The 144,179-nt window shown below is 42.0% G+C and overlaps 4 protein-coding genes and 1 long non-coding RNA gene across 9 annotated transcripts in view; 2 read left to right on the top strand and 3 right to left on the bottom strand.

Annotated features, from left to right (window-relative positions):
* LOC115151614 (ELAV-like protein 1) overlaps positions 1-307 on the bottom strand; it is a 10,668-nt gene extending 10,361 nt beyond the window's left edge. The window contains exon 1 of the mRNA XM_029695690.1: positions 1-307. This exon is cut by the window's left edge and continues 119 nt beyond it. The gene's annotated coding sequence lies outside the window, so the exon portion shown is untranslated.
* A 6,147-nt stretch (positions 308-6,454) lies between these two features.
* Positions 6,455-19,533, bottom strand: LOC115151613 (late histone H1). The gene is made up of 4 exons (XM_029695688.1): positions 19,406-19,533; positions 8,193-8,495; positions 7,454-7,567; positions 6,455-7,310 (listed from the first exon to the last, which is right to left on the bottom strand). Exons 1-4 carry the CDS (start codon positions 19,410-19,412, stop codon positions 6,799-6,801), a joined length of 936 nt encoding a protein of 311 aa, XP_029551548.1. The 5' UTR covers positions 19,413-19,533; the 3' UTR covers positions 6,455-6,798.
* Positions 19,534-37,475: 17,942 nt separating this feature from the next.
* Positions 37,476-45,530, bottom strand: LOC115151612 (uncharacterized). 2 transcript variants are annotated; one of them, XM_029695686.1, is made up of 3 exons: positions 44,985-45,530; positions 43,722-44,634; positions 37,476-38,502 (listed from the first exon to the last, which is right to left on the bottom strand). In XM_029695686.1, exons 1-3 carry the CDS (start codon positions 44,991-44,993, stop codon positions 37,646-37,648), a joined length of 1,779 nt encoding a protein of 592 aa, XP_029551546.1. In that variant the 5' UTR covers positions 44,994-45,530; the 3' UTR covers positions 37,476-37,645. The 2 variants fall into 2 exon arrangements, with proteins under 2 accessions (XP_029551546.1, XP_029551547.1); XM_029695687.1 differs by having other exon boundaries at positions 43,722-44,615.
* Positions 45,531-52,003: 6,473 nt separating this feature from the next.
* Positions 52,004-82,244, top strand: LOC115151610 (polypyrimidine tract-binding protein 1). 4 transcript variants are annotated; one of them, XM_029695682.1, is made up of 16 exons: positions 52,004-52,145; positions 52,934-52,987; positions 62,271-62,298; positions 69,388-69,451; positions 69,593-69,765; positions 70,005-70,151; positions 72,533-72,691; positions 72,781-72,891; positions 73,077-73,266; positions 74,659-74,739; positions 75,011-75,147; positions 77,461-77,494; positions 78,753-78,845; positions 78,973-79,189; positions 79,364-79,441; positions 79,628-79,768. In XM_029695682.1, the coding sequence occupies exons 1-16, from the start codon at positions 52,138-52,140 to the stop codon at positions 79,758-79,760; spliced, it is 1,707 nt and encodes a 568-aa protein (XP_029551542.1). In that variant the 5' UTR covers positions 52,004-52,137; the 3' UTR covers positions 79,761-79,768. The 4 variants fall into 4 exon arrangements, with proteins under 4 accessions (XP_029551542.1, XP_029551541.1, XP_029551543.1 ...); XM_029695681.1 differs by having other exon boundaries at positions 52,005-52,145; positions 62,268-62,298; positions 79,628-82,244; XM_029695683.1 differs by having other exon boundaries at positions 52,005-52,145; positions 62,268-62,298; positions 73,077-73,254.
* A 1,011-nt stretch (positions 82,245-83,255) lies between these two features.
* On the top strand, positions 83,256-86,954 carry LOC115151611 (uncharacterized). Its single transcript, XR_003867332.1, has 3 exons — positions 83,256-83,710; positions 83,829-83,954; positions 84,261-86,954. It is a non-coding gene; the product is annotated as an uncharacterized LOC115151611 (long non-coding RNA).
* Positions 86,955-144,179: the final 57,225 nt, after the last annotated feature.

Genomic DNA, 144,179 nt, shown 5'->3' with positions numbered 1-144,179 from the left:
GTACTTTAATTAATGCAAACACTTGAATGGTAAATATGTGGTTCGTATATACGGGCTCCCTGTAACACCACGCAGGGCAGACAGAGAACTGAAATGTCATCACAAGTTCTTCTTTAAATACTTCTTGAGATACGTAGTTCCCACTCCTTGCTGGGCCTGTCAGAGTAGAGACTAGAATATGGTTTAGACTTATTCCAGCCTATCGTTGGCGTGCAGGTTGGTCCCAACCTCTAGACGCACTCCTGCTTCCTGGCGTAGCTATTGTCTCTGGAGGATGTCTCATCTTGTGACTGCACAATGCACAGTTCTCTAAAACCCTTACAACCCCCATGCAGGGGGTTGTAATACATTGTATACATTTCACCCATATCCTGTTATTGCTGTTGTTCAGCAAAAAGCTCTTGCAAAACCCTGTTTTAAAGCATCAGTATTCTTTCCACATGACCCACCATCACATGAGCCACTTCCTCTTAACATATAGCAGTACTCAATTATGTATAGTTTATATACTTAATATTATAGCATAGCTGCTCTGTTATTTTATATAGGTTATGCTAACAAATAGTTGGTCAAACCCTAACAGTAAGAATATCTGGATTAACTATCTAATGTTAGCTAAATGTAGTAATTAAAAAAATTGCTACATTTGTTTAAATTTACAATTCTGTGAACTGTCTTCGGTAAGTTTTACATTTACACAATACCTGTTATCTATCTAGCTAGCTAGCTAACTAGTTAGCAACATTAGCCTGGCTAAATGGCTACACTAGTGGTGTAATGTTTTTGCCATCTTTGTTTCACCTGTGTAATTTTGTTCTAATTATTCTGGGGTTCAGACTGAATGCAGTGTAAAATGTGCTGCTCACAATTGACAGCAGCAACATTGACAAGAAGGATGTTGATATAGCTGCATTTAGGCATGGCTTTTAAGTGGGTTTCTCATTCTGCTGGAGTTGATCTAGTAAGTTGGTGGTTGATATATATCCCTCTAGTGGTGTGGGGTCTGTGCTTTGGCAAAGTGGGAGGGGTTAAATCCTGCCTGTTTGGCCCTGTCCGGGGGTATCATCGGATGGGGCAACAGTGTCTCCTGACCCCTCCTCTCTCAGCCTCCAGATTTTATGCTGCAGTAGTTTATGTGTCGGGGGACTAGGGTCAGTCTGTTATATCTGGAGTATTTCTCCTGTCTTATCCGGTGTCCTGTGTGAATTTAAGTATGCTCTCTCTAATTCTCTCTTTCTTTCTTTCTTTCTCTTTCTCGGAGGACCTGAGCCCTAGGACCATGCCTCAGGACTACCTGGCATGATGACTCCTTGTTGTCCCCAGTCCACCTGGCCGTGCTGCTGCTTCAGTTTCAACTGTTCTGCCTGCGGCTATGGAACCCTGACCTGTTCACTGTGATTACTATTATTTGACCATGCTGGTCATTTATGAACATTTGAACTAGTGGTCGACCGATTAATCGGAATGGCCGATTAATTAGGGCCGATTTCAAGTTTTCGTAACAATCGGTAATCGGTATTTTTGGCCACCGATTTGCCGATAAAAAAAAAAAAAGTTTTTTATTTGTATTTTTTTAAACCTTTATTTAACTAGGCAAGTCAGTTAAAGAACACATTCTTATTTTCAATGACGGCCTAGGAACGGTGGGTTAACTGCCTTGTTCAGGGGCAGAACGACAGATTTTTACCTTGTCAGCTTGGGGATGCAACCTTACGTTAACGAGCCCAACGCTCTAACCACCTGCTTTACGTTGCCAAGGTAAGTTGCTAGCTAGCATTAAACTTATCTTATAAAAAAACAATCAATCAATAAACATAAACACTAGTCAACTACACATGGTTGATGATATTACTAGTTTATCTAGCCTGTCCTGCTTTGCATATAATCGATGTGGTGCGCATTCGCAAAAAAGGACTGTCTTTGCTCCGATGTGTACCTAACCATAAACATCAATGTCTTTCTTAAAATCAATACACAAGTATATATTTTTAAACCTGCATATTTAGTATTGCCTGCTAACATGAATTTCTTTTAACTAGGGAAAATGTGTCACTTCTCTTGCAAACAGAGTCAGGGTATATGCAGCAGTTTGGGCCGCCTGGCTTGTTGCGAACTGTGAAGACTATTTCTTTCTAACAAAGACAGCAGACTTCGCCAAACGGGGATGATTTAACAAAAGCGCATTTGCGAAAAAAAGCACAATCGTTGCACGACTGTACCTAACCATAAACATCAATGCCTTTCTTAAAATCAATACACAGAAGTATATATTTTTAAACCTGCATATTTAGCTAAAAGAAATCCAGGTTAGCAGGCAATATTAACCAGGTGAAATTGTGTCAGTTCTCTTGCGTTCGTTGCACGCAGAATCAGGGTATACAGAATCTGGCTCGTTGCGAACTAATCTGCCAGAATTTTACGGAACTATGAAATAACATTGTAGGTTGTGCGATGTAACAGGAATATTTAGACTTATGGATGCCACCCGTTAGATAAAATACGGAACGGTTCCGTATGTCACTGAAAGAATAATGTTTTCGAGATGATAGTTTCCGGATTTGACCATATTAATGACCTAAGGTTTATTATATTATAGTTAAGTCTATGATTTGATATTTGATAAAGCAGTCTAACTGAGCGGTGGTAGGCAGCAGCAGGCTCGTAATAGTCAAAGGTATATGGTTTAGAGAGAAATAGTCGACGCGCCATAATTCCTGTAATAACTTGCGGCTGAACCTGAAAGGGGTTCCTTCGTTATTTTACCGTTCATGTCTTCCATAGAGAATGTCTTGATCTACTTCAAATAAGGTCTGTGTTTTGTGCTTAAACCGCCTCGGCGTTTTGATACCCGTGTAAATCTCACTAGGTAACGTTTGTCAACATATTTTCATAAATCCACTCTACAAAAAAAAATATCTTCGCTTATATTGATCAGAGTTATATCCTATGGATATCTACACAGTTATAAAATTGGCAAGGTGGTGTAAGCCTAAACCAAACACAGACCTTATTTTAAGTTAATCTAAAAATATCCTATGGAATAAATGAAGGAACCGCTTTTCAGATTTTGCTAGAAGGTGTCTTGGGAATTATGACTCGCACTTTGGTAGTCAATTCTTTCCTGCATATAGAAATTACAGTTTTTGTTTTCAGCATTCATCACAGGTAACTTAACTGTTTGAATAATAAAAATAGAGTTTGAGTATTTGTCTCCTAAGCAGACTCTTCAGTATCGTTGTCACTTCAGAGCTGTGTGTGTGTGTGTGTGTATATATATATATATATATATATATATATATATATATATATATATATATATATATATATATATATATATACATACATATTTAAAAAATCATAATAATAATCATCCGATTAATCGGTATCGGCGTTGAAAAATCATAATCGGTCGACCTCTAATTTGAACATCTTCGCCATGTTCTGTTCTAATCTCCACCCGACACAGCCAGAAGAGGACTGGCCACCCTTCATAGCCTGGTTCCTCTCTAGGTTTCTTTCTAGGTTTTGGCCTTTCTAGGGAGCTTTTCCTAGCCACCGTGCTTCTACACCTGCATTGCTTGCTGTTTGGGGATTTAGGCTGGGTTTCTGTACAGCATTTTGATATATCAGCTGATGTAAGAAGGGCTTTATAAATACATTTGATTTGATATTTTCTATCTTATACATTCCGTTGTTTCTCCATTTGTAACTCACCCACCAAACATACCAATATGCTGTTTTAAATGTTGTATTATTTGTGCAGGTTAATTTCCTAACATGGATAAGCAGAAGAATCTGTGCGCTCGCTGATAGTAATAATAGTTATGGTGCTCTTTGATGTCCCAGGTCTGTGGCATTGATTAAGAAATAATTTAATCTTTACTTCAAGTCAGATGTTTATTATGTATGAAAGGCATATGTATGCATTGCTTATTTTGATTTCTTTAAAACAATGTAATTGTTGGAGTTCAGGTGATTGGCGTGATTGGTGGATGACTAGGTGCATTCTTGTAAATATGCTTACTCATGATTATAGATAGCCTACATTCTGCAATGAGTTCATCTGGCTTTGAATCTGCAACCGAACATGTCAAAAAGTTAGTTCTGAATGGCTTTAATACAGTAGTGCATTCTGACACCGTTAATTGAAATAGATTTCACCTTGTTCATATTGTTGGCAGAAATTATAAGGGATTAAATATAGACCTCCACCAGTTGAAAGAGAAGAGGATCTGGTAAAATAAAGATATGTTGCACTCAGGCCCCCCACAATTTGCCCAGCGTAGTCCGGGTTAGGGGAGGGTTTGGCCGGGGTAGGCCGTCATTGTAAGTAAGAATTTGTTCTTAACTGACTTGCCTAGTTAAATAAAATCAATAAATAATAATATCATCTAGGTAGGTAGGTAGGTAGGTAGGTAGGTAGGTAGGTAGGTAGATAGCTAGCTTCTTTGCAGAAAACTATCCTACTATTCATGGCACATTGTAAACATCTGACTGATACTAGGATAGTATTCTGAACAAGACACAAGACCAAATGCATAAAGAAGCCAACAAATATTAGTTAAATCAAATATCAAACATTATTTGGAAAATGTTCAATATATCTTTCGTTTTGGATCAAGGTAGCGAGTGGTTAGCTAGCTAACAGCAAAAGTTAGCGATAACGTGCAGGAGCCTGCAGGGATTTGTAGTCTTGCATGATGTCTACTTTGATGCTAATTAACATTTTAGAATCTGAGAGTAAATAGAGCCGAATATATTGAATAAAGTAATCTTGCCCGCCAGGGAAAGCCTACATGAAACACAGACATTGTTTGAAGTGGTTCTAAAATGAATGGTGACCACTAGGTTTTATGGGTATTATGACGCATCCACTGTGGGGCTCTATTTGTATTTGTATTTATTATGGATCCCTATTAGCAGCAGCTACTCTTCCTGGGGTCCTGTAAAATTAAGGCAGTTTATACAATTTTAAAAACATACAATACATTCACAACACACTGTGCCCTCAGGCCCCTACTCCACCACTACCACATATCTACAGTACTAAATCCATGTGTATGTAACCGTATAGCTTCCGTCCCTCTCCTCGCCCCAACCTGGGCTTGAACCAGGGACCCTCTGTACACATCAACAACTGACACCCACGAAGCATCATTACCCATCATGCCACAAAAGCCACGGCCCTTGCAGAGCAAGGGGAACAACTACTTCAGGTCTCAGAGCGAGTGACGTCACCCAATTGAAATGCTATTAGCGCGCACCACCGCTAACTAACTAGCCATTTCACATCGGTTACACGTATGTTATCATGTGTGTGTGTATGCATGTGTCTGTGCCAATGTTTGTGTTGCTTCACAGTCCCCGCTGTTCCATAAGGTGTTTTTTTATCTGTTTTTTAATTATACTGCTTGCATAAGTTACTTGATGTGGAATAGAGTTCCATGTAGTCATGGCTCTAGGTAGTACTGTGTGCCTCCCCTAGTCTGTTCTGGACTTGGGGACTGTTAAGAGACGTCTTGTGGGGTATGCATGGGTGTCCGAGCTATGTGCCAGTAGTTTAGACAGACAGCTCGGTGCATTCAACATGTTAATACCTCTCATAAATAAAAGTAGTGATGAAGTCAATCTCTCCTCCACTTTCAGCCAGGAGAGATTGACATGTATATTATTAATATTAGCTCTCTGTATACATCCAAGGGCCAGCGGTGCTGCCCTGTTCTGAGCCAATTGCAATTTTCCAAAGTACTTTTTTGTGGCACCTGACCACACGACTGAACAGTAGTCAAGGTACGACAAAACTAGGGCCTGTAGGACCTGCCTTGTTGATAGTGTTGTTAAGAAGGCAGAGCATCGCTTTATTATAGACAGACTTCTCCCCATCTTAGCCACTACTGCATCAATATGTTTTGACATTTTGCCTCATTCCTCTCAACCATACAATTTTTCAATTCCTCATCAATCAAAGGGGATTGAAAAGTTTCCAGTCATTTTCTTAATGGGTGCGTGCTTATTAGTAACTGGAATAAGTCGTTTCATAAATGTGTCAAGTGCAGCGTCTGGTTGCTCCTCATTACACACCACAGACCAGCACATTTTCTTTACATCATCAACATATGAATCACTACAAAACTTCTTGTATGACCTCTTATACACTATATTAGGCCCAGCATTTGGAACTTTGGTTTTCCTAGATAGGGCTATTATATTCTGATCACTACATCCTATGGATTTGGATACTGCTTTAAAGCAAATATCTGCAGCATTAGTAAAGATGTGATCAATAAATGTTGATGATTTAATTCCTGTGCTGTTTGTAACCTACCCTGGTAGGTTAACTGATAACCTGAACCAGGTTGCAGCACTGGTTACAGTTTGATAAAAAAGGTGGTTGACCCCAGTTAACCCTAACCCTAAATTTAAATAAAAAAATCAAGTAATGAAACTAGTAAAAACACATTTATAAATATTTTATAAATCCTCCAAAATCTCATAATTGGATTGTAGCAATGAGAAAATGATTTACTTGAAACATCAACTTACAAAGTATTGGCCTTCTTGACATTTTCATAGCACCTTACAGGTGCAATCATAGAGCAACAGAAATAATAAGAAAAAGGCATGATGGTGTCTCGTGCCAAAATGCTTGACAGTTCCATAAAGACTTATCACATCATCTATATGGTGCTTTGAATGTTATAAAGGCAATATAAGGCAATATGCCTAACACATTCAAAACATCTCATAAGAAGAATTTTAGGCACATGCACCTGGTGCTCTTATGTTTTAAACCTTTATTTAGCTTTTTTTTTTTGCAGCAGGCTTTTTGACTTTAGGCTTCTTAGCTGCAGCAGGCTTCTTGACTTTAGGCTTCTTAGCTGCAGCAGGCTTCTTGACTTTAGGCTTCTTAGCTGCAGCAGGCTTCTTGACTTTAGGCTTCTTAGCTGCAGCAGGCTTCTTGGCTGCAGGTGCCTTGGGTACAGGTGCTTTGGGTGCAGGCTTCTTGGCTGCAGGTGCCTTGGGTACAGGTGCTTTGGGTGCAGGCTTCTTGGCTGCAGGTGCCTTGGGTACAAGTGCTTTGGGTGCAGGCTTCTTGGCTGCAGGTGCCTTGGGTACAAGTGCTTTGGGTGCAGGCTTCTTGGCTGCAGGTGCCTTGGCTGCAGGTGCCTTGGGTGCAGTCTTCATGTTTTTCTCAAGGTGGGCCTCAATTTTGGGCCTCTTGGCGTTATTTACAGTGCTTCCAACTGTTCCAATTCCAATGCTTTCAGCCTTCCTCTTCAGGTTTGGGTGGGCTTGGTGAATAGGCATAGCTGGAGGCATAACAGTTGAAACAGTTACATCACAACATAAGTAATGAGATCACATTATAAATGTGTTTGGTTATGAACAGTGGAAAGCGTGATTTGAAAATTCTCCATGTAAAATCTTAGAATTACAAATGGCACCCACTTACTGTAGTTATAATTAATCACTGTAGTTTTTGTTTCATTTGCCATTCTTTCAGCACCCATGACAAGAGACGATGCTGGAGGAGAACGTTGACTTGGAGGCATCCTTGAGGAGGATCCTTTTGATGGAAATATCAAAGAGAAAATACTAATGTAATAATGGTGCCTGCAACCATTGCACTGCAATATCCTATTCCGTTTACTTTGTTTGTTGAACATAGAACATCATTGTCTGTAGTACGACCACATTTGTTGTGTGCAATTAATAAGATCTTGGCATTAAACAAAATCAGGGGCGCAACTTTCACTGGGGATGCGGGGAACATATCCCTCCCCCCACATTCTGAAATTGCATTTTTCCCCCCCCAGTTTTATCATTGGAATGTGATACAAAGGGAGGCAACGGTGTGCTTTAGGACCATGCGGATGCCTCTGAGCGGTCGGGTAGGCTGTTTGGAGTGCTTCTCCGACTGGGGTAAAACACACACACACAAAAAAGGTATGTCCCCCCACTTCTAAAAACAAAGTTGCGCCCCGAACAAAATAGCAAATTATTGTGCATTTTGTAAATATTATGATATACCAACAGAATTTACTGAGCATTGTACAGTGTTTGATAAAGTAGATCACATTTTTTGTATAAACAGGCATAGATATAAAGCAGTGCTATATCTATGTAAACAGGGCTATTCTATTTGAAATTGAGCTGGTCTGGGAGAAGTGAAATGGTTAAGTAGTACTGACCTAGTGGCCTTTGGCTTGTGAGGACATCTGCCGGTGTGTCCAATATCTGTCTTGAAGGGTCTAGATTATCCCATGTGGTTAACATCATCTTGCAAGCGGCATCACCTTTACTAATCACCATATCAATAAGAGAACGTGCCTTGTCGGCCCTCTCAGGGTTTTTTTGTATCACCTCTTCTGCCTCCAACTTGTTGATAAATCTTCTGCCTTCATGTGGATGCTGAAGTCTGTCTAGTAGAGCCTTGATATTAGCCTCTGTCACCAGGCTGACAAACTGCTCCCGGACATCAATCAATTGATTGACTATCCAGACAGAAGAGCACAATGAAAATAAGAATATACAAGTTTCAGTCTGTTGCTTCAATTCCATCAAGATATGAATTGCATTCTTGTCATTTCAAGTGAGGACTTAGCTTTGCGATGGAGTTGAGCGGCGACGAGTCACTGTCAGTCAATACTTGTAAAAATGTCCATTGTTTAATGCCTACCTTGTACCTATGTTTGTCATGTGTAACTGTGTTATTTTCTTTGGATGACTGCAATCCGTAGTTCTATTTCGCTTGAGGGACTATGCTAGTCACTCAATGGGATATCCTTCCAACTTGGCGGAAGGATGAGTGGAGATATTAATATCAGAGCTAAGTAGGTGAGAGAGAAGTGTATGTAGAAGACTGTAGGTGAGTTTTTCTTTGAGTGTGTAGAGTATACTCCATTTGGGCGAAGCTTGCTCCTCCCAGGAGTGCTCTGCACAGGAGGTTGGTGGCACTTTAATTGGGGAGAACATGCTCATGGTAATGACTGGAGCGGAATCAGTGAAATGTTATCAAATACATCAATCACGTGGTTTCCAGGTGTTTGATGCCATTCCATTTGCTCCGTTCCGGCCATTATTATGAGCCGTTCTCCCCTCAGCAACCTCCACTGGTGCTCTGCAGTGTTTTGTCGTATGTTACGTTTTTTCTTACAGGTCGACACCGTGCTACGAAGTAGGGTGAACAGGTTGGGACAACCTGTTCATGACACATGTGTCATGACGTGGGCCTGTGGGTAAGGTTTATGACCCCCCCATAAATACCTTTCTCCCTTCCCTCTCTCTCTGACTCTACTGAAGGACTCTTGAATAGCCTTTGTTAAACATAGAGAGTCTGGGAACATCAAACAAGTGGGGGGAAAGGAACCATATTTCAGTAATAGAACCAGTTGAAAATATGCATTGGTACTTCATGTATATGATGTCTGTTCGGTTGTCATCTGAGACATTATGACTGATGACAGGACGACATAAACTGTATCTGGGAAAGTCTACACATGCTAGTTATCAGATTCACATGGAATTGTTGTGTGCAAATTAAATGTTTGAATATAAAACTATTTGTGATAAGATTAAATGTAATTTTAGCTTCCAAATGAGAGAATTGGGTTTTCATAAGGTTAGAGCCCTGCTCAATCAGTGGCCCGCCCCTGTGAAGAGACATGGGTTATAAACTATGAAACACACCCTTCTCTCCCTCCACTATATAAGCCCTTGACAAAAATGTAACCTCCTGTTCCGAGGACGATAGGACGACGGTCCATACGTTAAAAAGGACTAACATGTCAACTACAGAACTAAGCCAACCTCAGCGTGAGCTTTGGTTGTGAATGGTATGAACTTTGAACTCTTATTCACTTAAGAAGTGAGACATCCTAGCCGTTGAGTTAGCCACAGCAGCTGTAAACGTGGGCTAGGAAAGGACGGACGACGTATCCAGTCTAACACACAGCGAAGATACTACAACGTATCCAATTTACCACCAGAGACATTCTTCCGAGGACAGGAAGATCTCTGTTGGCCAACACGGCCAGCATCTACGACCAACCTACGGAAGTGCAGCTCAGAGTAAATATTTATTGCATTTTCCTTTTCCAAATGGGCAGTAATTTAGAATGCCTAAGATACTGTATTTACGATAGCACAGCTTCTCCCTTTGTTCCTCAGTCTTCCCGCTCTTTCATTCAAGCCCAACCCCCTCTCTTTGTGTAACAAGCCATCATATAGGTTCCGTCCACCAGGGATGTTTTCTGTATGACATAATTTGCATTCTGTGTATATGTAATTCTGTGTGATTAGTTAGGTATTTAGTAAATAAATAATTAAACCCAATTTTGTATTGCTGATTCAACTTGTTAGCCAGGGTTCGTGAAGATAAGCAAGAATTTACAACTTTCAGATGAGACTGAAATAAGGTGACGATTAATATTGCCTGCTATTGATGTAAAATATTACTAGGTCTTTCAGAGTTTATTCGGAAGATAACAGCTCTATAAACACTCTTTCGTGGTGCCCCGACTTTCTAGTTAATTACATTTACATGATTAGCTCAATCAGGTAATATTAATTACAGAGAAAGGATTTTATAGAATAGCATGTCATATCACTTAATCCGGCATAGCCAAAGACACGACACATGGGTTAGTTGTCCTGTCTGTGTCTGTCCACCGGTTAGCCTACTGGGTAATTGCATTACCTGTTGCTTGTTAGCTTCAGCTGGATGCTAGCCTCTTCTCTCTGGAGATTGAGACTGGATACCGCGCCTACCCCAAACCCTACCCCACCCCACCCCACCCCTAACCCTAACCCTACCCTAGTTAAACACTGTTGCTCTCCAGAAGTAGGACGGTGATCGCCAAATCGCACCTTAATGTCCAGGCTTCGAATCCTAGCTACAGTAGCATACTCTCTTACTGGCTCGAGTTGCAGCTGTTGCCGGTGTGAGATTCAGAGCACACGCCTCACTAATGTCGCAAGAGTTGGCCAGTCTGTTCTCAGGACCTATCCTCACACAGTCTGTTACCATGTTAGTTGAGTTTGGCTCCTCACATCCATACTTTTTGGGGATTGTGAGTGAAATTTCCCGACTATATTCTGATATCCATAGAATATATTATTACTTAATTCACGTATTGCACTGAGAACATAACTACTTTATACTTACACCTGGTATAGTATTAAAGGGGTGTTATACAGATTATCTTTTCCATAAGACATACAGTATCTGTATTAGGGATGCACCGATATGACATTTTTGGCCAATACTAATATTTGCCTTGCCAAAAAAAACAAACGATACGGATAACCGATATTTCAAATTTTTGCGGCCTTTTAAGCATTCTAGTACAGTTAAATAGTTGAAACACACACACACACACACACACACACACACTGACCAAAAAGTTATTTTGTTGGCATTTACGTATGTCCCCATCACCAGTAAAACATAATCAAAACCTATTTCTTTCACTTACCTGCTGTGCTGTTTCGTTGTTCATTTCTTCAGTCTCAACCAGGATTTCATCATACATGTCAAGCAGTGAAGTTTCAGCTCTGTCTGTCCGTGGCCTCTCTTCCTCTGTACGCACTGTCACTGTGTCCATTTCCATCTTGTCCAGCTGTGTCTGTAATATTTCACGTAAAACCTGTTTCTTGTCTGCATCAAAGTAGCGGTCCTTGTACCTAGCATGGTGGCGTATAGGCTCAGAGAGAATGCCACTGAATCGCTTGTTCACAGGCACTAGTAGAGTACTTTTCCAAGTTAACCCGACGATCTGTGTTGGCATTTTTGTTGAGCAGGTGTTTCAATGCTATGACAGGGTATCACGTCTGCTGCAGACGCAGTTGAGCTTACTTCTCGAGTCAGTTGTTCGATTGGAGCTAGGAGTGTTCATGTTTCTAAGTTTCAAACATGTTCTCAAATGCCATTGAAATGCGGTATGAGAACCAGCACATTCTTGAGCATGCAATACGGCTTTCCTCAGTACGAAATCCTCATCGACCCACTGTGCTGTCAGACTCATAATGCTCATGGGGCTGACATCGCTGGTCCAAATGTCAGTCGTGGAGATAATAGCAGTGACGCCCATAGCAAGTAGCTCATGGATGTGAGTCTCAACAATACTGTGTAACTCCGGTACAGCAACATCTGAAAAATAGCGCCTACTTGGTAGTGTGTACCGGTGCTCGACCAGTCGGGCGAAAGCCAACATCATTCACGACAGAGAACGGTTGATTGTCAAGGGCAATCAATTCCATTATCTTGGCGTTAATGGATTTCGCCTTTGAGTTGTAGATTTTTTCTTACTTGCTCGACTTGTTGACTGCTCGATCCACACAGCAGACATTGTGGGCTAGGTTAGGAATGCTGTATTGCACGTGTAGCGCTATATTTTTCGTGGCGTCATTACGTGATAAAATAATTTATAGGTTTAAAGATAATGATTAAATAATTCTACTCTGAAACGTAACTAATTAGTAATTAGTTGTTTATGTAGCATGTATAATGAATAATTAAAGTACTAAACGTAAGTCCAACAAGGTTCAGAGGAGACCTGTGAGGGATAGAAATGTGTGTGTGTGTCTAAGAAAATACCGCGAACAATTCAACTGTGTTTGACCAGACATGGCTAGAACTCTGAGAAATTTATGATAGGACAGGGAGTCATTTTCAAGGTTCCTTTAATCTCGGGGGAGTGGAACGGACAGCGCTGGGTAGTGATAAACTGTGGTGAGAACTCTGGGGAGGGATACATCCCACCTACTGTTCGTGTGTATGTATGTGCGTAGGATATCTACTGTTCGTGTGTATGTATGTGCGTAAGTAAGGAGTGAACTATAAAATGGATGTCTTTGTATTATGGACTTCAGAGTGCCCTCATGAATAAACATTGATTTGACTATTGTAAGCTGGGAATTCTGTCTGTTTCATTTAAACCAGAACTTTACAAACTCTGGGTTGCAGACTGAGTAAATTAATTTAAGTTTAACAAAATTCTATATCATTACGTCATCTGCCTACCTTGTGTCCCGCCACCCACCACCTGCCAACTCCTCTTTTACGCTACCCCTACTCTCTATCATATATGCATAGTCACTTTAACCATATCTACATGTACATACTACCTCAATCAGCCCAACTAACTGGTGCCTGTATATAGCCTCGCTACTGTTATTTTTCACTGTCTTTTTACTGTTGTTTTTATTTCTTTACTTACCTATTGTTCACCTAATATCTTTTTTTTTTACTTAGAAATTGCACTGTTGGAGCCTGTAAGTAAGCATTTCACTGTAAGGTCTACACCTTTTGTATTTTGCGCACGTGACAAATAAACTTTGATTTGATTATATAGCTTTGTGCGTCCGCTTTGACATCGGTTTTGCACATCGGCGTTAAACTAGACATCGGGCCGATGCTGGCATTTTTAGCTAATATCGGCCGATTCCGATTTGCTTACCGATATATCGTGCATCCCTAATCTGTATTTCTGCTTCTGTCTAGACAGGGATAATGTTATCCATGCAATACTACTGTGATAAATGCAATGCTGGCTTGGCTTCGGCTGATGCCCAATCCACATGTATGATGTGCCTAGGCTTAGAGCATGCCATTCAGGCTGTGAATTCCCCCTTCCGCTGCATGTATTGTGCTACTCTTGGCCCACGTCTATGTGAAGCACAATTATCTATGATGAAGGAGATAAATGCTCAAGCGTAAACAACCCTCCTCAGTCAGTGAACCATGGCTCTGACAGGGCTGAGAGTGAAGTGCCCTGTTCATTAACTTATTTGCAGGAGCTCCTCTCTAGGGTTCTAAAAGCACTGGATATTAATCCAGACCCTAACAGCAGCCGTACATTCCTCAGTGCCCCAAGTTCTCCAATGAACTGTGTCAAACTTGGGCAAAGGTGAACTCAAGGTTCCATGTCTCAAGCCAGTGCAAGCCTTGGACCTTAATGGTTTCCCCCGAGGAGTTGGGACTGGACCTGTACCCCATCATGGACCCCATTGTTGCGTCCATGGTCCTCCCAGGCAAGGAGATCATTGGTAGGTCTCCCCGCTGTCCTCCTGGACCTCATCGGGCTGCTGACGACCACTTAAAGGACACCTTCCTGACCTTGGCCATGGTGGCTCGTCTCATGAATGAGACCAATCTGCTGTTCGCATACCTGCACGATCTGATAGCTCGCCTCTCCACCGACGGTGACCCTTAGCTGATAGCTGGAATGACTCAAGTGTCCACACCCCTCTTCCTCGTAGAGATGTCAAGTGCTAATGGCAAAGCCCTGTCTACGGTCATCTCATCACGCAGACAGCTTTGACTGTCACAGACAAAGATGTCGGCCTCGATAAAGAAACTCTTTATGGAGCTCGCCATCTAAAGAGGCCACATTTTTGGTCCTGGTGTGGATGCCATTTGGACCAAAAGGCAAAGCTGCGGAAGGACAGAGAGACCCTGCAGTCTTTCATGGGTCCCCCCAGCTCCGCATGACCCTACCCAGAGACCATGGTAGTCTAGACCTCAGCTCTCCCCTGAATTGAAAGGCCACTTAGGCCCTCCCCCAAACCAGCAATGCTCTGATCAGCCACATCAACAGGCTCCGGTTCAGCAGTGGCACCACCACCAGCACAGGCAGCGGCATAACAAGCACCGCCCCTCTACTCCGAACGAGGACGGGCCCTCTCAGTCATCCGGATGGGTGTGGTTCCGGCATTTGCCGCTTCTCCCACACGCATCGGGAAAAGTGTGAGGAGCTTGTGGAGTCCCCCTGGGTGCTGGGTACAGTACTACAGGGGTACAAACTCCAGTTCCGATGCCGGTCACTACCTTTCAGAGGGGTTTGGTCAACTACAACAGCCGACCCTCTGAAAAGATAAGCTCTCCAATTGGAGATTGCCTCCCTGCTGGAGAAGAATGCAATCAGACAACTCAAACCAACAGAACAGCATAGTGGGTTCTATGGAGTATATTTCCTAGTCCCCAAGAGGGATGGCGACTTTTGCCCTAGACTTGAGGCCTCTCAACCAGTGCTTGAAAACGCTCCACATCAAGATGCTATCAGCCCAGGCCAGTGGTTCACCACTGTCGACCTAAAAGATACCTACTTCCACATACCGATCCACCCGTCTCACAGGACGTTCCTGCTCTTTGCATTCAACGGCATAGCGTACAAGTACCAAGTGTTACCTTTCGGCCTCTCCCTGGCACGAAGAACATTCATAAAATGCATGGATGCCACTCTAGCACCCCTAACATCACAAGGGATGATAGTACTAAATTACCTAGACAATTGGCTAATCTGCCCTCAGTTACGAGAACAGGCAGGAGCAGACACGACATCTCTCCTGAAGCACATCTCAGAGCTAGGCCTCAGGTTGAACATGCAAAAAAAGCCACCTGGTCCACCCACAAAAATGGTGATGTTTGTAGGCATGCGGATCGACTTGTCTCTAATGAGGGCACACCTCACCGAAAAGCGAGTTCAGAAAATTGTAGATCACCTCAAGCCTTTTGTCCAAGACCAGAAGTGGACTGTTCTTCAGTGTCAGAGACTAATGAGTCTCCTCTCCGCAGCCCCTCTTTTGACCCTATTGGGCCTTCTACACTTGAGACCCCTGCAGAGGTGGTTTAATACTCAAGGTCTACATCCCAAGGAACACGGGTATTGTCACCTAACTGTGTTCAAGGAATTCACGCGAGCACTGGCAAGATGACGACCCCTGAAATTACTTTCAGGTGGGATACACCCGGGCAGGGTCTATCGGAGGGAACTGGTTCAAACAGACACCTCCTTGACAGTGTCGTGTCTTTGGCTATGCCGGATTAAGTGATATGACATGCTAACCTATAAAATTCTTTCTCTGTAATTAATATTACCTGATTAAGCTAATCATGTAAATGTAATTAACTAGAAAGTCGGGGCACCACGGAAGAACGTTTATAGAGCCGTTATCTTCCGAATAAACTCTTAAAATACTTAGTAATATTTTACATCGATAGCAGTCAATATTAACCCTTATCTTATTTTCAGTCTCATAATGAAAGTTGTAAATTCTTGGCTATCTTCACGAACCCTGGCTAACAAGTTGAATCAGCAATACAAAATTGGGTTTAATTATTTATTTACTAAATACCTAAACTAATCACACAGAATTACATATACACAGAATACAAATGACGTCATACAGAAAACGTCCTGGTGGACGGAACCTGTATCATGGCTGGTTACACAAAGGAAAGGGGGTTGGGCTTGAATGAAAGAGCGGGAAGATTTAGGAACGAAGAAACAGCAGCTGTGCTATCGTAAATACATTATCTTATGCATTCTAAATTACCACCCATTTGGAAAAGGAAAATGCAATAAATATTTACTCTGAGCTGCGCTTCGGTAGATTGGTCGTAGATGCTGGCCGGGTTGGCCAACAGATCTCCCTGTCCTTGGAAGAATGTCTCTGGTGGTAAATTGGATACGTGGTGGTATCTTCGTCTGTCTGTTAGACTGGATCCGTCGTCCGTCCTTTCCTAGCCCACGTCTACAGCGGCCGCTGCTAACTCAACGGCTAGGAAGTAGCACTTCTGTAGTGAATAAGCTCAAAGTTCATACCAGTTCATACCATAGCTCACGCCGAGGTTGGCTTAGTTCTGTCCTTGACATGTGTGTCCTTCTAACGTAGAGGCTGCAGACCTCACGTGCTGGAACAACGTGGTTATCTTTTCGTCAAAGGCTTATATAGTGGAGAGCGGGGAAGGATGTGTTTCATCGTTTATAACCCCTCCTCTTCACAGGGGTGGGCCACTGATCAAGCAGGGCACTTTCCTTATGAAAACCCAAATCTCTCATTTGGAAGCTAAAATTACATTTCATCTCCTAACAAACAATTTCAATATCAAACATTTCAATTGCATAACAATTCCATGTTACTCTGATAACTAGAGGGTGTATACTTTCTCAGGTACAGTTTATGTCGTCCTGTCATCAATCATAATGTCTCAGATAACAACGAACTGACATCCATACTCATTACGTTCCAAAGCATATTTCCAACTGGTTTTATTACCAAAATATGGTTCCTTTCCCCATTTGTTTGATGTTCCCAGACTCTCTATATTTAACACAGGCTATTCAAGTCCTTCAGTAGGGTCAGAGAGGGGAAGGGAGAAAGGTATTTATGGGGGGGGGTCATAAACCTTACCCACAGGCCAACGTCATGACAACAGGATGGTGATCAGTATTGCGGGTGAGAACGGGAGCTTCAGCTGGTCCAAACTCCACATCAACATGTTGGAGTTGAGAGCAGTCCAACTAGCTCTGCTCAACCTTCTTCCACAAGGAATGTCCACCAGAGCTGTTGCCAGAGAATTGAATGTTAATTTCTCTACCATAAGCTGCCTCCAACATCGTTTTAGAGAATTTGGCAGTACGTCCAACCGGCCTCACAACCGCAGACCACATGTAACCAGGCCAGCCCAGGACCTCCACATCCGGCTTCTTCACCTTGCTGGATCGTCTGAAACTAGCCAAACAGACAACTGATGAAACTGTGGGTTTGCACAACCAAAGGATTTCTGCACAAACTCTCAGAAACTGTCTTAGGAAAGCTCATCTGCGTGCTCGTCGTCCTCACCAGGCACTTGACCTGAATGCAGTTTGGTGTTGTAACCGGCTTCAGTGGGCAAATGCTCAATTTCGATTGCTACTGGCATACTGGAGATGTGTGCTCTTCACGGATTAATCCGGTTTCAACTGTACCAGGCAGATGCTAGACAGCGTGTATGATGTTGTGTGGACGTGCAGTTTGCTGATGTCAATGTTGTGAACAGAGTGTCCCATGGTGGCGGTGGGGTTATGGTATGGGTAGGCATAAGCTACGGACCACGAACACAATTTCATTTTATTGATGGCAATTTGAATACACAGACATACCGGGACGAGATCCTGAGGGCCATTGACATGCCATTCATCTGCCGCCATCACCTCAATTTTCAGCATGATAATGCATGGCCCCATGTCGCAAGGATGTGTACACAATTCTATGAAGCTGAAATGACCCAGTTCTTCCATGGCCTGCATACTCACCAGACATGTCTACCATTGAGCATGTTTGGGATGCTCTGGATCGACGTGTACGAGAGTGTGTTCCAGTTCCCGCCAATATCCAGCAACTTCACACAGCCATTGAAGAGAAGTGGGGCCTACATTCCACAGGCCACAATCAACAGCCTGATCAACTCTATGCGAAGGAGGTGTGTCACGCTGCATGAGGCAAATGGTGGTCACACCAGATACTGACTGGTTCTCTGATCCACCCCCCTACCTTTTTTTAAGGTATCTGTGACCAACAGATGCATATCTGTATTCCCAGTCATGTGAAGTCCATAGATCAGGGCCTAATGAATTTATTTCAATTGACTGATTTCCTTACGAACTGTAACTCAGTAAAATCTTTGAAATTGTTGCATGTTGCGTGTATATTTTTTTGTGCAGGGTATTTAGTCAAGCAATGTTCACGTTGTATTTTAGAATGTAATAATAATGTGAATATCAATGAATTGGCAAGGCCTAAAATATGCATTATTCTTAAGTGTTATATTGTCTGTTTTACTCATATAGCCGTGTTTATGGACATTCAGCACCTTTATGTAGCCTCATGCTACCGTGTATTGTATTTGCCTTATTTAGCATGTAATTATTTAGCATGGTCTTGCTAGTCCAGCTACTTTCTATGTAATTACATTGGTATAGATCTGGCCTATTCTTATCAGTGGTCATTTTCTTTTGTGTGCATTATTTACCTGTATACTACATTGTTGTATTCAGTCATATAAATGTGGTATTACTGTCTGGTCATTATAGTGTGAATGGTAATTCAGAGATATGTTATTAGGCTACTGTATCCTACCCTGTTTACGCTATTCCTATGTGTATGTACATTATATCTAGACTCTATATTATATATTCCTCCATAGGACCACTTTCGTTTACACTGTCAATACAAGGAGTGTGGTGAACCCTTATCTGTAATAAACCTGATCTGAAGACATCTGACTTGTTCTTGCTGGACAGACCTGTGGCGGCTGTACCGTATCCACTGGCACCTATAGCTCTCTACTAGTGCCAGTTATGCATGGTCCTCCCTGATCAGCCTTTAGTATTTTTCAGTAGGCATTAAATAATGGACATTTTTACAACTATTGACTGACAGCGAGTCGATGTAGTCGGAGGTGCAGTTTGCCCACACTCGTCGTTGCGCAACTCCATCATAGGTCGTGAAGTTGAGTTTTTGGCTAGTGATTACTCTTGACAGGTAGAAATGAAAGTGAAATGGAAATTCTGTCCTCAAAGTTAAGACATTCTTTCATAGCAAAACGTATCTTTATAAGGCACATTTATTCTGTACTTACCAGCCATTTGGTTTCAGAAGAGATATTCTTCTGACTGTTGGTAAACTGGGTGGGTGTCGATTAGTGTTTCGAAAAGGAAGTTGAAGTTGTGGGTGTGTCGTCTTCTTCTTCTATGATATAATAGTGGTCCGCAAACCAACATTAAAGGTGCATGCCGCCACCTACTGTGCTGGAGTGTGTGGTCAATCCCGGTTTACAACATATTTCTAAATCCTCCTACCTAACTCAGTAATTCTGAGAAAATAAAAAAGATCCCTACTAACTTTTAATAGACCCTCCCCCATTACCCAAATCCCTTCCACCCCCCCATCCAACCCCGTCCAACCTCAATGACCCTACACTTCAATCTTTCCTTCTCTTCAACATACTTACAACAATATAAGAACACATGCTCCACTGTTTCATCAACCATACCCTCCAGACACAAACCATTCACATGCTGCCAACCAGATGTAATGACAAGTTCAATGTACAATGTCCTGAGCGCAATCAAACAAACACCACCTCTTCCTTCCTAATCTGACCTTTGAATCTGTGTCCACCGACCTTTCTTTGGAGGGCATATAAATGCTGGCCCTTGTACTCAGAATCTCATCTCTTCTGCCACACATCTATCAAAATGGCTCTGATCTTACATTTGGCCTCACCTCGATCCAGTGGAACATTAATATAAATGATATCTTGTTTCAGCTAACTGGTCTACAATTTCATTCCCTTCCACACCCGAATGTGCTGGGACCCAGCAGAATCTCACTCAATTCTCCATAATAACATTAATACCTCCAATAGTAGGTCACTCCTATTAGATTTACCAGATGATAAACTATTCAATACAGACAGAGAATCTGAGCATACTATAATTCTAACAGGTTGTACGTCCTCCACCTGTCACACCCTGATCTGTTTCACCTGTCCTTGTGCTCGTCTCCACCCCCCTCCAGATGTTGCCCATCTTCCCCATTATCCCCTGAGTAGTTATACCTGTGTTCTCTGTTGCCAGATCGTCTTGTTTGACAAGTCAACCAGCGGTTTTCTCAGCTCCTGCTTTTCCCCAGTCTCTCTTTTTTTTGCCCCTTGCCTGTCCTGACTCTGAGCCCGCCTGCCTGACCACTCTGCCTGACCCTGAGCCTGCCTACCGTCCTGTACCTTTGCCCCTACTCTGGATTACTGACCTCTGCCTGACCTGAGCCTGCCTGTAGTCTGGTGCCTTTGCCACTACTCTGGATTACTGACCTCTGCCTGATCTGAGCCTGCCTGCCGTCCTGGACCTTTGCCCCACTACTCTGGATTATCGACCCCTGCCTGCCTGCCTTGACCTGTCGTTTGCCTGCCCCTGTTGCTGTAATAAACATTGTTACTTCAACAAAGTCTGCATTTGCGTCTTACCTGAAACGTGATACCACCCACTGGAGGGCAACTATTATCGCCGACAGTCCAACTGAGTATACTGACAGTTCATCTGTTAGTCTTCTACATATTTGCACATCAAATTCAGGAAGGTAAACACCTGCTGCTGTGTGCCCACTATCTGGTACCTTAGATCCATCTGTGAAAAACGGTAAAAAAAGCATCAACCAGTTTTCCTATATCCCTGACTACTGACCAATCTTTCCTTTTCTCTACCCAGGTTAGATCAACAATGAGATCTGGGAGTAGCCATGGAGGAACATACCCTATCACCAAAGAAGGGCCAACCTCCAACTCCCTCAAACACTTTCATCAGCAAGCTATCCAACTATCCAACCAAAACCACTGCCTTGTCTAACTAGTATATTCCCAACAGTCATCTAGAACAGTATTTATTTGTTATTTAACCTTTATTTAACTAGGCAAGTCAGTTAAGGACAAATTCTTATTTTACAATGACAGCCTACCCCGGCCAAACCCTCCCCTAACCTGGACGGCGCTGGGCCAATTGTGCGCCGCCGTATGGTAGCAGTGGGATGCTCAACCTCACAGCCTTTCAACCTAACCAAAAAGTGAATTACAATTTTCTTTACGCTGTATATCCAAAGGCATCTCACCAGGAATACAATTGTCAACTCCATAGGCATCAGATAAAATGTATCCTATTTTAACTCGAAAAGAGCGAATAAATAAGGCGGACAAAACCCAGTTATATAATCTCCCACCAATACCAAGTCTTTCCATCTTAATCAGTAGGCCTTCTCTCCACAGTGTCATAGGCCTTTTCAATGTCAAAAAAGACAGTAGCCATTACTAGGCCGTCATTGTAAATAAGAATTAGCTCTTAAGTGACTTGCCTAGTTAAATAAATAAAAAATAAATCTCTATGTTCTAGAAAATATGACATGACAAAATATGATCTATTGACTATCATCTTTTCCATCAGTTTACACAAGTTAGAGGTCAGTTCTATTGGTCTATAACTATCAGCACATGAAGGGTCCTTACCAGGCTTTACAAAAGGTAATATTACTGCACGTTTCCAACCAGAAGGTATAACCCTCTCACTCCAAATCTTATTAAATAATCCCAGGAGAACATGCATGAGGTAGATGCTTAAACATTACATAGCACAATTGATCATGACCCGGGGCTGTATATTCACAGCCTATTAAGGCTGAACGCATCTCATGTATGGTAAAAAGAGCATCCAAAGAAGAGTCAACAGTGTTCCTTTTTCTTATACACATTAACATTAGCATTTAAAATCTGCGTTGCTTACATACTTCATCCAAAATAACCCCACTATGTATCCTAGAAAATGTCTTCGCCAACAAGTCAGCTTTTTCTTTATCAGTTACGGCCATTTTTTTAACACACAACCAAAACTCGATTTTGAGTGGACTTGCTTCTTCCAGTCATCTTCTTCAACATAGACCGTGCATCCCCCAGCTCAGTACCCCTGCCTATTGTAGAGCAGAATTGTCTCCATGCATTTCTCTTAATGACCATATGTAGGGATTTGCGGTGACACCGGCGGTCACGAGTCATGAAGGAAGTCAAATTCCACTTGACCGCTTAGTCACGGTAATTAGGCTTCCCCAAGCTCTGATGCTGCTGATGGTCATTAGTATCCTACCAAACTTGCTAATTGCCTGGTACTCAGAACTCTATTATCACTCTGACATCAATGAAAATCTAATCCAAAATCTAATCAAACACTTCATGAGAGCCCATGAGCTCATGTTGGCAACATTTCTATAGGCTATGCAATTGTGCAAGAAAACAGAGTGATGGCCTCTATTAAAAAGAGGAGGATCCCATCAGCTTTCTATAGGCTAGGCCTACTATATATATATATATATTATTTTATTTTTTTTCTCAACTTTCCTAATATTAAGCACATTGCATGGATTTTTAGGGTGCATTACAACCACACAAAGGGGATGCTGGCGTGAAATTTGAGGCATTATTAAGTGCTTGTCAGATTGTGAATGAAAGACTAATGAAGTGTTTACGGCCTGCGCAAAAAACAAAGCAGAGGTCATGCCTTTCATGCGACTGTCACGTTCATCAGTTCTCCTATATGCTTAATTGAGTTCCACATACTTTATTATATAGTGAAACTACCAAAACCATAAACAAACATAAAACAAATGTGAAAGTCGTAGTGCTAAACACACTAACATAAACAATATCCCACAACCCAGGTGGGAACAATGGAGAACTTAAGTATGATCCCCAATTAGAGACAACGAACATCAGCTGCCTCTAATTGGGAACCATACCAAGAGCGCCAACATAGAAACCCCAGAAATCTTGGGGTTTCTGTGGCAGCGGACTGAAGACACGCTTGCGCTGTAGCCTACTCCTCGCTAACTCTTCTCTCCGGTATCCCTCATTGCACTCCTTCATCGACTCCCATTCGGGCTCTGGCACTCTCCGCTGCTCCCTCGTGCCCCCCCCAAAAAAAATCTTGGGGTTTCTGTGGCCGCGGCCCCCAGCGTCGTCGCTGTCCTTCCTGATTTCCTGGCGACTCCCGCCAAGGAAGGGTCTCGCATCCTCCCATGATCTCTTCCCAGGTCCAACTCACTTTTCCCTCCGTTGCACGCTGCTTGGTCCTTTTGTGGTGGGATATTCTGTCACGTTTGTCGGCACAGAGCGGACCAAGGCGCAGCGTGAGTTGAGTTCCACATACTTTATTATATAGTGAAACTACCAAAACCATAAACAAACATAAAACGAACGTGAAAGCCGTAGTGCTAAACACACTAACACAAACAATATCCCACAACCCAGGTGGGAACAATGGAGAACTTAAGTATGATCCCAAATTAGAGACAACGAACATCAGCTGCCTCTAATTGGGAACCATACCAAGAGCGCCAACATAGAAATGAAAAGACTAGAACACCCCCTAGTCACTCCCTGACCTACAACACCATAGAGAACCAAGGGCTCTCTATGGTCAGGGCATGACAGCGACTTTTTCCAAATCATCATTAGAGTCACATCATGCAGCCTTACAATGTATTAAACATCAAAACATATAGCTCAACGTTTGTAGAACAACTAAAGTTACATTAATAACTCTAAATTAAGCATATAGGAGAACCTATTTCTTTGTTAACCGCTCAACACAGAATAGCCACATGTGCGCACTCACTCAAATTGTTTGTAGAAAATATCCTTTCGATTTTAATTCAGCTTAGTTCAATTGTATTCTTCATACTATAAAATAATACCACGGAATTCTAAGCAAATCTTGTCTGCTAAATGAACTAGTGTAGCCCACAGCCATTTGACATAGCCAGATCAAGACAACAGAGTATGCTATTCTGTTCTGAAATAGACTACATTTTCTTCATATCATGCTTCTTTAGACCTGTCTAAAATAAATAATGGATTTATTGTGAAGATGTAGGCTATATTAAATTGATTTATTAGACTTTTTAAAATGTAGATGTTCCAAAGGTCTGCAACAGTGGCTTGTAGGCTATTTGTGGAAGCCAGAGATGCTAAACGTGTTTATGTTAATTAACGGTCAATTACCGTGAGCCCGGAGCTATTTACATGACAATCACCGGCTGACAAAATGTCATGACCACCACAGCCCTATTTCAGGCACACTGAATAATGGGGGAAAGCAACACAGGCTGATAGATGAAATGGATGGAGAATGCTCCTACGGGCGTAGGAATATAACTCCTGAGAATCTAGTTGATTTCCAAAGATTTCCAAAGAGCTTTAGTACATTTCTTTGGAAATCAACTATATTCTCAGGAGTCATATTCCTACGCAGCACTCTGTAAGCCCTATTTCTTTCTTGAATAGCCACAGTGTACTCTTCAGTCCACCAAGGAACCATCTTCCTTTTCTCACCCACTTCACTCACTGGTACATATACATTTGCAGCATCAGAGAGGTCACAGAGGCAGCACATACATCAACCGGCCTCTCTAAAGACAACTGTCCACAGACTTTAAGCAATGATCACCAAACTTTTCCCAGTCTGCAATATGAAAGCCCTATCTTCTGAATGGTGCCCTATCTAGAATATTAACATCAAAGATCATGGTACACCAAATCAGGAAATGATCACTTCCAACAGTAGAATCATTCATTCCATTCCATTCACACATAGATGCAATAGAGTTAGAAGCCAGTGTGAGGTCCAGGCAGGATGTAACCCCTGTAACAACATCAACTGTTGGACCACATCCATCGTTAAGACATACTAATGCTCGTTTCCATCATATCTTCCACAGTAGTACCATTAGCATCTGTATGTGTGCTTCCCCATGTGTGTATTAAAGTTGCTGCACCATATCTTTCTAGAGCCCAATTCCCCTGATATTTCATCAAACATCGCTACAGATAGTTGACGACAAGGGTTGTAAAAATGTTATACCTTAATATTACTACCGGCACTGTAGATTCCCACCATCACACATTCATATTCAGATGGGACAGTTATATTACGATATATACAAGACCTTCTCTTATGAACGTAGCACAACCACCACCCTGTCCAGTCCATCTATCAGATCTGATTGAACAATAACAAGGAATAATAAAATCAAGATGTGGTCTAAGCCATGTTTCTTGAACACATATCACATCAGGTTTGATCTTTAAATCTATTACACATTTCTTCAACTCCTAACAGTTAGCAATAAGGCTTCTGGCATTCCACTGAAGTATAACAAAAACCACAACTCTAATTATCATCATATTGAGACATTCCATCATTGGTATTACTAGGAGTCAACATATCAACAATCATGGCGACAGTAACATGTTACTCCTAAAAACTCTGCTGCTTCCACAGTGATCTTCAACTTGGCAGGTCTTCTTTCCACGAACACAGTCAGGTTGATAACCTTTCCAATGAAGGCTATAAAGTCAATCTGATTTAACTATTAAGGTGTCCTTTGAAACAACACATTTGCGAGAGCAAGATTTCTGAGCAGGTCTCGTATCCATGTCTGGACCAACATAAGGAGCATTTCCGACAGCAGGTCCACTTATTCCAGGAGTAAACCATATTGTCTCCATCATTCTGACTAATAGTTCCACCAATCTGCCTTGCAGCCTCTGATAAGATACATTATGAGTGATTTTATATCTATGGGCCTCTCTAGCCTCTTTCTGCACCTGCCATCCACCAAATGTGTTCCCCCCCACAATTACAACATTTAACTTTGACATTGTTCCCACATTCACCATAATCATGTTCCTCTCCACACATCCTTTCTTTCCTTTGCACAGAGCCACTACATGTCCCATTCTTTGGCATTTAAAACACCTTCATGGAATCGGGACGAAGTGTCTAACAGTGAAAGCCAGGCAGCCCATCTGTACTTTCTTAGGTAAAACCTTCTCAAACATTAATAATACTGACAGGCTTTCAGTTCTCTGCCCCTCTATTTTACGGAACAGCCTTTTGGCTTCAACCACTATGCCCCTTCTACATTTTATTTTATATAATCTATAGACATAAATAGTGGAACCCCAGAAATGACCAACCTCAGTTTAGGCGAAGCTCCAGGGACATGACTGGAGATTTTCTTCCCATTGAGAGTTTTCATTTCAGAATCTCCCCTTGCTGAACATGGTCAGAATAGAATATTAATAGACTACCATTACCAATGAACCAGGCTAATGTGACCTCCCTTATCTCAACCTTTTTTAATTCAAATGATTATTTTTTACTTTTTACCCCTATTTTCGTGATATTCAATTGGTCGTTACAGTTTTGTCCCATCTCTGCAACTCCCGTACGGACTCGGGAGAGGCAAAGGTCAAGACCCCACCAAGCCGCACTGCTTCTTGACAGACTGCTCGCTTAATCCAGAAGCCAGCCGCACCAATGTGTCGGAGGAAACAACGCTAGAGCGTGATGGGACAAGGACATCCCAGCTGGCCAAACCCTCCCCTAACCCGGACGACGCTGGGCCAATTGTGCATCGCCTCATGGGTCTCCCGGTCATGGCCGACTGTAACACAGATCGAACCCGGATCTGTAGTGACGCCTCAAGCACTGCAGTGCCATAGGGGGCCTCCCGAGTGGGGCAGCGGTCTATCGCTTTCTTAACGGCATTGGTTAATCGAATAGGGTGTAGATGAGATCCCGTGGTCACATCAAACACCATTACTACCTTCACCCTCTTCACATTCTCAACACTAGAACTGCCAGTGCTGTCAGTGCTTCACAAGTGCAGTCTCAGTGCTATGATGGGGTCTAAAGCCAGACTGAAGTGTTTCGTATACATTGTTTGTCTTCAGGAAGGCAGTGAGTTGCTACGCAACAGCTTTTTCAAAAAGTTTTGAGAGGAATGGGAGATTCGATATACGCCGATAGTTTTTTACATTTTCTGGGTCAAGGTTTGGCATTTTCAAGAGAGGCTTTATTACTGCCACTTTTAGTGAGTTTGGTACACATCCGGTGGGTAGAGAGCCGTTTATCATGTTCAACATAGGAGGGCCAAGCACAGGAAGCAGCTCTTTCAGTAGTTTAGTTGGAATAGGGTCCAGTATGCAGCTTGAAGGTTTAGAGGCCATGATTATTTTCATCAATGTGTCAAGAGATATATTACTAAAAAACTTGAGTGCCTCCCTTGATCCTAGGACCTGGCAGAGTTGTGCAGACTCAGGACAACTGAGCTTTGGAGGTATACGCAGATTTAAAGAGGAGTCCGCAATTTGCTTTTAGTTAGCTTTGCGACAGTATCAAAAATAAATGTAGGATTGTTCTTATTTTCCTCAATTAAGTTGGAAAAATAGGATGATCGAGCAGCAGTGTAGGTATAGCAGTTTAGCACTGGAGTTTTTCCAGGACCACATGCTCCCAATATTGCCACTGCAACAGTGAACATCTGTAAATATCTTGTCAATAGTTTTTGCATCAGTTTTTGTTCTTACCTTGAGGTTTTATTCCAATCAGTTTTTTAGGGGGGCACTGGATCAGCGTTCTCGTCATACCTCCTGTTAGTGCATTTCAGGGAAGCCAATGGTCCAAAAATATTCCACATAGTTCATACACACGCACACTAGGCTCCCAGAATAGGTTATATTACATACAAGTTTTGCTCAAAGCAGCCAACTAAAGTAATGTAGTTAATGTAAGTAGTTCATGCAATCACAAAGGTTGGTCTGAGTGCATCTCAGTTTCATTCAGTAGCACAACACAATTCACATTGCATTTGATCATGGGCACAGTGGAAATTTATATTTGTGATGTTTAAATTATTTCTTACCTCCTTTGTTGTGTGGAGCTTCCTTTTCTGGTAAATTTAGAATGGTAGAGACATCACTCCCAGCAGATCTCCTTGCTGAGGGTGGCTTTGATCATGCACTGCTCCTCGGCGGTGAGCCTGATGTTCCGCATGTCACATCTCATGTCTAAAACATGGGGAAAAGTGGACAAGGTAACATTTCGATGCAGCTACAAATTCTTTGTATCATATTTGGTGAGTTACTGACCTGTCTGTCCAAAGGCTTGATGTGCTGTAGTCTCTACAACTGGACGCTCGCATCACACTGCCACAGGATGTCCATGCATCAGATGGTCTGAGGGATGCACTCCTTGGACTGGAAAACAAAGAGACATTTTGTCAGTGGTGGGTCTTTTTCAATGCTGTATCAACATCTTTATCTGGACAGAAAATGCATTGTTTATCATAACACAAACCCACCTTGGACAATGTGACAAGTGGCCCCTCAACACCCAATCCTCATGCCTCATTGTTTGTCCTTGTTTCCCAATCAACAGCTACTTTTCTGATGAGTGGGTCTTGGAGGTGCACAGCAAGTCTCCATCAGCACATCACTATAAGAACACAGATAAGGTGGGATGAATCTCCAAAAATGTTATGTTTTAGTTGGTATTTGCCCTCTCCACATGGATCATGTTTCTCGCTATGTCTTTTGTGAGATGTATCTAACTCTCTGGGAACCTTCCGTCATTCAGGAATGGAGTGACTCCTGCAGGCATCAAGTTCTGGATCAAGAAGCCTTTGTCTGCCAAATTCATGTCTCAAGACGTGAAGATCTTCTCAAACCCTGACTTCTGGACAATGTCTTTGTCCGACAAAGATCCTGGATACAGATCACTGCATGTTATCACCGCATTAAGTGCAAATCCCAGGAGTAGCTTGAAGGAGTGCATTGAACGGTACACAGAGTAGGTTTGCTTCTGCAGATCCATCGGACTGGGAGTATTAACTTCTGTCAGTACAGTCAATGACCATCCTGCAGTTTCTGCTGGACCCTTGAAAAGACGCAGGCAAGCACGTTGGGTTCTTCTCTCGACTTGGAACAGTCTTTATGATGCTAATGTAAAAAAGTTTGTGGATCACGTGAATGAAAGTGATGGTAACATTGCTGACAGTGCTTGCACTACAACGGAATAGTTGAGCCAGGTGCAAGTTGGTGTAGCTGTGACGCAACTTCATAAGCGCCAGAAACACTTGATCCTCAAATGAAAGCATCTCGTCCCACCACTTAGCAAAGTAGTCAACGCAGTCCTTGTAACGTTCCAAGTATTCAATAACAATGTTGAACATGTCTTTGTCTGAAAGTCTTGTTTCCATCCTAAGTACTTTGTCAGCAGAGTTAGGGAGTAACGGATTACATGTAACACGTTACAAGTAAGGGATTACAAAAAACCTGTAACTGTAATCTGTTACTTTACCTGTAATCGGCCTGTGTGTAGCTGGTGTAGAGAGTCAGGCGCAGGACAGCAGATATGAGTAATAAACGTATTTACTCAAGTATTCAAAAAATACAACACAGAGCCTGGTACCGACTCACCTGGGGTGACACGACAGTGCCCTGCCTGCTGCCTCGACTCCCTGAGGAACCTCCCCAGCACCGACCAGCAGTGTGCCCTCTGCGGCCACAGATGGTGCAGGTAATGGCCCCTCCTCCGGTCGCCCTAAGTGCAGCACCTCCCAGCTCCATGGGCGTCGGAGTGGAGGTGCTGGGGGATGGAACTGACGGGCCCCGATCCGGACACCCGCGGGTGGCCAGCAGGTTGTCCAGCCGGATGGACAGGTCCACCAGCTGGTCCAACATGAGGGTGGTGTCTCGGCAGGCCAACTCCCGACGGATGTCCACGCGCAGACTGCACCGGTAGTGATCGATCAGGGCCCTGTCGTTCCATCACGCGCTGGTGGCCAGGGTCCAGAAGTCCAAAGAGAAATCCTGCGCGCTCCTCGTCCCCTGCCTCAGGTGGAACAGACGTTCACTGCCCGAAAGCGGCGGGTGAACTCTGCGTAATGGTCCAACCCCGCGTCTCCCTCACTTCATACGGCGTTGGCCCACTCCAGGGCTTTGCCTGAGAGGCAGGAGACGAGGGTGGACACGCTCTCACGTCGCGAAGGAGCCGGGTGGACACTCGCCAGGTAGAGCTCCAGCTGAAGTAGGAACCCCTGGCATCCGGCAGCCGTCCGGTTATACTCCCTAAGGAGTGCGAGCCGAATCCCGCTGGGCCCGGGTGAAGGAGGGGTGGACCGTGGAGCCTGCTGTAGTGGGGTTGGTGGAGGCGTTGGAAAACCTCTTTCTCTCTCCCATCTATCCATCGTATGCAGCACGTGATCCATGGCGGTGCCCAGACGTTGTGACAAGGTCGCATGCTGCTGGACGTGCTCTTCAACCGCTGACTCCATTTCAGGTGAGTAATTCTGTAATCGGTCTGTGTGTAGCTGGTGTAGAGAGTCAGGTGCAGGACAGCAGATATGAGTAATAAACGTATTTACTCAAGTATTCAAAAAATACAACACAATATACCTAGCCCACAATAACGGACTGTATACAATACAAACAATTACTCACAAACAAACATGGGGGAACAGAGGGTTAAATAATGAACAAGTAATTGGGGGATTGAAACCAGGTGTGAAAGACAAAGACAAAAGAAATGGAAAATGAAAAGTGGATCGGCGATGGCTAGAAAGCCGGTGACGTTGACCGCCGAACGCCGCCCGAACAAGGCGAGGGACCGACTTCGGCGGAAGCCGTGACATTACCAGCAAAAATATTGTAATCAGATTACAGATACTTTTGAAAAACTAGATGGTTACATTTAAATTCAGAAAGGATGTTTGCGAGAAAAAAAATCTTTGACAGTTCTCTGTTTTCTCAATGACATTCAAATACGCAAGTTTAAATTTGTTCAACGCGAGCGAGTCTAACCATAAGTCAGAAACCACTATGATGACACACCAAATGTATTTGATGGATCGTGGGAAAAGAGCAGGAATAGGCTTTTGTAGGTTACAGTCTAAGTTATGTCTTCCAATGGTTTGACTGCTGTCTGCATCCAAAGATTATCCAACTTGAATAAATGCTTGGAGGTAAGGATGACAGCAGTGGTGTAGTCTATGGCGATACGGATATCACATATTATTGATATCTACATAGCACATTGATGTGAATCACACTGCTGCTCTCTCATTTAGCTATTTGCGCCTTACGGATTGTAGTTGTTGTGGATGGTTGTTCACAAATGTAAATGTGTATTCGAACCCAATAAATGTTGAATTCAATAAGTTTAAGCTACCTATCAATCATTGTTTTTGAAACCAGTGGACAGCCATAGTGCGGATCCCAGCCTATGGAATAAAAGTGGGGATTTTATTGCTCAATCTAATTCATGCTGATAATTTTTTTTATTTTTATCCATAGGCCTAATGGCCACATGCGCAAACTTGCACACTTTTGATAGACAGGGGGCAATCTGTAGTTGCTACATCCATTTTTGGACTTTTATATATAAATATATCATTTCATGAGAACCCAAAATATACGCTTGTTTTTCACCAATGTTTGTAAACATTGTAGTTATTTTTTTATTTATTTAACTAGGCAAGTCAGTGAAGAACTAATTCTTATTTACAATGACGGCCAAAGTACTTACATTTTTGTCTTCTTATAATGCCCCTGAAGGGGAAAGTAATCTAAAAGTAACTGAATGTAATCAGATTACGTTACTGAGTTTGGGTAATCCAAAAGTTACGTTACTGATTCCAATTTTAGACAGGTAACTAGTAACTGTAACGGATTACATTTAGAAAGTAACCTACCCAACCCTGTGAGCCAATCAGCTGCTGTCTTCTTTCATTGAAAAGCAAATCTAAAAAAAAATATATATATATAAGTATGATGTAAAACAACATTCTATAGGTTGAATGATGAGTGTTTCTATCTAACCCCATTCCTCACTTGAACCCCATGTAAAGTGATGTGCTCTACAATACATGTCTTCTTGTTTGTCTTCCTACCAGGAGACTCTGCCTCTCCACCCTCAGCCTCTCTGATGGACTGTCTCCACCTTCCACCACCGTGCGCAGAATACTCAAAATGTGAATCTGAAGGCTGGCACCCTGAGCCTGAGCTTGTGTGGCTGGACAGTAAAGGAGTCAATCTTCAATGTGAAAACTGTTCAAGGCTGTGTGTGTGTGTGTAAACTTTCACTAGGCCCACTGATTTTTGAAAAAAATAAGCTTAGCTGAACTGTCCCATCAGAACCAAATATAGGCCTGTTTCGCTGAAAACAAACACTGTATAGCCTCAAAACACGATTAAAACTATCATTTGTATATAATGGATGGCCCGTCCTTGCATCCATAGCTCCTATATGTTTATGGTCAGTGCTATCCGGGATCCTTGGGACGTCCCTACACTAAACCATAACCCTTACACTAACCTTACACATAACCAAATCTCTTGCCTAACTTTAACCATTTTAAATGTCAACTTCAATGGGGTAGGGACGTCCAAAGGATTCTGAATAGCACGAACTGTATGTTTACCATGTGAGAGCTGTATCCATGAATACTGGGCAGGGGACACAAGATAAGAGAGACTGGTGTGAGACACAAACAGTGGCCTTACCATATAATTAGGAATTAGAATGCTATTATGACATAGCCTGACAATAGATGACAGAAAATAGTTATTTTCTGAGGGGAAATTGATATGAGGCTGTCAGGAGAAACACTCACGTCCAAGGCTACAGCAAGGAAAGGGCGGATAGACCCAGAGTGAAATACATACATTTATATACACACATACATGTAAGGGATCAACACTTTACATTATCTAGAAATAATGGACGACTTGGTACTGCCCGAGTTTTGTTCCAGATAATGTACAGAGCGAAGGCGTTTCTACCACTTATACAGTGACGATTTTAGCATGTAAATCTTGGTGGAGCAAACAAAACAAAAGCATGTGGATTCATGCCAGCAAAGCCACTAAACAATACATTAATTGCACTTTAATGGTGACAAACGGTGCCCACAAACTGTTAGGGCCTAAAGCTGTCCCAACAGCAGTCCCAACACCCTACCACTGCTACACCTGGCTATCAGCAGAGCCTTGTCTGGCAGAGATACAGTTCTTTCAGCCTCATTTACTGCCTTCAAAAAAAACATAGCTGATATGGCTGACTTGCTTAAACAAATGTGGTTTCTACTGACAATTGAGATGTTCAAACTATGCCATAAGGTCACGACAAGCGGTTAAGAGGCAATCCGTAATTTCTATTAAGACATTAATGAGTGAGCTAGGACGGACGTAGTCAATATAACTATTTGTTCAGCAGTTTTGAAATGTACAGCGACAGAATTCAGAACATGGGCCAATCTTACAGTATTCTCCCTATACACCAAGTCAGAACCGTTGGATAAATAAAGGGGGTATATAAGCAGACAATGAAAGCTCTTACAATATCCGACGATTACATTTCACTAAAACAGGTTGTAGGCTATATGTGCACCACCAAGTCAGAACAGTAGGCGAAATTAAGAGGGGAAAATAGACCAAATTACTAGGGTGAGGCACATGGGCTACTAACAGCTTACTACACAACATACACTTAGTATTACTTTCTTAGCGACCGTATACATATCTCCCTGGCATATTACATCATTTATGCAGCAGCATACAAGACATTTTTGGACTCACCTTGTTGTGCTTACATGAACAGGAAGGTGGCGCAGCGGTCTTTCGTGGGCAAAGTTTGTCATTAAACTTTGTCAGCAAAGTCTGGAATTTTCTGGATTTATGGTGCTTTCAAGACAACTGGGAACTCTGAAAAAAAACAAGGTCGAATCATGATGACATCAGTGATCTTCAGGTTGTAGCACTAGAAAGAGGCCCGAGTTCCCGACTTACAATTCCGAGTTGGATGACCGTTCAAAATGTATTTTCCCAGTCAGAGCTAGTTTTTTCACAAGTTTCCAGTTGTCTTGAACTCACTGAAGTCAGATTTCCCAGTTCAGAGTTAACAGTTGTTTTGAGCACGGCAGAAATCATGCTGGATTGACAGCATGGCCAATGTGGAATGTTTTGCAAGTCTTAAACCCAGACTTGGGACCACACACCCTCTCTACTGAATAACAGGCTAGTGATTGCTTTGCAATGCTTGCAGTTAGCCACTGATTCCTTCCAAAACACTCATTGTTGAATTTGTGATTTCCAACTTGTTGTGTAATGTTTGACCAATGGCCGATGAGCACCGATACGTTTTATCTATAATTTATCTTTATTATTTATCTTCATATGACAAGGATTAAAAAGGATTTGCCAGTAGATTGTCGACTTGATTCATGATGATGACTGCTAGCTAAGATTTTTAAAGTAGGATGTTGACAGACTTGATTCATGATGATGACTGCTAGCTAAGATTTTGGAAGTAGGATGCTGATCAGTCCAACCAAAGCTACTGTAGATATAACGTCATTTGACATTTTAATGGTGGCCAATGACCTTGAGCCTTCTTGGATTGGGGATTCTAATGTAACTCTTAAAGCACCCAAGGGGCTTGAATTTTCAAACTCTACCCTTAGATTTGGCAGTGACGTAGTGTCCCCATAAGAGACAGAACACTGAGTCAATCACGACGCAACTAGCAAACATTAACAACCCCTATGCTCTGTATTTTCTGCTGGTTGCCCCATCACCACAGAAAGTACTGAGCTAGACTGAAACACCTGCATTTTGGAGCTGCCTGGAAGGAAAAAAAGAGACCATGTTTGTATGCGGCTTTAGTAACTCAATTATTATTTATTTACTTGCTAAATGATATGTGACACGTATTAATGCCAAAATAACATACAAAAAATGTTTTGCTAAAAACATGGGGCACAAAACAGGAGGGGCTCTGCCATTCATACTATTTCATCCTTCCACTAAACCTGATTGTTGATTGTTAGCTATATTGGTTAGGTTGCTAGAGAAGCTGTTGTTCATTCTATTTGTTTGATTGCTATGCAGGCTTGCGATGTTCTTATCCCTTGCTTGCTAGCTAGCCAAATATTGCTAACACAGTCACGTCAACTCTGTAGATTGATGTTATTCTAAGTAGCAGCATTTGTTTAAGCTGTTTTCTAGTGACATTTATTTGGATACATCCATGCAACTGTACATACATAGTGCCTGTTGAGGGATGACACCCAGAGTAAATCAATTTAATCTATTTAAATACATTTTAAAATTAGAAAATGTCATGTCTTTTTTTTAATGTTTGTTGTTCATAGTTCGGTTGATCACTGCAATATTCCTTCCAACATTTAATATAATATTACTACTTACATTTAATATTTTAAAACATTTAGTGCAGGGGGGTAGAATCGAGTGGATTTGGGCCATTGCTGGGCCATTGCTGTCCCTAAAATGGCAACTTTGATTCAGTTCAGGCTGCCATATCTGGCCCGAATGACACAGGCCTAGTCCGTCATTCATTTCAGACTCGGGCTGGATCCGGCAGCTGGGCCAGCAGTTTTAGATATGGCATGCCGGAATCAGTCCAGACGTTTGTGCTACCTGGTTAGGCATAGGCCTACACACTTGTGATTTAAAACAATCCACAAGAAAAAAAATTAAAGAAGCTCTGTGGCTAGGTCATGCTCCCCGGTGAAGTATTTTTTATGATTTTATTTAGACAGAAGTAATTATATAATTTGGGCCAAACATCAATTTCCTTTCATGCAATCCAGCAAACAGTACAATGTGCACTCGCCAACTTTCCTTTCCAATTTGCAAGAGGCTGAAACCAGAGATCTGTATATAATGACGAGATGCTCACGTCTCTGCCCTAACACTGGGAGTCTTTGTCCCAAATGCCGGAAGGCAGGCACCAAGTTCAGGTCTGTATATTATGCCCATAGAAATGCATTGGGCTTATTCTTGACAGATTTTGGCGAGAGTGATCGATCTCGCTTCGCCTCTTCCCATCTGCTGAAGCTATATCACCTGAGAAAGTATTTGAGTGAGCGAAAGAGCGACCCCTCTATATGTAGCCCATGTATCTGATACTGTCTCGCCAGAAATAGTATGACATGACATACTCTTTTGGTCCAGACAGAATCAGATACATGGTCTATACATACTGAGACAGAGGGGAACTGTTTTGCTCGCTCGGATGCTTTAGCTGAGATTGATGGGTCTTTCTGTCGGCGCGGGTCTCGGTCAAATAAATGATCAATATTTCAATATTTGATTTGGTCGGGCAAGGAGGTACGCAGGCCCTGCTTCAGATAAATAGTACTAGACCTATACACACGGAGGATAGATTTTACAGGTGCTTGGTTGAGTGAACAATTACAAGACAAACAAATCAGCACACTAATGCTCCCCAGAGTGGTTTCCACAGTTTCATATTCATAAACCCTTGTCTGATATCACTAAAAATAGGGATAAGAAAGGAACTCCGTGTAGGAATAGATTAACCGGAGGCTTCTTTAATTTACAATCAGTCTTTTCTCCTGAGTGGCGCAGTGGTCTAAGGCACTGCATCTCATTGCTAGAGGCATCACTACAGACACCCTGGTTTGAATTCAGGCTGTATCACAACCGGCCGTGATTGGGAGTCCCATAGGGCGGAGCACAATTGGCCCGGCATCGTCCGGATTTGGCCGGTGTAGGCCGTCATTGTAAATAAGAATTTATTCTTAACTGGATTGCATAGTTAAATAAAGGTTCCATTTTTAAATTCAAATAGTAATGTTACATTCCTTTCCATTACCTGTTTCTCTCTCTCATTGACCAAACTATTATGCTCTCCTAGAGGTGTACCCAGCTGACAGAGTGTTTTTGTTATATTCTACAAGGTTGCATATTGGTTACATTAGAACCAACGTTGTCTCAACGTTTTGATTTAGGAGAAAAAGGTTTCCCTTGTCCAACGTTTGAATTACCCTTCACAATGTTTCTCACAAAACATTTTCAAAGTGCCATTCTTAAAACATTTTATAACGTTGTACAAGGTTGTGGTATCATACTAGATTGTATATGCTCCTGTCCTGAAAGTCATACAGTAAATAATAAATCAGTTTCATTTCATGTGTATGTTCAGGACTAAAGATTCAAGACTAAAGTCTACTGCAATCTAGCCAAATAAAAAGCACTAGCTGGTAGTAGTGTGGCATTGCGTGGGTGATCTTCGGGACAAGTAAGAGTTGTGATTGTAAGCATAGAGTTGTGTTCTATTGAATTCTGTGATTGAGGTCCTCTCTCTCTCTCGCTCCTTATTTCTGTAACTCTCTCATGCAGGCTACAGTATGTAATTTAAGGTACAGTAAATATGACACGAGAGAGAGCGGCTGGAGACTGGAGTAACTTAGAAACATGAGGAATGACCATCATGAATATAAGATTTTTTTTGTAATACCATTTATGAGTATTTCAACCATAACATAGCATACAACATTCAATGGTGTAATTAAACAACACACGTCATGCTAGGATATCATACTTTGAATGTATGTATGCACATACAGTATACAGTTAAAATACAATCAATGTTCTTCTATCAGTACCTGCTGACTAATATACGGCTGCTGCCCTCCCATTACGAACGGAGAGGATATGGTGGCTCAGAGACTTAATCATCTTTTCCAGTCGAGGTTTGGGCATGGCATGGCGGCTGAACCAGTAATTATCCCAGGGCCTATACTGGCTCAGTGGGCAACAGTACATTGCATCAGAGGCGATCAGGTGGCTTCCAACACGCTTGGATACATAGAGCTTGTAGTCCCACAGGGGGCAGCGTTCTGGATCGTCGGCCAGGCCGTGCATCCGTACGGGGCTCTGTTCTGGGAAATTAGTATTGTTCCACTCCAGGTATTCCAGTTTTTCCCCGTCGCCCGTCCCTGGGTGGGTCTCCGTGGCCGTGTGGAAGTCGGAGACTCGCCCAGGCCAGACTCCCTGGAGGTGGAACTTCCCAAAGGCCTTGAGGTTGTTGAGCAGGACCAGGTTGAGCAGCCCATCCGGTGTGGCCCTAGACAGGACCCCTGCCTGCCTCAGTGCAGCCTCCTCTTCTCTCCTCAAGCTCTGGATCACCAGGATGTCTCTGTCCCACTCTCTCTGCTTCAAGTGCTGGCAGCAGCTATCCAGTTCCCTAATGGTGTTTGTGAACTCGGCTGACTTCCGGATACTGAAGCTGCAGCCCTGGTTCTGCAGATCACGGTCCAGCATACGGGCGTATGTCGTAAGAGTGTTGCTGCTCAGGGCGTGCAGGCGGGACTCCTCCCACACATACTGGAAGAAGGCGACCAATAACCTGTCCAGCTCGGCGATAGGCAGGCTGCCTGGACAGCAGGCCCCCGGATGGTTTTGAGAGTTTAGCCACATGACAAAGGTCATGAGATTGCCCAGGCTGGCCTCTGCTCTCTTTGGCCCCCCTGGAAGAAACATAGAAAAATAACAGTCACACTACTAACCTTGCCCCAGACACCATTTACATTGAATAAACCGTACAGTAATTTAAATGTGAGTAACTACAACTTAGACAATCATAATATTACCATCGATAATGGCGCCGAAGGATACGGCTGCCGTTTTACAATCCCGCAACCAATTGTGCATGTTTTTTCACGTTATTCGTAACTTATTTTGTACATAATGTTTCTGCCACTGTGTCTTATGACCAAAGAGAGCTTCTTGATATCAGGGCAGCGATTACTCCCTCCGTACTGGAGGAATTCTTCTTCAACGAGTCGGACGGGAAGGATTTACTCCAGACACCCGACAAGGCCCTCATCTCTGTCATTCGCAGGAGGAAAAGACGGAGGTATTGTGGACGACAGTCCGGGTGCTTTGCAAGGATACGTCGCCGAGAGGGTAATCTACCTTTACCATCGGTCCTATTCGCCAACTTACAATCAATAGATAATAAAATAGACAAACTACTAGCATGTATATCCTACCAACGGGACATAAAAAAAATGTAATATCTTATGTTTCACCGAGTCGTGGCTGAATGACTTTTTCGGCAGGATAGAACAGCGGCCTATTGGTAAGACAAGAGGCGGCGGCCTATGCATATTTGTTAACAGCAGGTGCACAAAATCTAAGGAACTCTCTAGGTTTTACTCACCTGAGGTAGAGTATCTCATGATAAGCTGTAGACCACACTATTTACCAAGAGAGTTTACATCTATATTTTTCATAGCTGTCTATATACATTTGAAGTCGGAAGTTTACATGCACTTAGGTTGGCGTCATTAAAACTCGTTCTTGTTAACAAACTATAGTTTTGGCAAGTCGGTTAGGACATCTACTTTGTGCATGACACGTACTTTTCCAACAATTGTTTACAGACAGATTATTTCACTGTATCACAATTCCAGTGGGTCAGAAGTTTACATACACTAACATGACTGTGCCTTTAAACAGCTTGGAAAATTCCAGAATATTATGTCATGGCTTTAAAAGCTTCTGATGGGCTAATTGACATAATTTGAGCCAATTGGAGGTGTACCTGTGGATGTATTTAAAGGCCTACCTTCAAACTCAGTGCATCTTTGCTTGACATCATGGGAAAATCAAAAGAAATCAGCCAAGACCTCAGAAAAAAAATTGTAGACCTCCACAAGTCTGGTTCATCCTTGGGAGCAATTTCCAAATGCCTGAAGGTACCACATTCATCTGTACAAACAATAGTACACAAGTATAAACACCATGGGACCAAGCAGCCGTCATACCGCTCAGGAAGGAGACACGTCCTATGCAAATCAATCCCAGAACAACAACAAAGGACCCTGTGAAGATGCTGGAGGAAACAGGTACAAATGTATTTATATCCACAGTAAAACGAGTCCTATATTGACATAACCTGAAAGGCCGCTCAGCAAGGAAGAAGCCACTGCTCCAAAACCACCATAAAAAAGCCAGACTCTGGTTTGCAACTGCACATGGGGACAAAGATCATACTTTTTGAAGAAATGTCCTCTGGTCTGATGAAACAAAAATAGAACTGTTTGGCAATAATGACCATCGTTATGTTTGGAGGAAAAAGGGGGGGAGTCTTGCAAGCTGAACAACACTATCCCAACCGTGAAGCACGGGGTGGCAGCATCATGTTGTGGGGGTGCTTTGCTGCAGGAGGGACTGGTGCACTTCACAAAATAGATGGCATCATGAGGAAGGAAAATGATGTGGCTATATTAAAGCAACATCTCAAGACATCAGTCAGGAAGTTAAAGCTTGGTTGCAAATGGGTCTTCCAAATGGACAATGACCTTTAGCATACTTCCAAAGTTGTGGCAAAATGGCTTAAGGACAACAAAGTCAAGGTATTGGAGTGGCCATCACAAAGCCCTGACCTCAATCCTATAGAAAATTTGTGGGCAGAACTGAAAAAGCATGTGTGAGCAAGGAGGCCTACAAACCTGACTCAGTTACACCAGCTCTGTCAGAAGGAATGGGACAAAATTCACCCAACTTATTGTGGGAGCTTGTGGAAGGCTACTCGAAACATTTGACCCAAATTAAACAATTTAAAGGCAATGCTACCAAATATTAATTGAGTGTATGTAAACTTCTGACCCACTGGGAATGTAATGAAAGAAATAAAAGCTAAAATAAATCACTCTTCTATTATTCTGACATTTCACATACTTTAAACAAAATGGTGATCCTAACTGACCTACTCTGATTAAATGTCAGGAATTGTGAAAAACTGAGTTTAAATGTATTTGGCTAAGGAGTATGTAAACTTCCGACTTCAACTGTACCACCGCAGACCAATGCTGGCACTAAGACTGCACTGTATACGGCCATAAGCAAACAGGAAAACGCTCATCCAGAGGCGGTGCTCCTAGTGGCCGGGGACTTTAATGTAGGGAAACTTAAATCCATTTTACCTCATTTCTATCAGCATGTTCATTGTGCAACCAGAGGGAAAAAAACTCTAGACCACCTTTACTCCACACAGAGATGCATACAAAGCATTTGGCAAATCTGACCATAATTCTATCCTCCTGATTCCTGCTTACAAGCAAAAACTAAAGCAGGAAGCACCAGTGACTCGGTCAATAAGAAAGTGGTCAGATGAAACAGATGCTAAGCTACAGGACTGTTTTGCTAGCACAGACTGGAATATGTTCCGGGATTCTTCCGATGGCATTGAGGAGTACACATCAGTCACTGGCTTCATCAATAAGCGCATCGATGACGTCGTCCCCATAGTGACTGTGGGTACATACCCCAACCAGAAGCCATGGATTACAGGCAACATCCGCACTGAGCTAAAGGGTAGAACTGCCGCTTTCAAGGAATGGGACGCTAACCCGGAAGCCTATAAGAAATCCTGTTATGCCCTCCGACGAACCATCAAGCAGGCAAAGCGTTAATACAGGACTAAGATTAAATCGTACTACACCGGCTCCAACACTCGTCGGATGTGGCAGGGCTTGCAAACTATTACAGACTACAAAGGGAAGCACAGCCATGAGCTGCCCAGTGACACAAACCTACCAGACAAGCTAAATTACTTCTATGCTCGCTTTGAGGCAAATAACACTGAAACATGCAAGAGAGCACCAGTTGTTCCGGACGACTGTGTGATCACGCTCTCCGTAGCCGGTGTAAGTAAGACATTTAAACAGCTCAATGTTCACAAGGCAGCAGGGCCAGACGGATTACCAGGACGTGTACTCCGAGCATGTGCTGACCAACAGGCAAGTATCTTCACTGCCATTTTCAACTTGTCCCTGTCTGAGTCTGTAATACCAACATGTTTCAAGCAGACCACCATAGTGTTCTTGGGCACAGGGACTAAGGTAACCTGCCTAAAAGACTACCGACCCATAGCACTCACGTCTGTAGCCATGAAATGCTTTGAAAAGCTGGTCATGGCTCACATCAACACCATTATCCCAGAAACTCTAGACCCACTCCAATTTGCATACTGCCCCAACAGATGATGCCATCTCTCTTGCACTCAACACTGCCCTTTCCCACCTGGACAAAAGGAACACCTGTGTAATAATGCGATTCACTGACTACAGCTCAGCGTTCAACACCATACTGCCCTCAAAGCTCATCACTAAGCTAAGGACCCTGGGACTAAACACCTCCCTTTGCAACTGGATCCTGGACTTCCTGACGGGCTGCCCCCAGGTGGTAAGGGTAGGGAACAACATCCGCCACGCTGATCCTCAACATGGGGGCCCCTCTGGGGTGCGTGCTCAATCCCCTCCTGTACTCCCTGTTCACCCATGACTGCATGGCCAGGCACGTATCCAACACCATAATCAAGTTTGCCAATGACACAACGGTGGTAGGCCTGATCACCGACAACAATAAGACAGCCTATAGGGAGGAGGTCAGAGACCTGGTCGTGTGGTGCCAGGACAACAGCCTCTCCCTCAACGTGATCAAGACAAAGGAGATGATTGTGGACTACAGGAAAAGGAGGACCGAGCACGCCCCCATTCTCATCGACGGGACTGTAGTGGAACAGGTTGAGAGCTTCAAGTTCTTTGGTGACACATCACCAACAAACTATCATGGTCCAAACACACTAAGACAGTCATGACAGGGCACAACAAAACAGTCAAGACAGGGCACGACAAAACCTATTCCTCCTCAGGAAACTGAAAAGATTTGGCATGGGTCCTCAGATCCTCAAAAGGTTCTACAGCTGCACCATCGAGAGCATCCTGACTGGTTGCATCACTGCCTGGTATGGCAACTGCTCAGCCTCTGACCGCAAGGCACTACAGAGGGTAGTGCGTACGGCCCAGTACATCACTGGGGCCAAGCTTCCTGCCATCCAGGACCTCTATGCCAGGCGGTGTCAGAGGAAGGCCCTAAAAATTGTCAAAGACTCCAGCCACCCTAGTCATAGACTGTTCTCTCTGCTACCGCACGGCAAACGGTACCGGAGTGCCAAGTCGAGGTCCAAAAGGCTTCTTAACAGCTTCTACCCCCAAGCCATAAGACACCTGAACAGCTAATGAAAGGGCTACCCAGACCACTCTTTTACGCTGCTGCTACTCTCTGTTTATAATCTATGCATAGTCACGTACATATTACCTCAATTAACTGGTGCCCCCGCACATTGACTCTGTACCGATACCCCTTGTATATAGCCTCGCCTGTTATTTTACTGCTACTGTTTATTTGTTACTTTTATTTTCAATGTTTTTACTTATGTTTTTCACTTACATTTTTTTTATTAACTTCTTAAAGCAGGGGTGGGCAATTCCAGTCCTCGAGGGCCTGATAGGTGTCACAGTTTTTCCCCAGCCCCAGCTAACACACCTGACTCCAATAATCCCCTAATCATGATCTTCAGTTTAGAATGACATTTGATTAATCAGCTGTGTTTGCTAGGGATGGAGAAAAAGTGTGACACCAATCAGGCCCTCGAGGACTGGATTAAAGCATTGTTGGTTAAGTGCTTGTAAATAAGAATTTCACTGTAAGGTCTACACCTGTTGTATTCGGCACGTGACAAATATAATTTGATTTGGTGTTATAACCACTATATTCTGTGCTGTAATGTAAAGTCCTACCCACATGAAAATATATTTACCATAACCTCTGTACATTAGTAATTAGTAAATCTGCCCCATAATAATGTACTAATCATTACTGCAGCAGATGTACTCACTTTTCTCTGCTGGTTTCTTGGGTGCTGCCTTCACCTTGCCTTTATTAGTGGGACAGTGCCCTGAGGCCACACCTGATCTCTCAGGTGTAGGTGGGAAGACGGGAGCACTACAGGAGCCCTGCCTGTGGGTTTCAACCTGGCCCTGGAATAGGGGTTTAGGAGGGGAGAGGGAACACTGTCCACCCTTAGGAGTCGCCCACTCCTCATCTTCTGGGGCGCGCTCAATGTCTGAAAGGCAGCTTCGGAGAGGGGTGATGTCAAGAGCTGTAATGAGGTTTTCATTTGGGCCTGGGCTTTCCTCCTTTAGAACTGTCCTCTTCTCAATGCCCCTTCCCGCTTGGTTTGACTCCTTGTTCGTTTGCTCTAGCTCCACCCTAACTTCCATGTGGATATTGCCTTTGGGGTGCTCCTTAACAATCATCCTAGGAAAGTATGGTTGTTTCACAGTTCTCTGCTGCTTGGACTTTAAAGTCAAGGCCTCTTCCAGCATTCTCACTGGGGCATCTCCTCCCTCTCTTGACACATGGGTCACAAGGCTACAGTGGCTCACGTCGGATTCAACCCCATTTTCATCAGTAATATTCCCAATGAATGGGGTATATACCATCTCCCCTTCCTCTTCGTCATCCGAGGACAGGCGTTGTATTCTCCTCCTCTTGCTCCTATGACCTACATCCACCTCCTCCTCTGTCTTTTCCTCCTCAACTTTCACCTCTGTGGCAAGTGTCAAGGCCCAGTCGAAGGCATGTCCAACCTCACATCTCCAATTAACTTTGCACTGATGCCCAACCCCTGGGTTAAGTTTTCCCTTGTGCCAAAGCTTGTGGGGACAGTGGGAGCCATGAGAGTGAGCCCAAGTGACTAATTTCCTAAGATCCTCCAGCATAACACCTGCTTGGACATGGCAGGTGGGCTTTCAAAGTAACAAAAAATTAAAATGTAAGCTTTGAATGTCTGGTAACCAGTGACAGTTAAATCAACTATTTGTATTAACCAGTGCTTGACTTGGGCAGGAGCTCATCAGAGCGGAGTACCTGCACCTCAAATGTTAAACTAAATAATCCTCCCAGGAAGTATTGTTTTTTTAGATAAATGGGGGAAAAATAGCCTCATTTTAGTAGGCTAAAATGTATATATCAAATCTGAAAACACAGACACAATGTAAGTTATAAACTACTCATCCTAGGACAGTTTAGTGTAGATATTAGAAGAGAAATGTAGCCTATTTGCAAAACTAAATCAGTGTAAAGCAAAATTCCTTACCTCTTCCATTGCTCCTACGCCTTTGCTGTAGAGTGCAAAATCAATAACGTCGATTATTGTCAAAATATCTTATCACCTAATTTTTAAAGGCTCTGCGACACTAAGTTTGTGCATTTGCTTTGAAACATCAACAAGCAATCATCAAATGTTGTGACTACAGTATTTTGAATGTCATTGGAATTTTAGAACGTTCAAATACACCGCGAAAAGCGTGTGTAACGTCTCGACCAGAAGACATGGCTCCGCTCCACAACACTTCGCTACAAAAGATTGGCCGCTTCGTTGGCATGAACCTATTCAAGTAAGTAAGTAAGTACATTTTGAAAATGTTAAACGATGTATTATTAGCCAGCTAGCTATAGCAGCCCACTGGTGTGCAGGCTAATGAGCTGCTAGCTAAATAGCTAGCTAGCCAACTTTACATACTTGGCTAAGTGAAATATCATCAGTTAGCTTTCTTCATATTAGCATGGTATCTTGATTTAGGCATATTTATAATTTTAAATTAAAAACACAGGCTCTAAATGCATTTGTAGATATCAGCAATGGAAGAGGGTGAAATGATTTTCTGCTCTTAACTGTCATAAAAAGGAGTACGTTTACTAGTTAAATAAGGCGGGTTGTGTGTGGGATGACATCATGAAAAGATTCTCCAGTTCTAGTCCTTAGAGAGGAGAACTATGAAGACAGATAGATAGATAATAATCAGGGCTGTGTAATTGAAATAAAATGAAGCCTGTTGCTTTGTGATGTTGTCTTTCCTGAGACATGGAGAGCTGCGAAAGCCTGTCTGCAGATGAAGAGGTCCCAAGAGACTGCTGGCACGTCCTTGTATGCCATGGGTTGTATGTGTACTTATGTTATCACATGTTGTACACAACAATACAGTTAAAAGTCACACACAATGTAGGCTACAAACTTAATACAACTGTAGCAGGCCAGTCCTTCTCCTGGAGGTATGCTGGGTGTACAGGCTTCTGTTCCAGTCCAGCACTAACACACTTAATTCAATGTATCAAACCTAATGAGTTGATAATAACGTGTATTATTGCTGGGCTGGAATAGAAGTCTGCTCACCCTTTAGATCTGGGAGTGGAGCAAGGTTAGCCACCTTTGGTATGATCTTTTTTGTTTACCCAAAATTATGCTTTAGTAATAGTCTACATACTAAGATGTCTAACATTTACAAACAAGTTAGATTATTTGTACATTTTGCAATTATATGTTGATTCATTCAATGTTGATTAATTGAAGTGTTTAAACTTGTTTTACTTGTTAATGTGAAAACATTATTCAAGATGAACTAGTGTCAATGTTCATTAATCACACATCACAATTCTGCAATAAAAATGTATGAAGGGGATCTGTCTCTAATTTGTCTGTGTTTTCTGTGTTGCTTTCTCAAATGAACATGACCTTTTTGTCCAGTTGTGAGCTCCAATCTGTTTTATTTGATTCACTCTGTCTCAAGATGTCAGCTGAGGTGAACCCATTTTGCAGCTTATCATAATGGAATGCATCACCAACGCAGACAGATGCCTAGAGTATGATGGCATTACTAGCCTAATGGGCATATACAATCAATGTGCCCCTTGTCATTGTACATCTGAAGCAGAGAATAGCTAAACTCACGTAATTTGCACATTGTTGAGCTAGCTATATATTCTCAATTTAAAATGATACCAGTAGATAATGTATATGAGGGTAACCATAAGCCAGATTTTCTACATGATTTTTCTGACATTACATTGTTTAGAGTAAATCCAACCCTTGCATTCTATATACATTACTGTACATGAAAATAAGTCACTGACAATTTGTAGGCTAATTAAAAATGTCTAAAAGGAAAACAATGGGGCATGGGGAGTGTTGTAATTCTGCCTCGTTTATTTGCTGAGAAATATTTTAGAATACACAGACAAAATCAGAAGTTCAGTGGCATGGAGGAGGATTGCAGACATGTTGATGGTGGGTGAAGATAGATTTGCACAACAATGCTTGCATGTCAAAGCCACAATTTTCTTTACAACGTATCCATTAATGTGCATTTTACAAGTAGGCCTATGTATTTTAGAGAAAGTGTGCTATAATCGTCAATCTCGTGACACAGGTATAATGAAAGAACCATAAACTATACTATATGAGAATCACAATGTTAAAATACCATAATCCAATTGGTAGCATACTACAGGGTAAATGTATGCTTAGTGTACCATTTACAATGGTATTGCGTGTTACTGGTGATTCCTAACCTTTGGTGTGCACATTTCAAAATTTAATTTCGTCAACACATTCACAAATTGTGGCTTTGATCAGTTTTCAGGTTTAGGTTGATTTATGTTCCTAGCTAGTTAGCAGCACAAGCAAACGTTGTATAATCTCTCTTCGCCCACCATCAACACCAGCAATCTCTGCAATCCTCCTCCATGCCATTGACTGTATGATTGTGTCTCTGTATTCTTACAAAGCCACATCCTATAGAATTGTAATACCAGTCACATCGATGACTGGCTTTCCTCGATTTTTTTAGTTGTGCTTGTTCGGAACTAATCACAGGTAGAACTATGTTTCATGAACGGAAGATTTTCAGGCAAACATCTGCTCCTCACCTGATTGTTTAACGGAAGCGGTGCCCGCGTGAAATTTGCATAAAGTAGAGCAGAGATTTTTCAACCTCAAACGCCTGCGTATTGCTCCGCGTGCCCCTTTTATAAATGAATGGGATGGGGCTTCGTCTGACAAATGTGGAAGTGGTGGAAACCCTACGTCAGTTAACCACACGGTGGCGCTCAAGCGTAGACTTAACAGCACACAGCAGCACATGAAACTGGAAACGGCGAACCCGTTTCCATGTCAATCGAACGCACTTGACCAACATAATCGTGTGTGACACTGCCGATAATAACCAGCACACTATTAGGATTGTCCTAAAAATTTGAATGGATATTGGCCATGATTTGGATGGAGTGTAGGCTCCCGCATGTTGCAGCAGTCTAAGGCACTGCTTCTCTGTGCAAGAGGTGTCACGACAGACCCTGGTTCGATCCTGGGTTGTATCACAACTGGCTGTAATTGGGAGTCCCATAGGGTGGCGCACAATGGGCACAGCCACTGGGGAGCCAGGCCCAGCCAATTGGAATGAGTTTTTTCCCCACGAAAGGGCTTCATTACAGACAGAAGTAATCCTCAGTTTCATCAGCTGTCCGGGTGGCTGGTGTCAGGCAATCCCGCAGGTGACTAAGCCGGATGTGGAGGTCCTGGGCTGGCATGGTTACACGTTGTCTGCGGTTGTGAGGCCGGTTGGACGTACTGCCAAATTCTCTAAAACAATGTTCGAGGCGGCTTATGGTAGAGAAATTAACATTAAATTATCTGCCAACAGCTCTAGTGGATATTCCTTCAGTCAGCATGCCAATTGCACGCTCCCTCAAAACTTGAAACATCTGTGGCATTGTGTTGTGTAACAAAGCTGCACATTTTAGAGTGGCCTTTTATTGTCCCCAGCACAAGTTACACCTGTGTAATGATCATGCTGTTTAATCAGCTTCTTGATATGCCACACCTGTCAGGTGGATTATCTTGGCAAAGGAGAAGTGTTGACTAACAGGGATGTAAATGAATTTGTGCACAACAGTTTTGAGAGATAAGCTTTTTGTGTATATGGAAAATGTCTGGGGTCTTTTGGTTCAGCTCATTAAATATGGAACCAACACTTTACATGTTGCGTTTATATTTTTGTTCCGTATACATTTAGCGGAATTTTATGAAGGGAAAGATTGGTTTGAGAAGTTTTCAAAATACTTTCAATATTATTCATTACCATGTCGGCTCTGTTGCCGCGTTTACGTGCTAGTTGGAAGTAGGAAACCTGGACATTTCCAACTTGCTAACTCGTAGAAAGATGGTCCCAAGTGTTCCACTCGGGAAGTATGAAATAAGTCTGATGGTGTCTGACAGAGTTAGCACATCCAGTTAGTTGCATTTAATAAAACAGGTTGTTTCTTTACATGGTGGGTTAACTGATACTTAGGTATATCAAAATATATAGGCTATTTTAAATGTTGTTAATATTAAGAAAAATATTTGTGAAAAAAAAGTTCTGATTGTCCAGTCTTTCAAGAATCCCTGAGGTATATCTATGGCTCTGATAGATGAACCATATGTTTGGATTTGTATAAATAAGAAGCAACTTTCTATTAGTATGTCTTGCATTATTACTCATTTATTACTTCACACTGTTAGGTAGGGGTACATCTTTGGAACTATCAGAATAGAATTGTTCACATATTCCCTTTCAGAACATGCAGCCCTAGACAGACCTGTACTGTAGCTCAATGTATTTTGGCTGTGTGATGATGAATGGTGTCGGCTATGAGCCTAGAGAAACAATGGGCTTCAGTCTGGTCTGGTCTGTGGTGGACACATCAATTATTCATCAATGGGCAGGTGTGTCACCTGCACCCAAACAGAAAGGTAATTTTCTGAAAGGGAGCATGTGAGGTAATTATTTATGGTGTGTTACCTGATATACAGAGATGCTTTTGAGATACTGTTGGCAGGTGAGTCGAGGAGCTTCCACCGCAATTAACCCCATTCACGTTAAGTTTATTTCCTTCCAGTATTTATTCAGTGTATGTACAGTATGTACACTGAACAAAAATATAAATGCAACATGTAAAGTTTTGATCCCATGTTTCATGAGTTGAAATAAAAGATGCCAGAAATGTTCCATACACAAAAAGCTTATTTCTTTCAAATGTTGTGCACTAATTTGTTTACATCTCTGTTAGTGAGCATGTATCTTTTGGCAAGATAATCCATCCACCTGACAGGTGTGGCATGTCAAGAAGCTGATTAAACAGCATGATCATTACACAGGTGCACCATGTGCTTGGGACAATAAAAGGCCACAGTAAAATGTGCAGTTTTGTCACGCAACACAATGCCACAGATGTATCAAGTTTTGATGGAGCACGCAATTGGAATGCTGATCGCAGGAACGTCCACCAGAGCTGTTGTTATTGTTATTTACTGTATTTTATTGTGTTAGTTTTAATTATTTTTTACTTTAGTTTATTTGGTAAATATTTTCTTAACTGTTCTTAAACTGCACTGTTGGTTAAGGGCTTGTAAGTAAGCATTTCACTGTAAGGTCTACACTTGTTGTATTCGGCGCATGTGACAAATAAAGATTGATTTGATTTGTTGCCAGACAATTGAAAGTTTGTTTCTCTACCACAAGCCGCCTCCAATGTTGTTTTTGAGAATTTATCCAACCGGCTTCACAACCGCAGACCACGTGTACGGCCATGTGATGTCAACGTTGTGAACAGAGTGCCCCATGGTGGCGGTGGGATTATGGTATGGGCAGGCATAACCTTGATAAGGAACACAATTGGCATTTTATCCATGGCAATTTGAATGCACAGAGATACCATGACGAGATCCTGAGACCCATTGTCGTGCCATTCATCCGCCACCATCCCCTCATGTTTCAGCATGATAATGCACAGCCCCATGTTGCGAGGCTCTGTACACAATTCCTGGAAGCTGAAAATGTCACAGTTCTTCCGGGGCCTGCATACTCACCAGACATGTCATACATTGTGCATGTTTGGGATGCTCTGGATCGACGTATACGACAGCATGTTCCAGTTCCTGCCAGTATCCAGAAACCTCACACAGCCATTGAAGAGGAGTGGGACAACATTCCACAGGTCAAAATCAACAGCCTGATCAACTCTATGCGAAGGAAATGTGTTGTGTCGCATGAGGCAAATGTTGGTCACACCAGATACTGATTGGTTTTCTGACCCATCACCCCACTTTTTTTTAAAGGTATCTGTGACCAACAGATGTATATCTGTATTCCCAGTCATGTGAAATCCATAGATTATGGCCTAATTTATTTATTTCAATTGACAGATATTTACATGATCTTTGAAATTGTTCCATGATGCATCTATATTTTTGTTCAGTATATGTTGACATGAACGCAAATCTTCTGTACATGTTGCAACAAAAAAAAAACGTACATTGTATATTAATAGATTATTATTTTTCATCTGCACAGTTGTCATTGTCAGTGTAGCCTAGTTATGCCATTTGACATAAATTGCATTCAACCCATCTCTCCTTATGTTGTCTTATTGTTTCATTGTTACATTCTAAATGAAGGGTAGAGGAATTTAGATTTTTTTTTATAGGATGTTGCCATTGCAGTGAGGCATCTTAGGACCAGGTGGTATGGGGGCTCGATCTCCCTCTCCACTCCAGAGGTTTTACCACATCAAAGGAGTCCCATAGTCTTTGATGCCAAACAAGGTTGAAATCCAATCTGCCTAGATAAGTGTCCGATCAGGCAGCTGCGTCGGCACAGAGGGTAGCCTATGCACTGACATCGGCAAAGAGAAGTGAAGAGAAGGTTTTATACAGTCAATTCCATACTGTTTTTGTCTTCCCAGTATCTCATACATTTGCCAAGGACATGCCCACAGATTTAGGCCTACATCTTATGAAACAAGAACGACTTTGTGCCTATAGGCCCAGCTATAGGATATTAGTTTTTTTGGAAATCATAGCAAGCCAAGTCATTTGGATAGATTGCCAAAAAATGTACTGTCATGGACATAAATGATAGCATCTTTGTCCTTTATTTGTTCATTAGGCATATGAAGAATACTTGATTGTCCATTTCCCTTACAGTCGTCCACCACACCCAAAGCTGTTGGAAGCACAGGGTCAACCACCGTGCAACGCCCCTGGAGAACACGCGCAGGGTACTTTGCAGAACGGCATGAGATGCCATCTCTGAAGACATATACGCAGTTGCATCACAAATTAATTCTGCATAAAAATTATGAAAATGCACAAGCTAATTTCATCATCATGCAGAATTGATTTGTAACTGACCATTTACAAACAAACTTAAACTTTGTTTGAGACCGCCTCTCTCTGGCAACTCTCGTCTTATCCTATCAGCGCAGCGCCCACTTCTCGTCTCAAACGCCCACAACTTTACTAGCTAGCGAGGCTGATCACGTTTCGTTTCTCTGTTCTCCGCCATTTTGTAAGGGTATAAGAAAAGTCGGCCAAGCGAAACAGACTTGATGGTCTAATCAAACTGTGTAACTATCTAGTTCTGTGTTGTGCAATGGACGGGTAAGTACAAGGTAGAAGTTATGTTCACGAGAAAAAGTAACAAACTAGTATGCACGTATTTAACTTAAGTAATTATCTGTAAATTGCGATGTCCTGTAACGAAAATGAGCTGTGTTATTATATTTTGGTTGCGATGGAAACATGGTAAAACTGCTTTTCTGTGTACCCGTTATAGACCCACTAACGTTAGGTCGTTGCTTTGGTGTTTTAGTTAGCACCAGCAGGCTATGTTTTTTGAATCTTTTTTTTTTTTTTTTTTACATTTGAGTTTTTGTCTGAATTCAATTGTTCTGTACCGTTATCTTATAAAAGCAAGAAATTCAAGCAACTGGTACATATTGCGTGGACTGAGTACTGTAGTTTTGCTAATCTGTGTTGCCTTTTGCGCATGTTCTAGCTAGCCACTGCGCTGAAAAATGTGAAACCACCTGTGGCAGTGCGATGTTACTTAAATTAACTATCATATTAACCATCATATTCTACCTTATTGTCTAGCGAGCATAGCAGACTGTTATATGAGTGACAATTTAACTATATATTTGCTAGCTTTAGCTAAAAGTCTTGCCAACAACGTGGCCATGCATCTTGTTGTTCTGAAGGTCCGTTTCTACTGCAGAGATGAACAATATTCTAAACTTGAGCATTTAAAAAAAAAAAGTTTAATATTACTAGACACATCATTATGCTAGATTTGCAGCAACTTGAAGTTTAGGGCAAGTGAAAAGACAAGATAATGTGACTTAGCTAGCTAACAGGCTTGTTATTAACGCCACATTTCTTCCTTCCAGCCGTCCAGAGACTGCTTTGTATCCCATGGGATCCACTTACATCACTGAACTAGAGTAAGTCATTATTTAAATATATTTTATAAATGTAAGGTACCAGTTAATTAGTTGTGAATATCTGATAATAAACCTTTAGTTTTTTGTGCGTATGTTGGAATACATTTTTACATCTCATTCTTGTAGCATTGTGAGATGCTCATTGTTGATGCCAAATAACCCCCATAAGAGTGGTGAGTGTTGAGCAGGTTTCTCCGCATGCAATGACTTGGTGTGAGCATTGAGTGATTTGACCTGTAATTTGAGCTGTTGCATTGTCTTGCTCATCCTCCCCCTTCCCGTCAGCTTATCCTTTATTAGTCTACTTAGTGTCAAGTCTACTCTGAAAGCATATCGATTTGACATGGAAAATAGTTTTGTTTTCCAATAGGTTTCAACATGTGTAAAGCATTAAGTATTTGTTATTTATTTTTGTGCAAAAGTTGCCTGTGGGCATTGATCCCACAACCTGTTTTTCATGGCTGCAGATATTTGGGTCTGGGGAGTTCGAGGGACACATTTGGCACACAATTGTCCTAAATAACAGTGCCTTGTCAATGCTGTTTTCAGCCACTGGTAAAACGATTTTAGTGATCACAGTGGCTAATCTGGCAAATGTTTATTTAGGAAGGGTTGGAGATGGGAGGAAAGCTTGAGGGAGCTCTTAGGCTGTTTTTCCTGCTTGTAGCCCATGAGAGGTTAATCTTCAACTGAGTGTCGGCAGGGCCACGGCCCCAAATATGACTAATATTTCATGGGCAGAGCTGTGGGAAAGGGAATGGGTTTTCTCTATCGGCCTTTAACATGAGGGTTATCAAGGGAATGCATTTAAGTAGACTAGGGTTGGGTAATATTGAGATTGTTTCATACCGCCCCTGTACCATATCGGTGTGTATGGTATTACCAGAAGTGCACACAAGGGGCAATATTTCTTTACAAACTGAAAAAACAATAATATAAAATGTACGCACATAACAAATTTGGGCAGCACGGATCTTGATCCAGGAGGGGATTGTCTCTGCTGTAACCAAGAAACTTGCTCTTGCAAGCTAGCCACTTAGCTAACAAGTTGGCAAACCAAGTGCATAGCTGGAGCCCTGAGCTGGAGCCAATTTATTTGGCACATCTTAAATAGTTATAAGCAGTAGCGTATCAATCAAGTTTTCTTGATTTTCATAGAATGATAGGCCTACATTCATTTTTTACATGCTTTCTTGCAAGTCATATTATGTACATTAAACGTGAATACAGTTGGAAGTGGGGAACCATTTGACAACCTCCCAAGTAGGGCTTGTATCGCAAGAGTCAAGTTTTCATGAGCGTTTTATGTCCGCTTGGTCTCGTCTCTTTCTGTGCTGTGTGCACCTACCTATTTTACACCAGAGATCTGAATACAGTGATGAGATGCTCATGTCTCTGCCCTAACAATGGGAGTCATTGTCCCAAAGGCTGGAAGGTAGGTGACAAGCTTGAGTCCAAATAAACCCGTAGAAACGCAGAGTTTGCTTTGCCTTTCGCTTCGCCTCTTCCTCTTTGTTTACACACACCAATCCCTTCCCCATGCTACTCGCAACAACAATGAGAGGTCACTTTTTCCTCTCTGACAAGCGATTTCAACTCGCTATTAGTGTTCGCGTTTGGTCCAACAGAATCAGCCATAAGAACAAAGAAAGACATTGAGACACACTTTTACTGTAATAGAGAAGACGTCAACCTTCCTAACGATACCCTTTTTATGTCTCAACTCCTCAAATTGCGCGCAGCGCAGACGCTACTCGGTTTTTCACATACTGCTAGCACCATTTTAGCCGAAGACTCTTATACTAGCAGTCTAGTCTGTGTTTTGTAAATGTGCAATAAGCATGAAGCACAATTATATATCAGAACAAAGTGGACAGGCTAGCATGCTGTTCAAACAGTTGGAGACGGACAGAAGGGTGTGTTCCAAACAATTCGACTGTTCTGTCTTGTTAGTTAGCAAATGGATCCATGTTGGCTAAACTTGAAATATAAAGATTAGCTGGCTACTCACTAGCATGTGGGCTTGTGCTTGAGAGATTGTTTGAGACCTGTTACACTTTTTTCTAGAATGCCTGCTTCAAGAAGTTAGTCATTATTAGTGAATGTGCATTATGTATGGTTCTGGTAAAAAAATATATATAAAATACTAAAAGGGAATTTTCATAGACATACAGTTGAAGTCGGAAGTTTACATGCGCCTTAGCCAAATACATTGAAACTCAGTTATTCACAATTCCTGATATTATATCCTAGTAAAAATTCCCTGTCTTAGGTCAGTTAGGATCACCACTTTATTTTAAGAATGTGAAATGTCAGAATAATAGTAGAGGGAATGATTTATTTCAGCTTTTATTTCTTTCATCACATTCCCAGTGGGTCAGAAGTTTACATGCACTCAGTTAGTATTTGGTATTGCCTTTTAAATTGTTTAACTTGGGTCAAACGTTTCGGGTAGCCTTCCACAAGCTTCCCACAATAAGTTGGGTGAATTTTGTCCCATTCCTCCTGGCAGAGCTGGTGTAACTGAGTCGTGTGTAGGCCTCCTTGCTTGCATATGCTTTTTTAGTTCTGCCCACATATGTTCTATAGGATTGAGGTCAGGGCTTTGTGATGGCCCCTCCAATACCTAGACTTTGTTGTCCTTAAGCCATTTTGCCACAACTTTGGAAGTATGCTTGGGGTCATGGTCCATTTGGAAGACCCATTTGTAACCAAGCTTTAACTTCCTGACTGATGTCTTGAGATGTGGCTTCAATATCCACATAATTTTCCTGCCTCATGAAGCCATCTATTTTGTGAAGTGCACCAGTCCCTCCTGCAGCAAAGCACCCCCACAACATGATGCTGCCACCCCCGTGCTTCACGGTTGGGATGGTGTTCTTCGGCTTGCAAGCCTCCCCCTTTGTCCTCCAAAAATAACGATGGTCATTATGGCCCAACAGTTCTATTTTTGTATCATCAGACCAGAGGACATTTCTCCAAAAAGTATAATCTTTGTCCCCATGTGCAGTTGCAAACCGTAGTCTGGCTTTTTTATGGAGGTTTTGGAGCAGTGGCTTCCTTGCTGAGCGGCCTTTCAGGTTATGTCGATATAGGACTCGTTTTACTGTGGATATAGATACTTTTGTACCTGTTTCCTCCAGCATCTTCACAAGGTCCTTTATGATGTTCTGGTATTGATTTGTACTTTTCGCACCAAGTACGGTGATCTCTAGGAGACAGAACGCATCTCCTTCCTGGCGGTATGACGGCTGTGTGGTCCCATGGTGTTTATACTTGCGTACTATTGTTTGTACAGATGAACGCGGTACCTTCAGGCATTTGGAAATTGCTCCCAAGGATGAACCAGACTTGTGGAGGTCTACAATTATTTTCTGAGGTCTTGGCTTATTTCTTTTGATTTTCCCATGATGTCAAGCAAAGAGGCACTGAGTTTGAAGGTACGCCTTGAAATACATCCACAGGTACCTCCAATTGACTCAAATTATGTCAGTTAGCCTATCAGAAGCTTCTAAAGCCATGACATAGAGACCGACCGATTTAATCGGAAGGGCCGATTTCAAGTTTTCATAACAATCGGAAATCGTTATAGTTGGACGCCGATTTGGCCAATTTTTTTATTTATTTATTAAAACATTTTTTTTACACCTTTTTATTTGACTAGGCAAGTCTGTTGGGGCTAGGGGGCAGTATTGACAAATTTTTCAAAAAATATGTGCCCATTTTTAACTGCCTCCTACACCAACTCAGAAGCTAGGATATGCATATTATTAACACATTCGGATAGAAAACACTCTGAATTTTCTAAAACAGTTTGAATGGTGTCTGTAAGTATAACAAAACTCATATTGCAGGCAAAAACCTGTGAAAAATAGATTTAAAAAAAATGTGAATTTTGTGACTGTACTATTTAGTGTCATTGTTTTATAGATACCACAGTGAGAAAGGATTCATTTCGCAACTCCTATGGCTTCCACTAGATGTCAACGATCTTTATAAAGTTGTTTGAAGCGTCTATGATTAACACAGAGCAAATTAGAATGCAGGGAAGTTGACATGTCGTCACTTCATTTTTTCGCGCCTGCGCATAAATCTGAGAAGAGTGAATTTGTCATAATCGTTTTTCTAGACACAGGATAGGTCGTGTGAAAATATTACTGATGTTTACTGATGTTTCACGTTAAAAATGGACCAAAAGATTGATGCTAAACAACGTTTGACATGTTTGAACGAACGTAAATAGATTATTTACTAGGTTTTTTTAGCTTTTCGGCGTGATTTTACACCCCCCCCCACCACGTTTTGTGGGAGCCTACTGAACGCTAACTACTTGGTGTTATTTGGACATAAATTATGAACTTTGTCAAAAAAAACCACATTTTGTTCTGGACCTGGGATTCCTGGCAGTGCCTTCTGATGGAGATAATCAAAGGTAAGGGGATATTTACAATGTTATTATGATATTAGATGCTGCTAACCTGTATAGCCTAGCCTATTGTTCTTAGCATAGTACCCCGTTTATTGCAAAATGTGATTTCCCAGTAAAGTTATTTTGAGATCTGGCCATTCGGTAGCAATTACGAGATGATAATATATTATTCTTTGAATGACAATATTATAATTTACCAATGTTTTCGAATAGTAATTCCGTGATTTGTAACGCTGGATTCACTGGGAGCATTCGAGCCGGAAAAAATTCTGAATTTCACCGCGACTGTAAATGCTGTTTTTGGATATAAATATGAACTTGATGGAACTAAAAATGCATGTATTGTATAACATAATGTCCTATGAGTGTCATCTGATGCAGATTGTCAAAGGTAAGTGCATAATTCTAGCTTGTTTTCTGTCTGTGTTGATGCCCTTCTTTGAATTGGCTAAACATTACACACAGTTATTGTCAATGTACTCTCCTAACATAACCTAACTTTATGCATTCTCCGTAAAGCCTCTTTGAAAATCGGACAACGTGGTTAGATTTAGGAGATGTGTATCTTTCAAATGGAGGAAAATAGTTGATTATTTGAAATGATTAGACTCTTGCAGTTTTGAATTCCCCGCCATGGTCACATGACAATGAATCCCAATACCGGGATAAGATCCTGCCCCCTGGCCCCAACAGGTTAAGAACACATTCTTATTTTCAATGACAGCCTAGGAACGGTGAGTTAACTGCCTTGTTCAGGGGCAGAACGACAGATTTTTTACCTTGTCAGCTCGGGGATTCAATCTTACAACCTTAAGGTTAACTAGTCCAACGCTCTAACCACCTGCTTTACATTGCACTCCACGAGGAGCCTGCCTGTTACGCGAATGCAGTAAGAAGCCAAGGTAAGTTGCTAGCTAGCATTAAACTTATCTTATAAAAAAAAAACAATAAATCAATCAATCACTAGTTAACTACACATGGTTGATATTACTAGTTTATCTAGCCTGTCCTGCCTTGCATATAATCGCTTAGGTACACGTTGCGCCAACGTGTACCTAACCATAAACATCAATGCCTTTCTTAAAATCAATACACAAGTATATATATTTTAAACCTGCATATTTAGTTAATATTGCCTGCTAACATGAATTTCTTTAACTAGGGAAAATGTGTCACTTCTCTTGCAACAGAGTCAGGGTATATGCAGCAGTTTGGGCCGCCTGGCTCGTTGCAAACTGTGAAGACTATTTCTTCCTAACAAAGACAGCCGACTTCGCCAAACGGGATGATTTAACAAAAGAGCATTTGCGAAAAAAGCACAATTGTTGCACGGCTGTACCTAACCATAAACAGCAATGCCTTTCTTAAAAAGTCAATACACAGAAGTATACATTTTTAAACCTGCATATTTAGCTAAATCCAGGTTAGCAGGCAATATTAACCAAGTGAAATTGTCACTTCTCTTGCGTTCATTGCACGCAGAGTCAGGGTATGTGCAACAGTTTGGGCCGCCTGGCTCGTTGCAAACTAATTTGCCAGAATTGTAAATAATTATGACATAATATTGAAGGTTGTGCAATGTAACAGGAATATTTAGACTTAGGGATGCCACCCGTTAGATAAAATACGGAACGGTTCCGTATTTCACTGAAAGGAAAAACATTTTGTTTTCGAGATTATAGTTTCCGTATTCGACCATATTAATGACCTACGGCTTGTATTTTTGTGTGTTTTTATTATAATTAAGTCTATGATTTGATAGAGCAGTCTGACTGAGCGGTGGTAGGCAGCAGCAGGCTCGTAAGCATTCATTCAAACAGCACCTTCGTGCGTTTGCCAGCAGCTCTTCGCAATTCTTCAAGCATTGCGCTGTTTATGATTTCAAGCCTATCAACTCCCAAGATTAGGCTGGTGTAACCGATGTGAAATGGCTAGCTAGTTAGCCAGGTGCACGCTAATAGCGTTTGAAACGTCACTTGCTCTGAGACTTGGGAGTGGTTGTTCCCCTTGCTCTACATGGGTAATGCTGCTTCGAGGGTGGCTGGTGTCAATGTGTTCCTGGTTCGAGCCCAGGTAGGAGCGAGGAGAGGGACGGAAGCTATACTGTTACACTGGCAATATTAAAGTGTCTATAAGAACATCCAATAGTCAAAGGTATATGAAATACAAATCGTATAGAGCGAAATAGTCCTATAATAACTACAACCTAAAACTTCTTACCTGGGAGTATTGAAGACTCATGTTAAAAGGAACCACCAGCTTTCATATGTTCTCATGTTCTGAGCAAGGAACTTAAACGTTAGCTTTCTTACATGGCACATATTGCACTTTTACTTTCTTCTCCAACACTTTTGTTTTTGCATTATTTAAACCAAATTGAACATGTTTCATTATTTATTTGAGGCTAAATTGATTTTATTGATGTATTAAGTTAAGTGTTCATTTAGTGTTCTAAATGTCATTATTACAAATAAATGTAAAAAATTGGCCGACTTTTTTTGGGTCCTCCAATAATCGGTATTGGCGTTGAAAAATCATAATCGGTCGACCTCTACAATGACATCTTTTTCTGGAATTTTCCAAGGTGTTTAAAGGCACCGTCAACTTAGTGTATGTAAACTTCTGACCCACTGGAATTGTGATACAGTGAAATAATCTGTCTAAACAATTTTTGGAAAAATAACTTGTCATGCACAAAGTAGATGTCCTAAGCGACTTGCCAAAACTATAGTTTGTTAACAAGACATTTGTGGAGTGGTTGAAAAACGAGTTTTAATGACTGCAACCTAAGTGTATGTAAACGTCTGACTTCATCTGTACCTGAAAGCCAGATCAGTGATTATTACAAAAAAGCAGGTTAAACAATTTTGATAAAATAATTACATTATTAGTGGGTCTTATGGTTGTGGAAGGCTGATATTTAGGTATAATTTCGCAAGCCCTGCATTCATTAGATTATTCCTGACTATTTGAAATGCAGTGCATTTCACCTTTTTAATTGTACAACAAAGCTTATTTAGAGAAACCGTATATAATTTTTTTTTAGATTGTGAAGGCACTAAGTATTCATACCCCTTGACTTATTCCACAGCTTGTTGTTACAGCCTGAATTCAAAGTGGATTAAAAATAATTCTCACACGTTTACACACGGTACCCTATAATGACAAAGTGAAAACATGTTTTTAGACATTTCTACAAATTGATTGAAAATGAAATTCAGAAATCTCATTTACAAGTATAGATTTGTCATCTTGTGTGTTTGGTTATTGTCCTGCTGAAAGGTGCATTCAACTCCCAGTGTCTGGTGGAAAGCAGACTGAACCAGGTTTTCCTCTGGGATTTTGGCTGTGCTTAGCTCCATTCAGTTCATTTTTTTTTTATCCTGAAAAACTCCAGTCATTAACGATTACAAGCATACCTATAACACGATGTAGCCACCACCATGCTTGAAAATATGGAGAGTGATACGCATTAATGTGTCGTATTGGATTTGCTCCGAACATAACACTTTCAGGACAAAGTTAATTGCTTTGCCACACTTTTTGCAGTTTTACTTTAGTGCCTTATTGCAAACAGGATGCATGTTTTGGAATAGTTGTATTCTGTACAGGCTTCCTTCTTTTCAGTCTGTCAGTTAGGTTAGTATTGTGGAGTAACTACAATGTTGTTGATCCGTCCTCCAGTTTTCTATCACTGCTATTAAACTCTAACTGTTTTTTAAAGTCACTATTGTCCTCCTGTTGAAATCCCTGAGTGGTTTCCTTCCTCTCTGGCAATTGAGTTGGGAAGGACACCGGTGACTTTGTAGTGACAGGGTGTATTGATGCCATCCAAAGTGTAATTAATAACTTTGTGGTTGAATCTCTGTTTGGAAATTGACTGCTCGACTCATTCAAAATCATGTTTAACACTTTTATTGCACACAGATTGAATCCATGCCACTTATTATGTGACTTGTTAAGCACATTTTTACTCCTCAAATTATATAGGTTTCCTATAACAGGGAAAGCCTATGGAAAAATGTAATGCCGCTTTTGGATAAAACAATAAAAATAAGGTGTGTGTGTGTGGTAAACACACAGGATTTTTTGTTCTATGAGAATCTTCATCGGCTAATGTAACTTTTTGTGAATTTTGAAGCATTAATGTAGTATAAAAAGCACAACTCTCATAAAAGCATCATTCATAAGGATCATATTTAACTGCCTGCTATTTATCTCATAGAACAAAATGTATAAGATCTCATAAGCCTGTCGTAACCTCAGACCTTATTTTCTGCGTTTTTTTTCCCAAAACCCTATTCTTTCCCCATTTTAATTTTGCCCATAGCAATGGTTGAACAAACCAGAAGTAAATCATTTCAGTTTTTTAGGACCACACACTGACGAGCTGTAAAACTTCACTGAATCTAATGTTCTGGATGGTCCCTTTTTGACTAGTCATTGACTTAGGCCTGTACACTTAAGTGCTGAGTGTAGGTGATTTTTGCATCTGAGTCAGGAAGTGTTTGGTCTGAACTCAGCTTTTTCTATCTGACGTGACATCCAGCTCTTTAGCAGAACATTATTTATTGTTGGCTAGGCAGCCTGGTTAAGGTTAGAACCTGGGACAATAAAACAAATATTGAGCAGCCTCATTGTACAAATGTTGACTGACTGGCATTTCCAACTTTTCTGCAACTGATAAACTATTCTAGTTGGCTAGCTGTTGCTTTTTCTCTACCATTTTGGGGATTCTTGAATCTTTACTACACAATAGTGAACCTCTTAGTTCCTTAACCCTACATTTTTGGCGTTTCAATTTTTCATCTATACTGCTTCTAACATTCCTGTCTTCTCTTTTCTTCACAGCAGTGTCCATGATATTACAGTTGGTACAAAGGTAGGCACCTCTTTTCTCCTTTTTCCTTTTCGACATTAGTGGTGGGGTGAAAAATCGATAGTTATATCGTCCAAGATACTGTGATATGCATCTACTTTTCAGCATTTATTTCTATGACTTATCAACTCATTTTCTCATGCTCCCTTGTCTCTCTGCAGCAGACATATAGAGAGCTATATGTTTGGAACATCAAATCACAGTATTGAATCCCAATACATATCGTATTGGCACCTACGTTTCGTGATAATACCATATCGTGACGTCCCTGGCAATTCCCATCTCTATTCAACAAGGTGTTTGACTAGGTCTTCAGATTAGGATGATTTATAGATGTAGCAGTGTGCTGTGCAGGATTTACAAATTGTAGCCCAGTTGTTGCTAAGGCTACATTTAGTCCTGTCAACTGGATCATTGGGGTCACACAGCCATGCCCAGTGTTGCTGCATCAGAAATGAAAGAGTAGAAAGAAGCTAGCATAAGAAGGCACGCCTACAACCAGTTTGCATCTGGCAATGGGAATATTCTGTTGCAAAGGTTGTGGTTTCAAGTCCCCTAACAGGTTCCTTTGTTTGTATTCTAGTTGGCTATTTAAACAGTGTTGTGAAACTGTAAAGGAGGCATTCACTAACTAGTAGTAGATACAATTAATGTTGCTTGTTTTGTTACATTTCGCTACACGTCAAGTAAGTAAAGCACGCAATGCCCAGTCACTGGTAACCAGTTGCCTAGTTTAAATCTCTAAAACTGTTTCCATCCGGTGTGGTGAGAACATTGCTATTGCTGTGGAAACGGTAGGGCCTAATTATTGGTTGTCTTTGGCATTGTGCCTGGAATGCTCTCTGTGGTATGTTCCAGCACTCTGGCTCCTCCAAGCCCTCTTCTCTTTACGGACTTCTGTCTCATCACTGATTACGTCAGTACATGTCCCACTCATTTTTAGCCCCTCTAATGCTCTACCACTCATAGGATGGTGTCATCCCTCCCTTGAGACCCTTCCCAGGAAAATAACAACTTTAAACACACACAATGTCCCCCGTTGGAGCCCTGCTGTCTGTGGGCCGGGGCTAGCTAGCTTGAGCAAAAGCAGATGTTTCTAGATGGTGGAAGTTTGAACGAGTGCAGACATGCAGTGGTAAGTGCTACCTCATCTCCCTGATGTTGAGTGGCTCCTCCAAGATATGTGGGTAGGGGATAGCGATTAAACGCTAAGTGTTCCTAGCTCGTCGTGTTAGTAGTCTGTGTTCTACAACGCTGTTACTGCTGACTTCCAGCTTGCCCTTCAACAGCCACCCCTCAGCAACAGCATTCCCCGCTGCTCTTTTTGCATAGGTAATATTCTGTGGTATGTTCCTAGCCACGGGGACCCTTAGCACAAAGACAGATTCTTACAGGTACCACGTGTATATGAGAAGGCTATTTTGTTACGCACAAGCCAGCGGTAACCTTAAGATGGGGGTGGTGGTAATATGGAGCGGTTTATTTTCACAGGAAAAGGGAGCAGTTTACTGGAATATGGGTGTTTTTTCCATCTGTTTTCTAATTGCCTCTTGCCTCTTGTTTCCTGTTCTCCCCTGAGGTGTGTCATTACAAACTGCCGACGGAACTGTAATTTAGATGGGTACCAAATGGTGTTCCTTTACTGTTAGGCTTAGTTAGTAATATTGTAAGAAGGAAAGTGCAATATTTAGTTATTTGGTTTATTCACTGGATCAGTTGTGGTTATCCTGGAGAAAATTGTAACCCTTTTACATCATGTTCTTGAAATGCCACTATGGAAGTGTTATCTACTGTTTTATTCGTCAAATGCCCTTTAGGGATTTTCCATCAGCTAACTGAAATCCTATGACGTTGCATATTGTTCGCTTACTTTTTTAATCAAATTGGTGTGGGGAATGGGTAATTTAAAAAAAGACTATTTACCTTGGCTGTGTTGATGTCCTCTATTGCATTCCTCAAGGATGGGAGAGGGTGGGGGCATGGGGATCATGGGGGCATGGGGTCCTCTATTGCATTCCTCAAGGATGGGAGAGGGTGGGGGCATGGGGATCATGGGGGCATGGGGACCTCTATTGCATTCCTCAAGGATGGGAGAGGGTGGGGGCATGGGGATCATGGGGGCATGGGGACCTCTATTGCATTCCTCAAGGATGGGAGAGGGTGGGGGCATGGGGATCATGGGGGCATGGGGACCTCTATTGCATTCCTCAAGGATGGGAGAGGGTGGGGGCATGGGGATCATGGGGGCATGGGGACCTCTATTGCATTCCTCAAGGATGGGAGAGGGTGGGGGCATGGGGATCATGGGGGCATGGGGACCTCTATTGCATTCCTCAAGGATGGGAGAGGGTGGGGGCATGGGGATCATGGGGGCATGGGGACCTCTATTGCATTCCTCAAGGATGGGAGAGGGTGGGGGCATGGGGATCAATGGAACCTATTCAGCACATGCAGATACGTTTCCACCCCATTTTCTACATGCATGTTGTTCCTCTGGCCTCTGTTTCCCAACGCAAGCTAATTAGGAAAAATATGGTAAAGAGCCTGTTTTTGATCATTGCAGTTGCCATTAGCAAACGTTGTTAGGTAGCCAGCACACCCCTAGTCGTGTCCTCAGAGCATGCGCAGACCAGCTGGCTGGTGTGTTTACAGACATATTCAGTCTATCCCAGTCTGCAGTCCCCACATGCTTCAAGATGGCCACCATTGTTCCTGTTCCCAAGAATGTAACTGAACTAAATGACTATTGCCCTGTTGCACTCACTTTTGTCATCATGAAGTGCTTTGAGAGACGAGTCAAGGATCATATCACCTTAACTGTCACCCTAGACCCACTTCAATTTGCTTACCGCCCCAATAGGTCCACAGACGATGCAATCGCCTGCACACTGCCCTATCCCATCTGGACAAGAGGAATACCTATGTAAGAATGCTGTTCATTGACTGTAGCTCAGCATTCAACACCATAGTACCCTCCAAGCGCATCATTAAGCTCGATGCCCTGGGTCATTGGGTCCTGGACTTCCATCGTATCCACTTCGCTGATCCTCAACAGTGGGGCCCCACAAGGATGCGTTCTCCGCCCCCTCCTGTACTCCCTGTTCACCCATGACTAAGTGGCCATGCACGCCTCCAACTCAATCATCAAGTTTGCAGACGACACAGTAGTAGGCTTGATCACAAACAATGACGAGGCAGCCTACAGGGAGGAGGTGAGGGCCACGGAGTATGGTGTCAGGAAAATAATCTCTCACTCAATGTCAACAAAACAAAGGAGATAATCGTGGACTTCGGGAAACCGCAGAGGAAGCACCCACATCGACGGGACAGCAGTGGAGAAAGTGGAAAGTTAAATTCCTCGGTGTACACATCATCGACAAACTGAAATGGTCCACCCACACAGACCGTATGGCGAAGAAGGCACAACTGCGCCGCCCACAACCGCAGGGCTCTCCAGAGGGTGGTGCGGTCTGCACAACACATCACCGGGGGCAATCTACCTGCCCTCCAGGACACCTACAGCACCCGATGTCCAGGAAGGCCAAAAAGATCAAGGACAACAACCACCTGAGCCACTGTCTGTTCATCTAGCAGGCGAGGTCAGTACAGGTGCATCAAAGTTGGGACCGAGAGACCGATGAACAGCTTCTATCTCAAGGCCATCAGATTGTTAAATATCCATCACTAACACAGAGAGTCTGCTGCCTACATACAGACTTGAAATCATTGGCCACTTGAGTAAATGGAACACTGGTCACTTTAATGATGCCACTTTAATAATGTTTGCATATCTTGCATTACTCATAGAATACAGTATATACATATGATATCTATTGCATCTTAGCCTATGCCGCCGCTCTGTCATTGCTCATCCATATATTTATATATTCTTATTCCATTCCTTTACATAAATTTGTGTTAGGTATTTGTTGTGGAATTGTTAGATATTGCTGCACTGTCAGAACTAGAAGCACAAGCTTTTCGCTACTCTCGCAATAACATTGCTAACCATGTGTATGTGACCAATAACATTTTATTTGATTTGCGTTATGAGCTAGATTAAAACTCACGGAGCCCAGACCTAGTGGCTCAAAGAGGCAAAGCATTGAGTTGCCGTTCTTAATTAACTTTTTTTTTAGAGGGGTCATAACTGGTTTGGCAAATATTGTGTGCAGCTTGGTAATTGCTGGGAGAAATGTACACCTAGCTGTTGGTCCGAGGAGAATCAGCCTTTTCTCTGTTCCTATAGTGACGGAGTGACATTCAAGGCTGCCCCGGTAACGGCCCCATTCTTGAGGTGTATTGACTCCTGCTCGCCTGTTAACTCTTTATTTATTGATATATTTATATAAATACATAATTTATATTTATATTTGTCTCTCCTTTTCTAATCTGGTTAATTTATGCCTTCGATAAGATGGCTCCCTCAAACTTCTCTACAACACAACTCACTTCATTAACATTTGTTAACCCATTGCCTCAGCACAGATTTTTGGAACATTGCCGCTTAACTGAGTTTTCTGACAAAGGTGCCTGTTCTGATCGTGTAGTTTTTATTTTATAGAGCATAATATTTAATGGGCTTAACACTTCACAGCCCAATACATATCAACTGTTTAGTCTAATCAAAAAGGGGCTAGGAGGCAGTCTGGCCAATTGAGTGTAGTAACTGTTTTCTTCTCACCCTTGTATAGGCCATTTGTGAGAATGTTATACCCATTTCAGACTGAAGTGACGTGTATATGACCCCCCCCTTCTTTCAAATAGCCTTATTTACTTACCTCTTTCGTGTGTGTGTGTGTGTGTGTGTATCGCCACCCCTTTATACATATCAGTGTGTAACTGGACAATTTGGAGGGGTGGGTGGTGGTGTTAAAACCATGGGGGCTGTTTGCATTTCAAATTTGGGAGGTGTTTAAAAATGGAAGTGTAAATTAATTTACCTGCAAAAAAGCAGAGAACCATTCACACAGACCTGCTACCTGTATTTTCCTGTATGCAGGATTCATGATTAGGTCTTTAGGTGGATTTTAATTAGCCATATTTTTTACCCCTACCCCTTTCAGATATAAAATAAGCTGGTATAAAAAAATCGTGCATGGTAAATTAGTGGAATTTTGGTCTGTGCGTGAAAGGGATATTTAGTGGCAGACAAAGCCTGCTTTGTGACTTTGCCTGCCAGCCCTGCAATATCCTCTTTAAAGTGTCATCTATAGCAGCACCAGGAACATGCATTTAGCTACTAAGCCTCTTTTTAAAGCCCTTTACCCACACTAACCCCCCTGCCCCTCAGGTATGGTTTTCATTGAGTCCCGACCAAGTAGAATTTGGAGTGGCTGGTGGGGGAGAGAGAGGGCATTCTGTTGGGCGTCTCAGCCCTGCAGAAGTCTGTTTATTTGTGTACTCCGGTGGTCACTTGAAAAGAGCTGGCTAGCGGACGGTGAATCGTTTTCTTTAGCTTTTTCAGTTTCCCCTTTTTGTTGATGTTATATAGAGGACAGCTGGTGTGCAGCCTCTTTTTACACACGTTGTAAAGCATACTTAACTCTAACTCCCATTTTTATAGGGCCTTGAACAGTTGAAGTCGGAAGTTTACATACACTTAGGTTGGAGTCATTAACTCGTTTTTCAACCACTCCACAAATGTCTTGTTAAAACTATAGTTTTGGCAAGTCGCTTAGGACATATACTTTGTGCATGACACAAGTCATTTTTCCAACAATTGTTTACAGACAGATTATTTCACTTATAATTCACTATCATAATTCCAGTGGGTCAGAAGTTTACATACACTAAGTTGACTGTGCCTTTAAACAGCTTGGAAAATTACAGAAAAGGATGTCATGGCGTTAGAAGCTTTGATTAGGCTAATGGACAACATTTGAGTCAATTGGAGGTGTACCTGTGGATGTATTTCAAGGCCTACCTTCAAACTTGGTGCCTCTTTGCTTGACATCATGGGAAAATCAAAATAAATAGGCTAAGACCTCAGGAAAAAAATGTATGACCTCCACAAGTCTGGTTTGTCCTTGGGAGAAATTTCCAAATGCCTGAAGGTACTCCGTTCATCTGTACAAACATTAGTACGCAAGTATAAACACCGCGGGACCACGCAGCTGTCATACCGCTCAGGAAGGAGATGCGTTCTGTCTCCTAGAAATGAACGTACTTTGGTGTGAAAAGTGTAAATCAATCCCAGAACAACAGCAAAGGACCTTGTGAAGATGCTGGAGGAAACGGTTACAGAAGTATCTATATCCACAGTAAAACGAGTCCTATATCGACATAACCTGAAAGGCCGCTCAGCAAGGAAGAAGCCACTGCTCCAAAACCACCATAAAAAAAGCCAGACTACGGTTTGCAACTGCACATGGGGACAAAGATCGTACATTTTGGAGAAATGTCCTCTGGTCTGATGAAACAAAAATAGAATTGTTGGGCTATAATGACCATCGTTATGTTTGGAGGAAAAAGGGGGAGGCTTGCAAGCCAAAGAACACCATCCCAACCGTGAAGCACGGGGGTGGCAGCATCATGTTGTGGGGGTGCTTTGCTGCAGGAGGGACTGGTGCATTTCACAAAATAGATGGCATCATCAGTCTGCATATGGTCCCATCTATGCACATTCCTCTGCTTTTGTCTGAATGAGGTTGGGATGTTGGCTTCACCATTTGGCCATCTACTTGTAGCTCAGGGGTGGTCCTAGAACCTTTCCTGTTAGCTAAGCAGCTGACCCTTTCCTGTTTTCCCTGTTCCCATTGTCACAAGGCGATGCCTGCTGGCCCGTGTTTGACTCAATGGGTCACCCGGTTGAAGGCAAGGCTGTTGATGGAACATGACTACTAGGCTATCTGTTAGTTTAGGCTGTGATGGTGACGACCTGTGACTGGGACAACCCGTGCCATTGTCAATATTGGTCTCCCCATTGTTTTGCAAGGTCAAAGTGGAGGGTTTACTTAGTGGTTATTGTTACACGGTTTTTTTTGTGTTGCCAATGTATACAGGAAGTTGTTTCTCCTTTTCCCTTTACAAGTTCATGCCGGTGGTGAGATTCTGCATTGGTCTCAACATCATGTCCTTTCCCCTTTGCAGAGAGGATCAGACGAGCTTTTCTCCTGCGCCTCAAACGGACCCTATATAATGACCAGCGCAGCAGGTTAGTGTTGAAACTGACATTTTTTTTGTTTTAATATCAAAGTAATAAACACACTTTTTCAAGTTGAGCATCACCTCTTCCAACACATCTATTTCTCCAGAAGGATGTACATCTAAACTGTGCTCTGCATTTCTTCCACAGCCAATGGCAATGACAGCAAGAAGTTCAAAGGTGACATAAGGAGCCCAGGCATCCCGTCACGCGTTATCCACATGCGCAAGCTCCCCGACGACATCAACGAGGCTGAGGTCATCTCCCTGGGCCTGTCCTTTGGTAAAGTCACCAACCTGCTCATGCTCAAAGGAAAGAACCAGGTAAGTGTTCTCACATGCATTTCTATTCCAGAACTAATACACCTGATTCAAGCCCAGGGGCTACAGCAAAATTGTGAAATGTCTGGGGGGTCCCTGAGAAGAGGTTTGAGAACCACTGGCTCATTAGCTCTAGCAGGTAATGGTGGTGGTGGTAGTAGCAGCCGCCAAGTGTTATCCAGAAAGGAACATGTAGTGCTGTTCAGAGATGTTTTTCTTATTGCATTCTCCTGTGTGTCCAGGCCTTCATAGAGATGAACACGGAGGACGCGGCCCAGGCCATGGTCAGCTATTACGCATCTGTGACGCCCGTCATCCGCAACCACCCCATCTTCCTGCAGTACTCCAACCACCAGGAGCTCAAGACTGACAACTCCCCCAACCAAGTGGTGAGTCACGTTCATGTAGTGTGCATCCTTCTCAACTGTTCACAACCCTTTCTGCTCAGGTGTACTCTTGTGGAAGGCCATAAGAGAAGTTGTAAGCCTACATATGGACTTGACTCAAGGACTCTTCATTCAGATAGCTTTTTTGTTTTGTTTGTTGGAAGCTCTGAGCAAAGTGTTTGAGGCTTAGCGCCAACATGAAGTGGGTTTCCCTTTTAGAGATATTTTGAACCGGCCATGGAAGCTATGGGCTCTAGCTCGTCCCTCTGTTTCCTGTTTTTCAGGGTCAAAATGACTCATTTGGGAACTCTCTGTTCTTGCCAGGGCTTGTGTGGTTGCACAAGCAAACCACCTGTCTACTTGTCAGCATCATAGCTGACAACTGCCAATCAGAATTAAGATTTTCCATGTTAGCAAAAATGGAGCTGTCGGCATTCGACTGCTAATTTGTTAATCTGCAACTTATACCTTCTTTTGCAGTGTGTTTCACAAGCTTAAAGGCTTGTTTACCTTTCCCTGCATATCTTGTGGTTGAGTGTGTAGTGTGTACTATGCGCCCTCCAAATGAGGCACTCCCCTGGGAGACACTCCCCTACGAAGTTTCTCTCCAAGTTTCTCTCCATTTTCTTCCCACCAGGTGTATTACACTCACAAATAGGCCCCAGAGTTTCCACTGATGTGTATACAAACATGTAATCTTTTACCCACCCCACAAATGTTTAAACATTTTTTTACGGATATTTCTCTTGTGAATGTCAAGCACCTAGGAACTTGGGCTATATTGCTAACCTGAGTTTATTCAGTGAGGTGAAACTTAAAGATCTTAGCTTATTTAAATGTTTTGTGTAGAACACAGATGACTGTCTGTGGTAGAGGTCGACCTACGGCATGGCCGATTTAATTAGGGCCGATTTCAAGTTTTCAGAACAATCGGTAATCAGCATTTTTGGATGCCGATTACATTGCACTCCACGAGGAGACTGCGTGACAGGCTGACCACCTGTTACGCGAGTGCAGCAAGGAGCCAAGGTAAGTTGCTAGCTAGCATTAAACTTATAAAAAAACTATCTTCACATAATCACTAGTTAACTACACATGTTTGATGATATTACTAGATTAACTAGCTTGTCCTGCATTGCATATGATAAATTAACAGGCACCGCATCGATCATTGAATCACAGCCTACTTCGCCAAACGGGGGATGATTTAACAAAAGAGCATTTGCGAAAAAAGCACAATCGTTGCACGAATGTACCTAACCATAAACATCAATGCCTTTCTTAAAATCAATACACAGAAGTATATATTTTTTTAAACCTGCATATTTGGTTTAAAGAAATTCATGTTAGCAAGCAATATTAACTAGGGAAATTGTGTCACTTCTCTTGCGTTCATTGCACGCAGTCAGGGTATGTGCAACAGTTTGGGCCGCCTGGCTCGTTGCAAACTAATTTGCCATAATTATGACATAACATCGAAGGTTGTGCAATGTAACAGCAATATTTAGACTTAGGATACCAACCGTTCGATAAAATACGGAACGGTTCCGTATTTCACTGAAAGAATTATCATTTTGTTTTCAAAATGATAGTTTCCGGATTTGACAATATTAATGACCAAAGGCTCGTTTTTCTATGATTTGATAGAGCAGTCTGACTGAGCGGTGGTAGGCAGCAGCAGGCTCGTAAGCATTCATTCAAACTTTACTGCGTTTGCCAGCAGCTCTTAGCAACGCTTGCTTCACAGCGCTGTTTGACTTCAAGCATATCAACTCACGAGATTAGGCTGGCAATACTAAAGTGCCTATTAGAATATCCAATAGCCAAAGGTATATGAAATACAAATGGTATAGAGAGAAATAGTTGACGTGCCATAATTCCTATAATAACTACAACCTGAAACTTCTTAACTGGGAATATTGAAGAACTGGGAATATTGAAGAACTGGGAATATTGAACCAACAGCTTTCATATGTTCTCATGTTCTGAGCAAGGAACTTAAAGGTCAGCTTTTTTACATGGCACAACTTTCTCCAACACTGTTTTTGCATTATTTAAACCAAATTGAGCACGTTTCATTTTATTTGAGACTAAATAGATTTTATTTATGTATTATATTATTTAAAAATAAGTGTTCATTCAGTATTGTTGTAATTGTCATTATTACAAAAATATATCCAAATCTGCCGATTTTTGAATCGGTGTCGGCTTTTTTTGGTCTTCCAATAATCGGTATCGGCGTTGAAAAATCATAATTGGTCGACCTCTAGTCTGGGAGTCATGTCAGCTCTACTCATTACATTTCTACCTGAGCTTTCATGTGGAATTCCACTTGGTTCTTAACTCTTCCACTGAACCACCCTCCTCTCTTCCCCTCCCCACAGAGAGCCCAGGCGGCACTGCAGGCGGTGAACGTAGTGCAGACGGGGGGCATGCCCATGGCAGGGGTGGATGCCTCGGCCAGCATGAGCGGGACCAGCCCCGTGCTGCGTGTCATAGTGGAGAACCTCTTCTACCCCGTCACCCTGGACGTGCTGCATCAGGTAACACAGTCTTATAACACACTCACTACATGTTTGAATGTATAGGTCTACGTTTGTATTCCCCCTGACCATGCTGTTATCGCTCGCAGATCTTCTCCAAGTTCGGAGCGGTGCTGAAGATCATCACTTTTACCAAAAACAACCAGTTCCAGGCCCTGCTGCAGTACTCGGACGGCCTGACCGCTCAGCACACGAAAGTTGTGAGTGGCACCCTCTACTTGTCACAATAATACACAGCACGTCATTGTATTCTTAGATCCTGACTTGAATGTGTTACATTTTTGAAAAGGGTGAAAGGAATACTCTGAAAGAGGAATGAGCAAATCCTGGATATTTGGCACTTTTATGGATAGTTTAATGTTGAAACTGTTGCCCTGTGATGAAGTCTTTAGACGGGCAGAACATCTACAACGCCTGCTGCACCCTCCGCATCAACTTCTCCAAGCTGACCAGCCTGAACGTGAAGTACAACAACGACAAGAGCCGGGACTACACGCGTCCCGACCTACCCACGGGGGACAGCCATCCCTCAATCGACCACCAGGCTATGGCTGCAGCCTTCGGTGAGTACTATGGTAAATATGTTTAAAATACCTCCGTCTTTTCTCGCTTTTCATTTAGACACGACTGAACAGGTGGGGAGCTACACTACCTGACCAAAGTATGTGGGCACCACCACCTCAAACATCTCCTTCCAAAATCATGGGCATTAATATGGAGTTGGTCCCCCCTTTACTGCTATAACCACTCTTCTGGGAAGGCTTTCCACTAGATGTTGGAACATTACTACGGGGACTTGCTTCCATTCAGCCACGAGCATTAGTGAGGTTGGGTACTGGTGTTGGGTGATTAGGCCTGTCTCGCAGTCTGTTCCAATTCATTCCTTAGGTGTTCGATGGGGTTGAGCTCAGTGCTTTGTGCAGGCCAGTCAAGTTCTTCCACACCGATCTCGACAATCCATTTCTGTATGGACCTCGCTTTGTGCACAGGGGCATTGTCATGCTGAAACAGGAAAGGGCCTTCCCCAAACTGTTGCCACAAAGTTGGAAGCACAGAATCCTCTTGAAGGTCATTGTATGCTGTAGCGTTAAGATTTCCCTTCACTGGAGCTAAGGGGCCCGAACCATGAAAAACAACCCCAGACTATTATTCCTCCTCAACCGAACTTTACAGTTGGCACTATGCATTGGGGCAGGTAGCGTTCTCCTGGCATCCGCCAAACCCAGATTAGTCCGTCAGACTGCCAGACGGTGAAGCGTGATTCATCACTCCAGAGAATGCAATTCCACTGCACTAGAGTCCAATGGCGGCGAGCTTTACACCACTCCAGCTGACGCTTGCCATTGCGCATGGTGATCTTAGGCTTGTGTGCGGCTGCTCGACCATGGAAACCCATTTCATGAAGCTCCTGACGAGCAGTTATTGTGCTGACTTTGCTTCCAGAGACAGTTTGGAACTTGAGTGTCGCAACTCAGGACAGATGATTTTTACACGCTTCAGCACTCAGCGAATTTGTGTGGCCTACCACTTCGCGGCTGTACTGTTGTTGCTCCTAGACGATTCCACTTCATAAGAACGGCACTTACAGTTGACCGGAGCAGCTCTAGCATGGCCGAAATTTGACGAACTGACTTTTTGGAAAGGTGGCATCTCATGACGGTGCTACGTTGAAAGTCACTAAGCTCTTCAGTAAGGCCATTTTACTGCCAATATTTGTCTATGGAGATTGCATGGCTGTGTGCTCAATTTTATACACCTGTCAGCAACGGGTGTGGCTGAAATGGCTAAATCTACTAATTTGAAGGGCTGCCAACATACTTTTGTGTGTGTATATATTGTATATGGCTGACCCCAGTACCTTTTCACCTGTCCAATAATTTGAACATTTATATTTGTATAATTTACAATAAATCGATCAATTCAAGAAATCGATTAACACTCCTCTGTATCCACGTGTTTTTCTCAAGGTCCTCCCGGGATTATCTCGGCCAACCCATATGCAGGAGCTCACGCCTTCCCCCCAGCCTTCACCATTCAGCAAGCTGCAGGTTAGTTGGCTCCTCTGACGCTCGGCTTGCCCCTGACCAACATTGGATTGTACTTACTTTCACTAGCACTTTACATTTAAAGGGGCAAACTGGCCTCATCTACTACCATTGAGTGGCTTCACTGACTACTTTGATAATTTTGCAGACCTTGACCTATGAGCAGATTAGCAGTCAATTGTTGGGCGGCTTCCTGTCCAGCCGTTTATCTGTCAACCCATTTCTTAGCTTGTTCACTGATTCGTTATCCTGTTCCATTTGCTTCCCTCCGCAGGCCTGACGATGCAGGGAGTTCCTGGAGGCCTGGCCCATCTGACCATGCCTGGGGCTGCAGCGGCTGCAGGCAGAATGGGCTTCCACCAACTCACCGGTGGCAACTGTGTTCTGCTGCTCAGTAACCTCAACCCAGAGGTTAGTCCTGCCTTGCCTCACTCTCGCACCCTGGTGGCCCAGGTCAACAGTCTCCAGCTGTGAGCGTCTCTGTAGATGTGGGTTTCCTTCCTATTTCCTACCCTGCTCCCCCAAGTGTGCACTTGCTCACTCTTCCTTCATGCGTTTTTAAAGGAAGTTGATTGTCATAAGTCTTGGCTACTCTACACCATATTTCGTCTCACCAGGTACTTTTAAATCCACGCGAGGCAGTGAATGAGTGCAGACTTTGGGGAAAAGGGTAGAGAATTGGACTACAGCCAGTATGTGGAGAGAGCTGCTTCAGTGGGCCCACATGAAACATGCCAAGTACATTGATGGCTGTGTATTATATGCTGGCACTTGGTGTTAAAACATTTATGTTAATGTACCACTTCAATTGAAAATGTTTAGAATTCAGCCCCCCCTTCTCTCTCATTCACTCACACATACATTAAGTCATGCCTAGGTGATATACAACAGCATAGAGCTGGGGCGATATTACGATAGCATTTTCTGAAGGCCAAGATCAATGGTGACGACCTTGTGATGTAACAGACAATGGTTTAGCTTAATTCATGAAAGCGGCGCAAAAATGTTTGTCGGATGCCTGGGCATTTAGGCTATAGCCTAAACCTATTTATTTTTTAAATAATGGACACTTCTCAACTACCTTGTCTAGCTAATTACCCAAATACATATATAGTAGCTTACGAAGGTGTTGTCCCGTAGTTGTGACTTTCAAAAAGAACAAGAAAGTCTATAGGCTATTCTCAATTATAGCTTTATGAGAGAGAACAAACAACTTATTTTTCTATTGTTTCATGAGGCAAATAAAGCAATTGTGAAAAGGGTAGACTGTTTCTATCCAGCCTATAACCTAACTCTCTACGGTAAGACACTAACTGTTCTGTCATATTTTGCTCTTCCACCAGAAAGGAATATTAGAAAATATTTACCATTACCTGCGCTTGCCAGGCTTTCTAAAACATATTTTGTCATGATTCGTCCAGTTGCATTCGATTTCGCGCTTTTGCCCAATTGTCATTTTAGCTTAGTTTTAATTTATTTAAAAAAGAAAATGGGGGGTGGCTAATGTATTTCATAAGGTTTTATGGGCACCTAGTCACGATAGGACAAAGGCTGAAGTCGACCAACCCTAATATAGCACCCCCTTTTTCTCTGTCAACTCCTTCAAGAAGGCATTGCATACAAGTCTAGTGTAGCAGAGCTCTTGGTTTCTTCTTCCCTAGTTTTCATTCTCTCACTCCTGTTGTACCATCCCCGTTACCGGTGTTTCACAGGGAGAAGATACAAACAAACACTTAGGATATACACACTTCATGAAGATACATTTATGTTGACTCATTCAATCATTATTATAATTCTAAATATTGGCACGTTTTCATTAAATCAAAATGCAGATTGGCTTTTGCGCCTTTCTCATGCATACGAACTATAGTATTTACCATAGAAACAGTAGGACCTACATACTGTACATAAACTCTGTGGTATTTCTATTAACGTTCAATTTCTCAACATAATGTTACAGTCCCTCTTCATCTACTAAACATGATACACTTTAAATTGTTCTTTGAGAAATCATTCCCATAACCTATCACATAGATGTAGAGCCATTTTTCATCTAATTTAGAGCCAATATTGCTTTTATCGTTTGCTTAAGCCCAACCAATATTTCTACAATCATTCATTTAAAGAGTGTATGTATTTATGTTAATACCAATGGTACACTTAAACTCACAGAATTCTAGAATAAATATTGTCTCAGACACTCGTGTGTATCATTCCTCCTAGTTTTATTGTAGGTTGAGTGGTCTTTACATGATTTAAACCCTTTTTAAAGCACATTCTATACTGGATGGAACACTTCATATTTCTCTGTATACTGACCTTGTTTTTTTTTTTTTATACCTCTTTCTTGTTTCTCTCTGTCCCCATTCCCCCTATCTCACCCTCTTTAAAAAAAATAATGTTTTTTATATAACCTTTTTTTGCCAAACGGACTGCACGCCCCATGTATCCACCTTCTTTCTCTGAACCATTACACCACATCTTCAATACACACCACATATAAACATATCCACTCATCTCTGCTCATATCATGTTGTTACATAAACCACCTCTCCACATCTCCCCCCCCCTCCTCTCTCCTGTCCAATTTATTAACCCTCCTCATGATCCAACCCCGTGGAACTGCCTCCGCTGTGGATGATATGTTGAACCTCCACTCTCCTGCCTCCGATCTTTTTCCTGTCCCTTCCTCCCTCCGCTGCCTTCCTCTGCTGTCTTATAAAGAGAGTTACGCCCCAATGCCTCTTTATTCTTTTCGGTATGTTGTCATTGGCACCTTTTTTTTATTATTACTACTTGTTTGTTCAGTTCTATTTATCATAACCAGTTTGTTTCAAATGTTTTGGTTTCATGCATTTTGCGTGTTGATTTGAGAAACTTGGTGGGAAAGTTGCAGCATTTTCAGTGTTTGTGTCCACGGGCATAGCAAATGTTTTAAAGGAATAGATTGGTCAAAAATGTTTCCTTATCTGAAATGTGTCTATAGTTGATATGGTTTGAGGCTGGTCGTCAACTTCAGCCAAATTGGGAAAGAATATATGTGGACCTTAAAAGCAATGCAAATTTCGTGCCGATCTCTCAAGGCTGCATTTTTAGGTCCCACGCTATATAGATATGGCTGACTAGTCTCTTTAATACTATTGACCAGTTTCATGACCTGAGAACCTAGGAATAATTGTTTTTTATCAGAGTTTTCTATTCCCTTAAGCATAGTGGAAATTACAAGACTGCAGGTTGTGCATTTGAATTGATAAGAATATCTTGTGGAAATTCAGTGAGATGCTGTAACTTACATAAGATTTTATCATTTGTCTGTTCAGTCATAGTTTTCATGGTAAATTTGCATGCTGGATTTTTTTCATTTTGCATGCCCTTTTTATGAACGCTGTATCAATTGCTTTTGGTTAATGATCAGAGTACATATGGCCAATTTTGCATAGCTTAGGATCCTTATTCTTATTTCTGACTCGGTCCCTGTTTTTTTCTTAACCATTAAGCGTCTTCAGTCTTCAATGTTATTTACCAATTCAACAGGGAGGGGTCACTTGGTTTACACACACGTCACTTCCTCCTTGATAAACTACATAAAACCCTAATTTTCCCTTTACCTTTTTCCATCCAAGTGTAGCAACGTTTTGCAGTTCCACTGCCTTTCTCTTTGAGAATTTCAATTCTTTGAGTTTATTTAAACAGATGTCCAAACAGTAGCCTACACTTTGATTAACATTTTTTTTATGGCCCTTTATGGTGTAGTAAAGTCACACAAACTGTACCTCCTGAGTAATTCACACTAGTGGCCATGATGCAACATTCTAATGATCAGTGGCTTCAGTCGCTCTTGCTAGAATGCATTTCACCCCCTTCTCATTTGACTAAATGGAGGAGCAACTTGATTGTGAACGGAAGTTATTCATATACACAAGCTTCCCAATGGGTGTTAAAATCTTAAAAGTGCCCAAAGACATGGTTTCAAACTGTTGTTCTCTCCCCCCTCCCCCTCCTAAATCTGTGTGAAGGTGTATATGGTGATGTAATGAGAGTGAAGATCCTATTCAACAAGAAGGAGAACGCTCTGATCCAGATGTCTGATGGGACTCAGGCGCAGCTAGGTAAGGCCCAGCTAAACTTTCTTGGAAAGGAATAATCTAGGAAAAGTAGTGCTAAACAAAACCATATGTAGGGAGCGATGTGCATCTCGGATTAGAAGACTCAGTGCTTAACCTCTGCTTCCAACAGCAATGAGCCACCTGAATGGCCAGAGGCTACACGGGACAGCGCTGCGCGTCACCCTGTCCAAACACACCAATGTTCAGCTGCCCCGTGAGGGCCACGAGGACCAGGGCCTGACAAAGGACTACAGCAACTCCCCTCTACACCGCTTCAAGAAGCCCGGCTCCAAGAACTACTCCAACATATTCCCTCCCTCAGCCACCCTGCACCTCTCAAACATCCCGTAAGTAGACCGGAGGCGTTTCTGCTGCAATGAGTCCACTGACTCTTTCGATAGCTGCTAGTCCTCAGGTACCACTTTCATGGTACAGGAAAAACTCAGCCAATAGCTACAGTATGTATTGGTGAACTACTGCTAAAGTCTTGTCAAGTTTTACAATTGTGTCTTTCGTTTTAGTCCCTGTGTGGTTGAGGATGACCTTAAGATGCTGTTTGCGAGCTCTGGTGCAATGGTCAAGGCCTTCAAGTTCTTCCAGTACGTTATCTTTTCCCCATTTCTAAAAAAAACAGCCATGTTTAGTATTTTTTTTACATCTTTATTCTTTTCTATCTGGTTGTGTGGGTGATGTTTTAAGGAAAGTCTGCATATCGAACCGTATGTCAAAAGTTTTTTTTAGTTTTTTTAAGTCTGTATCTGACAGTGTTGGTGCATTGTTTTTAGGAAAGACCGCAAGATGGCTTTGGTCCAGATGGACTCAGTGGAGGAGGCCATCGAGTCCCTCATCAAGTTCCACAATCACGACTTGGGCGAGAACCACCACCTGAGGGTGTCCTTCTCCAAATCTACAATCTGAGGGGGCGGCCCAAAACGCTACTGCTAATGGGCCGTTGTGGGGAAGCGGCTCTTCATAGTAGCCTCAACCGCAGAATTCACTTCCATCATTCCTAGTATATGATATTTATTTACGCAAAGCTATATACATTGACCTATGGGGTGAAAAAGTAAATAACACCTAGTTTTACTGGGGGTTTACATTCTTAGTTTTCTATTATCTTGCCTTTTTGAGGTGAATGAATTCCTTGCTCTGTCTCTCTGCACAGACACAAGTAGTTTACACTTGCCTTTCTGAGTCTGACTAAAGACACTCGCCTAGCCTAAACTTCAGCCTACTGGAAAGTTCCATTCGCCCTTGGGGTCTAGTACCACTAGGCACTGAGGTACTTCTGTGATGCCTCATGTCCTCTTTGCCTTCCGATGTTTTCTGTGCCTTACTCCAGAAGTCTTACGTCCTTCAATTTGATATTTTGGGCATTTTACAAGATAATTGTTTTGGCCATCTTCCCCTCTCAAATCCTTTGTTTGCAAAGACCAGGTTTACAGCTGATTATGGGTTTACAATTTTGTATGAAATGTACTACAAGGTTGTCCATTCCTTCCCACCCCATATATCATGAAGGTATCTTTTATAATTTGTCTTATTTTAAAGCGCCCTCTTGTTTTAAAAGTTGAGCTAGCTAGTTGCAAGATTCAATCCACAATGCTATATATACATACACACACCCACACGCTGGTACAATGGGTTATGTGGTTCATATTCCTAGCCTTGTTTAATGTATCTCTAGATGTAGGTTGTTTTGAATTTTCTGAAATGTATGCAATCATTTTTGTACAAATCCAATATTGTCCACAATTGTTATTCCAAATATACTGTTGGTTGTAGACAGGCCTTGGTCAGTGGTTGACTTAACCACTGTGCCTTTGCAAAAGGTCTATTGGCTGAGCTTTCCTGATAAGTGTATTGTTTGTTTATGATTTTTGTCCTAATTGCTTGCCTCCCTCTGTTGCAGTGGCTGTTTAATTTAGTATATTTATACAACTTCTGTCATACACTTCAGCTCAAAACCAAATAAGGCTTTTTTTTTTGCAAGTTATTGTAGCTAACATGAGACTCGCAGCTTTAGTCATAGTTCACTACCAGTGTGGGAGTCTGCCTGCACATTGTTGCACATTTACAAGGCTCTTTCGAGTCTTGCACATATGCGGACTATTTGCGACTCTGCTGCTGTGATCTATGAATTAAGCTTCTCGGTTACTTTAATGCCAAGATGAATGATGGTCATATCATTTACAATTGCGCCTAAGAACGAATGATGGTCATTTTACATGTGCTCTTAAGAAATGTTTGAATATTTTCAAAAGTCTGTCACTCATCTTAAGTGTTCAAAGGCCTCGTGAGGGGTTAGTAGCCTTATGTTACAGGGCTGTGACTTAGCATTGACTGAATGAAGTAAAAGCGGCTATACGGCACCCTCTCTGTCATGGTCGTCTAGGAACTGGACTCGTCTGGACAACGTGCCTCTTAAATTGAGATCCATTTAGGTATTTTTGGACAAGTGCTTTTTAAAGGTTGGTTTCTTTTGGTCTGTTTAGTTGTAATGAACCTATAGGTTGTTTCTGGCTTACAGGTCCTCAGGCTTGTAGGAATTGCATACGTCAGACAACTATACGTCTGCAGTGATGCTATACGCTGGTTACATTGGTGGACACATTGTTGTAGACCACTTATGAATAGTTATTTGAAAGGTCATTATCAACTGTCGGTATTAATACATAGACATTTCACTTGTGCATCATTTTCTGTTGGAAATGTTGAGTAAGTGGTTATTTTAGGTTTTCACAATTTAGTTGTGAATCAACTCCTCAGTCGCTCTCCCAATGTTGACCTGGTGCAAAAGCAATAAACGAATTTCAGCGGCACAGGGCTCAGCCGCTTTGTTCAATCACTTGAGTATCCTTGAACATATCAGTTTATTACATGCTAACCTATGCATGGTCTCCAATGTAGAAGAATCACAATTTCTAGACAACTCAACCTGACTTGAGGATAAGTGACACTTGCTTCTACATCAATATGTGGCATGTGTTGACAATAAAGTCCTTTTACATACTTTGCATACCCCAGGGCAAGAGTGGGTTAACCAATTATGCAAAATTGCAAAGCATTTAAAATAATCACAACCTTGATCACTTAAGATGGCAGGTTTTCTTCAAGGGAGGTGATGTTGATTGTCGGGGGGTTGGGATGAAAAGCTGTGTATAATGCTAGTCATTTTTTTTTGTACCACAAAAAGTATCTATTCAGAAGCAATATAGGTTTTATATCAATGAAACATGTATATTTTCATTATAGCTTGGGACCATTCTTGAGCCTCTCAGATAAGTGTCATAGAAAACAAATTACATTTGTTTTGTAACAAAAAATATAATTGTTTTGTCATTGTGTAGCTCACATTTTTCTGGTTCTTGTGCCTTCAATAAATATTTTCTCTGCTTTTTACTTGTCATTTCCTCTTTAGGTTCTTCTTGCTCACCTGTTTCTTTCCTTCTTTGTCCCGCAAAGCATTGGCTCTATAAAGACTGCTCCCATTTTGTTTCTGGGCTAAATACTAACTTACTTGAATTTATTTTAACAGGAATTCCCATTGAGACCAAGGTCTCTTTTGCAAGGGAGCCCTGCATGCTCATAATTTACAATATATTACAACCACACAAGAATGACCATAGTTCCTATTAGAGCTTATCTGTCTAAATGCTTATGAAAGAACTGGACACGAGCAGAGCTATTAAAGGTTAATAGTTAAAGGTAAAACAGAAAATATTGATTTGAAATGGTAAAACGTGCATACAATACTTTTGAGTATTATGAGCCCAAGCATTTTTGTCCCTGACTACTTTTGGAAGGAACCTTGTGTGGCATCATACATCACAAGTTTGAGGGGGCACTGATGGTCAAATTCAGTAAAGTCTGAGTAAATGTATTGTATCCTAAATACTTGGAACGCTGAGAGCCAACTTTATTAACAACTGCATTGTGTAGTAGTTTGCTAGTTTTGTTTCACGTCATAGATAGGGGCCTGTTTTTCCTGACGGCCTGACCAGGAAAATGTGTGGCTATAACTAGGGCCTTGAGATTTCCCTGGTCAGATGTATAATTATACACTTTATGTATTATTATTATACACTTTTTATATATTATATAGTATTTCTCTGATGAGCCTACTTAAACAATGTATTAGTTCGATGATAATCTGGCCCAAATGCAGGCAGATGGCGATATTGGGCGGTTTCAGATTAAACGACTCAATATCGCCATCTGCCGGCATTTGGGCTAATGATAATCATGATACGCTGTGCTGATTACGTTTCTAGTTAAAATTAATATTGTATTATTATTTTCATTACGTTTTCCATTTCCCCAAACATTGTAAATGAAGGCACACCCGCCTGACAGTAAAATAAGACATGCATACATTTAAACGTTAAGACACCTGAATAGCCGTGGCACTGCTGTACAACTGCGTCACTACAGGAAGAACTTCCCAGTGGATGAATGTACTTATCAAAACAAACAAAACCACGTATGCTTTCAACGAAATGCTCGAGTGAACTTGCTATTACCTCGATTGAAACCACGTGCCGATGTCATTTTAGTGTTACTCCATATTTGTAGTGTTAACCGACAACAAAAATGCAATTTCAAGGAGTCATGAGGATTATTTTACCGACGCTGTGGGCTATTTCAACCATAGCAGAGGAAAGCACGATGTCGCCAACAGTCATTACTACTGCCATCAACACCAAACATGTCACGAATTCGAGTGCCAATAACACGACTTCCAAGAACAATCACCGTAACTTTTTCAACGCTTTCGAAGTAGATAATTCAATGATACAAAGAACATTGTACGTCCTTATTGGAATCACCACAATTGGAGTGCTCTATTTCCTCGTGAGAGCTGTGCGGTGAGTATAACAAGTTGATTATAACGTACTACTACTAGTTGGTAGCAATGGTTGCCTAATTAATTTGCGATTTGATTGCCTGTTTCAGTGTGTGTATATGATATGTAATTATGTTTAGGCTGAAGAAAACAACCTCTCGGAAGAAATATGGCCTGTTGTCAAACTATGATGACAGCGTGGAGATGGCTGCTCTGGAGAGTGATGAGGAGGACGACACTGTATATGAAGCCAGGTCCTTGAGAAGGTGAGTGAGATACCATGTCTACAGTCCACGCAATGTTACTCCTGTACTAACTATACAAAGTCCTTTACTTTGCAAGTTTGCATTGATACTGAGACTTAAGATCACTCAAATACAAGAACAGTACCTCAAACTTTAAAGGACAGCTTTTTTCATGTAACATTGAACATGTTATTGTGTCAGCATGTGTGGTTTGTTATTAGACAATGGCCCCTGATTTAAATTATTACACCTTCAAACCATGTTAGGGTCATTATTGCTTGATAGATCTAACTTGTGCTCTGTCTGTCTTTGTTTTATCTTTACCAGATAAGTCCGGGTCTTGTCAAAGAACACACACTGGACTAGGGAAAGAATGGGGACATTCCTAAAGCATATTTTTCAATGGTTATTATGGCATATCATTGTTTTTCTTATTTTCTTGGCCATGAAAACAGAAAAACTGTCTATGAAAATGACTGCTCTATCCTCTGATGAACACTCATGTTGTATAGCTGCCTGGGTATGAAAAAGACATGGTGTTTTTGGTGACCAAACCGACCGTTGCTTCTATCTATAAAGAGGAAGAAATGGGATTTGTAACATTACAAGACCAAACCAGTTGTGCTGGGTCTGATGCCAAAGCTGCTTTTGTGAATGTGAGCAGGATAATGTTTTTGAAATCAGCTCAGCGACAATGCGTTGTATTGTTTAAAGTGGACCACCGTATCCCCTCTGCCCATCTTCAACTGCCCATAACAAAGACAACGAACAAAACGAAAGATCTCAATTAACCCGGTCGATGTGGTGTTGCCAAGGTTTTATTTCTTTGTCTCCAACCAAAATATTGTAGCCATGTCATCCTATATATTTTGATGTCCACCTTGAATCATACCTGGACCATTAGTTAGGCTAGTTGCTAATAGCCTGATTGTGTTGACAAACTACTGTAAACTAAACCAGCCTACCTATATCCCCACCCCATTTTGAACTATGCACCAGCACCATGTACCTGCTCTATTTGGAAGACCCAGACCTAATAAGTTCACAATACTATTAACACTAAGGAGTTTCTCAGAAAGCAAGACTTGAGACATTTTTACAATCTCAGACAGTATGGAATTTGTCTCTAATTATAGCCCCTTTATTTAGGAAATGCAGGCTAATCAATATGCAATTCCACTGGCGATGAAAAATATCACGCCCTCGTTTGTTTACCTGCAACTTTGTAGGAGAACATGTTACTCATATCAGTTAAACTGTAAAAAAAAATTTTAAATATGGGATTTTCTAAGGAATGACTAATTTCAGAGCTTGTTCTTTGCTTTTTGTTACACATGGTTGCTGTTGGCTGATTTAAATTTTATTTATGAAGTTCATTTTCACTTTTTTGAAACATTTACTCTGTGATTTGTCCAGAGAACTTGCTGTTGTATTAACACAAGATACTAAAACAACAAAAAATTGTCAACACAAAATGTTTTTGGGTTTAAAAAAAAATCCTTTACCAATCCTTGGTTAGTCAAAATGAGTTTTTGAATCTATTGTGTATTACGTTTCCAAACCATACTCAAGTTGATGAAGCACTTACTTTTTAAGTGGATCCCTGGAAGTCTCTGTCACTACTGTGCTTGTTTCCATAGCAATTGCTAGGGGGAAACCCAACGATATGACACACTGCTTTATACATTGTAAAATCTTGGTTAATTGTACCTTTTATTCCAGGAGGTAACTGTATCGGTAGTAGAATGTGAGATTACCTTCCCGATAATCAGAAGAGATAGTTCTCTCAAAAGGGCAGCTATCCTGCTGAGAATACTCCCAGGTGTCTCTCTTGTGATTACACATATTGGAACAATTGATTGTACCCTTTAAACAATGTCAATATCTCTGCCATTTTGTTCTGGCTAAAGTAGCAGGCCCATGAATCGGGTTGATCACCCTGACACCGTCCCTAATGTATCTCCATAAGCCATTTTGGATGCTATTCAAGAAGCAAAACTGTTTCTGGGATAAGTGTAAAACTATATTTTCCCTCACGACAGGAAATGGCATTTGTGAATTAATATAGCATCTCCTTTTGATTCGTACTGTTATGTCAAGTACATGGATCCAAATGTGTAGTCTTATCTCAAAAACGTATGCCACAAAACCCAGTTACTGTGCTTGTTTGAATAGGGTCCAGAATCTGGCATCAAGTGCCATGAGTGTCTGTTTTGCAGAGTATGCACCTCACTCACCCAGCCAATGTAGACTATTCTCCAGCCATCAGATCTCTATAGAGAAGTAGGGGGACTGGGAGCACACAGTTGGAACTGACTACCAGGGAGAGTTTCTGATGATACAGGACAGATATGGGAGAAACCATGGGGGAATAATTTGGGGGTGGATGTGGGGGAGAAACAGTACGTCTGTACTAGAAATGGTCATATTTTGTAAGAATGTAAATGCTGCACCTGAGCTGGAAACAGCAGCTGTTGGGATGCCGGATCACGTCATTCGCTGGTGTAATAAGACTTGTTTCGTCTCAAGGTGGTTTTCTGTCTGCATTCCATTCAGTCTGTGCTAATCTTGTATTTAATGCTAGCGATGTTAGTCACGTGATAAAGGCCTCATTGAAACTTCAATGCTCTGACTGGATCTAACAAATATAACAATGACCTTCTCAGTTTGAATATCTAATTTGTTACCAATACAGTTTTGACTTGTTTTCATGGCTTTTTTCTCGCCATCCTCTCTGTCAACTGTATGTACATTGTGATCAGCAATATCATTCCTTTGTCAATACTTTGGCCTGTGTGATACAGAAGTCACAGTCATGTTGGGAATGGGTTCAAAGTCTGTGTGTATTAAGTCTCGTGTTCCCTGGTGAAGACTAGTAGTGAGTGCTGTGTGGATGCAGCAGGGCTGAGGCCCTCTGGTTGGTGGTGGGTAGCCTTGTTCGATTGTTCTGACACTTAGGCTGTTCCTGTTTACTCTTTTCAAATAACAATGAAAATAAAAACAGTGAAACTTTGATCAAAACTGACTTGTTTCGCTGGTCATTGTGAAAGTTCTAAATCAGTGGGATTATGAAAAACTGTGTATACAGAACCATGCCTATTGCAACTTCAGCAATTCAGGAGTTTTATTGGATGCAATTTAAATTTGACCTAGCCATTCACATAACAACAATTCAAATGGAATAGACCCAAATTCTCTTCATATGTTGCCGATTTGAAAAATGTACAGTATGGACATAACAAAGAATTGCCGCCAGATGGCAACCTAACTCCACTTGTTCCACTAATAATATCCAAACTCTGCCCAGAGACAGAGGCCTAGAATATAAGAATGTTACCACATTTGAGTGTGTGTGTCATATGTTCTCTAATGGGGTATATTTTCTCCACACCCCCTTGGTCCTTTCTGACTCATCATTATAGCTGTTCATCCTACTGATCAGTACATTCTCTTCTGACTTTCCAAAGCATCAGTTGGCTGTTTATACAGGGATGTAATAAGATAAACTAGCTAGGTTTCCATTCAATTGGTGACAGATTTTCAAGGGAATGTTCTAGAATCTGCATAAAGAAAATATGCACATGTTCACACCTGTGGTGTGGTTCCACCAAATGGACTTGTTGTGGATAAAAATCAGTGCATGATGACAGTGCACACAAAATGTATTTTTTCCTGTAAGTGGACCGAATAAAAATCTGAAGTTCATTGTGTTTCCATCGCATTTTCAACTCTACCGACTGTTTTGTCACAAAAACTGTTGTGTTAAATAGCAAATGTGCTTACTCTGGTTTTGGCACGTGCACTCTAGCCAACAGCTGGCCGATACAGTGCAGGTAGGCTAGTCTACATGATGATTATTATGGATCAGACCCTCAATAGAGAATAAGACCCTCAATGTTTATTGGAAAGGAACATCAAGATCACGGTGCACTTTCACCACCCGGTGAAGTTCATCATTTAATTCAGTTGTAGCCTGATAAACCGCATGGTTTCCTGAGTAGTGTGGGACGACCACACGCCATATCATCACGTGATTCCAAGTTTACTTCAATATGATGATTATTATATCAATATTTGCACATAGAGGAGTTTACACTTCCATTTCTCTCATTATTAATTTTACCAACACAAAAAGATCCCACCATGTCTAACGAACAAATTAACCTAACTTCCTGTTTCGATACAATCATACAGTATGACTTTATATGCATAACAACTGTGGATGGAAACCTAGCTAGTAAGACAGAAATATTTTAGTTGGGCAGGGTTTTTTCTGGCTCAAAATGGAACTTATGGTGGTTGCCGATGGTGCGGTTGCCAACCGAACATTTTAGAAGCCCTCAGGTTGGCTGCAGTGAAAAATGTTGTCTGTTTTAAAGCTAATTTCCTGCAATTCTACACATTTTGCCATGGCTTATGAGTGACTCAAACATAACAAAATCAATGTGGAACCCATGCCATGACAAAAATACTAATCTTTGGAATTTTAGATTCTTCCAGACTGTCTATCTTTTCTTTTGGTGATTGTTAGTTCTCAAAGATGATCTTATTTTAAAAATATATTAGTTCATTATCTTTTTCTACATACGTTATATCTGGTTTTAGTCATTTAAGTTTACTCTGAAAGTTTTCCCATCCTGAAAATCATATATATATATATATATATATATACAGTTGAAGTCGGAAGTTTACATACACCTTAGCCAAATATTTAAAATTAGTTTTATCACAATTCCTGACATTAATCCTAGGAAAAATTCCCTGTCTTAGGTCAGTTAGGATCACCACTTTATTTTAAGAATGTGAAATGTCAGAATAATAGTAGAGAGAATGATTTATTTCAGCTTTTATTTCTTTCATCACATTCCCAGTGGGTCAGAAGTTTACATACACTCAATTAGGATTTGGTAGCATTGCCTTTAAATTGTTTAACTTGGGTCAAACGTTTCAGGTAGCCTTCCACAAGCTTCCCACAATAAGTTGGGTGAATTTTGGCCCATTCCTCCTGACAGAGCTGGTGTAACTGAGTCAGGTTTGTAGGCCTCCTTGCTCGCACACACTTTTTCAGTTCTGCCCACAAATGTTCTATGGGATTGAGGTCAGGGCTTTGTGATGGCCACTCCAATACCTTGACTTTGTTGTCCTTAAGCCATTTTGCCACAACTTTGGAAGTATGCTTGGGTCATGGTCCATTTGGAAGACCCATTTGCCACCAAGCTTTAATTTCCTGACTGATGTCTTGACATGTTGCTTCAATATATCCACATAATTTTCCTGCCTTATGATGCAATCTATTTTGTGAAATGCACCAGTCCCTCCTGCAGCAAAGCACCCCCACAACATGATGCTGACGCCCCCGTGCTTCACGGTTGGGATGGTGTTCTTTGGCTTGCAAGCCTCCCCCTTTTTCCTCCAAACATAATGATGGTCATTATGGCCAAACAGTTCTATTTATGTTTCAACAGACCAGAGGAAATTTCTCCAAAAAGTACAATCTTTGTCCCCATGTGCAGTTGCAAACCGTAGTCTGGCTTTTTTATGGCAGTTTTGGAGCAGTGGCTTCTTCCTTGCTGAGCGGCCTTTCAGGTTATGTTGATATAGGACTCGTTTTACTGTGGATATAGATACTTTTCTACCTGTTTCCTCCAGCATCTTCACAAGGTCCTTTGCTGTTGTTCTGGGATTCATTTGCACTTTTCGCACCAAAGTATGTTCATCTATAGGAGACAGATTGTGTCTCCTTCCTGAGCGGTATGACGGCTGCGTGGTCCCATGGTGTTTATAGACACGTACTATTGTTTGTACAGATGAACGTGGTACCTTCAGGCGTTTGGAAATTGCTCCCAAGGATGAGCCAGACTTGTGGAGGTCTACAATTGTTTTTCTGAGGTCTTGGCTGATTTATTTTGATTTTCCCATGATGTCAAGCAAAGAGGCACTGAGTTTGAAGGTAGGCCTTGAAATATATCCACAGGTACTCCTCCAATTGAATCAAATGATGTCAATTAGCCTATCAGAACCATCTAAAGCCATGACCTTTTCTGGAATTTTCCAAGCTGTTTAAAGGCACAGTCAACTTAGTGTATGTAAACTTCTGACCCACTGGAATTGTGATACAGTGAATTATAAGTGAAATAATCTGTCTGTACACAATTGTTAGAAAAATTACTTGTGTCATGCACAAAGTATATATCCTAACCGACTTGCCAAAACTATAGTTTGCTAACAAGAAATTTGTGGAGTGGTTGAAAAACGAGTTTTAATGACTCCAACCTAAGTGTATGTAAACTTCCGACTTCAACTGTATATATATATATATATATATATATATATATATATATATATATATATATATATATGTGTGTGTATATATACAGTACCAGTCAAAAGTTTGGACACACCTACTAATTTCAGTGTAGAACAATAGTGTCGACATCAAAATTATGAAACAACACAAGTGTTTCGCTACACTCGCAATAACATCTGCTAACCATGTCAAGTAATCCTTCTAACCCCCCCCCCTTAAAAGATTTAGATGCACTATTGTAAAGTGGTTGTTCCACTGGATATCATAAGGTGAATGCACCAATTTGTAAGTCGCTCTGGATAAGAGCGTCTGCTAAATGACTTAAATGTAAATGTAAATGTCGGTGTGACCAATAAAATTTGATTTGAATTAACAGGTGTGCCTTGAAAAAAGTTAATTTGTGGAATTTCTATCGTTCTTAATGCGTTTTAGCCAATAAGTTGTGTTGTGAGAAGATAGGGGTGGTATACAGAAGACAGCCCTATTTGGTAGAAGACCAAGTCTATATTATGGCAAGAACAGCTTAAATAAGCAAAGAGAAACGACAGTCCATCATTACTTTAAGACATGAAGGTCAATCAATCCGGAAAATTTCAAGAACTTTGAACGTTTCTTCAAGTGCAGTTGCAAAAACCATCAAACTCTATGATGAAACTGTCTCTCATGAGGACCACCACAGGAAAGGAAGACCCACAGTTAACTCTGCTGCAGAGGATGAGTTCATTAGACTTACCAGCCTCAGAAATTACAGCCCAAATAAATGCTTCACAGAGTTCAAGTAACAGACACATCAACATCAACTATTCAGAGGAGACAGCGTGAATCAGGGCTTCATGGTCGAATTGCTGCAAAGAAACCACTACTAAAGGACACCAATAATAAGAAGAGACTTGCTTCGGCCAAGAAACACAAGCAATGGACATTAGACTGGTGAAAATCTGTCCTTTGGTCTGATGAGTCCAAATGTGAGATTTTTGGTTCCAACTGCCTAATCTTTGTGAGACACAGAGTAGGTGAACAGATGGTATCCGTATGTGTGGTTCCCACCGTGAAGCATGGAGGAGGAGGTGTGGGGGTGCTTTGCTGATGACACTTTAAGTGATTTATTTATAATTCAAGGCACACTTAACCAGCATGGCTACCACAGCATTCTGCACCGATATGCCATCCCATCTGGTTTGCACTTAGTGGGACTATCATTTGTTTTTCAACAGGACAATGACCCAACACACCTCCAGGCTGTGTAAGGGCTATTTGACCAAGGAGAGTGATGGAGTGCCGCTTCAGATGACCTAGCCTCCATAATCACCTGAACTCAACCCAATTGAGATGTTTTGGGATGAGTTTATTTATTTTCAAATTCTTATTTACAATGACAGCCTACACCGGCCAAACCCGGACGATGCTGGACCAATTGTGCGCTGCCCTATGGGACTCCCAATCATGGCTGGTTGTGATAAAGCCTGGACGTTAGACCGCAGAGTGGGGTTGAGTTGGACTGCATAGTGAAGGAAAAGCAGCCAAGTGCTTAGCATATATAGGAACTCCTTCAAGACTGTTGGAAAAGCATTCCAGATGAAGCTGGTTGAGAGAATGCAAGCGTGTGCAAAGCTGTCATCAAGGCAAAGGGCACTTTGAAGAATCTCAAATATCATATGATTTGTTTAACACTTCTTTGGTTACTACATGATTCCATATGTGTTATTTCATAGTTTTGATGTCTTCACTATTATTCTATAATCTAGAAAATAGTAAAAATAAAGAAAAACCCTTGAATGAGTAGGTGTGTCCAAACTTTTGACTGGTACTGTATATATATGCTTTATCAATCTCCATACAATACCCCATAATGACAAAGTGAAAACAGGTTTTTAGAAATGTTTGTAAATGTATTAAAAATAAAAAGCAGAAATACTTTATTTACATAAGTATTCAGACCCGTTGCTATGAGAAATTGAGCTCAGGTGCATCTTGTTTCCATTGATCATCATTGAGATGTTTCTACAACTTGATTGGAGTCCACCTGTGGTAAATTCAATTGATTGGACATGATTTGGAAAGGCACACACCTGTCTATGTAAGGTCCCACAGTTGAGCCATGAGGTCGAAGGAATTATCCGCAGAGCGCCGAGACAGGATTGTGTCAAGGCACAGATCTGGGAAAGGGTACCAAAACATGTCTCCAGCATTGAAGGTCCCCAAGAACACAATGGCCTCCATCATTCTTAAATGGAAGAAGTTTGGAACCACCAAGACTTCCTAGTGCTGGCCGCCCGGCCAAACTGAGCAATCGGGGGAGAAGGGCCTTGGTCAGGGAGGTGACCAAGAACCCGATGGTCACTCTAACAGAGATCCAGAGTTCCTCTGTAGAGTTGGGAGAACCTTCCAGAAGGACAACCATCTCTGCAGCACTCCACCAATCAGGACTTTATGGTAGAGTGGCCATATAGAAGCAACTCCTCAGTAAAAGTCACATGACAGCCCGCTTGCAGTTTGTCAAAAGGCACCTTAAGGACTCTCAAACCATGAGAAACAAGTTTCTCTGGTCTGATGAAAATAAAATTGAACTATTTGGCCTCAATGCCAAGCATCACGTCTGGAGGAATCCTGGCACCATCCCTACGCTGAAGCATGGTGGTGGCAGCATCATGCTGTGGGGATGTTTTTCAGCGGCAGAGTCTGGGAAACTAGTCAGGATCGAGGGAAAGATGATTGGAGCGAAGTACAGATAGATCCTTGGTGAAAACCTGCTCCAGAGCGCTCAGACTGGGGCGAAGGTTCACCTTCCAACAGGACAACGACCTTAAGCACATAGCCAAGAAAACACAGGAGTGGCTTCAGGACAAGTTTCTGAATGTCCTTGAGTGGCCCAGCCAGAGCCCGGACTGGGAGACCTGAAAATAGCTGTGTAGTGACGCTCCCCATCCAGCCTGATAGAGCTTGAGAGGATCTGCAGAGAAGAATGAGAGAAACTCCCCAAATACAGGTGTGCCAAGCTTGTAGCGTCATACCCAAGACTCAAGTCCGTAATCGCTGCCAATGTGCTTCAACAAAGTACTGCGTAAAGGGTCTGAATACTTATATAAATGTGATATTTTTTTATAAATTTGCCAAAATGTATAAAAACCTGTTTTTGCTTTGTCATTATGGAGTATTGTGTGTAGATTGATGAGGGGGGGAAAATAATTAAATCCACTCAGGAATAAGGCTGTAACATAACAAAATGTGGAAAAAGTCAAGGGGTCTGAATACTTTCCGAATGCACTGTATATATAAAACATATATTTTAAATGTTTACTGTTTGGACATAGTTGCGCCAAAAAAATACACTTTGGCGGCCCATCGAAGACTTTTCTCTTGGCCCTCTCCTTTGGGAAGGCAGTTAACAGCCCAGTCAAAGCTCTTCCCTGTCCTGGCACAATATACAAGCCATGTCTCGATTGTCTCAAGGCTTAAAATAGCTTTCACCTGGATTCACCTAAGAGAAAAAATAAGAATCCTGCCCACTGCTCTTGCTAGTATCACTGCTCTTTCTTAAGCTTCACGTATCGGCCTCAAGGCCTTCGTCAGAGCTTTTGTGAATGTTTTTAGTTTGCACCCTTATGTATACATTGCTCCACCTACATCCTTTCAATGCATCGCATGGGGTTGGATTCACCTGGTCAGTCTATGTCATGGAAAGAGCAGTTGTTCCTAATGTTTTGTAGACTCAGTGTATAATGCTGTTTTGCACAGGCCAGGTATGGTAAGTACAAGAAGGAAGTAGGGAAGGTAAAATGTGAGGGAAATGTGCTTGTAACAATATACCCTGTAATATACCCTGTAATAGTGCATTCTTAATGCTGACTGCCTTCTATATGCCTGTATTAGTTGGTGTTGGAGAGGCATCTAGCATTGCAGGTGCACATGCCGGTGTGTGCCATTCTGGCCTGGGCTGCATATGCTTTTCCAATTACCTCTGTTAAACTCCACTGTGACATCCTTGCTCGATGCAAACATCCGAGAGCCGGGCCCAGCCCAGAAGAGGATTTGCATTAGGTGATTCCGGTTGACTCGTGTCAACGGCAATTTGCAGCACTCCAAAAAATGTGGAGAAGCGAGCCAACAAGGGGAACGAATGCCATTGAGTGGCACAGCTGGAGCCTCGAGAAATCGTCTCCAAGAAATCCAATGACTGAAGCATAGAAATCTGAAATTTAAAAGAGAGAGGAAGGGAAGAAAGAAGAGCAAAGAGAGAAATGAATTTATTCCAAATCCAGCTCAGTAGGACCGTGTGGCCTGGGATGGAGCCTCTGCATTTAAATGAAGGAGAGAAACTGCACAAGTGATGTTTATCATTCTTATTTTTTCTCCATCTTCTTTCTGAGTTTTCAAAGAGTGTCAGCTTTTTGCTTGCTTTTCACATGCCATTTCCAACACAGCAGAAATAATTTAAAGCAACTTTGTGAGCCTGTAAGACACGGTCAGGCCACAATACACCTTGCTTTTGGATATACTCCCTACTGTGTTGTCTGGGTTACTTCTGTAAGGCCACGTACACTTCTTCAGTCCCTCAGTCTTTTGGCTGTACCACACTGGCTAGGAGGGAACAGTCCTCATACCTGTTCTTATCAGATTATGTTGCGTCTTATACAATGTCCTACAGTCAATCAATCCATCAAATGTTTTTATAAACCCCTTTATACATCAGCCAATGTCACAAAGTGCTGTACAGAAACGCAGCCTAAAACCCCAAACAGCAAGCAAAGCAGATGTAGAAGCATGGTGGCTAGGAAAAACTCCCTAGAAAGGCAGAAACCTAGGAAGAAACCAAACACATCCAGAGCCAGAGGAACCAGGCTCTGAGGGGTCCTCTTCTGGCTGTGCCGGGTGGAGATTATAAGAGTACGTGGCCATTAAGGCCAGAATGTTCTTTAAGATGTTCAAACGTTCATAGATGACCAGCAGGGTCAAATAATAATCACAGTGGTTGTAGAGGGTGCAAAAGGTCAGCACCTCAGGAATAAATGTCAGTTCGCTATTCATAGCCGAGCATTCAGAGGTCGAGACAGCAGGTGTGGTAGAGAGTCGAAAACAGCAGGTTCGGGACAAGGTATCACGTCCGTTGAACAGTTCAGTGTTCCCTAGCTGCAGGCAGAACAGTTGAAACTGGAGCAGCAGTATGACCAGGTGGACTGGGGACAGCCAAGAGTCATCAGGCCAGGTAGTCCTGAGGCATGGTCCTAGGGCTACACTACACTCTTATCGATTGTCCTGTTTTCGGCTGAAGAGGGCACGATATCACCAGGCTGAAGATAGAATACTTTTTTCTAGAGTGATTGGTGACATCCTGAAAAAAACAAAGCATTTATCTGTATATCTCTTCTTCTTCCCATGATTCTAGTTACAATTTCTATTTGAATTATACTGCAGTTGCTGTGAAAGGAAGTCTAAAAAACCTTCTTACATAGATGTGGATGGGGCCTACCTCTTCTGAGTAAACTAACTGAAACCAGAAGCTTACTGTATCTGTGGTATGTTTGGGGATCAAGTCTAGCTGTATTAATCTGTACAATATTGCCCTATTGAACTTGAGTGTGATCTTCTGTCTTGCTATGGAAACGATAGTAAAAACTTCCGTGCGCTCACAAGAATTTCGCAAGCAGTGTAGCCCCCAGTATCTTGTGTGGCTCCTACTGTGTGGCCCAAGGCCTAGCTCTACCAGCTGGACCTGTTTCTGATGGGACTAGACGTGAGATGATATTCCCTCGACAGAGGTGGTCTTTCTCCCCTCACTTAGAGGTCAAACCCAGCCACAGGGAAAGCCCCCTCAGGAGCGAGTGAGGCCGAGGCACAACTCAAGATTTCTCTTTCCTCTTCCTTTACTTTCTGTTGATACCTCCCTCTCTCCTTCTGTCTCTCTCTCCCCCCACCTCCCTCCGCTGTCACCTGGACCCTCTCTTTCCTTTCTCTCTACCCCCCACCTCCCTTTGCTGTCTCCTGCATACACTCTCTCTCTCTCCCCTTCTCTCTCCCCTTTCCTCCCTCCACTTTTTCAAGTCAGAGGAGACGCTCGCTACTGACCTTGCTCAATGCTTGAGTGGATGGGCTGCTCCAGGCTGCTGGAGCGCCACTGGGAGACATAATAAACGGCGCCCTTTTCATCCCCGACACAAAGAACGGAGAGGAGAAGATTTCGGGGGCCTCAAAGGAAGTCTCCCGAACAAAGAAGACCTGCACTGAATAGATCTTGTGAAGAGTTGAGTGGCAGGAGGGGAGAGAGGGGGATCCTGAGCAAACTTTACTTCCACACACACACACACACACACACACACACACACACACACACACACACACACACACACACACACACACACACACACACACACACACACACACACACTCTCTCACAAAAGGGGGTAATGATGATTGGTTATGTTAATTATTTTCTGTTGATGGAATTTGGGGAGTTTGCGCTTAAGGGACATTTCCTGTCTGTGGAATTGAGTGATAGAAGCAATCCCACAGAGGTTAAACGTCAAAAGGTATAGCCAATGATGTATATAAACCCTGGATTATTGATGCTATGTATTGGTCAATGAGAGGTTTTAAAGTCTCCAGTCGGCCATATTGGGACTCCCCAGAAGGAGAAGTCCTCCATAGGAATGAATGGAATTTTACAGTATTTCAATTAAATGATTCAAGGACAAAATGACATGTATTTAATAGGGATGTGCATCTTTACTTTTCAAGACGATTCGATACGTACATGGGCTCCGATAAGATACAGGAACAATACGTTTTAGTTTGAAATTATTTGGTTTGATTAGAGAACGAATCGATGCTATGCGATTCGGTTCATTACGATCAATGCTGACGGAGCTCATGAGCTGGGCCTCTCAGCCTGATCTGTCTGAGCTGACTTTGTGTGTGTGTGTGTGTGTGTGTGTGTGTGTGTGTGTGTGTGTGTGTGTGTGTGTGTGTGTGTGTTGTGTGTGTGTGTGTGTGTGTGTGTGTGTGTGTGTGTGTGTGTGTGTGTGTGTGTGTGTGTTTGTAGATGATGTATGTCTATTGTGTATACTTTGTAAGCACCTGATATGAACCCATAAGGGACACTAGGCATCTACCACCTCACTACCACTATCCGATTTGTATTTGTATTTATTATGGATCCCCATTAGCTGATGCCTAGGAAAATCCAGCAAAATTAAGACAGTTATACAATTTTAAAAACATTACAATACATTCACAACAGATTTCACAACACGTTAAATGTGTGCCCTCGGGCCACTACTCTACTACCACATACAGTGCCTTCGGAAAGTATTCAGATCCCTTGACTTTTTCCACATTTTGTTACGTTACAGCCTTATTCTAAAATTGATTATTTTTTTATTTATTTTTCTCAGCAAATCTACACACGAAACCCCATAATGACAAAGCGAGAACAGTTTAATTTTAGCAAATGTATGAAAAATAAAAATCAGAAATATCTTTTTTATAAAAGTATTCAGACACTTTGCTATGAGACTCCAAATTGAGCTCAGGTCCATCCTGATTGTCAAGAAACTGAAGATCTCATACAACGCTGTGTACTACTCCCTTCATAGAACTTCGCAAACTGGCAATTTCTCTCATGGAATAGCCTTCATTTCCCAGAACAAGAATAGACTGACAAGTTTCAGAAGTTCTTTGTTTCTGGCCATTTTGAGCCTGTAATTGAACTCACAAATGCTGATGCTCTAGATACTCAACTAGTCTAAAGAAGCCCAGTTTTATTGCTTCTTCAATCAGAACAACAGTTTTCAGCTGTGCTAACATAATTGCAAAAGGGTTTTCTAATGATCAAGTTAGCCTTTTAAAATTATAAACTTGAAATAGCTAACACAACGTGCCATTGGAACACTGGGAGTGATGGTTGCTGATAATGGGCCTCTGTACACCCATGTAGATATTACATAAAAAATCTGCTGTTTCCAGCTAAAATAGTCATTTACAACATTAACAATGTCTACACTGTATTTCTGATTAATTTGATGTTATTTTAATGGACAAAAAATAATAATTATTTCAAAAACAAGGACATTTCTAAGTGACCCCAAACTTTTGAATGGTAGTATATATATATAAACTCAGCAAAAACAGTAATGTCCTCTTTAGTGTCCTAAGTTTTCATAACTGTGACCTTAATTGCCTACCGTCTGTAAGCTGTTAGTGTCTTAACGACCGTTCCACAGGTGTATGTTCATTAATTGTTATGGTTCATTGAACAAGCATGGAAAACAGTGTTTAATTAAACCCTTTACAATGAAGATCTGTGAAGTTATTTGGATTTTTACGAATTATCTTTGAAAGACAGGGTCCTGAAAAAGGGATGTTTCTTTTTTTGCTGAGTTTATTTATAAGAAGCTACAATAAAATAACATTAGTGAGTCTATATACAGGGGGTACCGGTACAGAGTCCATTTGCAGGGGCACTGGTTAGTCGAGGTAAAAATGGGGGGTGGGGTCGGGACAATGCAAATAGTCCGGGTAGCCATTTGATTTGCTGTTCAGGATTCTTATGGCTTGGGGGTAGATGGCTTTGGGCCTTCGGACACTGCCTGGTATAAAGGTCCTGGATGGCAGGAAGCTTTGTCCCAGTGATGTACTGGGTCGTACGCACTACCCTCTGTAGTGCCTTGCGGTCGGAGGCTGAGCAGTTGCCATACCAGGCGGTGATGCAACCAGTCAGGATGCTCTCGATGGTGCAGCTGTAGATCTTTTTGAGGATATGAGGACCCATACCAAAACTTTTCAGTCTCCTGAGGGGGAATAGGTATTGTCGGGCCTTCTTCACAACTGTCTTGGTGTGTTTCGACCATGATAGTTTGTTGGTGATGTGGATACCAAGGAACTTGAAACTCTCAACCTGCTCCACTACAGCCCCGTCGATGAGAATGGGGGCATACATAGAGTCATGGCTCTATGTAGTACTGTGCGACTCCCATAGTATGTTCTGGACTTGGGGACTGTGAAGAAAGCTCTTGTGGCATGTCTTGTGGGGTATGCATGGGTGTCCGAGCTGTGTGCCAGTAGTTCAAACAGACTGCTCGGTGCATTCAACATGTCAATACCTCTCACAAATACAAGTAGTGATGAAGTCAATCTCTCCTCCACTTTGAGCCAGGAGATATTGACATGCATATTATTAATGTTAGCTCTCTGTGTACATCCAAGGGCCATCCGTACTGCCCTGTTCTGAGCCAATATCAATTTTCCTATGTCCCTCTTTGTGGCACATGACCAGACGGCTGAACAGTAGTCCAGGTGCGACAAAACTAAGGCCTGTAGGGCCTGCATTGTTGATAGTGTTGTTAAGGCAGGGTAGCGCTTTATTATGGACAGACTTCTCCCCATCCTAGCTATTGTTGTATCAATATGTTTTGACCATGACAGTCCCCTCAACATGCTCAATTTCCACATTATTCATTACAATATTTAGTTGAGCTTTAGGGTTTAGTGAATGATTTGTCCCAAATGCAATGCTTTTAGTTTTTGATATATCAAATCAAATGTATTTATAAAGCCCTTCTTACATCAGCTGATATCTCAAAGTGCTGTACAGAAACCCAGCCTAAAACCCCAAACAGCAAGCAGTGCAGGTGTAGCAGCACGGTGGCTAGGAAAAACTCCCTAGAAAGGCCAAAACCTAGGAAGAAACCTAGAGAGGAATCAGACTATGAGGGGTGGCCAGTCCTCTTCTGGCTGTGCCGGGTGGAGATTATAACAGAACATGGCCAAGATGTTCAAATGTTCACAGATGACCAACCGGGTCAAATAATAATAATCACAGTGGTTGTTGAGGGTGCAACAGGTCAGCACCTCAGGAGTAAATGTCAGTTGGCTTTCATAGTCGATCACATTCAGAGTGTCTCTACCACTGCTGCTATCTCTAGAGAGTTGAAAACAGCAGGTCTGGGACAAGTAGCACGTCCGGTGAACAGGTCAGGGTTCCATAGCCGCAGGCAGAACAGTTGAAACTGGAGCAGCAGCATGGCCAGGTGGACAGCAAGGAGTCATCAGGTCAGGTAGTCCTGAGGCATGGTCCTAGGGAGGGAGGGAGTGAGTGAGAGAGGGAGAGAGGGGGAGAGGGAGAGAGAGAGAGAGAGAGAGAGAAAATACTTAAATTCACACAGGACACCGGATAAGACAGGAGAAATACTCCAGATATAACAGACTGACCCTTCCAGCGAGGGCAATTTTGGGGCTTCGCCATGTTTCATCGAAATGTACAGCTGTGTGTCATCCGCATAGCAGTGAAAGTTAACATTATGTTTCCGAATGACATCACCAAGAGGTAAAATATGTAGTGAAAACAATAGTGGTCCCAAAACGGAGGAACACCGAAATGAGGAACACCAAAATGTACAGTTGATTTGTCAGAGGACAAACCATCCACAGAGACAAACTGATATCTTTCCGACAGATAAGATCTAAACCAGGCCAGAACTTTCCGTGTAGACCAATTTGGGTTTCCAATCTCTCCAAAAGAATGTGGTGATCGATGGTATCAAAAGCAGCACTAAGGTCTAGGAGCCCGAGGACAGATGCAGAGCCTCGGTCTGACGCCATTAAAAGGTAATTTACCACCTTCACAAGTGCAGTCTCAGTGCTATGATGGGGTCTAACACCAGACTGAAGCGTTTCGTATACATTGTTTGTCTTCGGGAAGGCAGTGAGTTGCTGCGCAACAGCTTTTTCTAACATTTTCGAGAGGAATATATTTAGGACCAACTTATTTCTTGCCACCCATTCTGAAACTAACTGCAGCTCTTTGTTATGTGTTGCAGTCATTTGACATGTATAGTGTTCAGTCATCTGCATGCATAGACACACTGGCTTTACTCAAAGCCAGTTGGCATGTCGTTAGTAAAGATTTTAAAAAGTAAGGGGTCTAGACAGTATCTTATACCATCTATTGCACCTTGCCAATGCCGCTCGGCCATCACTCATCCATATATTTATATGTACAGTCGTGGCCAAAAGTTTTGAGAATGACACAAATATACATTTCCACAAAGTTTGCTGTTTCAGTGTCTAGATATTTTTGTCAGATGTTACTATGGAATACTGAAGTATAATTACAAGCGTTTCATAAGTGTCAAAGGCTTTTATTGACAATTACATGAAGTTGATGCAAAGAGTCAATATTTGCAGTGTTGACCCTTCTTTTTCAAATTCTCAATGGAATTAAGGTCTGGGGAGTTTCCTGGCCATGGACCTAAAATATTGATGTTTTGTTCCCCGAGCCACTTAGTTATCACTTTTGCCTTATGGTAAGGTGCTCCATCATGCTGGAAAAGGCATTGTTCGTCACCAAACTGTTCCTGGATGGTTGGGAGAAGTTGCTCTCGGAGGATGTGTTGGTACCATTCTTTATTCATGGCTGTGTTCTTAAGCAAAATTGTGAGTGAGCCCACTCCCTTGGCTGAGAAGCAACCCCACACATGAATGGTCTCAGGATGCTTTACTGTTGGCATGACACAGGACTGATGGTAGCGCTCACCTTGTCTTCTCCGAACAAGCTTTTTTCCAGATGCCCCAAACAATCTGAAAGGGGATTCATCAGAGAAAATTACTTTACCCCAGTCCTCAGCAGTCCAATCCCTGTACCTTTTGCAGAATATCAGTCTGTCCCTGATGTTTTTCCTGTAGAGAAGTGGCTTCTTTGCTGCCCTTCTTGACACCAGGCAATTCTCCAAAAGTCTTCGTGTCACGTCCTGACCATAGAAAGCTTTTATTTTCTATGGTAGAGTAGGTCAGGGCGTGACAGGGGGTTTTGTCTAGTTTATTTATGTCTATGTTGGTTCTAGTTTCTTTTTTCTATGTTGGGGTTTTGTCTAGTTTATGTATTTCTATGTGGGGTTCTAGTTTCTGTATTTCTATGTTTTTTTGTTGTTGGGATGATCTCAAATTAGAGGCAGCTGGTCATCGTTGTCTCTAATTGGGGATCATATTTAAGTTGTTGTTTTTCCCACTAGGTTATGTGGGAGATTATTTTGATTTAGTGTATGTTGCACCTCTTCATCACGGTTTGTTGTTTTGTTTAGTAGTTTATTTGTATGTCTTGCATAGTTTCACAGTTAAAATAAAATGTGGAACGATACACACGCTGCGCCTTGGTCCCATTCGTACGACAAACGTGACAGAATCTCCCACCACCAAAGGACCAAGCAGCGTGGTAAACAGGATTGGACATGGGACATCTCCTGAGACGGCCCACAGTCCGGAGCCTCCTGAGACGGCCCACAGTCCGGAGCCTCCTGAGACCGCCCACAGTCCGGAGCCTCCTGAGACCGCCCACAGTCCGGAGCCTCCTGAGACGGCCCACAGTCCGGAGCCTCCTGAGACGGCCCACAGTCCGGAGCCTCCTGAGACGGCCCACAGTCCGGAGCCTCCTGAGACGGCCCACAGTCCGGAGCCTCCTGAGACGGCCCACAGTCCGGAGCCTCCTGAGACGGCCCACAGTCCGGAGCCTCCTGAGACGGCCCACAGTCCGGAGCCTCCAGCGACGGCCCCCAGTCCGGAGCCTCCAGCGACGGTCCGCAGTCCGGAGTCTCCAGCGGCGGTCCGCAGTCCGGAGTCTCCAGCGGAAGTCTGCAGTCCGGAGCCTCTGGCAATGATCCGCAGTCCAGAGCCTCCGGCGATGATCCGCGGTCCGGTGGCACGAAAGCGGAGGGATCAGCTGGCGGAGCGGGGGCTACGCCCCGAACCGGAGCCGCCTCCTATGCTGGTGGATCAGCAGGATGTGAGGGTTCTTTGTCCCGCACCAGAACCGCCTCTGATGCAGGAGGATCCGCGGGATGTCAAGGTACAATTTGTAAGTCGCTCTGGATAAGAGCATCTGCTAAATGACTTAAATGTAATGTAAATGTACTTCGTCCTGCACCAGAGCCGCCACCGACATTAGACACCCACCCTAACCCTCCCTGTTTTTTTGTTGTTGTTTAAGGTTGTGCGTTCAGAGTCCGCACCTTTGGGGGGGGGTACTGTCACGTCCTGACCATAGAAATCTTTTATTTTCTGTGGTAGAGTAGGTCAGGGTGTGAGAGGGGGTTTTGTCTAGTTTATTTATGTCTATGTTGGTTCTAGTTTCTTTTTTCTATGTTGGGGGTTTTGTCTACTTTATGTATGTCTATGTGGGGTTCTAGTTTCTGTATTTCTATGTTTTTTTGGGGGGATGATCTCCAATTAGAGGCAGCTGGTCATCGTTGTCTCTAATTGGAGATCATATTTAAGTTGTTGTTTCTCCCACGAGGTTTTGTGTGAGATTATTTTGAGTTAGTGTATGTTGCACCTCTTCGTCACGGTTTGTTGTTTTGTTTAGTAGTTTATTTGTATGTCTTGCATAGTTTCACAGTTAAAATAAAATGTGGAACGATACACATGCTGCGCCTTGGTCCCATTCGTACGACAAACGTGACACTTCGCCTCACTGTGCGTGCAGAAGCACTCACACCTGCCTGCTGCCATTCCTGAGCAAGCTCTGTACTGGTGGTGCCCCGATCCCGCAGCTGAATCAACTTTAGGAGACGATCCTGGCGCTTGCTGGACTTTCTTGTGCGCCCTGAAGCCTTCTACACAACAATTGAACTGCTCTCCTTGAAGTTCTAGATGATCCGATAAATGGTTGATTTAGGTGCAATCTTACTGGCAGCAATATCCTTGCCCGTGAAGCTCTTTTTGTGCAAAGCAATGATGACGGCACGTGTTTCCTTGCAGGTAACCATGGTTGACAGAGGAAGAACAATGATTCCAAGCACCACCCTCCTTTTGAAGCTTCCAGTCTGTTATTCGAACTCAATCAGCATGACAGAGTGATCTCCAGCCTTGTCCTCGTCAACACTCACACCTGTGTTAACGAGAGAATCACTGACATGAAGAGGGACTTTGCAATTAATTGCAATTCATCTGATCACTCTTCATAACATTTTGGAGTATATACAAACTGCCATCATACAAACTGAGGCAGCAGACTTTGTGAAAATTAATATTTGTGTCATTTTCAAAACTTTTGGCCACAACTGTACATGTTCTAATTCTATCCCTTTAGATTTGTGTCTATTAGGTAGTTGTTGGGGAATTGTTAGATTACTTCTTAGATATTACTGCACTGTCGGAACTAGAAGCACAAGCATTTCGCTACACTTGCATTAACATCTGCTAAAGGATGTGTATGTGACCAATAACATTTGATTTGGTTTGATTTGAATTACCCTGGTAGGTCGACTGATAACCTGAACCAGGTTGCAGGCACTGGTCACAGTTTGAAGCTTTTTCTTGAGTGGGCAGCTTGATGAATGACAGTAAATATTTAAATCACCCAGAAAATATACCTGTTTATCACATACATTATCAAGCATTTCACACATATTATCCAGATACTGACTGTTAACACTTGGTGGTCTATAGCAGCTTCCCACAAGAATGGGCTTTAGGTGAGGCTGTAATCATATTACTTCAACAGTATTTAACATGAGCTCCCTTCTAAGCTTTACAGGAATGTGGTTCTTAATATAGACCGCAACACCCCCCCCCCCATTGGCATTTCTGTATTTTCTACCACTGTATTTTCTACCATGTATTGCTCCCACTGTATCATCTAAGGTATTATCTAAGAGAGTTTCAGAGATAGTCAGAATATGAATGACATCTGTTACAAGCAAGTTATTGACTTCATGAACCTAATTTCTAAGACTATATATGTTAATGTGGGCTATTTTTAGCACTTTTCGGGGATGCTTTATTGTTTTCATTGCTTCACTGGGAAGCTTAGCAGAAGTAGACATACTCATGCTATTTATATTCATGCAGGGTGAGCTGCACACAGTGGACTTCCTACTAGGGCACACCGCCTCAGTGCTAACAGTATAACTCTGGTTCATAGGCACATGATTACTGCATACTATAATAGCTGTGGGATCAGCAGAGGCATTCAGAGCAGTTAGAGGGACATAAATTAGGTTACTTACATTGTGTCTTCCAACGTCCCTGGAATAATGTACATTTGCTGAAGCATTATGACAACTCAGCTACACAATGGTAGAGATTAACTGAGCTGGGCTTGGGTCATTGATAAGTCTTTTTTTAAATCTTTATTTAACCAGGTAAGCTAGTTGAGAACAAGTTTAACCAGGTAAGCTAGTTGAGAACATGGAATAAACAAGAGCACAGTCAATAACACAATAGAAAAAAATAAAGTCTATATACAGTGTGTGCAAATGGCGTGAGGAGGTAAGGCAATAAATAGGCCATAGTAGCGAAGTAATTACAGTTTAGCAAATTAACACTGGTGTGATAGATGAGCAAATGATGATGTGCAAGTAGAAATGCTGGTGTGTAAAAGAGCAAAAAAGTAACTAAAAACAATTTGGGGATGAGGTAGATAGTTTGGGTGGGCTATTTACAGATGGGCTATGTACAGCTGCAGTGATCGGTTAGCTGCTCAGATAGCTGATGTTTAAAGTTAGTGAGGGAAATATAAGTCTCCAGCTTCAGCAATTTTTGCAATTCGTTCCAGTCATTGGCAGCAGAGAACAGGAAGGAAAGGCGGCCAAACGAGGTGTTGGCTTTGGGGATGACCAGTGAGATATACCTGCTGGAGCGTGTGCTACCGGTGGGTGTTGTTATCGTCACCAGTGAGCTGAGATAAGGCGGAGCTTTACCTAGCATAGACTTATAGATGACCTGGAGCCAGTGGGTCTGGCGATGAATATGTAGTGAGGGCCAGCCGACTAGAGCATACAGGTCGCAGTGGTGGGTGGTATATGGGGCTTTGGTGACAAAGCGGATGGCACTGTGATAAACTGCATCCAGTTTGCTGAGTAGAGATTGGAAGCTATTTTGTAAATGACATCACCGAAGTCGAGGATCGGTAGGATGGTCAGTTTTACGAGGGTATGTTTGGCGGCGTGAGTGAAGGAGGCTTTGTTGCGAAGTAGGAAGCCAATTCTAGATTTAATTTTGGATTGGAGATGTTTAATATGAGTCTGAAAGGAGAGTTTACAGTCTATCCAGACACCTAGGTATTTGTAGTTGTCCACATATTCTAAGTCAGAACCGTCCAGAGTAGTGATGCTAGTCGGGCGGGCAGGTGCGGGCAGCGATCGGTTGAAGAGCATGCATTTGGCTTTACTAGCGTTTAAGAGCAGTTGGAGGCCAGGGAAGGAATGTTGTATGGCATTGAAGCTCGTTTGGAGGTTAGTTAACACAGTGTCCAAAGAAGGGCCAGATGTATACAGAATGGTGTCGTCTGCGAAGAGGTGGATCAGGGAATCACCCGCAGCAAGAGCGACATCATTGATGTATACAGAGAAAAGAGTCGGCCCGAGAATTGAACCCTGTGGTACCCCCATAGAGACTGCCAGAGGTCCGGACAACAGGCCCTCTGATTTGACACACTGAACTCTATCTGAGAAGTAGTTGGTGAACCAGGCAAGGCAGTCATTTGAGAAACCAAGGCTGTTGAGTCTGCCGATAAGAATGCAGTGATTGACAGAGTCAAAAGCCTTGGCCAGGTCGATGACGACAGCTGCACACTACTGTCTTTTATTGATGGCTGTTATGATATCGTTTAGTACCTTGAGCGTGGCTGAGGTGCACCCGTGACCAGCTGGGAAACCGGATTGCACAGCGGAGAAGGTACCATGGGATTCGAAATGATCAGTGATCTGTTTATTAAAATCCAGCTGTTCTGAGCTACTCTTCATAATGCCATTGAATGCCACATGAACTATGATGGACTCAATTTCCTGATGCTGGTTTAAAATGTTTGGGAGCAGCTTATTGATGTCCTGTACTCGTGCTCCTGGGTAGCACAACTTTTTTACTCCAGGGACTGAGATATTTCACAGCAGGCAGTGTCCCATCAGATCCAGAGAGAGGGAAAGGAGCCAAACTCGACAACGAAGCCGCTGCTGGAGTCAGCGTGGTTGGACTCAGCACTGCCGTCACAGACACAGACAATCCCAGCAATGAAGGCACAGGCTCCACAAAAGCCACGGCCCTTGCAGAGCAACGGAAACATCTACTTCAAGGACTCTGCACAAGTGATGTCACCAATTGAAATGCTACTAGCGCGGACAGCTAACTAGATAGTAATTTCACACCAGTTACACATGCAGCCAAAGCAGCACTGGAATGGCTACAGAACAAGAATGTAAAAGTCCTTGAATGGCCCAGCCAAAGCCCAGACTTGAATCCCGTGGAAAGAATTGAAGATTGCTGATCACTGCTGCTCCCCATCTAACTTAACAGCGCTTTAGAAAATCTGCAAGGAAGAATGGAAGAAAATCCCCAAATCCAGATGTACAAAGCTGATACAGACATACCCAGAAAGACCCACAGCTGTACCCAAGGCAACTCAAAGCTTTAATCACTGCCAAAGGTGCTTCTGCAAAGTATTGACTCAGGGGTGTGAATACGTATGTAAATGAGATATTTCTGTATTTCCTTTTCAATAAATTTGCAAACATTTAAAATTTTTTTTCACTTTGTCATGATGGGGTATTGTGAGTAGATGGGTGAGATAATAAAATCAAGTTAATCCATTTTGAATTCAGGCTGTAACACAATAAAATGTGGAATAAGTCAAGAGGTATGAATATTTTCTGAAGGCACTGTATGCGGGACACTGGGCTGAAAGGAGTTGTAGTTTTCATGAAGCAAATATTCAACCTAGTTCAGAACAGAAGCGTGGTAATTAACTACAATGACCATAATCCATTGTGCCTGTTCCTCCCGGCTTGGATAGTGAAAAGAGTATGGGCTCTTTTGAGTGGAAAGGCGAAAGTAACCAACTGTAAAGGAGAGTCGAGGAGTGAAGTCGGGGAGGTGTATCTGCAACATTCAAAAGTTGGACTCTGATGTGGTTTTCCAACAGCAAGGCTCAGTGTAACATGGCAGTGTTGCCATTGTTTATAAAAGTTATTTCTAATGTCGAAATAAGCACGTCTCCAACCCACATCACACACTCACAAACTGAAAATGTGGCTTACATTGTACAATCAATTGGGGATAGAGAGAGCCTCATATCACATTAATTTGTACATGTTTTAGTCACGTCTTTGGTGAAACTTGGAGTTGACTGCAAGTCAAACCTTTATGACCTTTGATCACATGGTTTTTGTTAAGTTCATGCAGTCCACATGTAGGCGCAAGCCTGACAATTTTTATCCCCATAATGCAAAACACTTTGAAAGGTCACCGACTTGACAGAAGTGATCCGCTACAACGCGCACTGTTTTTCCATGTGAAATCACTTTTATGCATGCTATGTTAGGTGAGGTATACACAGACCAAATGAGAGAGGAATGGACACAATACAACGAGAGGGACAGAGACAGTTCACGTGAAAGTATTAACTTCTTCGGAATCGGTGTCCCTTCCACGGGACGGTTGAGCTAACGTAGGCTAATGCGATTAGCATGACTTTGTAAGTAACAAGAACATTTCCCAGGACATACAGTAGACATGTCTGATATTGACAGAAAGCTTAAATTATTGTTAATCTAAGTGAACTGTCCAATTTACAGTAGCTGTTACAGTGAAAGAATACCATGCTATTGTTTGAAGAGAGTAAACAAATTTTAACATGAAAAGTTAATAATAAACAAATTAGGCACATTTGGGCAGTCTTGATACATAAATGCAATGGTTCATTGGATCAGTCTAAAACTTTGCACATACACAGATGCCATCTAGTGGCCAAAATCTAAATTGCACCTGGGCTGGAATAATACATTATGGCTTTTCTCTTGCATTTCAAAGATGATGGTACAAAAAAAATACAAAAGAACGGTTGTTTTTTTCTTTGTATTATCTTTTACCAGATCTATTGTGTTATATTCTACTGCATTCCTTTCATTTTTCCATAATCTTCAAAGTGTTTCCTTTCAAATGGTACCAAGAATATGCATATCCTTGCTTCAGGGCCTAAGCTACAGGCAATCAGTTAAGAACAAATTCTTATTTACAATGACGGCCTACCCTAACAACGCAGGGCCAATTGTGCGCCGCCCGTTGGGACTCCCAATCATGGCCGGGTGTGATACAGCCTGGAATCGAACCAGGGTCTGTAGTGACGCCTCTAGCACTGAGGTGCGGTGCCTTAGACCGCTGTGCCACTTGGGAGGCCAAAAATGAAAGGCCACTCTAAAATGTGCAATTTTTGGCACAAAATATAATACCACAGATGTCTCAAGGGAGCATGCAATTGGCATGCTGACATCAGGAATGTCCACCAGAGCTGTTGCCAGAGGTTAATTTCTCTACCATAAGCGTAGTTTTTGTGAATTTGGCAGTACTTCCAACTGGCCTCACAACCGCAGACCACATGTAACCACACCAGCCCAAAACCTCCACATCCGGCTTTCTGACCTGAGTTTATTTCAATTATATGAACTGTAACTCAGTAAAATCTTTGAAATTGCTGCATGTTGCATTTATATATTTTTTTCAGTATACCATATACATTTTTATTTATTAATCTAACCTTTTTTTGACAGTGTAACGATGTGCGCTGAGAGTCGGGAAGCAAGTTCAGGGAGTGAGTGTTTCAATAAATGAAACATAATACAAAACAAGAAACACAAACAACGCACAGACAGGAAACTGAAACAGAAACAATGACGCCTGGGGAAGGAACCAAAGGGAGTGACATATATAGGGCAGGTAATCAAGGAGGTGATGGAGTCCAGGTGAGTGTCATTATGAGCTGATGCGCGTAACGATGGTGACAGGTGTGCGCCATAATGAGCAGCCTGGTGACCTAGAGGCCTGAGACACGCGACAGAAAGGGAAGACAGAGTAGACTATATATATATATATAAATGTATATACAATTGAAGTCTGAAGTTTACATACACCTTAGCCATTTACATTTAAACTCAGTTTTTCACAATTCCTGACATTTAATCCTAGTAAAAATTCAGTTTTAGGTCAGTTAGGATTACCACTTTATTTTAAGAATGTGAAATGTCAGAATAATAGTAGAGATAATGATTTATTTCAGCTTTAATTTCTTTCATCACATTCCCAGTGGGTCAGAAGTTTACATACACTCAATTCGTATTTGGTAGCATTGCCTTTAAATTGTTTAACTTGGGTCAAACGTAGCCTTTCACAAGCTTCCCACAATAAGTTTGGTGAATTTTGGAATATTTCTACTGACAAATCTGGTGTAACTGAGTCAGGTTTGTAGACCTCCTTGCTCGCACACACGTTTTCAGTTCTGCCCACAAATTTTCAATGGGATTGAGGTCAGGGCTTTGTGATGGCCACTCCAATACCTTGACTTTGTTGTCCTTAAGCCATTTTGCCACAACTTTGGAAGAATCCTTGGGGTCATGGTCCATTTGGAAGACCCATTTGCGACCAAGATTTAACTTCCTGACTGATGTCTTGAGATGTTGCTTCAATATATCCACATAATTTTCCTGCCCCATGATGCCATCTATTTTGTGAAGTGCACCAGTCCCTCCTGCAGCATAATTCTGCCACCCGCATGCTTCACGGTTGGGATGGTGTTCTTTGGCTTGCAAGCCTCCCCCTTTTTCCTCCAAACATAATGATGGTCATTATGGCCAAACAGTTCTCCTTTTTTCTCCAAAAAGTACAATCTTTGTCCCCATGTGCAGTTGCAAACCGTAGGCTGGCTTTTTTATGGCGGTTTTGGAGCAGTGGCTTCTTCCTTGCTGAGCGGCCTTTCAGGTTATGTCGATATAGGACTCGTTTTACTGTGGATAGAGATACTTTTCTACCTGCTTCCTCCAGCATCTTCACAAGGTCCTTTGCTGTTGTTCTGGGATTGATTTGCACTTTTCGCACCAAAGTATGTTCATCTCTGGGAGACAGAACTCGTCTCCTTCCTGAGTGGTATGGCAGATGAACTTAGTACCTTCAGGCGTTTGGAAATTGCTCCCAAGGATTAACCAGACTTGTGAAGGTCTATATTTTTTTCTGAGGTCTTGGCTGATTTCTTCAGATTTTCCCATTATGTCAAGCAAAGAGGCACTGAGCTTGAAGGTAGGCCTTGAAATACATCCACAGGTACACCTCCAATTGACTCAAATGATGTCAATTAGCCCATCAGAAGCTTCTAAAGCCATGACATCATTTTCTGGAATTTTCCAAGCTGTTTAAAGGCACAGTCAACTTAGTGTATGTAAACTTCGGACCCACTGGAATTGTGATACAGTGAATTATAAGTGAAATAATCTGTCTGTAAACAATTGTTGGAAAAATTACTTGTGTCATGCACAAAGTATATGTCCTAACCAACTTGCCAAAACTATAGTTTGTTGACAAGAAATTTGTTGAGTGTTTAAGTGTATGTAAACTTCCGACTTCAACTGTATATATATATTATATATTTGTTTGTTGTCCCATCGTCTTTGAAATGCAAGAAAAATGACAGGAGTTTCGGTGTAATTTAGCAACAAAGTTTCAAACTGAGCCAGTGAATTATTTTTTACTTATTTAACTTTTATTTAACTAAGTCATTTATGAACAACTTATTTACAATGACAGCCTACCCCGGCCAAACCCGGATGACTCTGGGCCAAATGTGCACCGCCCTATGGGACTCCCAATCACGGCCGGATGTGATACAGCATGGATTCGCACCAAGCATGACAATACTGCACAACATTTTGAATGAAGTCTGCCCAAATGTGCCAAATTGTTCAATTGATACATTTTTAAGTACATAACAATAGAGAACGTACATTTTTTATTACCATATCATTTTTGTAAGTTTACACACCCTCAAGAAGGTCATACAGCATCCCTACAGAAAAGGCACTAACCTTCACACATCTAGATGGCCGGGCGCGGTGGGTGTGGAGACAGAGACAGCAGGGGTTCAAACTGTAGAACCCAGTTCCTACATTTGAAAATAGAAATAGATTTTATCAAACAAAACTATGCTACATTTTATCTCAGGGACCCTCAGGATGGCAAATCAGAGCAAGATTACTGAATGTAAGAACATTATTTACCTTTTTGTTGTTGTTGTGCACTCTCCTCAAACAATAGCATGGTCTTTTTTCACTTTAATAGCTACTGTAAATTGGACAGTGCAGTTAGATTAACACAAGTTTAAGCTTTCTGCCCATATAAGACATGTCTATGTCCTGGAAAGTTACTTACTTGCTAATCACATTAGTGCACGTTAGCTCACCCGTCCCGGTATAGGGACACCGATCCCATAGAGGATAAAGAAAAACCTTGAGTAGGTGTGTCCAAACTTTTGACTGGTACTGTATGCATATTTTTGTGTGTATTTTTATCCCCTTTTTCAACTCAGCTGCGATCCAATCTCATCGCTGCAACTCCCCAACGGGCTGAGGAGAGGCGAGACCGCGCTTCTTATCACCCGCTCGCTTAACCCAGAAGCCTGCAGGCACCCAGCCCGCCACAAGGAGTCGCTAGAGCCAAGTAAAGCTCCCTCGGCCAAACCCTCACGACGCTGGGCCAATTGTGAGCCACCCTATGGGACTCCCGGTCACAGGGACAGTAACATTCGAACTTTCTAAAAATGTTTTTAGATATTTTTTTACTGTTTTATTTGAATGTTTAGCTCACATAATATAATTGAAAAGTATGCATCAAGGTGTCTGTAATAGAATAAACGTGGCAAAAACAAATGTTGATGTTAATAAATGCATTTCTATAGCTTCCAAAATATTTTTTATAATGGTGGAGGAGTGCCAAGATGGAGGCATAGTGAGTTTGAAACACCGCCCCCTGCCAGCCATCTAGTGTACATATAAATCACTTGGTATAGCCTACAGTACATTTCAGGAGCCTCATTTCTCTGCACAGTGCTCTCCTCATAACGTACCTCGTGCAGTAGGTTATATTTGCTTCTTGGTGTGAGCATAGGGAAATCATCCCTAATGAAATGTAATTGTATTCCTTACCACACCTTCATATGGGAATCCCACTACATTGAATCACATACTGTATGTATTCAATGGCAAAGGTCCTGCTCACCTTTTAGTATTTGGATGTCACCGTGGAGTTGAACACAGTCAAATGGTTCTTTATTTTCACTGAATTTAGTGATTGGTTTGGCTTTTTAACCTCTGTTTTTTTGTCCTTTTAGAATCTTTAAACTACTGGACAAACCTGCATTGGTGCAGTCATTCAGATCCCTTAAGAAATTGGAATAGCAACTCGGCTGGAAATGACTAGAACATTGTTTGAGGTATGAAGTAGTAGTTGTACTTTGGCTATCCATGGAACCTGCATGCCTACCTTTATTTGCTCATGTCACTTTCTCCCCACTTTCGGCTAGGAGATGTTTTGACTGTCCTCTCCTAAACGATGACGATGAAGGGAAACGTTTCAGTAGTCCATCATAGGATTTTGTGTGGAGAGCAGTCAAGCGTTTGTAAACAGAGAAGGCAATAACCCCGAAAGACCATAAGAACACATTTGTCTGTCAGCTCCCTGGTCATATGTCTATTTATCCATGTTTCTCGCTCTCTTTATCCCTTCAAGTGGCTTTGCTCCTCTAGAATGAAAAGAAGCACTGTTGGGTAAATACTGTGCAAACAGAATCCCCCCCATGCTCCTTCTCTAATCTCCCTGGCCTGTTGTAAGAGTGAATGGGGCAGATTGGGGGAACATGCTAAAACCAGCTGTGGGCTTGTAGGCTTTTGGTGCCATTCATCACTGACTGTGGCCTGGTAAAAGTTGTGCAACTCAACACATTTTGGCTAATTGCTAACCCTTTTTCACCATTGGGTTTATTTTCTCCGACATACAATGAACTCTCAGGCCGGCTTTGGTGGAGCTAGGTTAAGCCTATTCGTGTACTTAAAATCACTTTCAATGAAGGTTGTCTATTGATCATGCTTTTTAGATCAAGAGTAGACTTAATCAAGGTCTGGGAAGCTGATCATCAAGACACAAATGATATACGGATGATAATGGAAAGGTAAGGTTGCGCGTGCGTATATCAAGTTCAGATTCGGCCATCAGTCTCTACACTGAAACCTCAAATCCCTCTCCTCTAAACGAGTGACACTCTGAGGAGGCAGGTCACTGGTCTTTAGAGAAGAGGACTGTAAGAAGGCCTGAGGAGGCAAGTCACTGGGCACAGATGTCAATTCAATGTCTATTCCACATTTCATTGAAATGACGTGGAAACAATGTTGATTCTAAAGGTGTGTCTCCAGTGGGAGGCCACTGGTCTTTAGAGATGAGGAAGTTCATCACAGCCAAGGCCAACTAGATCAAAGACTTACACTATGAGAATTATAAGAATCAAAGAAACAAGAAAGACAGGGTGGATAATAAAATGAAGAAGTGATGCATCTTGCCTTGAATTCAATCCCATGTAAATGAGATGGAGAGATTGGAGAGCCTTGTTGGATGGAGGAGGAGAAGGGTCCATATCCACTTCCATCTATCATCCCCCCTTTCCTCCTCACAGTGATCAGTGGCTTGTCTCTCTTCCTCTCTCCCCACGCTGGGCCCGGTGACACGCCGGCGAACAAAGAGGGATTGTGGGAAAAGCGCCGGCATGCCAGCTTGGTCTCACATGGTAGTCAAGCACAGAGCGTTCCACTTGAGTCATTTTTTGACTGTTTTTTTTGCATAATCCCCCCCCCCCCCTCAAACACACACACATATAGATACGCACATCCAGAAATTCACATCCACACACACACACACAAACACCCCCAAAACCTACTCCTTTGCCTCTATCGACACCCCCTCCCCTGCCCAGTACCCAACCTTCAAGCCTCCCATTCCTCCACTCCAATCCCCCTCCCCATCTAACAGTCCCGCCTGTCACCCCTTAGCGGCTCCCCCACATTCCATGGTAAGGCTGACGGACAGTTCAGAGGAGAGGGGAGACACAGCCTCACTCAATAGTCCCTTTCAAGATGGTGATTAAAGATTTCTCCTTTTAGTAGCTCTTTGACGCTGCCTTTTTCTTCCCTTGTTGCAAGGGGAACAAAAGCCTGTAGCCAGTGTTTGGGGGTTCGGGGCGCAGCCTCCCTCCACAGGACTCGAGGTGAGATTGCAGGGGTATCAGGGTGTGTTCTGCTAATACTCCTGACCTTTTTGTCCTCTGTCTCAGAAAAATGTGGGTCTGAATTCCCCCCTCCCCCTAGCCCTAGCCTCATTCTGTAAGTCTGACCCCAGTCAAAGGGAGTTAAACTCCTTGTTTGTTCACCCTGTGGACCTTTCACCTTCCCAACACGCCAGCATTAATCTATTTTAGTGGAATTCATAAGAGCTCCGCCATCTGCCTGACGAATGTGACAGGCTTTTGTCCGACCTTGGCTATTGAACGCTTCTTTGGCGAGATACTTCTCATGAGAAACCAGCCTTCTGAGAATTACAGTTGCAGTTTGACTACGGGAACTTGGGGAGAGGTCAAATGTCAGCAGTGGTATTACATAGGATGCCATGGAGGTGAAATGTAGGCCTACACCACACCTTCACTCTACCACACACTTTCACACTAACAACTACCACACACTTTCACTCCACCACACACCTTCACTCTACCACACACCTTCACTCTACCACACAACTTCACACTAAAAACTACCACACACCTTCACACTACCAACTAACACACACCTTCACACTAACAATTACCACACACTTTCACTCCACCACACACCTTCACTCTACCACACACCTTCACTCTACCACACACCTTCACACTACCAACTAACACACACCTTCACACAAACAAATACCACACATCTTCACACTAACAACTACCACACACCGTCACACTACCAACTACCACACACCTTCACACTAACAACTACCACACACCTTCACACTAACAAATACCACACACCGTCACACTACCAAATACCACACATCTTCACACTAACAACTACCACACACCTTCACACTTCTAATACCCCATGCCGTCACACTTCTAATACCCCACACCGTCACACTACCAAATACCCCACACCGTCACACTACCACACACAATCACACTACCACCCACCTTCACACTAACAACTACCACACACCTTCACACTACCACACACCTTCACACTAACAACTAGTGGTTAGAGTGTTGGGCCAGTAACCGAAAGGTTGCTGGATCGAATCTCTGAGCTGACAAGGTAAAAATCTGTCGTTCTGCCCCTGAGCAAAGCAGTTAACCCACTGTTCCCCGGGCGCCGAGGATGTCGACTATGGCAGTCCCCCGCACCTCTCTGATTCAGAGAAGTTGGGTTAAATGCAGAATCTGTTGTGAAATCCTAACACAACAAGTCACATTAAAATGATCATTTTAAAAGAGATGACTTGAAATAGGAAAGCGATATGAAAACGTTGCCAAACTAATGGCTGATGAGAAAATAAAAAAGCAGAAGACAAATGTGGCTCGTTCTGAGCCGTAAAGATGGCCGAATTATCTACTGGATCCTACGATTTGAGGTGGTGTATTGTACAGCCTGCCGTACATCCCCAAAACAGCAAACAGAGTTGCAGGATTAGAGGAAATGAGGGAAGTGGGATTGAGTAGTGAGAGTATAGGCCTTGGTAAGTAATGACAACAAGGGACTAATTTCGCCATGCATTCGATTTTTCTCCGGATTAGATTTGATCCTGTTGTGATTGCTACTCATTTGTCTGAGACCGCACAATGCTTGGGAATGAAGGTGAGGGAAGGCAGAAGAGGGGCTTCTCTGAATACCATTAAGTTTGATAGTCTCGGTATGAAGACCGAGAGGCGATAGTAAGAGAGAATTACATTTTAGAGGTTACCGAAAGGATTCAGTCGCTGAGATGAGCAAAAAAAAAGAAAAACAATTACATTTTTCCCCCATTTCTGTTTAACGAGGTGTGCATTGCTTCTTGGGAGAGCAATGAATAAAAAAATGAAATTATTTTCTAAATAAATCAGTGTTCCCCTACCGGTTCATGTTTCATTTTTTTCTCCTCCCGCAGTCTTTGTTTTGTATCATTTTATAATCAGTGTGTCAAGCGGCAAGACATAATAATATATCATTTCCTATTAGGCCTCATGAAAAAGCCATTTGCGTAGCGATATGAACTGTTAGATCAGGCGCGGTTCTTTTTGTGTTCTTTTCAGTGTCCTAACAGGTATAAATAGGTCCATTCGGTCTCCCTCGCCCATTCTCCACAGACCATTGTTCCAAGCAGACTTTAAATATTGGAGTGACAATTTGACTGTTTTATCCCCCTCCCTCTTTCTCTCTCTAATAGTTGAGGCACCGTTTTGGGAAAAAGTTCACTTTGAAGTGTCAGGAGTTGTCGTGGGACCCAGGTTAAGTCTCTGGAGTGTCTGGGCGGCGTTTTTTGGTCTTGTGATTTCAATTCCTCAAAGACTGTTGAAAGGACCACATGTTGAAAGGACCACACAATGACTATTTCAAAATCTGCAAAATTGACCCGCACTATGGATATGCACTTGAATATATCGGTAATACTGTACTTGACACCTAGGGGTGATATAACAACTGTTATGAAATGTCATGCCAACCAGCTAAGTCTTGTCAGTAAAAGGAGGATGGAGGAAAGAGAGTGTGAAAAGACAGGAAGATGTTTTTCTCTCACTACAACTGTAGACATCTTCAGATTAATAGTATCAGTGGAGGGATAGCACAAGCTTGTTATGGGAAAGTGCACTCGCAGACATATTGGTAACACCTTACTTGACACCCAGCTTCATAACAAGGTCATAACCATGTCATAATATGGTCATAACACTGTCATGCAGTGGTGGAAAAAGTACCCAATTGTCATACTTGAGTAAAAGTAAAGATACCTTAATAGAAAATACTCAAGTAAAAGTGAAAGTCACCCAGTAAAATACTACTTGAGTAAAAGTCTAAACGTATTTGGTTTTAAATATACTTAAGTATCAAAAGTAAATGTAATTGATAAAATGTAAAAGTCTAAATCATTTAAAATTGCTTATATTAAGCAAACGAGACAATTCTTTTTTTTTTTTTAATTTACGGATAGCAAGGGGCCCGCTCCAACACTCAGACATAATTTTCAAACGAAGCATTTGTGTTTAGTGAGTCCTCCAGATCAGAGGCAGTAGATGACCAGGGATGTTCTCTTGATAAGTGCGTGAATTGGGCCATTTTCCTGTCCTGATAAGCAATTGAAAATGTAAGTACTTGTAGGTGTCAGGGAAAATGTATGGCTTAAAATGTATGGAAGTAAAAGTAATAGTTGTCAAAAATAAAAAATATATAAAGTACAGATACAATGAAATATATATTTTTATTTAAGTACTTCACTCCACTGCTGTCATGAGACATACATTTCACCCTGTTGTGACATATATTGTGTTATTTTATGTCTGGCTATGACACCTACATAAGAGTATCAAAACCCACAAAACCTACCACACAAGGCAAAACATTCCATTCCACACCTACTTGTCAACAGAATGTTTGTTATATTTCCCTGTATATGTTACTCTTCGGGATCGGTGTCCCTTCCACCGGACGGTTGAGCTAATGTAGGCTAATGCGATTAGCATGAGGTTGTAAGTAAAAAGAACATTTCCCAGGACATAGACATATCTGATATTGGCAGAAAGCTTAAATTATTCTTAATCTAACTGCACTGTCCAATTTACAGTAGCTATTACAGTGAAAGAATACCATGCTATTGTTTGAGGAGAGTACACAATTTTGAACATGAAAAGTTATTAATAAACAAATTAGGCACATTTGGGCAGTCTTGATACAACATTTTGAACATAAATGCAATGGTTCATTGGATCAGTCTAAAACTTTGCACATACACTGATATGTAATTTTAGGTGAAAATTAAAAAAAATGGGCTAATCCTTAAGAGTTAAGAAACCCAGAAATTTACAAGACACGCACTACTCCTTTCGACAACAGCAGCAATTACAAATTCCAAGGGTACATCATGAGGTTAGAGTAAGATCTTTCAGATACAAAGGCCCTACTGACTGGAATCATTTACCTATAGCAATCAGGGCATAAAAATTACACAGTGAATTTAAGAAAGCCCTTTTTTAAATGTTAAGATCAAACTGTATGTTTTTAACTAATAAAAACATCACCGTGTAAAGATATTTGTAAATATGTATGTATTATAGTTACTTTGTTGTATTAGTTGTATTGGCAGTTGTAGCAGTTCTTTAATTTGTTGTATTTAGGGGCGCAGCTTTGATTTTAGAAGTGGATTTTTTTTCTTCATCCAGTCAGATAAACACTCCAAACAGTCTACCCAACAGTAGTTGGAGCAGTAGTTTTATTGGTTGTGTTAGTTGCAGCAGTAGTTTCATTGGTTGTATTAGTAGTTGTAGCAGTAGTTTTATTGGTTGTGTTAGTAGTTGAGGCAGTAGTTTTATTGGTTGTATTAGTAGTTGTAGCAGTAGTTTTATTAGTTGTATTAGTAGTATTAGTAGTTGTAGCAGTAGTTTTATTAGTTGTATTATTAGTTGGAGCAGTAGTTTTATTAGTTGTACTAGTAGTTGTAGCAGTAGTGTTATTGGTTGTGTTAGTAGTTGTAGCAGTAGTTTTATTAGTTGTATTAGTATTTGTAGCAGTAGTTGTATTGGTTGTATTAGTAGTTGTAGCAGTAGTTTTATTAGTTGTATTAGTATTTGTAGCAGTAGTTTTATTAGTTGTATTAGTAGTTGTAGCAGTAGTTTTATTAGTTGTATTAGTATTTGTAGCAGTAGTTGTATTGGTTGTATTAGTAGTTGTAGCAGTAGTTTTATTGGTTGTGTTAGTTGTAGCAGTAGTTTTATTGGTTGTATTAGTAGTTGTAGCAGTAGTTTTATTAGTTGTATTAGTAGTTGGAGCAGTAGTTTCATTAGTTGTATTAGTAGTTGGAGCAGTAGTTTTATTGGTTGTGTTAGTTGTAGCAGTAGTTTTATTAGTTGCATTAGTAGTTGTAGCAGTAGTTTTATTGGTTGTATTAGTAGTTGGAGCAGTAGTTTTATTGGTTGTGTTAGTAGTATTAGTAGATGTAGCAGTAGTTTTATTAGTTGTATTAGTAGTTGTAGCAGTAGTTTTATTGGTTGTGTTAGTTGTAGCAGTAGTTTTATTAGTTATATTAGTTGTATTAGTAGTTGGAGCAGTAGTTTTATTGGTTGTATTAGTAGTTGGAGCAGTAGTTTTATTGGTTGTGTTAGTAGTTGTAGCAGTAGTTTTATTAGTTGTATTATTAGTAGTTGTAGCAGTAGTTTTATTAGTTGTGTTAGTAGTTGTAGCAGTAGTTTTATTGGTTGTGTTAGTAGTATTAGTAGTTGTAGCAGTAGTTTTATTAGTTGTATTAGTAGTTGTAGCAGTAGTTTTATTAGTTGTATTATTAGTAGTTGTAGCAGTAGTTTTATTAGTTGTATTAGTAGTTGTTGCAGTAGTTTTATTGGTTGTATTTGTCACGACTTCCACTGAAGTCGGTGCCTCTCCTTGTTCGGGCGGCGTTCGGCGGTCGGCGTCGCCGGTCTTCTAGCCATCATCGATCTACTTTTCATTTTCCATTTGTTTTGTCTTGTCTTTCCACACACCTGGTTTCAACTCCATCATTACATGTTGTGTATTTAACCCTCTGTTCCCCCCATGTCCTTGTCCGGAATTGTTTATTCTAAGTGCTTGTGCACGTTATGTCTGATGTGCGACGGGTTTTGTACCCATTGATTGATTGTTCTGTTTTCCGGTGGTTTTTATTATTGAACTGCGCCGTTGTCAACACAGTTTTTGCTCTCCGACGCCTGACTTCTCTGCCGCCAGTACGCACCCCTTACAGTATTAGTAGTTGTAGCAGTAGTTTTATTAGTTGTATTAGTAGTTGTAGCAGTAGTTTTATTAGTTGTATTAGTAGTTTTAGCTGTAGTTTCATTAGTTGTATTAGTAGTTGTAGCAGTAGTTGTATTGGTTGTATTAGTAGTTGTAGCAGTAGTTTTATTACTTGTATTAGTAGTTGTAGAAGTAGTTTTATTGGTTGTATTAGTTGTATTAGTAGTTGTAGCAGTAGTTTTATTAGTTGTATTAGTAGTTGGAGCTGTAGTTTTTTTTTGTTGTAGGCCTATTAGTTGTTGTACAAAAGCTTTTTATGTTGTTAATGCACTTAATTTTTACAATTATTATTTCACTGTTATTATTATTAGACAGTAGTTGCCATATTATTGTTGTTAGGTATTGTTTGTTTGTTTTGTATTGTTCATTTGGACACACTTGAAAATGAGATGGAGCATCTCTAGAGATTTCATCCTGCAAAATGTCAAATAAAGCTTTCAGAAATTGACCATATTTTAATATCATTATTATCATTGTTATCCTTGTAATTGTGCTCACATTGATGTCAGACATGCAACTACCCCAACGCTCTGTTGGTGATGACTGGGATGAATGCAGGAGCAGATTTTAGGAGCAGGACAAGACACCCTCTTTTTAACTGATGACTGACATAAGGGCATTTACGTGATCGGCCTATCTGGCTTATATGATTATGATGGCCATAATGCTTCTTGCCATTGTCATAAAATGTATTTTCTTAGTCCAAGTAAAGTGACACAGGATGGTCATAATTATTCTACAAGTTATTTAAAATATTATGAAAAAACATGACTGTAAAAAATTCATTACAACAACAACAAAGGATTAAAAAAAAAACTTTCAACGGAAAGGATACTTCTTGGCAGGGAATTATTTTTTGAATAAATGTGGGTTTTGACACTCTTATGTAGGTATCATAACCACCCATAAAATAACACAACATATGTCACAACAGGTGTAAATATATGGCTCATGACAGTGTTATGACCATATCATGACAGATGTCATGACTATCCTGTGAGGATCCAAATAGGTCAGATCAGCTTTACAATAAATAACTTCAACCGGCCCCCCCTCCCCCGTTATTTTGTGATGTCATTCAAAATGTTATAGAGGAAGTAGTGTGATTTGGAAAGTAAAACCACTATATGTGTGAAGTGTCCATCCTGCATGAAATTTGAAAAATTATAAAGTGCTTTTGTTAAGCGAGGGACATGATTTTAGGAGCCATAAGAGATAATAGTTTTACATAACTTTGTACAAGTGACAAGTCACGCCTTGAGTGAGGTTAGAGAACATGTCAGCCTGACGGAACCGTGCCTTTTGAGCGAACTTTGTAAAATGATGGGTTAAGAATTAACAGACCAAAGAGACGTTGAGCTGCAGCTCACGTTTAAAGTGGTTTGAACTCTGAAGTCTCAACATGAGGTAGAGACGATAAAGTCACCTCCTGTACAACCACTGGTCCTAAGTAAACTATCTAGAAAAGCAAATTTAAGTTGTACTATTCTACTACTCTTCTCAAATCAACGTAGTACGCAACTCTCATCACCCCACTGAGAACCATCGACACGGCTGGCTAGCCTATCTTCAAAGAAGCATCTTCCAGAGTGAATGGAAGTAGAATAAACTCTGTAGTTCTGTTCAGGACTACACAACAAGTCACTGGATACTAGATGACTGCAGAGGAGAACAACAGTAGAAGACGGGTGGGGACCCCTTTTGGACAATCAGAGCCAACAAGCGTGCCACAAAAAGGCCCAACCAACCCCCTTTCCAAGAAGGCTCGGTTAGGAGAGATACACGGCAAACCCAGGCATTTCCTCGTAAATACATTCATGATTTCTTACTCCAAGCGGGCAGCGGTTCGTGTGCAAAGTATAAGTGAGAGTAGTTTCTAAATGTACCAATGTTAAGTGTCTCTGTCTCTCTCTCTCTTTCTCGCCCTCTCCATGTCTTTTGTAACAAGCAGTCATATCGTTGTCGGTCCGATAGGGACCCGTTTCTAATGTATTAAGTGTGCATGTTTATCCTGTGTTACCATTTAGTTAGCTAGTAAATAAATAATTAAACCAATTTGTGTAGTACTGAATCATAAGTAAGGCTTGAGTTTTTGCAGATGCAAGGAGGATACGACTGTTCAGAATAATGATATGATACGAGGTTATGATTATTAATTTTACTGTTTATGGATTTAATAGGTAAAGACCTTTAGAGTTTAATTCGGGAGATGGTAACTCTTTAAAGAACCGCTCTCGTGGTGCCCCAAATCCTAGTGAGTTAATTGTTACATGATTAATTTAGTCGGGTAACAATTTAACATAGTTAGTTGATTAGATATATAACAGTCATCAGATTAATGAAAGTAAAGTCACGACACAGATTATGACAAGTTATGTCAGCTGTTATGGCATATTATGACATGGTTAGGACCTTGTAATAACGTGTTATGTAGCTTGGTGTCAAGTAAGGTGTTACCAATATGTCTGCGAGTGCACTTTCCCATAACAAGCTTGTGCTATCCCTCCACTGATACTATTAATCTGAAGATGTCTACAGTTGTAGTGAGAGAAAAACATCTTCCTGTCTTTTCACACTCTCTTTCCTCCATCCTCCTTTTACTGACAAGACTTAGCTGGTTTTCATAACATTGCATAACAGTTGTTATATCACTCCTATTACATTGTTATGACAGGTTCGTGACAGCAGTCTCTTGTAAAACGTCAAATCATGTGTTTATCTCAAACCCGAATTAAGCCCTCTCAGGCGAAAACATCAAGCTCCTCGTGTGACAGCAGGCTCCAGACTGGGATCAACTTCAAAACGGGGTACACCTAATCAAAAGAGAAATCTGTATATCCCCCACTGAAGGATTGCAGCGCACCCCAGTTCCTCTGATGCTTCTCGAATCTTGAGAAACAGAAATGGCATTGATGTGTTCACTTCTTCAGGCACGCAGTAGACACTGGCATGGATGCAGGGTGGCAGGCCATTCTACCTCACTGAATTCAGGCAGTCTACAGAGCTAGACGAGGCCAACCCCACCATACAATCAGGAGACTATCACAACCGTATACTGATGGAATCAGAAACAAACCCTGGATGCATCCCAAATAGCACCATATTCCCTATACAGTGCACTACTTTTGTATACAAAGGTAGTGTTCTACATAGGGAATAAGGTGCCATTTGGGACAGGTAGCCCGTGGGGTGAACATCAGGGCCCTCTCAGCCCTGGGAGGTAATTACCTGGCTGTCGCTAAGGTGTCGCTAAGGCCCCCATGTCGCATCACGATTGTAATTTTGCCTCAAGCTCTTCGAAAGCTACCGGCAGTGGATACTTCACTCTGGTCCCTCGGCGTGTTCTCTCTTCCTGTCACTCGTGTGTACGAGCACATACACACTGTCTAAATCTCCTTGTAATTTAGTCTTACCTGCTCTGCTCAACAGGAACTCATGTTGTGTCATGTATACAGTGACTTTCTGTCTCTCTTTCTCTTTCTCTCTCTTACCCTATCCAACGCACCCACGCTTGAACACGCACACACAAACACACACACTCTCTCTCTCTCTCTCTGGGCTCCGATTCCTCATTCTGAACACACAGCCTAAGCCTCCCTAGCAGCCGCTGAGCCCGTCTGGCAGTGTCACCCTGAGATGAGGCTTTCATGTGTGTGTCTCTCAATCCACTCCTACCCACCTCCACTGACTCCCACCGAATGCAGACCTCCCTGTCAACACTGATCATATGACACACACATCACATGACACCGGCTTCAATAGATAGATGGATTATTTGATTGATTGATTGACATAGAGAGAGACAAAGAAAGGGGAAGGTAGTGAGAGAGATCCATTGGTAGAAGCAGGACATACTTTCCTCTTGTGTTCTCAATGCACCATGCTCTTTTCAACCCATTCCATCATCCACTCTGATTTACCATTGCTTTAGTTAATCGACCCTGTAGGAATCCATTCAATGCCTGTATATGTCACAAGGGAGGCCTTACAACTAGGATGCATTCAATGCCTTTATATGTGACAAGAGAGGCCTTACAGCTAGGCCCTGCAGACCCTCCTACTGAAGACGACATGCTGGTGGTGTGCTTGTCCGTCTTGTTATCTTGCTCAGGGAAACACGAGCCACAGATAATGGTTCCTGCCTTACAGGTGGACCGCTGTGATGAGGATGATAGGGATAGGCCTACCTCTGTTCTGTGTGTGTTATCTGACAACAGACAGTGGTAGAGCTGTGACACCAGGATATCATGGTTGTAATTAGAAATGAACCCGTGGCACCTCTGCGCCAATCCTGATTGAAGATGCTGGCCTCCTGAGTGCTGACAGCTATGTGGCTTATTTGAATACCTAATTATCCCTTTCGGCGATGGAAAGAAAGATGGAGTTGCGGTCTCTCATTCTCAATCTCCCAATCTTTTACTCCTTATTCAATGCACACACACACACAAATATCCTCATACACACAGAGCACGCACACACACACACATTCTACACACACGCACATACAATCTACTCAGGCATGCATGCACACACACACACACACATCCTCATACACACAGAGCACGCACACGCACGCACACACACACACATTCTACACACACGCACATACAATCTACTCAGGCATGCATGCACACACACACACACACATCCTCATACACACAGAGCACGCACACGCACACACACACACACACACACACACATTCTACACACATGCACACACAATCTACTCACGCATGCATGCACACACACACATCCTCATGCACACAGAGCACCCACTCACACACACAATAATCATGAAACAGAAAGTGATGGGAGGTTAGATAAACATGCTGCTTAGGAATACATTTCCATGGGCCTCTGTGTCTCGCTGTGGCGCCAAACTGAGCCAATTCTGCCTGTTCCCTGGTACACCCCAGTACACGATAGGCAATGTTTCCCTAATGTTGCATTTCAACATCGGTGTGCAGGCGCATGCATAGACCCTCCGACTTGCCCGGACGCCAGCCCTTAAAAGACATCTTGATTACGGCAGGAACCCACATGGAGAGGCAAAGAGGTGTGGAGGTCACCGCTATTGACATTCACTCTCCTTCGCCATGGGTACTTTGATTATGTTATCATACTGGGTCAGGATAATCCGGGGAAATTGAAAGCTTGTTTGCTGTGCGTGAGTGCACATATGTGTGTGTGTGTGTGTGTGCGTGTGCTCGCGAGTGTGTGCGTGCACCGGGGTGTAGTGTGTTCATATTTTGCTTGTGAGTGCTTCAGTGTTACCCCAAGGTAGGGTTGGTATACAGAACATAGCCCTATTTGGTAAAAGACCAAGTCCATATTATGGCAAGAACAGCTCAAATAAGCTGTAGCCAACTCCAGACCTCAGGAAGACCCCAGGAAGGGCTTCCTGGGGTCTTCCTGAGGTCTTACTGGGGTCTTCCTGAGGTCATCCTGAGATCTTCCTAGGGTCTTCCTGGGGTCTTCCTGGGGCATACATCTAATACATCCATTGTTGGCTACACTTCCAATCAATCAATCAAATGTATTTATAAAGCCCTTCTTACATCAGCTGATGTCACAAAGTGCTGTACCGAAACCCAGCCTAAAACCCCAAACTGCAAGCAATGCAGGTGTAGAAGCACGGTGGCTAGGAAAAACTTCCTAGAAAGGCCAGAACCTAGGAAGAAACATAGAGAGGAACCAGGCTATGAGGGGTGGCCAGTCCTCTTCTGGCTGTGTCGGGTGGCGATTATAACAGAACATGGCCAAGATGTTCAAATGTTCATAGATAACCAGCAGGGTCAAATAATAATAATCACAGTGGTTATCGAGGGTGCAACAGGTCAGCACCTCAGGAGTAAATGTCAATTGGCTTTTCATAGCCAATCATTCAGAGTATCTCTACCGCTCCTGCTGTCTCTAGAGAGTTGAAAACAGCAGGTCTGGGACAAGTAGCACGTCCGGTGAACATGTCAGGGTTCCATAGCCCAGGCAGAACAGTTGAAACTGGAGCAGCAACACGTCCAGGTGGACTGGGGACAGCAAGGAGTCATCAGGCCAGGTAGTCCTGAGGCATGGTCCTAGGGCTCAGGTCCTCAGAGAGAGAGAGAGAGAGAGAGAGAGAGAGAGAGAGAGAGAGAGAGAGAGAGAGAGAGAGAGAGAGAGAGAGAGAGAGAGAGAGAGAGAGAGAGAGAGAGAGAGAGAGAGAGAGAGAGAGAGAGAGAGAGAGAGAGAGAGAGAGAGAGAAAAAGAAAGAAAGAACGAGAGAGAGAGAGAGAGAGAGAGAGAGAGAGAGAAAGAGAGAGAGAGAGAAAAAAGAGAGAAAATTAGAGGGAGCATACTTAAATTCACACAGGACACCGGATAAGACAGGAGAAATACTCCAGATATAACAGACTGACCCTAGCCCCCTGACACATAAACTACTGCAGCATAAATACTGGAGGCTGACAGGAGGGGTCGGGAGACACTGTGGCCTCGTCCGACGATACCCCCGGACAGGGCCAAACAGGCAGGATATAACCCCACCCACTTTGCCAAAGCACAGCCCCACACCACTAGAGGGATATCTTCAACCACCAACTTACCATCCTGAGACAAGGCCGAGTATAGCCCACAAAGATCTCCGCCACGGCACAACCCAAGGGGGGGCGCCAACCCGGGCAGGAAGATCACGTCAGTGACTCAACCCACTCAAGTGACGCACCCCTCCTAGGGACGGCATGGAAGATTAGGATTATTTCCAGGATTATTTGGACTCGTCAGACCAAAAGACAGATTTCCACCGGTCTAATGTCCATTGCTCGGCCCAAGCAAGTCTCTTCTTATTATTGGCGTCCTTTAGTAGTGGTTTCTTTGCAGAACTTCGACCATGAAGGCATGATTCAAACAGTCTCCTCTGAACCGTTTATTTTGAGATGTGTCTGTTACTTGAACTCTGTGAAGCATTTATTTGGGCTGCTATTTCTGAGGCGGGTAACTCTAACGAACTTATCCTCTGCAGCAGAGTTAACTCTGGGTCTTCCATTCCTGTGGCGGTCCCCATGAGAGCCAGTTTTATCATAGCACTTGATGAAAGTTCTTGAAATGTTCCGAATTGACTGACTTTCATGTCTTAAAGTAATGATGGACTGTTGTTTCTCTTTGCTTATTTGAGCTGTTCTTGCCATAATATGGACTTGGTCTTTTACTAAATAGGGCTATCTTCTGTATACTACACTACCTTGTCACAACACAACTGATTAGCTCAAACGCATTAAGAAGGAAAGAAATTCACCAAATTCACTTTTAACAAGGCACACCTGTTAATTGAAATGCAGTCCAGGTGACTACCTCATGAAGCTGGTTGAGAGAATGCCAACAGTGTGCAAAGCTGTCATCAAAGCAAAGGTTGGCTACTTTGAAGAATATTAAATATAAAATATATTTTGAATTGTTTAACCCTTTTTTCCACATGTGTTATTTCATAGTTTTGATGTCTTCACTATTATTCTACAATGTAGAAAATAGTAAAAATGAAAAACCCTTGAATGAGTAGGTGTGTCCAAACTTTTGACTGATACAGTATATACACGGAGTATACAAAACATTAAGAACACGTGCTCTTGACTGACCAGGTGAATCCAGGTGAAAGCTATGATCCCTTATTGATGTCACTTGTTAAATCCTCTTCAATCAGTGTAGATGAAGGGGAGGAGACCGGTTAAAGAAGTATTTTTAAGCCTTGAGACAATTAAGACATGGATTATGTATGTGTGCCATTCAGAGGGTGAATGGGCAAAACAAAATATTGAAGTGCCTTTGAACGGGGTATGGTAGTAGGTGCCAGGTGCACTGGTTTGTGTCAAGAACTGCAACGCTGCTGGGTTTTTCACGCTCAACAGTTTCCAGTGTGTATCAAGAATGGTCCACCACCCAAGGACATCCAGCCAACTTGACACTGTGGGAAGCATTTGCGTCAACATGAGCCAGCATCCCTGTGGAACGCTTTCAACACCTTGAAGAGAGTCCCTGCCCTGACCAATTGAAGCTCTTCTGAGAGCAAAAGGGCGTGCAACTCAATATTAGGAAGGTGATCCTAATGTTTTGTACACTCATTGTATATTTGCAGTGACGGCCGTTATTTATCGGCGGTGCGCCGCTACTAAATGAACATGGAGGAAACACTGGCGCTTTATCCATGTATGAATATGTTTGTGCATATGTGCATGTATGTATGTATGCATGTTTATGTGTGTGAGCAGCAAACCTTTAAGTTATACCCGCTCACCCTTCTAATTGATTTGTACACTGGCGTGATTCTATTGAAGACAGTCTATCCCGCTGACTCTCCAAATGGCAATGTTTTCCAGCCAATGACTTTGTCAATATCAGAGACCTCTTCTCGCTGTGGGCACTCACTCTGGAAGCGTCCGCATAGCCTCACTGTGAGCTTGTATCTATCGGAACATCCCTTACATTCACTATTGTTCTTCTCCCCAAAGGCTCAAGCTAATGTTAGACTTTAAACAAGCTTTGTCAGAATCAGAATCAATCACCTTTATTCACCAAGTGCATGTACACATACTCAGAATGTTACTTGGTGTTATGGTGCTGCTAGTGATAGACAACATTTAGAGACAGAATACAGACAGTGGAGTTGAAACAAAGTTGACATACAGTGCATTCGAAAAGCATTCAGACCCCTTCGCCTTTTCCGTATTTTGTTAGATTACAACCTTACTCTAAAATGGATTAAATAAAAACATCCTCATAAATCTACAAACAATACCCTATGATGACAAAGTGAAAACAGTTGGCAAATGTATTAAAATAAAAAAATAGAAATACCTTATTTACAGTTGAAGTCGGAAGTTTACATACACGTAGGTTGGAGTCGTTAAAACTCGTTTTTCAACCACTCCACACATTTCTTGTTAACAAACTATAGTTTTGGCAAGTCGGTTAGGACATCTACTGTGTGCATGACACAAGTAATTTTTCTAACAATTGTTTAAAGAAAGATTATTTCACTTATAACTAACTCTCTGTATCACAATTCCAGTGGGTCATTCCAGAAAATTATGTTATGGCTTTAAAAGCTTCTGATAGGCTAATTGACATAATTTGAGTCAATTGGAGGTGTACCTGTGGATGTATTTCAAGGCCTACCTTCAAACTCAGTGCCTCTTTGCTTTACGTCATGGGAATATCAAAAGAAATCAGCTAAGACCTCAGAAAAAGAAATGCAGACCTCCACAAGTCTGTTTCATCCTTGGGAGCAATTTCCAAACGCCTGAAGGTACAACGTTCATCTGTACAAACAATAGTACGCAAGTATAAACACCATGGGACCACACACCCGTCATACCACTCAGGAAGGAGAAATGTTCTGTCTGCTGGAGATGAACGTACTTTGGTGCGAAAAGTGTAAATCAATCCCAGAACCACAGCAAAGGACCTTGTGAAGGTGCTGAAGGAAACAGGTAGAAAAGTATCTATATCCACCACCATAAAAAGCAAGACTACGGTTTGCAACTGCACATGGGGACAAGGATCATACTTTTTGGAGAAATGTCCTCTGGTCTGATGAAACAGAAATAGAACTGTTTGGCCATAATGACCATCGTTATGTTTGGAGGAAAAGGGGAGGATTGCAAGCCAAAGAACACCATCCCAACCGTGAAGCACGGGGGTAGCAGCATCATGTTGTGGGGGTGTTTTGCTCCAGGAGGGACTGGTGCACTTCACAAAATAGATGGCATCATGAGGCGGGAAAATTATGTGGATATATTGAAGCAACATCTCAAGACATCAGTCAGGAAGTTAAAGCTTGGTCGCAAATGGGTCTTCCACTATTGTGTTATTGACTGTATGCTTGTTTATTCCATGTGTAACTCTGTGTTGTTGTTTGTGTCGCACTGCTTTGCTTTATCTTGGCCAGGTCGCAGTTGTAAATGAGAACTTGTTCTCAACTAGCTTACCTGGTTAAATAAAGGTGAAATAATTTTTTTTCTTAAATGGACAATGACCCCAAGCATACCTCCAAAGATATGGCAAAATGGCTTAAGGACAACAAAGTCAAGGTATTGGAGTGGCCATCACAAAGCCCTGACCTCAATCCTACAGAAAATTTGTGGGCAGAATTGAAAAAGCGTGTGCGGGCAAGGAGGTCTACAAACCTGACTCAGTTACACCAGCTCTGTCAGGAGGAATGGGCCAAAATTCACCCAACTTATTGTGGGATGCTTGTGGAAGGCTACCCAAAACGTTTGACCCAAGTTAAACAATTTAAAAGCAATGCTACCAAATACTAATTCAGTGTATGTAAACTTCTGACCCACTGGGAATGTGATGAAAGAAATAAAAGCTGAAATAAATCATTCTTTCTACTATTATTCTGACATTTCACATTCTTAAAATAAAGTGGTGATCCTAACTGACCTAAGACAGAGAATTAAATGGATTAAATGTCAGGAATTATGAAAAACTGAGTTTAAATGTGTTTGGCTAAGGTGTATGTAAACTTACTACTTCAACTGTACATAAGTATTCAGACCCTTTGCTATGAGACTCAAAATTGAGCTCTTGTGCATCTTGTTTCCATTGATCATCCTTGAGATGTTTTTACTACTTGATTGGAGTCCAGCTGTAGGAAATTGAATTTGGACAAGATTTGGAAAGGCACACACCTGTCTATATTACATCCCACAGTTGACAGTGCATGTCAGAACAAAATCCAAGCCATGAGGTCAAAGGAATTGTCCGTAGAGCTCAGATCTGGGGAAGCGTACCAAAAGATGTCTGCAGCATTGAAGAAGAAGTTTGGAACCACCAGACTCTTCCTAGAGCTGGCCGCCTGGCCAAACTGAGCCATCGAGGGAGGAGGTTCTTGGTCAGAGAGGTGATCAAGAACCCAATGGTCACTCTGACAGAGCTCCAGAGTTCCTCTGTGGAGATGGGAGAACCATCCAGAAGGACAACCATCTCTGCAGCACTCCATCAATCAGGCCTTTATGGTAGAGTGGCCAGACGGAAGCCACTCCTTAGTAAATGGCACATGAGTTGGAGTTTGCCAAAAGGCACCTAAAGGAATCTCAGGCCATGAGAACAAGATTCTCTGGTCTGATGAAACCAGGATTGAACACTTTGGCCTAAATGCCAAGCGTCACATCTGGAGGAAACCTGGCACCATCCTTACAGTGATGCAATGGTGGTGTCAGCATCATGTTGTGAGGATGTTTTTCAGCAGCAGTGACTAGGAGACAATTCAGGATCATTGGAAAGATGAATGTTGCAAAGGACAGAGAGATCCTTGATGAAAACCTGCTCCAGAGTGCTCAGGACCTCAGACTGGGGCGAAGGTTTACCTTCCAACAGGACAACGACCCTAAGCACATAGCCAAGACAATGCAGGAGTGGCTTCAGGACAATTTTCTGAATGTCCTTGAGTGGCCCAGCCAAAGCCCGGATTTGAACCCGATCGAACAGCTCTGGAGAGACCTGAAAATAGCTGTGCAGCGACACTTCCCATTCAATCTGACAGAGCTTAAGAGGATCTGCAGAGAAGAATTGCTGCCAAAGGTGCTTCAACAAAATACTGAGTAAAGGGTCTGAATACTTATAGTGATTTTTCAGTTTTTAAAACAAAATAAATGTGCAAAAATGTCTAAAAACCTGTTTTTGCTTTGTCGTTATGGGTATTGTGTGTAGATTGCTGCCACAAGTAGTACATCCGCTGGTGTGCCTTCTTGGTGACCGCTGTGATGTTGTCCTTCTGCTGATGATGGTCCACAGGAATTTGAATGATTTATCTGTGCTAACAGCTGTGCCATCAATCTCGAGGGGGAGAGATGGTGGGGGGCGTTTTCTTAATTCAACCACCATCTCCACGGTTTTGTCTGTATTGAGTTCCAGGTTATTGCGTCTGCACCAGACCACCTGCCGGTCGACCTCTCCATGAGACTGACCAGAGTGGTGTCATCTGCATACTTCAGTAGTTTGACAGATGCGTTGTTGGAGGTGCAGTCATTGATGTAGAGTGAGTAGAGTAGAGATGAGAGTATGCATCCTTGCAGCGCTCCGGTCCTGAGGGATAAAGAGTCCGAAAGGTTTTTTCCAAGCTTCATGTGTTGCGTCCTGTTGGTAAGGAAGTCAGTGATCCACTGACAGATGGAGCTGGACACGTTCAGCTGGGAGAGCTCGTCTTGTAGCAATTCTGGGATGATGGTATTGAACGCAGAGCGAAAGTCCACAAACAATCCTGGGATGGCAGAGGGGTATAGGATAGAGGTGCCTGGAAAGGAATTGGGAAAAGAGGGGTGGGGTAGATTGGTGAGAGGGGGAAGTGGCAGGAAGGAGGAGGTGGAGGGGGGTATTGTCCTGGTGATTGAGGGGCATGTGTGAGTCAAATCTGCAGTAAAACTGTTCTAGTTTATTCGGCAGTGAGGGGTCGTCTGCTGTCGGGGATGCTTTTGCTTTGTAGTTGGTCATTGGTTTTAGTCCTTTCCAGACAGACGAGCAGTCGTTGTTTTAGTCCTTTCCAGACAGACAGTTGTTATTGTAGTCCTTTCCAGACAGACAGTCGCTGTTTTAGTCCTTTCCAGACAGACAGTCGTTGCTGGAGAACTGCTGCTCTAGCCTGACTGGTGTTTGGCCGCCTTAATTCCTGAGTATAGCTTTTTCTTGGCCTCTCTATAGAGGTCCCTGGTCTTTCTCCTGTGGTCTTCCTCTTTGGCAGGACAGAGCACTCAAGAAGTATACTCTTAGTTCTTCCTCACAACGGGGTGAGATGGGTTTAATTTGATTTGATTAGTATCTCTTTTAGTCATCATTTGGACAAATCTTCCAAGAGTTCTTAAACATTAAAATACAATGTATAATATGATCACATTTTCACATATAACACACTGTTACAAACAGACATAATACACTGAGATATTGACCAGATAAATACTCTTAACAGCCTGAAAAGATAGATTGATTCCTTCATCTACCATAGTCCCGCACAACCTTCCAATTTATTATATTTAAATGTTTCTAACATATTGTTTGAATTTATATACTGAAAGCTTTCTGCTTTGCTCAGATACAATATTCCATTTCTTTATTGATATTTCTTTATTACTCCAAATCAAAATGTTATTTTGTCTATTTCTCTTTTCTGTCTGGATAACACATTTTCCGGTGGACAATCTATTCCTAGTATTTACTGAATGTGTGTCTCTTACCAACTGAATACTGTTGTGAATAGAGTTTGGCCATTTTAAATGCTGTACATTGTAAAATAAAATAAGCATGTTTTTTTCAATTATCTTGTTGATTGATGACCAACCAAGAGCATTGCGCATGACTACAACAGAAGAACCATATCTCCACCTTAAAACAATCCTTGCTGCTTTGTTCTGTGCAATCTGCAGCCTCCTGATGCATGTCCCCAGACCACAGAACAGTAGTTCACCTGACTCCCAATTAATGATTGGGCTGTTTGCTTAAGAATCTTTTCCGGTAAATATTTAGCTATCCTTCTGATAATGCACACAGTCACATTTACATTTACATTTACGTCATTTAGCAGACGCTCTTATCCAGGGCGACTTACAAATTGGTGCATTCACCTTATGATATCCAGTGGAACAACCACTTTACAATAGTACATCTATATCTTTTTTTGGGGGGGGGGGTTAGAAGGATTACTATATCCTATCCCAGGTATTCCTTAAAGAGGTGGTGTTTCAGGTGTCTACGGAAGGTGGTGATTGACTCCGCTGTCCTGGCGTCGTGAGGGAGCTTGTTCCACCATTGGGGTGCCAGGGCAGCGAACAGTTTTGACTGGGCTGAGCGGGAACTGTGCTTCTGGGGTGGATGAACGCAGTGCCCTTGTTTGGGTGTAGGGCCTGATCAGAGCCTGAAGGTACGGAGGTGCCGTTCCCCTCACAGCTCCGTAGGCAAGCACCATGGTCTTGTAGCAGATGCGAGCTTCAACTGGAAGCCAGTGGAGTGTGCGGAGGAGCGGGGTGACGTGAGAGAACTAGTTAAAAAAAAAATTGCACATCGTTGAGTTATTTGAGATGACCATGATAAGCAGTTGTCTAGCTGCACTCCCAGTAGTTTGGTTTCTGCCACTTCCTCAATTTGTACTCCTTCCATACTTAATTGTATTCCATGCTGTGTTGGCCTTTTCCTGGTGGAACAGACCATTATAACCTTGGTTTTCTTGGTATTCAAAACAAGTTTGTTCTGGCACAACCACTCCCTGATATTTCCCAGATGTACTTGTAGAGCTTGCTCTACCTGTTGAACTGATTGTCTTGCTGAATCAATTGTAGTATCATCTGAAAATATAGTTTGAGTTTCACATAAGGCATAACGAAAGTCGTTGGTATATATTAATCGGATTCCACGCTTCAAGATTGCTTCGATCACGTGGACTGGAATATGTTCCGGATAGCCTCAGACAACAACATTGATGTATACGCTGATTCGGTGAGCGAGTTTATTAGCAAGTGCATCGGTGACGTTGTACCAACGATGACTATTAAAATCTTCCCCAACCAGAAACCGTGGATTTATGGCAGCATTCACGCAAAACTGAAAGCATGAACCACTGCTTTTAATCAGGGCAAGGCGACCGGAAACATGACCGAATACAAACAGTGTAGGTATTCCCTCTGCAAGGCGATCAAACAAGATAAGCGTCAGTATAGAGACAAAGTAGAGTCGCAATTCAACGGCTCAGACACGAGATGTATGTGGCAGTCAATCTACAGTCAATCACGGATTACAAAAAGAAAACCAGCCCCATCGCGGACACCGACGTCTTGCTCCCAGACAAATTAAACAAATTCTTTGCTCAGTTTGAGGACAATACAGTGCCACTGACATGGCCCACTACCAAAACCTGCAGGCTCTCCTTCACCGCGGCCAACATGAGTAAAACATTTAAACGTGTTAACCCTCGCAAGGCTGCCGGCCCAAACAGCATCCCTAGCCACGTCCTCAGAGCATCCGCAGACCAGCTGGTGTGTTTACGGACATATTCAATCAATCCCTATCCCAGTCTGCTGTTCCCACATTCTTCACTGCCCTAACCCATCTGAACAGGAGGAATACCGATGTAAGAATGCTGTTCATCGACTACAGCTCAGCATTTAACACCATAGTACCCTCCAAACTTGTCATTAATCTCGAGACCCTGGGTCTCTACCCCGCCCTGTGCAACTGGGTCCTGGACTTTCTGATGGGACGCCCCCAGGTGGTGAGGGTAGGAAACATCTCCACCCCGCTGATCCTCAACACTGGGGCCCCACAAGGGTGCGTTCTCAGCCCTCTCCTGTACTCTCTGTTCACCCATGACTGCGTGGCCATGCACGCCTCCAACTCAATCATCAAGTTTGCAGACGACACTACAGTGGTAGGCTTGATTACCAACAACGATGAGACGGCCTACAGGGAGGATGTGAGGGCCCTCGGAGTGTGGTGTCAGGAAAATAACCTCACACTCAACGTCAACAAAACAAAGGAGATGATCGTGGACTTCAGGAAACAGCAGAGGGAGCACCCCCCTATCCACATCGACGGGACAGTAGTGGAGAAGGTAGACATTTTTAAATTCCTCGGCGTACACATCATGGACAAACTGAAATGGTCCACCCATGCAGACAGTGTGGTGAAGAAGGCGCATCAGCACCTCTTCAACCTCAGGAGGCTGAAGAAATTTGGCTTGTCACCAAAAACACTCACAAACTTTTACAGATGCACAATCGAGAGCATCCTGTCGGGCTGTATCACTGCCTAGTACGGCAACTGCTCCGCCGACAACCATAAGACTCTCCAGAGGGTAGTGAGGTCTGCACAACGCATCACCGGGGGAAACTACCTGCCCTCCAGGATACCAACACCACCCAATGTCACAGGAAGACCAAAAAGATCATCAAGGACAACAACCACCCGAGCCACTACCCATTCACCCCGCTATCATCCAGAAGGCGAAGTCAGTACAGGTGCATCAAAGCTGGGGCCGAGAGACTGAAATACAGCTTCTATCTCAAGGACATCAGACTGTTAAACAGCCATCACTAACAATGAGTGGCTGCTGCCAACATACTGACTCAAATCTCTAGCCACTTTAATAATAAAAAATGGTATGTAATAAATGTATCACTAGTCACTTTAAACAATGCCACTTTATATAATGTTTACATACCCTACATTACTCATCTCATATGTATATACTGTACTCTATACCATCTACTGCATCATGCCTATGCCATTTGGCCATCGCTCATCCATATATTTATATGTACATATTCTTATTCATTCATTTACCCTTGTGTGTAAAAGGTAGCTGTTGCGAAATTGTTAGATTACTTGTTAGATATTACTGCATTGTCGGAACTAGAAGCACAAGCATTTCGCTACACTTGCATTAACATCTGCTAAACATCTGTATGTGACCAATAACATTTGATTTGATTTTATTAAGTAAAGAAGTGGACCAAGGCAGCTGCCCTGCGGTATTCCACAGTTTAAAGCATGAGGTGGAAGAAAACCACCCATTGATATAGGTGGAATATTTCCTGTCAGTTAGATATGACCGTACCAAATTCAATGCTACCTCCTTAAAACCTCTTATGGACAGACATTCCGCTAGCGGAACGCCTCACCAATATCCAATGGTAGCGCCTGGCGCGAAATACGAAAAACCTTAAAAATGCTATAATTTCAATTTCTCAAACATATGACTATTTTACACCATTTGAAAGATAAGACTCTCCTTTATCTAACCACATTTTCCGATTTCAAAAAGGCTTTACAGCAAAAGCAAAACATTAGATTATGTCAGGAGAGTACCCAGCCAGAAATAATCACACCATTTTTCAAGCTAGCATATATGTCACAAAAACCAAAACCACAGCTAAATGCAGAACTAACCTTTGATGATCTTCATCAGATGACACTCCTAGGACATTATGTTATACAATACATGCATGTTTTGTTCAATCAAGTTCATATTTATATCAAAAACCAGCTTTTTACATTAGCATGTTTTGTTCAGAACTAGCATACCCACCGCAAACTTCCGGTGAATTTACTAAATTACTCATGATAAATGTTGACAAAAAACATAACAATTATTTTAAGAATTATAGATACAGAACTCCTTTATGCAATCGCGGTGTCCGATTTTAAAATAGCTTTTCGGTGAAAGCACATTTTGCAATATTCTGAGTACATAGCCCGGCCATCACGGCTAGCTATTTTGACACCCACCAAGTTTGGCACTCACCAAACTCAGATTTACTATAAGAAAAATTGGATTACCTTTGCTGTTCTTCGTCAGAATGAACTCCCAGGACTTCTACTTCAACAACAAATGTTGTTTTGGTTCGAAATAATCCATAGTTATATTGAAATAGCTCCGTTTTGTTCGTGCGTTCAGGTAACTATCCGAAGGGTGACGTACTTCGAAGCATGTCAAACGCTGTTTAAAATACATTTTTATGCGATTTTTCTCGTAAAATAGCGATAATATTCCAACCGGGAGACGTTGTTTTCGTTCAAACAGTAAAATAATAAAATGGAGTCGTCTCGTGCACGTGCGCACCAGTGTCATTGTCCTCAGAAGGACCACTCACCAAAACCCCTGCTGTTTTTCGCCCAGAGACTGCAGAGCTATCATTCCACGTTCTGGCGCCTTCCTAGAGCCAATGAAAGCCTTAGAAAATGTCACGTTACAGCACAGAGGCTGTATTTTCGTTAGAGAGGCTATAGAAGGACAAGAAATGGTCAGACAGGGCACTTCCCATATAGAATCTTCTCAGGTTTTGGCCTGCCATATGAGTTTTGTTATACTCACAGACACCATTCAAACAGTTTTAGAAACTTTAGAGTGTTTTCTATCAAAATCTACTAATTATATGCATATTCTAGTTACTGGACAGGAGTAGTAACCAGATTAAATTGGGTACGTTTTTTATCCGGCCGTGAAAATACTGCCCCCTATCCCAAACAGGTTAAAACCATAATGCAATAATTTTGTCAAAATGATTTCATGATCCACTAAATCAAATGCTGCACTAAAATCTAAAAATAGTACACCCACAAACATGCCATTATCCATAGCATTGAGCCACTGGTCAGTCATGTCAACCAATGCAGTGGTAGTGGAATGGTTTTTGCAATAAGCATGCTTATTGGCTGTAATCAAATCATTATTTTCCATTTACTCCCATATTTCTCTCCTCACAATACCCTCCAATATCTTACTGCGTGAAGGGAGTAGACTAATTGGTTGACTATTGGCAGAAGTAATGGTTTGTTTGCTGTCTATCATGATTGGACACAATTTAGCATGCTTCCATACATATGCAAATGCCCCCTTTTCCAGTGAGAAATTAAATATGTATTTCAGTGGTGCTGCAATCTGCAAAGTAAAAAATTGTCAATAAGATCATAACCTGTAGATTTACCATCAGGGATTTGACTTCAATAGGTTTAACACCTCCTCTACTGACACCATTTGTAGACTAAAAGAGAAGGTTTTTTTGCTCATAATATGACCATCAATCCATTGTTTGGAAGAATGGGTGTTTACATTATCGCTCAGTAAAAAAAAAATATTTGTAAAAAAATCTGCAAAGCGATTGGCAATATCAGCTGGTTTTGTAATTGTTCTCCCATCAACCTGTACACTACACATGGGTATGATGAAATATATGTACTAAGTAAGCCCTTAACTGTAACTGTATTCCATACCATTTTACAATTTTTTTTACAATCAATAAAAGCAATTTTGTAAAATAACATTTTTCTTACGATTTAATTTAACTGCATAACTAGTGTTCTATAATTCTGTTAATCAATTTCTAGTTTAGATTTGGCTGCTAAGACTTTTGCCATATTTCTTTGAGAAAAAGCCTCACCCAGTTCATCATCAATCCATGGAGATGGACGAGCCCCAACTGTACTCTTTCTTACTGGGGCATGATGGTCCATTACCTCAGTGAGCAAATAAATAAAACATTCTGTAGCGTGATTTAAATCATCCTCTAGATAAATCAGCTCCCAGGGTACAGCAGACAAATCATTTTGAAATAGCTCATGATAAAATGTTTTAAAATTTCTCTTGACCACAATCTTTAGGGGTTTGTTTGGAACCTTGGTGTTCATGGTTATGGTCACAATATCATGGTCTGTCCAGCCCACTGGCATTGATCCGGCTTTTATTACAGAAGATCAGATCAATGCACATATCTGAATGGTGACCCAACTTAGTTGATGATCTAGTAGTATCATTAACCATTTGTTTCAAACCACAGTTCTCAGCATATCTCATCAATTTAGTTATATTTGAATTATTATGATCCTTCCGATTTATATTAAAATCACCCAAGAATAATACATCTCTGTTACTATCTGTAGCCTGGTCAAACCCAGTACATAAGTCATCCAGATAGGACACCTTAGAGCTAGAAGGTCTATACACACATCCCACCAATATGGGTACCTGGTGAGGCAGGCGTACTTGAGCCCAGAGTGCCTCTATTTGACATACTTTAAGGTCATCCCTCCTCTTAAAAGGTATATAAGTGTTTCTGAGTTCTCTGCCCCTGCTCTTTGCCATTTTCTTTGCTTAAAATGTTCAAAACATGTAATAATAGCCTGGGGCCTATTCCCAGAGGCCTTACCCATTCTATGGACTCTGGAGAAAGTGACATTAAATCAAATCAAATCAAATGTTATTGGTCACATACACATGGTTAGCAGATGTTAATGCAAGTGTAGCGAAATGCTTGTGCTTCTAGTTCCGACAATGCAGTAATATCTAACAAGTAATCTAACAATTTCACAACAGCTACCTTTTACACACAAGTGTAAATGAATGAATAAGAATATGTACATATAAATATGAGCGATGGCCAAACGGCATAGGCATGATGCAGTAGATGGTATAGAGTACAGTATATACATATGAGATGAGTAATGTAGGGTATGTAAACATTATATAAAGTGGCATTGTTTAAAGTGACTAGTGATACATTTATTACATACCATTTTTTATTATTAAAGTGGCTAGAGATTTGAGTCAGTATGTTGGCAGCAGCCGCTCAATGTTAGCGATGGCTGTTTAACAGTCTGATGAGATAGAAGCTGTTTTTCAGTCTCTCAGTCCCAGCTTTGATGCACCTGTACTGACCTCGCCTTCTGGATGATAACGGGGTGAACAGGCAGTGACTCGGGTGGTTGTTGTAGTCCGTGATTGACTGTAGATTGACTGCCACATACATCTCGTGTCTGAGCCGTTGAATTGTGACTCTACTTTGTCTTTATACTGACGCTTATCTTGTTTGATTGCCTTGCGGCGGGAATAGCTACACTGTTTGTATTCGGTCATGTTTCCGGTCGCCTTGCCCTGATTAAAAGCAGTGGTTCGTGCTTTCAGTTTTGCGCGAATGCTGCTATCAGTCCACGGTTTCTGGTTGGGGAAGGTTTTAATAGTTGCCGTGGGTACAACATCACGATGCACTTGCTAATAAACTCGCTCACCGAATCAGCGTATACATCAATGTTGTTGTTCGACTCTATCCGGAACATATCCCAGTCTACGTGATCGAAGCAATCTTGAAGAGTGGAATCAGATTGGTTGGACCAGCGTTGAACAGACCTGAGCACAGGCGTTTCCTGTTTTAGTTTCTGTCTATAGGCAGATTTGCCGAAAGGAGGGCGAGGGAGGGCTTTGTATGCGTCGCTGAAGTTAGAGTAACAATGATCCAGAATTTTGCCAGCCTGGGTCGTGCATTCAATATGCTGATAAAATTTAGGAAGCCTTGTTTTCAGATTAGCATTGTTAAAATCCCCAGCTACAATAAATGCAGCCTCAGGATATGTGTTTTCTAGTTTACATAGTCCAATGAAGATCTTTCAGGGCCGTCGGGGTGTCTCCTTGGGGGGATATACACGACTGTGATTATAATCGAAGAGAATTCTCTTGGTAGATCATGCGGTCGGCATTTGATTGTAAGGAATTCTAGGTCAGGTAAACAAAAGGACTTGACTTGTTGTTATGATCACACCACGACTCATTAATCATAAGGCATACACTCCCGCCCTTCTTCTTACCAGAGAGATGTTTGTTTCTCTCGGCACGATGCGTGAAGAAACCAGGTGGTTGTACCGACTCTGATAACGTATCCCGAGTGAGCCATGTTTCTGTGAAACAGAGAATGTTACAATCTCTGATGTCTCTCTGGAAGGCAACCCTTGCTCGGATTTCGTCTACCTTGTTTATCAAGAGACTCGACATTGGTGAGTAGTATACTCGGGAGCGGAGGGCGATGTGCCTGTCTACGGAGCCTGACCAGAAGACTGCTCCGTCTGCCCCTTCTGTGGCGCCGTTGTTTTGGGTCGCCTGCTGGGATTCGATCCATTGTCGTGGGTGGTGGACCAAACAGAGGATCCGCTTCGGGAAAGTCATATTCCTGGTCATAATGTTCGTAAGTTGACGTTGCTCTTATATCCAATAGTTCCTCGCGGCTGTATGTAATAAGACTTAAGATTTCCTGGGGTAACAGTGCAAGAAATAATACATAAAAAACAAAATACTGCATAGTTTCCTAAGAACGCAAAGCGAGGCGGCCATCTCTGTCGGCGCCGGAAGCATATGGGCAGTTTCAGTTGAGTTGACATAAAATCTTGGACAGTGTCCTCACAGCTTCTGCTGTTGTCATTCTCCGGTATCCCTGAAAATATACGATTGTTCCGCATTGATCGACACTGTACATCAAGCAAGATTTCTTTAAGTTGTTTGTTCTCCCTTTGTCTCTTTGTTGTTTGTTCTCCCTTTGTCTACAGTACCTTTCAGCACCGTGTTTTCCTTCCTTAGATCATCAATCTGACATTGGCTGAATTCTAGACTGGCACATAATCATTGATGTCCTCTCGTAGTATTTCTAAGATATCAAGTTTGGCAAGCCTTTCATTGATGGATTTCAACATCCATATCCGTAAACCTCTCCCCACTCTCCAGGCGCCCTCTTGCTTGGGGATGGTTTGATGCCATCGTTGATACCGCTTGGCCAACATGGCTTTGGTTTGTTAAGTTGATTGGGTTTGTTGTCCTTTAACAGTGCTTAAATCTTCTGAAACCAGCGACATATTTATTTGGAGCTCATAAGTATCTCTCATCAATGAATCGTTCAAACTCTTCAATGGATTCTGAATCATCCAGCGTGTTTTCAGGCAGAGTAAAACAAAAATAACAAAACAACGGATGCATCTTTCCAGACCTGTACAGGCCTTCGGTAGATACACCCAATACATATTTTTCTATTTTTTTACGATTGTGTACTCACTCGTGCCTGTTATATTGAAATATTTCCTGCAAACAATTAACAGAGGGAGTGAAGAGTGTGGTTCCTGTTAAAAATGCTGACTGAGTGTAGAATGTAGCTGTTCAGGATAGAGAGCCTTCCCTAAAGACAGAACCGTTCTGCGTTTAGCAGCAACGTCTTTTCATTAGAACCATTCTGCGTTTAGCAGCAGTGTTTTCATTAGAACAGTTCTGTTTAGCAGCAAAGTGTTTTCATTAGAACCGTTCTGCGTTTAGCAGCAGAGTGTTTTCATTAGAACCGTTCTGCATTTAGCAGCAGTGTTTTCATTAGAACCGTTCTGCGTTTAGCAGCAGAGTGTTTTCATTAGAACCGTTCTGCGTTTAGCATCAAAGTGTTTTCATTAGAACCGTTCTGCATTTAGCAGCAGTGTTTTCATTAGAACCGTTCTGCGTTTAGCAGCAAAGTGTTTTCATTAGAACCGTTCTGCATTTAGCAGCAAAGTGTTTTCATTAGAACCATTCTGCGTTTAGCAGCAGAGTGTTTTCATTAGAACCGTTCTATGTTTAGCAGCAAAGTGTTTTCATTAGAACCGTTCTGCATTTAGCAGCAAAGTGTTTTCATTAGAACCGTTCTGTGTTTAGCAGCAAAGTGTTTTCATTAGAACCATTCTGCGTTTAGCAACAGAATGTTTTCATTAGAACCGTTCTGCGTTTAGCAGCAGAGTGTTTTCATTAGAACCGTTCTGCATTTAGCAGCAAAGTGTTTTCATTAGAACCGTTCTGCGTTTAGCAGCAAAGTGTTT

The sequence above is a fragment of the Salmo trutta genome, chromosome 17 (genome assembly GCF_901001165.1).
Source record: "Salmo trutta chromosome 17, fSalTru1.1, whole genome shotgun sequence".
NCBI lineage: Eukaryota > Metazoa > Chordata > Actinopteri > Salmoniformes > Salmonidae > Salmo > Salmo trutta.
The sequence above is the reverse complement of the archived record's forward strand: the minus strand, read 5'-3'. Positions and strand labels throughout refer to the sequence as shown.

Excerpts from the sequence above, each read along its gene's own strand:
- LOC115151613 (XM_029695688.1), bottom strand. Across the intron at positions 7,568-8,192 it reads CACAAGCCAAAGGCCACTAG|GATCCTCCTCAAGGATGCCT; the intron begins GTCAGTACTACT and ends TTCCATCAAAAG. Across the intron at positions 7,311-7,453 it reads AGTGATTAATTATAACTACA|CTATGCCTATTCACCAAGCC; the intron begins GTAAGTGGGTGC and ends TTATGCCTCCAG.
- LOC115151612 (XM_029695686.1), bottom strand. Across the intron at positions 38,503-43,721 it reads CAAGAAACCAGCAGAGAAAA|GGGGGCCAAAGAGAGCAGAG; the intron begins GTGAGTACATCT and ends TGTTTCTTCCAG.
- LOC115151610 (XM_029695681.1), top strand. Across the intron at positions 62,299-69,387 it reads ATATTACAGTTGGTACAAAG|AGAGGATCAGACGAGCTTTT; the intron begins GTAGGCACCTCT and ends TCCCCTTTGCAG. Across the intron at positions 79,442-79,627 it reads AAGGCCTTCAAGTTCTTCCA|GAAAGACCGCAAGATGGCTT; the intron begins GTACGTTATCTT and ends CATTGTTTTTAG.